The sequence below is a fragment of the Scyliorhinus canicula genome, chromosome 4 (assembly GCF_902713615.1).
Source record: "Scyliorhinus canicula chromosome 4, sScyCan1.1, whole genome shotgun sequence".
Taxonomy (NCBI): Eukaryota; Metazoa; Chordata; class Chondrichthyes; order Carcharhiniformes; family Scyliorhinidae; genus Scyliorhinus; species Scyliorhinus canicula.
The window spans coordinates 163793723-163937901 of record NC_052149.1 but is presented as its reverse complement, the minus strand read 5'-3'; the positions used below and the strand labels follow the sequence as shown (position 1 = coordinate 163937901).

The 144179-nt window shown below is 46.6% G+C and overlaps 1 protein-coding gene and 1 long non-coding RNA gene across 3 annotated transcripts in view; one reads left to right on the top strand and one right to left on the bottom strand.

Moving 5' to 3' along the window:
- Nucleotides 1-2973, bottom strand: part of LOC119965134 — a 7265-nt gene extending 4292 nt beyond the window's left edge. Inside the window, exon 1 of the long non-coding RNA XR_005460437.1 lies at nucleotides 2633-2973. This is a non-coding gene — a long non-coding RNA (uncharacterized LOC119965134). The remainder of the gene's footprint in view (nucleotides 1-2632) is intronic.
- Nucleotides 2974-51374: 48401 nt separating this feature from the next.
- slu7 (SLU7 homolog, splicing factor) lies at nucleotides 51375-111755 on the top strand. 2 transcript variants are annotated; one of them, XM_038795471.1, is made up of 16 exons: nucleotides 51375-51473; nucleotides 53903-54115; nucleotides 58789-58942; nucleotides 60739-60819; nucleotides 69111-69275; nucleotides 77980-78048; nucleotides 81777-81821; nucleotides 82715-82843; nucleotides 87809-87906; nucleotides 95946-96013; nucleotides 96098-96237; nucleotides 103359-103520; nucleotides 106258-106362; nucleotides 107464-107547; nucleotides 108627-108734; nucleotides 111294-111755. In XM_038795471.1, exons 2-16 carry the CDS (start codon nucleotides 53943-53945, stop codon nucleotides 111471-111473), a joined length of 1761 nt encoding a protein of 586 aa, XP_038651399.1. In that variant the 5' UTR covers nucleotides 51375-51473; nucleotides 53903-53942; the 3' UTR covers nucleotides 111474-111755. The 2 variants fall into 2 exon arrangements, with proteins under 2 accessions (XP_038651399.1, XP_038651398.1); XM_038795470.1 differs by having other exon boundaries at nucleotides 51397-51537.
- Nucleotides 111756-144179: the final 32424 nt, after the last annotated feature.

Here is a 144179-nt window from a genome sequence, read left to right as displayed (position 1 = left end):
ATGTGAGCGCTTTGATAGTGAGTGACAGCAAGCTATTGAACCATGGGGTTATCATAGCTGAGCCATATCCTGTTCTTGCTGACGATCCACACATATGTACTTTCCAACACGGATCACACGGTTTGAATATTGGTCAATTGATCAATATTGGTTTGATTTTCCCTGCTAATCCAGGGATGCCTTTGTTAATTGGAATACATCAGCTGCTAACTTAGTTAAGACCAGCTAACCCAATTAAGACTGGGAGTCAAAACTTGGACCTTCGGGTCTGTATGACAGCGTCAAATATCATGTGGAGCATTCAGTCACTGGGTCATTTGCGGTGTAGAACTCCTTATCCTCATGATTGGTTCTTAGTTTAAGAAAATACTGTCAATCTACTGTCAAGCTTCATAGGTAGCAAGACTTCTATGATTCACTTTTATTTAAATGGCTGAGACAGGCTTAAGAGGGCTTCATGGTTGGATGGTGAGGGTAGATGGGGAGGGGGAGGGGAAACTGGGGGCAGGATAGACTGGCATCTTCCTTAAGGGGCCCAGAAGAGCACTCAGTCCACACAGGGAAAGTCAAACAGATTCAATCTCCTCTGCCCCAGACTCTTCTTCTCACTGGTATGTGTGACAGTTACACCAGATGGCTTCTGGTGTAAGAGTCATATCTGCATCAGAGTCATATCTGCATATGTAAAGAGAGCCCTGTCGGTTTCCAGTGGGTGTCCCAGTTGCTTTTTAGGCCTCTCAAATGAGCAGAGTTAAAATCGTTCCTTCTCACTCAGGTAGAGAAATATAGAAAAGCAATCAGTTCACATAAACATAGCCCCACTTCAAAATTATACCGTTAGTTCAAAGCGTGCAGTATCAACTGTCCCCATTGAGAAAGGCTAGTTGCCAATGACATTACATCCCTTCCCTTCTCCCCAGGTCAAAGGGTGTTACTCGGAGGAGAAAAGTGACTGAGATATAAACGAGAATGTTGTTACGACACCCTGGGCTAGTGTGCGGTTGATTCCAACCCAACAGACCCCAGACTCCCAACATAAGTGCATTAATCGATAATTTGTATAGTTTCTGAGACTTTTGGCCCTTGACTGTTCCAATGACGTACAGGCAGCAGATTTGTAAGTGGAACATAACAACTTATTTATAATAAAATAGAGATAAGACATGCAATACTTATAATAGAATGAGGCCAGCTAATCTACTATTCCCCCCTTTTCCTGTCACACCCTTGACCCAAACAAACACAAGACAGACACAGACAGAGGAAGGGAAAGGGGTTAAATGGTAAGGATTAAAATGGAAAAGAGAAATGAGTGTCTTTCTTTCTGATATTGAAATTGTTTTAGCCAGCTATCCTCTCCAGGCGCGGAGAGTTTAAAACCACCAATTGGATTGCTGAGCAGAATCGTCTGGCAGCTGCAGTCAGTCAGAACCCCCAGCCTATTGGATTTCCTCTGGGCAGTCACTTTCACTTTTATTAGCCTGGGCCTTCACTCAGAAGAACACCCTTAGGCTTGTTTAATTCTTACTTGTTTCCAACTCCACCAGAATGACCAACAGCTTGACTGAGATAAAGACAGAGTTCCCAACACGAGCGTTTAAAGGTGTTTTTAAACAACTGTCCCTGCCTTCAGCTGCTGCTGGACTGGATCTGGACACAATGGGTGGGATCCATATTTGCACATATAAAGGTGTAGTTAAGCTCACTTAAATATGTTTGCGCCGGAGTTACCCAAGAAGCAGGATCTAACAGCCTCTCTTTGGAGACCCTGAACAGGTGCTGTTTAGCATAGGTTTCCACAACATGGACCGGGGGTACCGGCACTTGGTGGGATCTCCCAGGTGATCAGTGGCCTCAGGGTGGTCGGGCTTTGGGCTGGGTGGTACCCTGGCACCCCAAACCACATGGGTACTGTAGCAGTGCCAGCCCGGCACACTGGAATTGCCATCTGGGCACCCTGGAAGTGTCAGGGTGCCCAGGTGGCACTGCCAGGCTGGCGGGGCACTGCCAGAGTGCCAGGCTAGCAGTGAAAAGGTGCCCAGATGGGATCTTGCCCGTGCCGTGAATCAGACCTGACATTGCCCTGCCCTTATGAGGTGGGGTGTGGGGGGCTCAATGTTTTGGGGGTCCAGAGGCTGCGTTTAGGGTCCAGAGATTGGGGCGCTATTTAAAAATGGTGAGCAGAGCTTGTTAGCACAGGAAATGGAACTAAGTGTGGCCCCAGTGGTGTGTTCATCACCGAGGTCCAGAGTGAGGCAGAGTCCTATTTAATAACGGGATTGTTTTCGGCACTGCAAGCAGCAGAAAACACCCGGCTAAAGGCGCCCAAAGCGGGACTCTGTTTCATTTCTGCTAAATCATGCCCAAGATTTGTAACTATAGCAACAACACCAAAGCATAAAGATAATTCAGCAGTGGTTCTTGCTATACAAGCATTAAAACATTAAATAATGAAAAAGCACCTCAGCATAAAGGCTTTTAGTCAAGATCATAGAAGGTGACGACAATAATGAGCTTGTTAAACATCTGTTAATTGCTCTTACGTTGCACTTTGCATTTTTTTAACAAAAACATAACATTGTTTTTAGAATTTTGTAAGAGGGAAACCTCTTTAAGAAATTCCATTACTTACATTGACTTTTAGTGATGTTTAGAAGGAATCATTGCCCTTTGAAATAATTATTGGTTCTTCATTAGCAATGCTCATAGTAACAAGAAAGATAGGCAGCGGGGTTCTCCGTCAGCGGGATCCTCCACTTCACCGGCAGCGCACCACACCCCTGGTCACAATGGGAAACCCCATTAGCTGGCTGCCGGGATGGAGGATCCCATTGCTGGTGGGGGTGCGCCGCACCAGAAAATGGGTCTGGCAGGCGGAGAATCCTGCCCAGAATCCTTTATAACTTCATAATATCCACTAAGACCCAACCACAACTGTTCCTCCCCATCTTAACATAACCAAATAAATCACTGACTTCCATAAGGATTCTCTTTCTTTCTTCCCTCAAGAAGGTGTCATCCCCAGCCAACACGAGACTGCAGGGAACAAACTGGGAGGGAGGGGAGGGGAGAGGGGCAGAGAAAGAGAGGAAGGGGAGGCTGGAGAACAGCAAAAATGGACACTAGGGGGCCTAGAGCAAGGCCACAAAGAATAGAACCTCCAAAGAAACACTGAAAATTGGTCGGTGGGGGGTGGGGGGGGGGGGGGGGGGAAGAGGAGAGGGGGGCAGAACCAATCGACAAAGGGGAGAGGGGATTTGGAAAGAACCATATATATGTAAATAGATGACAATTGCCCACTGTTTAATATGAGACCTAAGAAAATATCTTAAAGCAACAAAAAGGCAGGATGCGGGGGTGAAAAGAAGGAGGGGGAAGGGGGGGTCGAAACCAATGGACATGTCTTGTATATTGTACCCAATGCACATACCCTTGTCTACTGTACTGTACAAAATGCAATAAAAACATTATTTTTTAAAAGTGTCGTCCCCTACCCCTCCCCCTACCTTCCTCGACCCTCAATCCTCCCACTCCCCCGTCAGTCCCACACATACATTGACAAAGTCTAGTCTCCCCTGCACCGGTTCTTTCTCCACACTCTTTTTCTCTCCATAGCAAAATGCCTCCTTTTCTGTAAATGTTGTTTGTTGCTTATTTTTCTGCTACAGTGTGGCCAGTGTGTGTGTGTCCGCGTGGCCCAGTGTCTTACAGTTTCTTTTGGTGGCTGGAGATAGGATCACACCACCCTGTGGCTTGTGCCATTTTGTACTGAACCGTTACCCATCAAACACCAAACTGTCCGCCACATGGTACAGAAACTCTTGCACAGCATATACACTAAACCATCAAAGACATCTCGGGTCGCAGGATATTGATCTGGAGCAGGAACCCTTGCTGCATTTTCCTCTTCCAACCATGTTACAACAATATACAGCACAGCTTAGGAAATGAACCAAGATATGGTTTATTAAATATATCACATGCTCAGCTGTTAAATTGTGAAGGTCTCAGTAAAAGGGAAGGTAATGCATCAATGCAAGAATTGACAGAGTTACAAAACCACTTCCAATGAGACCAGTTTTGTTGAATGATAGGATGTCAGTGAACAAATCTGCAGTTTCAAAGTGACTGTGTTCATTCTGGTTACTAAATGCACATTTTAATCTGACTAATCAGTCTAAATGGTGTTAATGCCTGTGATCCCCAAAAGGCTTTAATTAGCTAGTTCACAAATGAAAAATTCAATACACAGCTTGAGGTCAGTACAATTTGTTAGGTTGTTGTTTTCATTAATGCGAGTTTCTGCATTTTCAGCACTTACTGACTTAAAATCACAAAAACTTTGTTTAATTTCTCATTCTATTTTCTCCTGTGTAACATTTCTCAGTCATGCATATTTTAGTGATGTTTTATTTTTTAAATCTATCAGTTTATTTTCACTAGTAAGGCTAAAGGTGGGAGAATTTTGTCATGTAATAATGAACAGCGTGACCAATTCAATGGTGTCAAGTAGAACAAAGAAGAATACAGCACAGGGACAGACCCTTCGGCCCTCCAAGCCTGCGCCGATCACGTGTCCTATCTAGACCAACTGCCTGATTTGTTCTATACCCCGTCTGTTCATGTGCCTATTCAGATAAGACTTTTTTTTAAAATTTAGATTAGCCAATTATTTTTTCCAATTAAGGGGCAATTTAGCGTGGCCAATCCACCTACTCTGCACATTTTTGGGTTGTGGGGGCGAAACCCACACAGACACGGGGAGAATGTGCAAACTCCACACGGACAGTGACCCAGAGCCGGGATCGAACCTGGGACCTCAGCGCCGTGAGGCGGTTGTGCTAACCACTAGGCCACCGTGCTGCCCATCCAAATAAGACTTAAAGGTCACGGACGTATCTGCCTCAACCACCTAATTTGGCAGTGCATTCCAGGCGATCACCACCCCTTGTAAAAAACTTCCACCACACATCTCCATTGAAACTTTCCCCTTTCACCTTGAACTTGTGCCCCCTTGTAATTGTCATTTCCGCACTGGGACAAAGCCTCTAACTGTTCACCCTATCTATACCCCTAGTAATTTTATAACCTTCTATCAGGTCGTCCCTCAGCCTCCATTTCTCTCGGGAAAACAATCCCAGTTTATTCAACCTCTCCTCCTAGCTAATACCCTCCATACCAGGCAACATCTTGATAAACCTTTTCTGTACTCTCTCCAAAGCCTCCACGTCCTTCTGGTAGTGCGGTGACCAGAATTGGACACAATATTCCAAATGTGGCCTAATAAATGCTGTATATAATTGTAACATTGGGCGCGATTCTCCACCCCCCACGACGGGTCGGAGAAAAGCGGGAGGGCCTTCCCGACATTTTTCCCGACCTCCCGCTATTCTCCCCCCCCCCCCCCCACGCCCGCCCCCCAACACGAATCGCTGCTCGCCGCTTTTTACGGCGAGCAGCGATTCTCCCCTGGCCGATGGGCCAATTTCCCAGGCCTTTACGGCCATTTTCACGAACTGCAACACACCTGCTCTCACAGTTCGTGAAAACGGCCGCAAAGTGCCGTTCTGGGGAACCATGGCACCGATTGGCACGCCCGTGCCAAGGGTGCCATGGGCCTGCGATCAGTGCCCACCGATCGCGGGCAGCTGGTACGAACCCCGCGCACTCTTTGTTACTCCGCCGCCCCGCTGGATCAGTCCGCGGGGCGGCTGAGGGGCATAACGGCCCGCGCATGCGCGGGTTTCACGCATATGCGTGCTGACATCATCCGCGCATGCGTGGGTTGGAGCCGTCCAATCCGCGCATGCGCGGCTGACGTCAGCATATGCGTCAGCCGTCGCTAACTTTGGCGCGCGGGCTTAGCGAAATTCGTTAAGCCCGCGATGCCGAAGTTCACGGGGTTCCGCTGCTAGCCCCGACCGGGGAGCAGAATCGGGTCCCGGGAGGGGGCGCGGAGGCTGTCGTGAGACACGGCTGGTTTCACGGCAGCCTTCACGACTCTCCGCATTTGCGGAGAATCGCGCCCATAGTTTTTGAGCTTTTATACTCGATACCCCGTCCTATGAAGGCTAGCACGATCTCTCAAATATTGGTAGTGCTGTGAAACTACAAGGAGGAAAGGGATAGACTTCAAGTAATGGTGAGATGGGGGGGGGGGGGGGGGGGGGGGGTTGGCATGTGGCTGATGAAAATGAATGTAGAGAAATGTGAAGTGATACATTTTGGTAGAAAGAATGCAGAGAGACAATATAAGTTAAAGGGTACAATTCCAAACGGGATCTGGAACAGAGAGACCTGGGTGGATGGCGGTGAGAGAGAAGGTGGGGCGGAGGGGAGGGGGGGGGGGGGGGGGGGGGTGATAGGTAATATTGTCACCAATCACTGAAAGTGGCAGGACAGGTTGGAAAAGTGATTGAGAAGGCATACAGCTTTATAAATAAAGGCATAGAGTACAAATACACAGGGAGATTTTGATGGAAGTTTATAAAGCACTGGACCGAATTCAGCAGGAGTACTGTGCACGATTCTGGGATTTGCAATTTAGAAATTATGTGAAAGCTTTAAAGAGGGGGCAGAAAATGGTTCCAGGGACGAGGAGCTTCAGTTACTGCGATAAATTGGAAAAGGCGGGGCTGCTCTGCTCAGGGAAGAGAAAATTGAAAGAATATTTGACAGAGATGTTCAAAACGACCAGGGGGCTAGACAGAGTAGGTAGAGAAAATCTGTTCCCATTGATGAAGAGTTGAGAACTGGTGGGCACCGGTTTAAAATGAATGGCAAACGAACCAATGGCATGAAGAAAAACCTTACAGAGCAAGTAGTTATGGTCTGGAATGCACTACCTAATGGAGGCAGATTCAGCCCTAGCCTTCAAATGGGAATTAGATAAACACCAATAGAGAAAATAATTTTCAGGGTGAAAGGGCAGGGGAGTAGCAGTAGCTTATGGATTTGCAGAAAGCCAGCACAGACAGTGGAGGCCAAATGGCATCTGTGTCTGCTTTAAATATTTGACGATTCCAAGATTCTATCCTATGGTTTACTTTTGAGGTTTAGCCACCTTTGTAAGCTAAAAACATAGTAGCCAGTTTGCATGGCGCATGTTCCCACAAACAGCAATGTGCAAATCCATGTTGATTAAGGGTTAAACATTAGCCATGATTCCCCTGGGTGGAACTCCCCTGCCTCTTTTATGGCTGGATGTGCTGTGGGATCTTTTACATCCACCTAAGAGAGGAATGGGGCTTTGATTAATATCTCACCTTAAACAGAGCACTTCTGAGTGTGCAGAACTCGTTCATCACTCTGCTGGAATAAACCCATGACCGTCCAACTTAGAGGTGAGAGTGCTGTAACTTACTGACAGCTAGGGTGCAAGTGCTCTATATTTATCTCTTTGGGACGGCTTTCAACTTTCAGTGTACAATGGGCAGACGGCAGCTAAAATGTGTCCTGTGCACACCTCTTGTAATTCCCATGAGGCACAAAACCATTTTCAGACATGAACCTAATTTGGATGCCAGAGAGACAGCTCAGGTCAAGCTATTACCCCTAAATTAGGCAAGTGCTACCTTTGTCCCTTCTCAGTGCCCTACCCAAAATAGCAATGGTCAGAATTCCAACATAAATGAGGTCATGTGTGACTAGGTACCATTCACAGGATTCTACTGCCCCATTCTAATGTAAAATCGGCCTCATCTATGTAGACTAGAATAGAATCCATACAGTGTACAAGAAGGCCATTCGGTCCATCGAGTCTGACCGACCCTCTGAAAGGGCACCCTACCAAGACCCACTCCCCCGTAAACCCTTAACCTCACCTAAACATTGAACACTAAAGGACAATTTACTGTGGCCAATCCACTTACCCTACACATCTTTGGACTATGGCAGGAAACTGGAGCACCCGGAGGAAAGCCACACAGATACGGAGAAAAACAGACGAAGACAGCTATCCATTGCCGGATCTACAGGTTAGGGGCTTTGCACAAAAGGTCTGGAAGGGGTTCCCTAGATTGCTAGGATACACCCTGCTGGAGCGACTGATGCTTCCAGATGTGGAAGGGGAGGGAAGAATTGGGGATATATAAAAGTGGCTGGGGGAGCAGGGAGGCGAGCGGGTGATGAAGATCAAGGAGAAATGGGAAGCGGAGTTGGGAATGGAGATCAATTGGGGAATATGGAGTGAGGTACTGCGAAGGGTAAACGGGACCTCCTTTTGTGCAAAGGTGAGCTTGATACAGTTTAAGTTGGTGCACAGGGTGCATATGACTCAGGCGAGAATGAGTGGGTTCTTTCAGAGGGTAGCAGATGAGTGTGAGAGGTGTGGGCGGGGGCCAGCGAATCACGTGCACATGTTTTGGGGTTGCAAAAAAATGGGAAGATTCTGGGTGTTTGCGGTCGTAGCTATGATAGTGGAGGAGGAGGTGGACCCAGACCCTTCGGTGGCGATATTTGGGGTCTCAGAGAAAGCCGGAGCTCATGGAGAGGAGGAAGGCCGATGTCAGGTCCTTCACCTCTCTGATTGTACGGCGACAAATTTTGCTGGAAAAAGGGCAGCACGGTGGCATAGTTGTTAGCATTGCTGCCTACGGCGCTGAGGACCCGGGTTCGAATCCCGGCCCTGGGTCACTGTCCGTGTGGAGTTTGCACATTCTCCCCGTGTCTGCGTGGGTTTCACCCCCACAACCCAAAGGTGTGCAGGATAGGTAGATTGACCATTCTAAATTGCCCCTTAATTGGAAAAAATAATTGGGTACTCTAAATTTAAAAAAAATTTTTTTTTTTGCTAGAGTGGCGGTCGGCATCGCCACCGGGGGTAGCAGCATGGTTGGGTGACCTGTATGACTTCCTGCGGTTAGAGAAGATAAAGTATGAGTTAAGGGGCTCAGCAGGGGAGTTTGAGAAAAGGTGGGGGATGTTTGTGACCGTGTTTGAGGGGCTGTTTGTCGCAGGGGAGTGGGGGGGGGGCTGGGGGGGGGGGTGTGATGGGGAGAGGAGGGGGTGAAAAAGGAGAAAAATCTGTACAAGCTGTATAGCTGATTGTTGGGAAGTATGTTTCCCGGGGTGTTTGTTTGCTGTAACCTTCTTACAGCAGTAAGTAGGTTACTTTGATACAAGTTTGTAATAAAATGCGTTTTAAAAATAAAGCTATCCAAGGCGAGAATTGAATCCAGGTCCCTGGCACTATGGGGCAGCAGCACTTGCCACTGTGCCACACCTTTCATTTTCTGACTGATGTCAGTTCCATGCAAGCCTGAAACACCCATAAAGAAACAACTGCTTTCAGTTTATAACTGTGTGATACCTAAAACACCAGGGCCAGTTTAGCTAAGTTGGCTAGACCATAAGACATAGAAGCAGAATTAGGCAACTCAGCCCATTGAGTCTCCTCCGCCATTCAACCATGGCTGATATTTTTCTCATCCCCATCCCCATTCTCCTGCCTTCTCTTGACAGCTGGTTTGTGATGCAGAGCGAAGCCAGCAGCGTGAGTTCAATTCCCCTACCGGCTGAGGTTATTCATGAAGGGTCCGCCTTCTCAACCTTGTCCCTCGCCTGAGGTGTGGTGATCCTCAGGTTAAAAACTACCAGTCAGCTCTCCCCTTCAAAGGGGAAAGCAGTCTATGATCATCCAGGACTATGGCGAATTTACCTTACAGCACAGCTGTCAAAATAAGTGATGCATCTGGTTTCAGTGCTAAAAAAAACCATTTACGTTTGGTGCTTCATCAGTTTGGATGGTGGGAGATTATAGGTCTATCAGGATACAAGAAGTAATGTTCATAGTGTTAGGCAGCTGGTACATGCACGTAACCCTTTTGCAATCTGAACTGAAGAAGTAGCAAGCGTAACAGTATGTAGAATTGCAGCGGTCTTCTACAATGAGCCATTAATGTTGTTACTTGCTAATATACATCAACAATATAAATAACTATCTCCTATAAACTTCAGGGTTGGGATAGAATGGTTCCAATCTTGAAATGCGACTTTTTAAAAAAAACTTTTACCATTTGGTGGTATCAGCTGTTAATGTGACTTCAAGTAATGAACTGCCAAAGGTTCTGAATTCCCCAAGCAGCCTTGTTATCACAAGCTTGGGTGAATGACAGTACATGGTCCAGTGCGCTGAATAATGTGAAGGCAGTTGCAAGGTTGTAATTTAATCAAGGGTTTCTGGTGACATTATAAATCATAAATTGAAACCTTATACAATTTATGGACAACGAGAAAACCATTTGATTAGATTCCTTTAACTTCCTCCACGGCATCCGTTATTTTATATGATTACCACTACAAAGCTTTTTTTTAAATCAGGTTAATGAAACATACTATTCTGGGTGCACTGATGAAAACAGAAGGCTGAGTGGTGTATTTGTATTTTTTGGAAATGGCAATAATCCCTAAATGAACAGAAAGGTAATGCCATTAATACAGTTATTGTAGTCCCCATCCCCACACCCCACACACACACACACACACACACCGCAACCACTCTCGCCCCCAACCCCTGTGGCTATTGTGGGAAAGCGTTTACACTGGACAATTAACATGAGCCATTTGTCATTCACATTGATGTCAATAACAAAGGCTCCGGCTATTTCACGCAGACTCCGCTCTGCAATCAGCAGTTTGCATTTCATTAAGGTGCAATTACTTAATGGTTGCTTCATTTTCTGTCACTAATGTTTGGTTACAACTTTGGTGTTGATCAACGTAAACTGCAGCAGCAAACTTACAGTGATTACGCTGGCAATGAGTGCAATGTGAACTGGCGTGATGGACAATGGAGATAAGGGAGGAAAAGGCCTGGATGAAAACAGTGAAGAGATCAGGGTGACACCACTTGGCATTTGTTCTGTGATTTTGACATTAAGATGCGTTATGGTGCAGAATGCTGATAGCCAACTGGGACATGATAACAAAAGTAGAGAAAGTTTAGTATCATACTGCTGTAAAAAGGCAGAACAGTCAGGGATTAGTGAATTCTCTGCGAGATAAAAATAGAACTGCAAAGATATATAGAATCCCGACAGTGCAGAAGGAAGCCATTCAGCCCATTGAGTCTGCACCAATCCTTCGAAAAAGCACTCTACCTAGGTCACTCTCCTGCTTTTTCAAAACCCCTCTAACAGTTGGACACTTAAGGGCAATTTAGCACGGTGAATCCACCTAACCTGCACATCTTTGGACTGTAGGAGGAAATCGGAACACCTGAAGGAAACTCATGCAAACATGGGGAGAAAGTGCAAACTCCACACAGTCATCCAAGGCTGTATATATTGTAAATCTCAGTACAATTACATTCTCTGTAATGGATATTTTAAAAAACTTTTTATGCACGTTATGCAGGGCATGGCTGAGGTATTAAATAAAAACTTTACATCCATGAACTAGATGCTACCTAGGACATGGTGACAAATGAGGAAAGTGTCCCTAGAAAGGTTAAAAATTGATGAGGAGGAATTGTTAGACTGTTGGGACTAAAGGTTGACCAGGCATCGGGTCCGAATGAGATGCATCCAAGGATATTGAAGGAAGTGAGGTGGAAATTTCAGGGGCGTTGGCCATAATCTTCATGTCTTCTGTAGACTCAGGGGAGGTGTCAGAGGACTGGAGAATTAAAAATGTTGCCCTTGTTCAAAAAAGGTTCTAAGAATAGCCCCAGCAATTACAGGCCAGTCAATTTAACATCAGTAGTGGGAAAACTTCTGGGACCAATTATTTGGGACAGAGTTAGTAGTCACATGGAAAAATGTGGGTTGATTAGGAAGAGTGAGCATGGATTTCTAAAGGGGAAATCCTGCTTAACTAACCTGCTGGAGTTTTTTGAAGAGGTAACAGAAAGGGTCAATGAGGGTAATACTGTTGATGTGATGTACATGGACTTTCAATGGGCATTCAATGCAGTGCTACACAACACAATTGTGAGAAACATTTGGTCATGGAATAAAAGGGATAGTGGCAACGTGGATACAAAATTGACTGGATAAAAAGAAGCAGCGAATAATGGTCAGTGGATATTTTTTAGGCTGGAGGAAGGTTTGTAGTGGAGTTCCCCAGGGGTCGGTTTTGGAACCGTTGCCTTTCCTGAGGATCTAAATATTGGTGTGAAAGGAACAATTTCAAAATTTTCATAATGCACAGAACTGTGAAGAGGAGAGAGTAGAACTTCAAAAGGACTTAAACAAGTTGGCAGAATGGGCATATAGGTGGCAGATGAAGTTCAAATGGGAGATGTGTGATGTGATGCAATTTGGTAGGAAGAACATGGAGAGTCAATATGAAATAAGGGATACAATTCTTAAGGGAGTGCAGGAGCAGAGGGACCTGGGGGTATATGTGCATAGATCATTGAAGCTGGTGGGACAGGTGGAGAGAGGGTTAATAAAGCATAAAGTATGCTGGGCTTTATTCATAGAGTCATAGAGTACAAGGGCAAGGAGATTATGCTGAACATACACAAGACAATAGGTGGACCTCAGTTGGATAATTGTGTCACCACATTATAGGAAGGATGTGAATGCATTGGAGAGAATACAGATGAGGTTTACAAGAATGGTTCAAGAGATGAGAAACTTCAGTTATGAGAATAGATTTGAGAGGTTAGGACTGTTCTCCTTGGAGAGAAGAAGGTTGAGAGGAGATTTGATAGAGATGTTCAACATCATGAGGAGGCTGGACAGAGTAGATAGGGAAAAACTGTTCCTGCTCGTAAAAAGGATGAAGAACGAGAGGTCACATATTTATAGGGATTAGCAAAAGAAGCAGATGTGATATGAGAAAAAAAATTTCACATGAGTGGTTCGGCTCTGGAATACACTGCCTGGAAGTGTGGTGGAGGCAGGTTCAATCAAGTCATTCAGTAGGGCATTAGATGATTATCTGAATCGAAACAATATGCAGGGGCATGGGAAAAAGGCAGGGGAATGGCACTAAATCATGATGCTTGTTTGGAGAGTTGGTGCAGACACAATGGGCCAAATGGCCTCATTCTGCTCCAATTCTGTGTGTTTGTATATCTGAAATAATGTTGGTGAAATTACGGGTGCAATCTACTGGCCACGCTGTGCCCAAAAAGCAGCGCGCCCCAGGAGACCTCCCCTTATAGGTGAGTTGGGGGGTTCGGGAGTCGCGTCCAAGGGTCAAAAGGTCAGGACACTATTTGAAAATGGTGTCCCGATTTCTCCCTGCACTGAGGGGTTTTGGCGAGTGGGGCTCCTGAGTGCAGGAAACGAGATTAAGTACGGCCTCAGCTGCACTTTCCTCTCTTGAGGCTCCATATCTAACTGGAGTCATGTTAGATAGCATTATGTTTCTCGGAGCTGGCATCCAGATTCGCAACACTCGAAACATCTCACAAGATTCAATGCTGGCTGAGATCCAAGCACGCATATTTAATGGCTCATTTAAATTCACCCGGTGCCCGGGATTCAATGGTCTCGCCAGTGAGGCCTAACCGGGTGCCATTTGGTACTGGTTCATAAAGTCTTGAACAAGTCATGATGGCACCTCAGGTGTCTCGCTGGGGAGTTGAGGTCCCCGGGTGGTTGGGCACTGGGCAAGGTGGCACCTTGGCACTCCCCCTGGCACTTGGGCACCTTGGCTTCCAGGGTGCCCTGTGGCACTGCTAGGCTGGCAGTAAGACTGCCAGGGTGCAAGGCTGGTGGTGCCAGGCAGCCTGGGCCAGGGGTCATGTCTAGGGGGGTCTTGCCCATAAGAGGTGGGTGGGGGGGGGGGGGGGGGCTAGAGGACCCCGGAGAGGTATGTTGGATAAAGTGTGGGGTCCAGAAGCCAAGGTCGGTATGCAAAGGGGGGGGGGGGGCCGAAAGATCAGGGTTCTATTTTTAACGGCAGGTAAATTGGGTAATGTGGGAGGCCCAGAAGCCACGGTCGGTATGCAAAGGGGGGGGGGGGGGGTCGAATGATCAGGGTTCTATTTTTAACGGCAGGTAAATTGGGTAATGTGAGAGGCCCAGAAGCCACGGTCGGTATGCAAGGGGAGGGGGGGGGGTCGAATGATCAGGGTTCTATTTTTAACGGCAGGTAAATTGGGTAATGTGAGAGGCCCAGAAGCCACGGTCGGTATGCAAAGGGGCAGGGGATTCGAACGTTTGGGGCTGCCTTTAAAAACCGTGCCCCGATCTGTGAGTAGTCTGCCTGCAGGAAATTACTTAAAGAGAGACCTTGACGGGGAGTTCCTTGCCAAGGCCAGAACAAAAAGGCAAAGTCGTTGAAAATCGGGGTCTTTCGCGGTGCCTGCATGGCCGAGAAATACCCCACTAAACGCGGTGTTCAGTGGACTTTAACTTGAGTCCACTGAATTGTGCCTTATATTTGTGTGCTCCTGTAACTAGATTCCGAAAATTAACACTCTAGATTATCCAAATGCTATTATTTGAAAGCCCAGCAAAAAAGTGTGGCGTGATTGGAATGTTTGCTGCAGGGTTCAGCAGATACCTGACCCTAAGTAATGGACCTATGGCACAATATGTAATCCGGACAAAGCTTCAGCCTTGAGTGCACTTCGTGTGTGCTGGGGTAAAGCTTGTCTGCGCTTTTGTGTGACACTGTGCAATTATTGAATGAATGGCTATTGCAATATTATATTTCCATTTTGTAAAATATAAAAATGTTCATGGAAATATCAATTTATGTTTTAAACTATAATTATCAGCGAATGGGCAAAGATTGCTAATCTTTCATGGAAGCCTCTTTACTGGTTTAGACAATCATTGACAGTAAATAAACCTGAAATTGCAAAAACAGGAAATATGTCTTTTAAAGATAGACTTTGTACAACTGCCCAGGTTATATTGACAAACTCATTTTTAAAAAGTCAGTTTCGGCTCTGGGTCACTGTCCGTGTGGAGTTTGCACATTCTACCTGTGTTTGTGTGGGTTTCGCCCCACAACCCAAAGATGTGCAGGGTAGGTGAATTGGCCACGCTAAATTGCTCTTTAATTAGAAAAAAATTAATTGGGTACTCTAAATTTATTTTTTAAAAGTCAGTTTCCAAATGCCCCCTTTAACTGAAATTTACTGGTGGTTTAGTAACTAGTCTCCACGGATACCAGGTTGGATACCATGTGTTCTGTTTTGAATGGCACAAAAATAAGTGCCTGTTCTATGAAGCAGTAAACATCAATGCCAGGCTGTAGGAAGCTATGCCACATGCTGCTGGGATTTTAAAACTCAAATACTGGCTGCACAGAAAGCTTTAGGACTATAACATTTACATGTTTGATATCACATCTGGTGTGGGTACTGCCGCTGCCAACAATTAATGTGACAGCTGATCCATCTTCGGTAATTTCTACTGCTTATATTAATGATTTCTGTTTATAACCTTGCTAAGCACAATAGTAGCCTTTTCCCATAACACCAGGATTAATGTTTGTCCATAAATATCCATTTAGATACACTGAGCTTGGAGCGTTTGCCTATTTGCATACTGTAATTGCTGCAGAATTATGAAACAGTTAGCATCAGCCACCACGTTTGCACTGATAAATCCATGTATTGGCAGGGTAAATTTCTTGTAAATTTTAACCTCTTTCATAAGCATCTGTGTGCCACTATGCAGGGAGCGGGAAGTCCCTACTAATTCTCCAAATCATCAGATTTTTAAGGATTTTATGGCAGTGCATATCACACAGAAGTTAGCACCATAAGGCTGATAATTTGATCCTGACGCTTACTGTGGTTATTCAGGTTCTGAATGCTTCTGTGTGGAGGAGCTGACTTAAAGATGAGGTCAGTTCATTTGCGTGATGCTGCAACACTGGGCAATGACAGAGCGGGATTATCCCTGTTTCAAAGTGAGAGATTGGGTGGCAGCCATCTGTCCGTAAAACTATCTTGCTCCGAAACAAGGGGAATAAATGTTGCAGCAATTAGGGCAGCAGGGTAGCATGGTGGTTAGCATAAATGCTTCACAGCTCCATGGTCCCAGGTTCGATTCCCGGCTGGGTCACTGTCTGTGTGGAGTCTGCACGTCCTCCCCCTGTGTGCGTGGGTTTCCTCCAGGTGCTCCGGTTTCCTCCCACAGTCCAAAGATGTGCTGGTTAGGTGGATTGGCCATGCTAAATTGCCCGTAGTGTTAGGGGGGGTTGTTGGTTACGGGTATAGGGTGGATACGTGGGTTTGAGTAGGGTGATCATGGCTCGGCACAACATTGAGGGCCGAAGGGCCTGTTCTGTGCTGTACTGTTCTATGTTCTATATTCTAATTGCCTATAAAGAATCAGTTCAACTCAGCGAAGTAGCTTTGGAAACATTTTGGAAGCAGGTCGACATTTGCAATAGAGACCACAGCAACAGGAGTAGGCCACTTAGTCCCTCATTCCCATTCCACCATTCAATGAGATCACAGCTGATCTGCGACCAAACTCCTCCTGCCTATGCCCTCTATCCCTTATTACCCTTGGCTAACAAAAAAGTCTGCTCATCTCGAATTTAAAAATAACAATTGATCTAGCATCAATTGTAACTTTCTGAAGATGTTAGTATCCTGAATGGAGGGGTCCAAAAGAATTTACTCTTACTTCTCTGTACAGTACGTCCGAGGGAGGATAGTGATGGTTTCAGAAACATTGGCAAGAAAAGACGTTGGGTGGGATTCTCCATTTTGGAAACTAAGTGTTGACGCTGGGACTGAATCGGTGGACTTCAATGACCACTAAATTGGCGTCGGTCCCGGAGCAATTGGTAATCTGTAAATGGGCTAGCACCGCTCCACGTGGAACTCGAGCGATGCCAATGAAAAACGCTGTTCGATTTGCCAGGATCAGAATTGGCACTCAAGGGGCTGACAAGCTGCAGCCGCATGTTAGCACTCAACGTCCCACACACACATCCGATCCAACATATAGCAGCATGAGAGCGGCACCCGTTTCACAGACGCTGAGCTAGAGACCCTGCACGATGCTGTGGAGGAGACGTGGCCACCCTGCACCCCGGGGTGAGAAGGAGGCTGTCACCCGCCGCTGCATACCAAGTCTGGGTTGGCAGTTGGCAGAGGCCGTGATCCCCAACGCCAGGACCAGACAGCAGTGCAGAAAGAAGTTGCACAGCCTCTTCACGGGGGCCACGGTGAGTAGTTACAGTGTGCCCCTGGCATCAACCCACACCTGTAACCAACACCCCCCCCCCCCCCCCCCACCCCACCCAGAAGGCGACCAAACTCCACCCGGCGGCACTGTACATGCTCCCACCCCGCACCACATGCCGTCCCATACCGACAGCTCGTCCCCATGCTGCATGCGCCTGACTGCCTAAAACTGTGCACTTTCTGTCTCCCCCACCCCAAGAGACGACGACACATAACCACAGAGAGAGAGAGAGAAGAACGGAGGGGGACTACAGGACGTTCGGCGATCGTCTGGAAAATCCCCCTTTGTGCTGAAATCGGGGGCAGCGCCGCTTTTGTGATGCTCCGCCCCCTCAAAACTGGCGTACTCAGGGGGTATGCTGCACGCAATACGGACGGCCTCAGGACGTCACCTGAGGGCCTCCCCCGATGCTCCGCCCCAAATGGGCCAAGTTCCAGACAGCGCGGAATATGTATGTTTTTTTGCGGACCCAATGTGGCAGCTGTGGACTGTGTCTAGTGCCAACACAGTTAGGGGGGAGCTGTTCTGCTGGCAGGGGGGCTTTGGTGGGGGCTGGGGGGACTGATGCCAGCTCGCATGCAGGGCTCACCCAGGGGGACAGTGGAAAGTGCAACCGTGGGCAGGAGTCAGACGTTGTCAAATGACACGGAGCTCCAGAGCTTATCGCAGAGCAAGTTGTCATTACCCTCCACCCCATGGACCAGACCCGGTGTTACTGTCAACCTAGGGCCCGCACCCCGTGGTGAGGCAGGTAGGCATCACAGAGGAGCTTGTGGGGTGGGTGCGAGGGTTGGAGGGGTGGGGTGGAATGAGATGTTCGTGCCTTTGGCCAGGCACCCTAGTCAGTGAACCTGGAGGTGATTCATAGAGATTCATAGAATCATAGAATTTACAGTGCAGAAGGAGGCCATTCAGCCCTTCGAGCCTGCACTGGCCCTTGGAAAGAGCACCCTACTTAAGCCCCATGCCTCCACCCTATCCCCTTTATCCTCGTTACCCAGTAACCCCGCCTAACCTTGTTGGACACTAAGGGCAAATTAGAATGGCCAATCCACCTAACCTGCACATCTTTGGACTGTGGGAGGAAACTGGAGCACCCGGAGGAAGCCCACGCACGCGGGGAGAACGTGCAGACTCCACACAAACAGTGACCCAAGCCGGGAATTGAACCTGCCCTGGAGCTGTGAAGCAACTGTGCTAACCACTATGCCCCCGTGCTGCCTTACTATGCTACTGTGCTTCCCACTATGCTAATGTGCTGTCTTTTAGAGCGTTCTGTGTGGGCAGGCCCTGGTGCATACATTGCGCGGCCTCCTGTGCCTGTCTGGGCCCCATTCACTGCCCATCCTGGCCCTCCTCCACTTCATCCTCATCGGACGATGCCTGCCGTTCATCCCCCTTCTTCAGCATAGCACCCCTCTCCTGTGTGAAGTTGTGGAGGATTTAGCAGACCACCATGATGTGGGAGACCCTCCCAGAGCCATACAGAGCGGTCCAAGCACCTGGATCGCACCTTCAGTATGCCGTTGCACCGCTCGATCAAGTCCCTGGTCGTGGTATGGGCATCGTTGTAGTGGGTCTCCGCATTAGTCTGTGGGCTCCGGATAGGCACCACCAAACATGACCGCAGTGGATAAGCCCTGTTGCCCAGGAGCAAACCCCCAGCCGGGGGTGCACCTCGAAGTTGTCAGGAACCGGCAAGTGAGCCTGGATGAAAGCGTTGTGCATGCTGCCCAGGTATCAGCGCAGAGGTTCATGATGTGCATCACATTGTCACATACCAGCTGCACATTGATCGAGTGGAACCCTTTTCAGTTTGTGAAGATCAGCCTGTCATGGACCAATGCTCATAGGGCGACATGCATCAGGTTGATCACCCCCTCGGCCTGGGGCATCCCGGCGATGGCAGCAAGCCCCTACCCAGACATCCTGGTGGGCTTGGTCCACATTGAATTTGATATATTGTGCCATCCAGACATAAAGGGCCTCCGTGATGGCACGGATGCACCTGTGCACTGAGCTCTGTGAGATCGCGGACTGGTCGCCATTTGTCTTCTGGAAGGCCCCCAAGGCATAGACGTTCAGGGCCACTGTCACCTTGATGGCGAGCAGGAGCGGGTTTCGTCCCCCATACCCCCTCGGTGCCAGGTGTGCTATGATCTGGCAGATATGAAGCAACTGTCTTCCTGCTTGGCCTGAGTCTTTGACAGCATGCTCAGTCTGGCAGGTCCTCGAAGGACAGGCGCTGCCAGTAAACACCTGGCCTGGTGCGGCGCCACCTTCCCACCTCTTTGGCCTGTTGGGCAGCCGGCTCCCCATCCTCACCCACTGGCTCCTGTTCCTCAGGGGCAGTCTCTGCTGCTGCAGAGTCCTCCCCGAGCAACTCCTGCTCGTACATCCTCAGTGCATCCCTCAGGGCTGTTCCGGCTGGGGTGAAGTGTAGCCACCTGGGGTGGCCACCGTTTCCAAAATGGACATTCGCAAAGAGTACAGAGAAAATTGGACAGTACTAGGAAAACAAGCAGGTACAAGTTTTCCTGTGGGTTGGAACTTGCAGAGCCCAGACAGAACTGAAACTACAAGCCATTAACATAGTAATGTGCTATCTCCGGGGACAAAAGAGAAACATTTAAACAATCGGCACCAGGCCAGACTCCCCGGCGCCAGTGGAGACTAAAACAAAGGCAGGCCAACGGTCACCTAGCGCCCGCCCACGATCGAGGAACGACCCCGTTATTGGAGAGAATCGATACAAATGATTGGGACATGGTCCAATTAATTGGGACCAAGTCCAGGGTCCGCCCAGAAGGGTGCAAAACCAAGGTCAGAGCGCTCTCTTAAGAACTCTTGAACTCTTCATCTTCACCTTGGCATTTGGCTCTCAGCGACGAGAGGCCCGCCAAGCACCAGCCAAGTAAGTCTAAGGTCAACGCATGCTACGAGATAGGCTCTCCTAGCTACTATTCTATACCAGTTCGAAGCCGCAGTATCAGAACCGGACAATGGCCATTGTTCCTCTGACTGAGTGGGCGCCCGAAGCTAAGTATAGGCTTTTAGTAGTAGTTGTTGTTTAGTGATTAGAGTTTGTGCATGAGTAATAATTGACTATGTGTGTAAATAAATGTGCATTGATTTCAAACTTACTAACTGGTGTATCGAGTCATTGATCAGTATTCGGGTTTGAACCTTGTGGTGGTATCAGAAAGATACCTGGCGACTCTTGAGCAAAGGTAATTATAACAGAGCAAATTAAGGAAAGCATAACAAGCAACAGAAGTCCACCATTCCTGGTTGGATTCTGAAGTCCATTGTCTGCAGGGGGTGAAAAGAAGACATGTTAGCATGGTGTGTACCCCGTGCCCAACCAGATCCAACGGGCTACATGCTGGCGCCACCGTGCACTGCAGCCCCTGCACCCTCATGAAGCCCACATGTCATCCTCCCCCTCCCCCACCATTCCCCACACCCTCCCCCTGGTCGTTTCCCCCTGGCACGCTTCCCTCTGCTCCGCATCCCTGCCCCATCGGTGCCTGGCACAGCAGCGGCCGCTAACCCCAGCATCCATCCCAGTTGGCATGGGTACCGGCGGCTGGCGCTACCCATGGCAGAGGTACGCTCTGTTGCCCTAGTCTGGTGTCCTCCTGTTCGGGCTACTGTGGGCGCCCCCTTGGGTGGGCCACGTGATGCCCAGCTGGCGGGTCACCCCAACCTCACGACCGATCCCCTGGTCGCTCACCTACACCCCGGCCCTGGAAGATGCACCTCAACCCCACCCAGCCTGCCCTGCCAGCGGCAGTTCCAGTAGCCCATGGTCACGCCCCTGGACACATGTCCTACTCGTCTTCATCCCTCAGCAGCCACTGCGCTTGTTTCCTGATTTTTAAAACCACAAGTGAACCTTGCTGTCGGTAATTCCACCTGGTTGAGGCGGAGCATCGCGGGAGCCCTAGAGAATACCTGGTTGGGCCCGTTATACTGTATAATTTACTGTATGTGTGAAGTAGAATGCATTGAAGCCACTGTCGAGGCACCGGAGCATGGCTTTCCTTCGGACACTCGGCCCGCCCACGATGTTCAGCTCACACGAGATTCTCCGCCCAATCACGTTCTGTGATTCCAGCGTCACTAGACAGAGAATCCTGCCAGTGTAGTTTATTTTTATTGTACTGATTTACAAGATACCTTAACAGCACTTCATCAGCCAAATGCCAACGTGCCAGATTTTTGCACCCTCCCAATCTGAGAGCTGCCTATCATGTTGGCAGCTTGTTGATTAAATTTAAATATGGCCCAGTCCATGAAAATAGCACAGGCTCCATGCACATTCCTTTGGGAAGGGGAAGCACATGTCCTGCCCACAGCTCATTTGATTCACACTTCAGATGGAAATCACCCTCACTCTCTCCCCGTCTCACCATCAAACTGTATGTTGAATGAATCTGAAGCATTTAACTTTACCATCTTTACACGGGTGACCAGTCCAAACATGCAGTCCCTGCATGAAGAAATTTTGGTTTTATTCAGAAGACCATTTCAGGTACTCATTTATTTTTAGATGAAGTACTTCTAGGCATCAGTTCTGATCTTGCATTGAATATTTTATATCTATGCCCCATTCTCCCTTTATTCTTGGTTTAACTTAAAGTTCAATTTGTATTTGACATCTTGCACCTCTCTGTAGTGTACCCATTACCTTTCATGTCTGAAGAGTCTCAGATTTAGGCATATGGCTCAGGCAAATGTCCAAAGTGCACTTCAACTTTCAGATGCCTGACGGGTGTCCATAAAAGACACTCTCTCATTCCTTTTTTCTAATGCATTATTGTGGTTATTAGCATTGAATTTCATTTGACATAGATACTACCACTTATAAATGTTGTTAGATTCTTCTATAACTTTTTGGCTACCTTGATAGAATTGACTAACCTCCATGTTCCAGTTTAGTACCATCTACAAATTTGAGCAATTTGCAATTTATTTCTGAATCCACATTGGTTTTGTAGATTAGGAACAGAGTGGACCCTGTAATGAATTACCTTGAAATCATGCTTCAGACATACCATGGACGTTATATAGATATATATAGCAATCTTCATGATCTTGGGACATTACAAAGCATTTTCTAACCATTGAAGTGCAATATAGTATTGTAGCCAATGCTGTAATGTAGGATTGTGACTTTGCATAGAACACAGTTCCACAAACAGCAACGTGATAATGACCAGATAATACGTTTCAGGCTGTTGTTGAGGGGTAATTGCTACGCTGGGGAGAACTCCACTGGTCGTCTTTGAAATATCATCTTGGAATTTTCTACATCCATCTGAGAGGGGGATGGGGGCCTCAGTTTAATACATTTTCTGACAATGCAGTACTCCTTCAGTACTGCACTGCCTTATCCATGTCTCAGTAACCTCTTAAAACAAAAGTGTAATATTCCGCACAGGACCTACAGAGTGGGAATGCTCATCTTCCCCGTGCTTCTTGCGGAGTACAAGCTCCCCGACTAGGGGCAGGGTATCTCAATTATCCAGTGTATATAAAAGGTTAGCCAGTAAGGTACCGACCAAGCAGGGACTAAGTAGGGGTCGACTGGGAAGTGTATACATTTCATTTGTAAATAAAACTTCGTTCTTATTTTTACTCAGAATAGACTCCCCTTGTCCTTATTTTAAAAAGTGAAATTTTCTTCAACCGTTCATTACTTAATCACAGAGACTTTCTCTCACCAGCTCCAGAAGTTAAATATTTCCCTATATTTTGGAGAGCAAAACTGGGTAGAGTATTCCAAGTGTGTTTTGACCAGAGCACCATGCAGGTTTTGTTACTGTTCCGCAGTAATTTGATCAGAAAGCCTACAAGACACTAATGTGACCTCTTGACCTCTACAGAATCCATTTCCAAAATGTTGTGTAAGAATTCTGCACCATTTGTTCTGTTAATTAATGGCTCAGGATCCAAACAACACAAATTCTTTGACATGACATACACTGGATAACGTTTATACCTGGTTTAGCTCGAGTGTAAGCAGCCTTGAGATGTATTAGGGAGCATTTTCCGGTGCTGGTATTAACATAATGGAACCTTGCAGCAGTAAGCATAAAATCATACCAGGATAATCTCACTGGATTTCCTGAAGTCAATTGCATTAGTTATTTATAGTTGAGCTGTCAGCTTGGATTGGGGCTGCCTGTGAGAACTCACCAATGTTGAAATGCAATGCAGGGTTAGCAGTTCTAAAAGGCTGCTGTTGCTATTTAAAAGAATTCCATTTCTATTGCTGGGCAAAATATGAGAAATCACCGCAAAAAGATCCAGTGATATTTGCACATTTGTTTTGTGAAAGTCAAGTGAAGGAGGGTTGTCCTTCATGGCATACCAGGCACTCTCTTCATAGCTAATCCATGTTGATCAGCAGAACATGCTGACTGTCATAGAATCTGCTCCTATCACCTTTTCAGTTGATGAATTCAGTGCATTTCAGATCATTAGAGCTCGCTGTGAAAAGAAGATTCCGCTCCTTCCTTGTTCTTCTGCCAACTATCTTGAATCGGTGTCTTCTCAAACACCTTCTAGTGGAAACAGTTTCTCGTAATCCACTCTATCAATATGCCTCATAATGTTGAGTGCCTTTAATAAATATCTCCTTGATCTCTGCTCTAAAGAGTATAATTCTTCTCCAGTCCCTCCAAATACCTGGAGTCTCTCGTCCCTGGTAAATCTCCCCTACTCTCCAAGGCCTTGAAAATCTTCTGAAAGTGGGGTGCCCAGAAATGGGTGTAATTCTCCAGCTGAGGCCTATAAGCAGTGATTTATGAAAGGTTCATTTAATTTCCTTTGCTTTACTACTAGGCGGTGGCACGTTAGTTGGCACAGCTGCCTCACAGCACCAAGGTCCTGGGTTCAATTCCAACTTTGGGTGACTGTCTGTGTGGAGTTTGCACATTTCCCCCCGTGTCTGCGTGGGTTTCCTCCAGGTGCTCTGGTTTCCTTCCACAAGTCCCGAAAGATGTGCTGTTAGGTAATTTGGACATTCTGAATTCTCCCTCTGTGTACCCGAATAGACGACGGAATGTGGCAACTAGGGGCTTTTCACAGTAACTTCATTGCAGTGTTAATGCAAGCCTACCTGTGACAATAAAGATTATTAAAATTATTTGTCTGGCTACTTTCAGAAGTTTGTGTATGTGAACCCACAGGTCTCGCTGTTCTTCATCTCTTTTCAAATTGTACCATTTAGGTTCTATTGCCTCTCCACACCTGTCCATCAAAAATGCATTACTTCACACTACTCTGCAGTAAATTAATTCGTCACAGAGCTAAACAAGTAAAAAGTCAATTTGGGACTTACAACAAAGCTCAACTTTACTGAAAGAGGGTAATGTCAATAGTTTTTCACTGGCTGTCAAAAGGTGATATAAAATCAAACCTTTATACACCCTGCCTGGTTTTAGTTTACATTGAAATCAGCTAACCTGATTCACTAGCATCCATTTTTAATTAAAATTATTCTAAAATAGTGTGATCAATACATGAAACTTGCTCCTGAATGGAGCAATGAAAACAAAAGCCCTGGAACCCTTTAACATCCAGTGGGTTGTGGCAGCCTTTCTGCCATTTATTTGGCCAGTGGCCAGCCTTCCATGTGATCAAGGACCTGGAAGGCAGGAATCCCATCCCGAGAGCCGCATGCAGGTTAGTCAGAGGCTGGCAGCTGCCTGAGGCAATGCATCCACCTAATGCCCAGGATCAGCAAGCGACCCCCAAGCCACAGGTAAGTGAAGATGTGAAAGGTGCCGCTGACTGGAGGTTGCTGATGCAGCAGGGGAGTTGGCAGCAAGGGCAAAAGTGTGGCTCTCAGTGGGCCCCTCTTCCTTTGCTGGGTCCCTCGATCAACCACTGAATGCCTTTGAATATGGGACCCCACCCTCTCTCTCTCCCCGTACCCTGCCTTGCCTCAAAATTCGCTTTGGGGAGGGCATTAAATTCTGCTCATTGTTTAACAAACGAAAGAGTATATGCGTATTTTAATTGGATGCCTTTGGCTCCTCGTCGAGTCAATTGTCCAAACAAAAGCCACAGCTCAACAAGTTAGACTGGGAAATGACTTTGAGCACATTTTGTTTAATAACATGTTCTTTTTTAAAATAAATTTAGAGTACCCAATTGTTTTTTCCAATTAAGGGGCAATTTAGCGTAGCCAATGCACATCTTTGGGTTGTGGGGGTGAAACCCACACAAACACGGGGAGAATGTGCAAACTCCACACGGACAGTGACCCAGGGCCAGGATTTGAACCCGGGTCCTCAGCGCCGTAGGCAGCAATGCTAACCACTGCGCCACCGTGCTGCCCTTAATAACAGATTCTGTACGGTTACTGATTAATGAAGCCAATACTAAGCCACGGCAGGTCTGTGCATGCACGTCACGGCTGGCGCGGGGCCATGCATGCGCGCCACGGCTGGCACGGGTCCACGCATGTGCGTGGGTTGCGTCTCTACGCCGGCCGCGGGTAAAATGGCAGAACCCTACAGGTGCCCGGACTGGAGGAACATATGCCAACCCAGAATTAGCCCGCCCGCTGATCAGTAGGCCCGTGATCACAGGCCTGGCCACCGTGGCGATCGCCACCCGCCCCCGCCCCCCCCCCCCCCCCCCCCCGGAGAACGGCCCCCGCAGCCAAAACTCCGAGGTCCCGCCAGTAGGACCATACGCCGGTGGGACTTGGCTGAACTTCGGTGGGCACTCGGCCCGTCGTGGGGCCGCTTTCAACGGCCCCCGGCCAGCGCTGCAGCAACCCTGCGGGCGCAATTGGTGCCGATTCCCCGGCATCGGAGTGGCATGGCACGATTCACGCGCTCTCCCGCTGATTCTCCAATCCGGCGTTGATGTGTGGGGCAGGCTGGGTCGATGTGGACTGCACTTGATGCAGTGTAGCGAGAGACAGACTTCCAACAATTGATGAGATGCAACACGATTTTATTTAACATCTAACTATTTTACAAGTTCAACTGTGGGTTGACACTATGCTGACTTGAATGGAGACCTGATACTAGCCTGACCAGACTTACTGACTACCACATGGTGTTTGCACTGGCTAGCTCACAAACTCTGACTGTCTCAGTGGCTGCGTCCAGAGACAGCGGGAAACCTAGTGCCCTCTGGCTTTATAGAGGTCGTGTCCTGTCTGGTGATTGGCTGCTCTGTTCTGTGTGCTTACTGGTCATCCTGTGTGTCAATCACTGCCTGTCTGCACTCCATCATATACATAGATGTATATTATGACAGGCGTGGGGTCGTAAAATCTCGGCCAAGATGTCAGGCAATGAATGGAATATCATTGGCAGTGCCCCCTGTACATAGAACATACAGTGCAGAAGGAGGCCATTTCCCATCGGGTCTGCATCGACCCACTTAAGCCCCCATTTCCACCCTATCCCCGTAACCCAATAACCCCTCCTAACCTTTTGGACACGAAGGGCAATTTATCAAGGCCAATCCGCCTAACCTGCACGTCTTTGGACTGTGGGAGGAAACCGGAGCACCCGGAGGAAACCCACGCAGACTCTGCACAGTGACCCAGCAGTGAATCGAACCTGGGACCATGGCGCTCTGAAGCCACAGTGCTAACCACTATGCTACCGCGCTGTAGTTTTCTGAATTGTGCAGAAAGCAAGTCAGCCATTTTGATATGTGGAGGGAAGCAGAAAATCTATCCTTGTTATGCATGTATTCAGTTTCATCACAGTTCTGGATTGAATTTATTCATCTCTTTGGAAATGTCAGTCTACCTGCTCAATGGCTAAACTTGTGTTTTTCACCATTGAATCAGTTACTTTCTGTGGTGAATGTGTAACCACTATAAATTCACACTGTACATTACTGTGTCCCTGTGGGCTCCATCTGTGAGCCGTTGCACGGCTCTGCCCACGGGGAGATGAGGAGCATGTACAGGGCTCCGCCCTTGGGCTCCCGCCCCCAGCAGGAAGTATAAGTGCTGCGGTCCTACAAGTCCGCCCTCAGTTCAGTTTAGTAGCAGGCAGGCTCAGTTGTAAGCCGATTAAAGCCACAGTTTACTTCAACTCGTGTCTCTGAATGAATTGATGGTCGCATCAATTTAATCGACTTAAAAACTACTATGGAATCAGCCCTCAAACCTGACCGACTGGAACCCGATCCACAGGCCGCAGAAGCAAAAAAAATTTTTTTGCATTGGCTTCGGTGCTTCAAGGCCTACCTGGCTGCGTTGACTACCTCCTTTGTTACAGAAGAACAGAAACTCAGTCTTCTCCACGCACGGGTGAGCCATCGTATTTCAACTCAACTTGATGTCACTGACTCTTATACTGAGGCCCTTACGATACTCAACCGCCTGTACGTGCGGCACATCTTTACAACCCACCGCCAGCGCCCTGCAGAGTCGCTAGAAGACTACCTGCACGACCTTAAAGCTCTCGCACGAGAATGTAACTTCCAGGCTGTGACAGCCTCCCAGCACATGGAACTCGCCGTCCGAGACGTGTATGTTGCAGGGGTCCAATCCAATTATGTGCGGCAGCGTCTTCTCGAGAACCCAGGACCTGGAGGACACGGTAAAGGTCGCTTTCCAAAGTTTAAATGCGTTCCCGGCCGATCAAGCGACCCCATCGTGGACCCCCGACCAGAGACTGCCCCAGGCCTGCGCCGCGTGCCCACCCGCCCACCACGGAAGGCTATCATGCCACTTTTGCGGCCAGCCCCAACACACCCGGCAGCACTGCCCGGCCCGCAACGCGACCTGCAGCAGCTGCGGGCGGAAAGGGCACTTTGCTAAGGTCTACCTGGCCAAAGCTAAAAACTTTAACTCGAACCCTAACCCGAACACTCGCCCCTCCAACTCACAGGCCCGCAGACCCCGCAATGTGGCAGCTTGTCTGCCGACTCTGCCTCCGTACAACATGTGCGACTCATGGGGCCGCCATCTTGGCAATCCTCCCCCACGCGGCCAGCCATATGCGATTCATGGGGGCCGCCATCTTGGCCACCACCCAATATGCCACTCGGCGACTACGACCTCCGCGGACAGTCATCATGGGGCCGCTCCAGCACCACCGACCATGCCGACTACCCGCAGCTCAGTGCCGTCACTTTGGACCAGTCGCGGCCAAAGCACCACAAGAGCTCCATGATGTCCGTCCAAATCAACGGATACGAGACACCGTGCCTCTTCGACTCCAGGAGCACCGAGAGCTTCGTTCACCCAGACCTGGTAAGGCGCTGCTCGCTCCCGATATTTCCGACTCAGCAAACTATCGCCCTCGCCTCGGTGTTGCACTCCGTTCAGATACAAGGGCACACTATTGCAACACTAATGATACAGGGCGCCAACTACACCAACTTCCAACTGTATGTACTCCCAGACCTCTGCGCCCCCCTCCTCGTAGGACTGGATTTCCAGTGCAACCTCAGGAGCCTAACACTCAGCTTCAGCGGACCCCTTCCACCACTCACTATATGCAGTCTAGCAACTCTGAAAATCAACCCCCCTCCACTCTTCGCTAATCTCACTGCCAACTGCAAACCAGTGGCCACTCGCAGCAGGAGGTATAGCCTGCAGGACAGGGTATTTATTAGATCCGAGGTCCGGCGTCTCTTATGTGAAGGAGTCGTAGAGGCCAGTAATAGCCCCTGGAGAGCTCAGGTGGTGGTCGTCAAGACCACGGAAAAGTTCCGGATGTTGGTTCATTACAGCCAGACCATTAACCGGTTTACGCACCTCGATGTGTACCCCCTCCCCCGGATTGCAGACATGGTAAACCAGATCGCCCAGTACCGCATATTTTCCACGGTGGATCTGAAGTCTGCATACCACCAGCTCGCAATCCGCCCGGAGGACCGCCACTACACGGCGTTCGAGGCAGACGGCCGCCTCTTCCACTTCCTACGGGTTCCCTTTGGCATCACGAATGGGGTCTCGGTGTTCCAACATGCAATGGACTGAATGGTGGACCAGTACGGGCTGCAGGCCACGTTTCCGTACTTGGATAACTTCACCATCTGCGGTCAGGACCAGCAGGACCACGACGCCAACCTCCACCGATTTCTCCAAACCGCCCAAAAACTCAACATCACCTATAATAAGGAGAAATGCATTTTCCGCACAACCAGACTAGCCATCCTCGGATAGGTAGTGGAAAACGGAGTCCTGGGTCCCGACCCGGACCGAATGCGCCCCCTCTTACAACTCCCTCTCCCTCACTGTTCCAGGGCCCTCAAGAGGTGCCTTGGATTTTTCTCATACTATGCCCAGTGGGTCCCCCAGTATGCGGACAAAGCCCGCCCGCTATTTAAGGCTACACTCTTCACACTGTCAGCCGAGGCTCGCCAGGCCTTCAACTGCATCAAGGCGAACATCGCCAAAGCCGCCATGCGGGCGGTAGATGAATCCGTCCCATTCCAGGTGGAGAGCAACGCCTCAGAGGTCGCTCTCGCTTCCACTCTAAACCAGGCAGGGACGCCAGTAGCGTTCTTTTCCCGAACCCTCTCTGCTTCGGAACTTCGACACTCCTCAGTCAACAAGGAAGCTCAAGCCATTGTGGATGCCGTACGGCACTGGAGGCACTACCTCGCTGGTAGGAGGTTTACCCTCATCACCGACCAGAGATCGGTTGCCTTTATGTTGGATAACTCGCAGCGGGGCAAAATCAAGAATGACAAAATCTTGCGGCGGGTGATCGAACTCTCCACCTATAATTATGATATCGTATACCGTCTGGGGAAGCTCAACGAGCCCCCAGGTGCCCTGTCCCGCGGCACATGCGCCAGCGCACAAGACGACCGACTACAGGCTATCCACAATGACCTTTGCCACCCGGGGGTTACCCGGCTCGCCCACTACATCAAGGCCCGCAATATGCCTTTCTCCACCGAGGAGGTTAAAGCTGTCACCAGGAATTGCCCGATCTGCGCGGAGTGTAAACCGCACTTCTATAGACCAGACAAGGCCTACCTGGTAAAGGCATCCCGGCCCTTTGAACAACTGAGTACTGATTTCAAAGGGCCCTCCCATCGACCAACCATAACATCTACTTTCTCAATATTATAGATGAATTCTCCAGTTTCCCGTTTGCCATCCCATGCCCCGATATGACCTCCCATACAGTCATCAGAGCCCTGCATAGTGTCTTCACTCTGTTCGGTTTCCCCAGCTACGTCCACAGTGACAGGGGTTCGTCCTTCATGAGCGATGAGCTGCGTCAGTACCTGCTCGGCAAGGGCATCGCCTCGAGCAGGACTACCAGCTATAGCCCCAGGGGGAACGGGCAGATGGAGAGGGAGAATGCGACGATCTGGAAGACCGTCCTACTGACCCTCCGGTCCAGGAATCTCCCGACCTCCCACTGGCAGGATGTCCTCCCCGACGCGCTCCATGCAATTAGGTCCCTCCTTTGTACGGCCACAAATCAGACTCCTCACGATCGATTATTTGCCTTCCCTAGGGGCACTACCACGGGGGCCTCGCTTCCATCCTGGTTGAGGACACCGGGCCCTGTCCTCCTTCGGAAGCATAAAACAGACCCCCTGGTAGAGAGGGTCCTGCTCCTGCACTCAAACCCCCACTACGCATTTGTCAAACACCCCGATGGCCGACAGGACACCATTTCCCTCCGGGACCTGGCACCTGCAGGATCTACTACTACTACTACCATTCCACTACCCCCACACTACACCCCACCAGACCTCCCACGCCCTGCGCCCCTGCACCTACTTGCTTCCTGCGCCCCCTTCCACCTGTCACACCGGTCCACAGGACCGAAGCTCTGGAAGAACCACCCCCGGAGTCCACCCTCGGATTCGCACCGAACATCTGTCCACAGCCATCCGAAGCGGCTGCAACTCCAGTGCTCTGTTGGTCTCAACGCATGATTCGATTGTCGGACCGACTGAACTTATAGACCCGTCACCCTCGCCGGACTTGATTTTTTTAATAGGGGGTGAATGTGGTGAATGTGTAACCACTATAAATTCACACTGTACATTACTGTGTCCCTGTGGGCTCCATCTGTGAGCCGTTGTGCGGGTCTGCCCACAGGGGGAGATTAGGGGCATGTACAGGGCTCCGCCCTTGGCTCCGCCCCCAGCAGGAAGTATAAGTGCTGCGGTCCTACGAGTCCACCCTCAGTTCAGCATAGTCGCAGGCAGGCCAAGTTGTAAGCCAATTAAAGCCACAGTTTACTTCAACTCGTGTCTCTGAATGAATTGATGGTCGCATCACTTTCATATTATAAAACATATTTCTCCACAAAAGTAAGCTACAAATGTTAATAACATTAAATGCAGAGGGCAGCAGAGCAGAGCTACTGATCAGCTGTTCTGGGGAAATTTGCATACGTGCAGTGCGGTCAGCCTAAGTTGAAGGTGAATCTGCAAAGGAGACCCGAGGAGTTTGATTGAAGGCAATCATCCAGCAGAGGGCAGCAGAGCAGAGCTACTGATCAGCTGTTCTGGGGAAATTTGCATACGTGCAGTGCGGTCAGCCTAAGTTGAAGGTGAATCTGCAAAGGAGACCCGAGGAGTTTGATTGAAGGCAATCATCCAGCAGAGGGCAGCAGAGCAGAGCTACTGATCAGCTGTTCTGGGGAAATTTGCATACGTGCAGTGCGGTCAGCCTAAGTTGAAGGTGAATCTGCGAAGGAGACCCGAGGAGTTTGATTGAAGGCAATCATCCAGCAGAGGGCAGCAGAGCAGAGCTACTGATCAGCTGTTCTGGGGAAATTTGCATACGTGCAGTGCGGTCAGCCTAAGTTGAAGGTGAATCTGCGAAGGAGACCCGAGGAGTTTGATTGAAGGCAATCATCCAGCAGAGGGCAGCAGAGCAGAGCTACTGATCAGCTGTTCTGGGGAAATTTGCATAAGTGCAGTGCGGTCAGCCTAAGTTGAAGGTGAATCTGCGAAGGAGACCCGAGGAGTTTGATTGAAGGCAATCATCCAGCAGAGGGCAGCAGAGCAGAGCTACTGATCAGCTGTTCTGGGGAAATTTACATACGTGCAGTGCGGTTAGCCTAAGTTGAAGGTGAATCTGCGAAGGCGACCCGAGGAGTTTGATTGAAGGCAATCATCCAGCAGAGGGCAGCAGAGCAGAGCTACTGATCAGCTGTTCTGGGGAAATTTGCATACGTGCAGTGCGGTCAGCCTAAGTTGAAGGTGAATCTGCGAAGGAGACCCGAGGAGTTTGATTGAAGGCAATCATCCAGCAGAGGGCAGCAGAGCAGAGCTACTGATCAGCTGTTCTGGGGAAATTTGCATACGTGCAGTGCGGTCAGCCTAAGTTGAAGGTGAATCTGCGAAGGAGACCCGAGGAGTTTGATTGAAGGCAATCATCCAGCAGAGGGCAGCAGAGCAGAGCTACTGATCAGCTGTTCTGGGGAAATTTGCATACGTGCAGTGCGGTTAGCCTAAGTTGAAGGTGAATCTGCGAAGGAGACCCGAGGAGTTTGATTGAAGGCAATCATCCAGCAGAGGGCAGCAGAGCTACTGATCAGCTGTTCTGGTCAAATTTGCATACGTGCAGTGCGGTCAGCCTAAGTTGAAGGTGGTTTGTGGAGAGGCTGTTGGCAAGTGACAGTTAAACCCGAAACACTTCGTGAGTGTTTCCCACTCTATCTCCTCCTCTAACCAACCCCCCCACCCCACGGTGGTTGGGAAGCGGGAGCAGGGGCCTGTCGTGAAGGTGAATGAGTGCCTTTAAATTTGCTTACCTTTCAGCGGGAGCAGGGTTTGAGGTAATATCAGGTAAGCTCTTCCTTTCTTTTTCTTTTTCTTGTTTTTTTTTAAATCTAGAGGTGATGTCAGGGAAGGCAGTACAATGCTCCTCCTGCAGAATGTTTGAGGTGAGGGACGCCGTCAGTGTTCCTGCTGATTTCATCTGTGGGAAGTGCACCCAACTCCAGCTCCTCAAAAACCGTGTTAGGGACCTGGAGCTTGAGCTGGATGAACTTCGGATCATTCGGGAGGCAGAGGGGGTCATAGATAGGAGCTTCAGGGAAGTAGTTACACCAAAGACTGGAGATAGATGGGTAACTGTAAGAGGGACTGGGAAGAAGCAGTCAGTGCAGGGGCCCCCTGCGGTCGTTCCCCTGAGTAACAAGTATACCGTTTTGGATACTTGTGGGGGGGGGGACTTACCAGGGGTAAGCCATGGGGTACGGGCCTCTGGCACGGAGTCTGTCCCTGTTGCTCAGAAGGGAAGGGGGGAAAGGAGTAGAACATTAGTAATTGGGGACTCAATAGTCAGGGGCACAGATAGGAGATTTTGTGGGAGCGAGAGAGACTCACGTTTGGTATGTTGCCTCCCAGGTGCAAGGGTACGTGATGTCTCGGATCGTGTTTTCCGGGTCCTTAAGGGGGAGGGGGAGCAGCCCCAAGTCGTAGTCCACATTGGCACTAACGACATAGGTAGGAAAGGGGACAAGGATGTCAGGCAGGCCTTTAGGGAGCTAGGATGGAAGCTCAGAGCGAGAACAAACAGAGTTGTTATCTCTGGGTTGTTGCCCGTGCCACGTGATAGTGAGATGAGGAATAGGGAGAGAGAGCAATTAAACACGTGGCTACAGGAATGGTGCAGGCGGGAGGGATTCAGATTTCTGGATAACTGGGGCTCTTTCTGGGGAAGGTGGGACCTCTATAGACAGGATGGTCTACATCTGAACCTGAGGGGCACCAATATCCTGGGGGGGAGATTTGTTAGTGCTCTTTGGGGGGGGTTTAAACTAATTCAGCAGGGGCATGGGAACCTGGATTGTAGTTTTGGGGTACGGGAGATTGAGAGTATAGAGGTCAGGAGCACAGATTTGACTTCGCAGGAGGGTGCCAGTGTTCAGGTAGGTGGTTTGAAGTGTGTCTACTTCAATGCCAGGAGTATACGAAATAAGGTAGGGGAACTGGCAGCATGGGTTGGTACCTGGGACTTCGATGTTGTGGCCATTTCAGAGACATGGATAGAGCAGGGACAGGAATGGTTGTTGCAGGCTCCGGGGTTTAGGTGTTTTAGTAAGCTCAGAGAAGGGGGCAAAAGAGGGGGAGGTGTGGCGCTGCTAGTCAAGGACAGTATTACGGTGGCGGAAAGGATGCTAGATGGGGACTCTTCTTCCGAGGTAGTATGGGCTGAGGTTAGAAACAGGAAAGGAGAGGTCACCCTGTTGGGAGTTTTCTATAGGCCACCTAATAGTTCTAGGGATGTAGAGGAAAGGATGGCGAAGGTGATTCTGGAAAAGAGCGAAAGTAACAGAGTAGTTGTTATGGGAGACTTTAACTTTCCAAATATTGACTGGAAAAGATATAGTTCGAGTACATTAGATGGGTCATTCTTTGTACAATGTGTGCAGGAGGGTTTCCTGACACAATATGTTGACAGGCCAACAAGAGGCGAGGCCACATTGGATTTGGTTTTGGGTAATGAACCAGGCCAGGTGTTAGATCTGGAGGTAGGTGAGCACTTTGGAAACAGTGACCACAATTCGGTGACCTTTACGTTAGTGATGGAAAGGGATAAGTATACCACGCAGGGCAAGAGTTATAGCTGGGGGAAGGGCAATTATGATGCCATTAGACATGACTTAGGATGTGTTGGTTGGAGAAGTAGGCTGCAAGGGTTGGGCACACTGGATATGTGGAGCTTGTTCAAGGAACAGCTATTGCATGTTCTTGATAAGTACGTACCAGTCAGACAGGGAGGAAGGGGTCGAGCGAGGGAACCGTGGTTTACCAAAGAAGTGGAATCTCTTGTTAAGAGGAAGAAGGAGGCCTATGTGAAGATGAGGCGTGAAGTTTCAGTTGGGGCGCTTGATATTTACAAGGAAGCGAGGAAGGATCTAAAGAGAGAGCTGAGACGAGCAAGGAGGGGACATGAGAAGTCTTTGGCAGGTAGGATCAAGGAAAACCCAAAAGCTTTCTATAGGTATGTCAGGAATAAAAGAATGACTAGGGTAAGAGTAGGGCCAGTCAAGGACAGTGATGGGAAGTTGTGTGTGGAGGCTGAGGAGATAAGCGAGATACTAAATGAATACTTTTCGTCAGTATTCACTCAAGAAAAAGATAATATTGTGGAGGAGAATGCTGAGATCCAGGCTATTAGAATAGATGGCATTGAGGTGCGTAGGGAAGAAGTGTTGGCAATTCTGGACAAGGTGAAAATAGATAAGTCCCCGGGGCCGGATGGGATTTATCCTAGGATTCTCTGGGAAGCCAGGGAAGAGATTGCTGAGCCTTTGGCTTTGATTTTTAGGTCATCATTGGCTACAGGAATAGTGCCAGAGGACTGGAGGATAGCAAATGTGGTCCCTTTGTTCAAGAAGGGGAGTAGAGATAACTCTGGTAACTATAGGCCGGTGAGCCTAACATCTGTGGTGGGTAAAGTCTTGGAGAGGATTATAAAAGATACGATTTATAATCATCTAGATAGGAATAATATGATTAGGGACAGTCAGCATGGCTTTGTGAAGGGTAGGTCATGCCTCACAAACCTTATCGAGTTCTTTGAGAAGGTGACTGAACAGGTAGACGAGGGTAGAGCAGTTGATGTGGTGTATATGGATTTCAGTAAAGCGTTTGATAAGGTTCCCCACGGTCGGCTATTGCAGAAAATACGGAGGCTGGGGATTGAGGGTGATTTAGAGATGTGGATCAGAAATTGGCTAGTTGAAAGAAGACAGAGAGTGGTAGTTGATGGGAAATGTTCAGAATGGAGTTCAGTTACGAGTGGCGTACCACAAGGATCTGTTCTGGGGCCGTTGCTGTTTGTCATTTTTATAAATGACCTAGAGGAGGGCGCAGAAGGATGGGTGAGTAAATTTGCAGACGATACTAAAGTTGGTGGAGTTGTAGACAGTGCGGAAGGATGCTGCAGGTTACAGAGGGACATAGATAAGCTGCAGAGCTGGGCTGAGAGGTGGCAAATGGAGTTCAATGTGGAGAAGTGTGAGGTGATTCACTTTGGAAAGAATAACAGAAATGTGGAATATTTGGCTAATGGTAAAATTCTTGGTAGTGTGGATGAGCAGAGGGATCTCGGTGTCCATGTACATAGATCCCTGAAAGTTGCCACCCAGGTTGATAGGGTTGTGAAGAAGGCCTATGGTGTGTTGGCCTTTATTGGTAGAGGGATTGAGTTCCGGAGCCATGAGGTCATGTTGCAGTTGTACAAAACTCTAGTACGGCCGCATTTGGAGTATTGCGTACAGTTCTGGTCGCCTCATTATAGGAAGGACGTGGAAGCTTTGGAACGGGTGCAGAGGAGATTTACCAGGATGTTGCCTGGTATGGAGGGAAAATCTTATGAGGAAAGGCTGATGGACTTGAGGTTGTTTTCGTTAGAGAGAAGAAGGTTAAGAGGTGACTTAATAGAGGCATACAAAATGATCAGCGGGTTAGATAGGGTGGACAGCGAGAGCCTTCTCCCGCGGATGGAGGTGGCTAGCACGAGGGGACATAGCCTTAAATTGAGGGGTAATAGATATAGGACAGAGGTCAGAGGTGGGTTTTTTACGCAAAGAGTGGTGAGGCCGTGGAATGCCCTACCTGCAACAGTAGTGAACACGCCAACATTGAGGGCATTTAAAAATTTATTGGATAAGCATATGGATGATAAGGGCATAGTGTAGGTTAGATGGCCTTTAGATTTTTTCCATGTCGGTGCAACATCGAGGGCCGAAGGGCCTGTACTGCGCTGTATCGTTCTATGTTCTATGTTCTATATTATCCTAACCACTACTGCAGTGGTTTCCCTCTTCAGATTTCAGCAAGCAATACGCCATCGATAGAGAATATGGGTCTATTTAAAATAGCAAAAGTAGGCCACAACCAACCACAGCAAGAAATGCAATAATTCAGAAAACTGAATGCATACTTTCAAGCTCTTTTGCTAATAATGACACATCACTCCCAAGTGCTATACCCAAAATATCCAAAACGCCTTCAAAAAGCAGTAAAACAAAACCTTCTTGCTGCAGATTGTGGAAATCTGATCAAAACAAAAGATGTTTGAAGTACTCAGCAGTTCATGCTTGAACTTTTTCTTTTACCACAGATCCTGCCAGACCTGCTGAACATTTTCCGTTTTTACTTCAAAAAGTAGTGCCAGGTTTGAACATCTGATGAATAGTTTCAGCACATCCCTGGTGCTCAACATACAATCTGAAGCCAAGCATGAACATCAAATAATAAACATGAATTTTAGCAGGTTATTAAAGAAATCCATTGACTCCACCTATACCTCCTGCTGCCTGGGGAAAGTGGCCAGCATAATCAAAGACCCCCTCCCACCCGGCTTACTCACTCCTTCAACTTGTTCCATTGGGCAGGAGATACAAAAGTCTGAGAACACGCACGGACAGACTCAAAAACAGCTTCTCCTTGCTGGTACCAGACTCCTAAACGATCCTCTTTTGGACTGATCTCATTACCCTGTATGCTTCACCCGATGCCGGTGCTATGTAGTTACATTATGTACCTTGTGTTGCCCTACTATGTATTTTCTTTTATTTCCTTTTCTTTTCATGTACTTAATGATCTGTTGAGTTGCTCGCGGAAAAATACTTTTCACTGTACCTCGGTACACGTGACAATAAACAAAATCCCCAAAAAAACATATGAAAAGTGCCATCACCCTCTTCGAATAAATCATAATCTTGATGCAGAATCAGGTTATTTCTGATTCAGGCAGGAAACATGGCTGAATGCTGCCTACCAAGCTCTGGTGCACCCACTTTCGTAATCACTCAGATCATTAATTTATCAGGATTTAGTCAATGTGAACATACGCTGGAACCACTTAATTCAGTCCGCGTCCTATACTCCAACAAAAGCAAGTTCGGGTGATTAAGGCACAGGTGGATATAGGAGTGGAAAATTATGTGACTGGTCATTTTCATACTCTTATTAGGCAAAAACCTCCCTTCCCACTTAAACGTTTCCTCAAACACACTACATCGAAAACAACTTTACGCAATCATATTGCAACAAAAGCATTTGTTCTCGGATTCATAGCCAGGCTCAAACTCAAAGAAAAGAACTTGAAATGAGTGTCAAGTGGATTGTGATATATCTCTGGGAATAAAATGGCAGACATTATCTTCATTGAATAGTAACTCGATACACAGAACACCTTGGCCAGGATTGTCCGAGCCCCCGCACCACAATCACACTCGGTGCGGGGCGGAGAATGGAGCGTGAGACCCGCGATCGGGTCCGACGCCGGGACACGAACCTCTGGTGGCCGGAGAATCACTGCAAGCCGTACGCACGGTCTACGTAGCGCCGGTCGGGGGCCGTTGAAAGAAGCCCCCATAGCGATTCTCCGCGGTCGACCGGTCGAGTTCCTGCCAGCATGATTCCCGTATGGTTCCACCCAGCGGGAGCTCGGCGTCGTGGCTGCGGTGACCATCCTGATGGGGGGGGCGGGAGGATCAGTCTCCGGGAGGGGGGGGCCTCCACGTCGCCCAGGCCCGCGATCGGGGGCCACCGATCGGTGGGCGCGCACCATCTGGGAGGGGGGGGGACTACATTCTTCCGCGCCGGCCTGCTGTGTGGGTCTGCCATGTTGCGCGGACCCGGCGCCGCAGCCGGCCGCCGTGCACATGCGCAGACCCGCGGTTGGATAGGCAGGGTCGCGTGTCAGCATCTGGAGCTGCGTGGAGCACTCCAGCGCCATGTTGGCCTCTTTTGGGCCATGGAATCGCTGGGCCAAGAGGCCCGTTGATGCCGGCGTGAAACACTCCGGTGTTTACGCCAACGTCAACACTTAGCCGCGCTTTGGAGAATCCCGGCCCTTGGCTTCCACAATCTGTGAACTGATTCCTAGGAGCATGGCTTTCATTGGCCACTGACGATCATGTGACTAGATTTTCATTTGATTGCTGGTAATTGAACCAGAATTTTGGAAGTTATTGCTTGTTTGTAGGTAGTTTCTACTGAGGATGATTTCCTAAAGATTTAATTTTACTTTGTAATGCATAATTTCAAAAAGGACACATTTTATAACAGTTTAGCATTATTTGATTTACTTTGAAGGCCCTGTTATGCATTACTTTGAAATTGATTGTCATTTTTAGAGCAGGTTAAAATATTGGAATATGAACTTTTAAGTTTGCAAGTATCTTGTATATTTACTTTATTAATAATAATCTTTATCAGTGTCACAAGTCGGCTTACATTAACACTGCAATGAAGTTACTGTGAAAATTTCCTCGCCGCCACATTCCGGCACCTGTTCGGATACACTACGGGAGAATTCAGAATATCTAATTCACCCAACAAGCATGTCTTTCCGGACTGTGGGAGGAGAGCGGAGCACCCGGAGGAAACCCACGCAGACCTGAGGAGAACATGCAGACTCCGCATAGACAGTGACCCAAGCCAGGAATCTAACCCAGGTCCCTGGTGCTGTGAAGCAACTGTGTTAACTACTGTGCTGCCCATGTTTATTCCCCATGTTAAAATATCCGAATAATTTTATTCTAATTTAATCATTTTTTACAGTGACAACACTGAGACCCAGCCATCTTTCATCTACTTACCTGAGGAAGGAGCTGCGCTCCGAAAGCTTGTGTTTGAAACAAATCTGTTTGGTGTGTAAGACTTCTTACCATCTTTCATCTATAATATAGTAAACGTAGAATAGCGTGCACATTTCTGGTAAACCACATTTATTTCAAATATTGTACTTAAACATATCTTGAGGACTTCCGGTGGCGGCCATGAAGGAGTAGGTCGCACATTTGGTGGCTCCTGCTCGGGTCGGACCTTTGGACCTTTTCCTCAATTTTTACTCGGAAAATTGGTGGTGGACGTAATTGTGAGGAGGAATTCCACACCAGTGCATGGAGAGGCGGACCAGGGGTGCTCGCAAAGGAAGAAATAGGCGAACAGAGAAGGCCTGGGTTGAAGCTGCAGCGGGAGAAAGCATGGCAGATGACTGGTGTCCTGGCTCGACGACCCAGCGGTCGATGGAACAGTTAATGTAGTTTATACAAGAGGGCTTCGTCAAGCAGAACAGGAATGCTTGGACCCGATTAGGGAATCGATTGCTCGGCTGGAACATAGTCTAGATGCTCAATATCGGGCGATCCAGAAAGTGGAGAATGCACTGACTGAGCAGGAGGAACACCAAACAGCAATGGAGGTGGAGGTGGGGATGCTGAGAGACCAGCAGAAAAGGCTCCCGGAGAAGGTGGAGGATCTAGAGAATAGGTCCCGCCGGCAAAACGTGAGGATCATTGGTCTCCCGGAGGGATCCGAAGGAGCGGACACTGGGGCATACATAGCGGGCATGTTCGAGAAGTTCCTGGGGGACGGGATGTTCTCCCGAACCTTGGAGGTGGACAGGGCTCACAGAGCGCTCGCGAGGAAGCCAAGTGTAGGTGGACCCCCCCCCCCGAGGGCAATGGTGGTGAAATTCCACAGGTATCTGGACAAGGAGTGTATTTTACGGTGGGCCAGGAAGACACGGAGCTATAAGTGGGAGAACAGCATCCTGCGTATCTACCAAGACCTGAGCGCGGACGTAGACAGGAGAAAAGCAGGGTTCAACCAAGTAAGTCGACCCTTTTCAAGAAGAAGGTGAAGTTGGGACTGCTGTATCCGGCCCGTCTTTGGGTCACTTATGAGGAGCAACATTTCCACTTTGAGTCGCCCGAGAAACGATGGACTTCGGAAGGAAAGGGCTGGCAGTGGACTGAGGTGTTTGAACTTTGCTGCAGCGTTCATAGTAAAAACGTTTTTGGACTATATCTGTAATGTCTTCTGTATTGATTCAGGGGCTGCCGCATATTTGTGCAAGTTAAAGTTTGCATTTGTACCGATGGGGGATGGAGGTGTGAATTTTCGATGTGGGGTTTTTACTTTTCTTTATGTTTCTTTCAGTCAACTGGGCTGGGATTGTTTTCTTTTGCATATGTGTGTCCAAGCAGGGGAGGGGGGAACAATAGGTGGGAAAATGTCTGGTGACATGGGGGGGGCTATCAAGCTCGCTGGGCGGGCTGGCTCACGGAAGCACAGTGGGGGGTGAGTAGATGTTTTGCTTATTGGAGGGGGCTGTTTGTATAGTGCTGTTATTGGGGAGGGGGGGAGGGAGGGGAACTGCTCTGCTGATGGGGGAGGGACTTTTGCTGGGGGACAAAAGGGAGGCCAGGCCGGAGGCTGCCTGGGGCCTAGGTGGAGGCTGGCCCAAGAAAGGTGGTGGCTGATTGGCAGAAGGGGATGAGCAGTGGCCAGAAGCCCACCAACCAGGCTGATCACGTGGAACGTAAGGGGGCTAAATCGGCCGGTTAAGAGGGCACGCGTGTTTGTGCATTTGAGGGGACTGAAGGCGGACGTGGCAATGTTACAGGAGACGCATCTTAGGGTAATCGATCAGACTAGACCAAGGAAGGGATGGGTCGGACAGGTATTTCACTTGGGGCTGGACTCTAAGACTAGAGGGGTCGCAATCCTGATTAATAAGCGAGTGTCATTCGAGGCGGGAAGAATAGTTGCGGATGTGGGAGGCCGTTACATCATGGTCAGTGGGAAGCTGGAAGGACTGCCGGTGGTACTTGTGAATGTGTACGTGCCAAATTGGGATGATGCGGAATTCATAAGGAGGATGTTGGGGAAGATCCCAGACCTGGATTCGCATCAGTTGGTCATGCGGGGGTACTTCAATACAGTCATTGACCCAGGGCTAGACCGGTCGAGCTCAAGGACAGGCAGGGTGCTAGCAATGGCAAAGGAGCTAGAGGGGTTTATGGAGCAGATGGGGAGAGTGGACCCATGGAGGTTTGGGCAACCTAGAGTGAAGGAGTTTTCCTTTTACTCGCACGTGCATAAAGTGTACTCCCGGATCAACTTTTTCATCTTGAACAGGGCTTTACTGACTGGGGTAGTGGACACTGAGTATTCAGCGATCATTGTCTCAGATCATGCCCCACACTGGGTTGACCTACAGGTGAGCAAGGAGGGTGGCCAGTACCCGCATTGGAGATCGGATGTCAGACTGTTAGTGGATGAGGAGGTGTGCGGGCGGCTGAGGAAATGTATCCAGAACTATCTGGAAGGTAATGATAGAGAGAAGTCTCACCTGCAACGGTCTGGGAGGCGCAGAAGGTGGTGGTCAGAGGGGAGCTGATCTCAATACGGGCCCACAGGAAGAAGGTAGACAGAGCAGAGACGGACCAACTATAAGGGAAATACTTCAAATCGACAGGAGATATGCGGAGACCCCAGAGGCAGGGCTTTTAAGGGAATGGCGGAGGCTACAGGCGGAGTTTGGTTGTTACCTGCAGGGAAGGCTGTGGAACAGCTGAGGAAGGCAAGAGGGCGATATATGAAGCAAAGGCCAGTAGAATGCTTGCGCAGCAGCTCAGAAAGAGGGAGGCAGCAATGAGATTGGGAAAGTAAGGGACGGGATGGGAACCTGGTCGGAGATTCAGCAGGGGTTAATAGGGTGTTCAAGTTGTTTTATAGCAGGCTGTAAGAGTCGGAACCCCCAGCTGGGCCGGAGGGGATGAGGGTTGGTAGAAAGTCTGAGGGCCACGATCGGGAATGGAAGAAATAGCAGAAGGGCTGAAGGCCATGCAGTCGGGTAAAGCCCCGGGACCGGACGGGTACCCAGTGGAGTTTTACAAAATGTTCTCTGGGATGCTGGGGTCACTGCTGACGAGGACATTTAATGAGCCAAGGGAGCGTGGAGTGCTTCCCCCGCCGATGTCACAGGTCACGATCTCACTAATCTTGAAGAGGGATAAGGACCCAGACCTATACGGTTCCTACAGACCGATCTCCTTATTAAATCTTGTCCTCGAAGACTGCTTTCCGGACGTGATTGGGGAGGACCACACCGGATTCATTACGGGCAGACAGTTGGCGGCTGAAGTACCTTCAATCCACAGTGAGGCAGAGAGAGCGGGTGATCAGTAGGCTTTATTAGTCATGAACTTGCCGAGCCATATGTTCATATGTTCCTCTGCCGTCACATCTCGAGAGCTGCAGTTCCTCGCGCGTAGAGTCAGGGTTTTGAGATACTCGTCCAGCGATTCTCCGGCACGTTGACGGCGAGTAGTAAGGAGGTGTCTGGCGAACACCTCATTTACGGGCTACACGAAGTGTGCCTTGAGGGTTGCGACCGCCGCCTCGTACGTGGCCGCTTTTTCGATCATTACTGATATTCGATGGCTCACCCGGGCGTGAAGGAGTCGCAGCTAGAGAGTCTCTGTGGGAGGCGTTGTGGAAGAGTCGAGGTAGGCCTCGAAGCATCGGAGCCAATTTTTGAATATTTCCTTGGCTTCCGACGCATGGGCGTCGAGTTCGAGCCTGTCTGGCTTTAGAACGGCTTCCATAGTGCCATCTATGACTAATAAATTGATGTACTTTCAATCCACAGTGAGGCAGAGCGCGAGTGAACAGTAGGCTTTATTAGTCATGAACTTGCCTAGCCAGAGTCAGCAGTACAGATGAATGCCGCCCACAAGAGGCCGACCTATATATGCCCCGGTGTGGGCGGAGCCAGAGGTGGAGCCATACCGGGCTTACAGTACAGTACCTGGAAGCAGTTCATATCACCACCAGGTCATAGGTCACAGGTTATGGTATCATGCATGCATTATGGTGAATACATTAACCACATTCACCTCCTGTTAAAAAAAAATCAAGTCCAGCGGTTGTGACGTGGGGTCATTACATATTCAGTCTATCAGGAGGCCGGATCATTCCCTTCGACCTCCGCAGCTCTGGCGGTGCGGCGGGCACAGTTGTCGCAGGTGGTGACTCCAATGGCATTGTGTCTGCAGCTTGAGCCTCAGTCCGGGGTGTTGGAGACAGTTGGGGTGCGGGGGTAGGGTGGGGGGTAATGGGTGGCGGCAGTATTGGCGCGGGACAAGACAGGAGACCCGGGGGGGCGTATGGGGCGCTGTGAGTGGCGGCGGGCAGCGGGGAGGGGGGGAATGTAGGCAGGGGGGGCGTGTTGCCAGGGAACCAGCTGGCGCCAGGTCCCGTAGGGAGACCGTATCTTGCCATCCGTCCTGGTGCGCGATTGTTGGTCGTTCTGGGTGAGTGTGCTTAACACTCAATTTGGCTGTTTCTTTACTTAGCTCTGGAGTCGCCAGGTATCGTTAAGACACCGCTACAAGCTTCAAGGTGAAGTTCAAAGCAATAAAACCATACACCAATTAGTAAGTCCAAACAACTGAGTTTATTATAATACAATTATAATAACTACCCATGCAGACGCTAAAAGGATTAAACTTATTCCTACCGCTAAATAAACTAATACTTATCTCGAAGGAACTGCCAGGTCAGGGAACAAGGCCTCTTGCTCTGCTCTGGTCTGCAGACTTCAGGTTGGTATAAGTTAAAAGGGGTCAGGAGTGTCTATCTCTGGTAGCGATCGTTGTGAGGCACTTACTTGCTGGCGGCTGCTGTCCGAACCCTCTCCTCTCTCTCGTTCAAGGTCTTCTTGGCAAAGCTGGTCGAGGTGCTGGTCCAGGGAGGAGTGCTAGTCAAAGAGAGAGGAGGGCTGGAGGGCTGGATCTGAAGACTGAAAAATGTGTGGGACCTGTCTTTTATAGGTCCCAGGGGATCCGCGCCCCTTTGGGCGGACTCCCTTACCTGCTTGGAATCGATTGGGTTTCTTCCCAATCGATATGTTTGAATCCCCCCCAATACTGAGGCTGTTCCTTAGCTACTGGGCGGGCCTTCAGGCTCTTTGTCTGGTATCCTTTACAATGTTGCAGTTGCTTCCCCAATTGTGTCCATTGTCTCTGGAATCGTTCCATTAACATGCTAATTATCCCGGTGATTGCCTCATTAGTATGCGGAATGTTCGTTTCGGTGCTGTCTGCTTTCTTAGCAGACAGAATCCACACCTGCTAGGGGCAGCCTGCTGGGGCTGCAAACATTGTCCATTTTATCCTGTATGCTTTGCGTTCCTCCATTTTGTATTCAGGGAATGGCCAACTTCGGTGGCTACATGATGTAAGCGTCCTGGGGGTTCATGTGGAGCAGCTGGACCCTCTCGACCAGGGAGTCGGTCTTATGGCTCCTCGTGTGCCTCCGGAGAAGGACTGGTCCCGGAGTTTCAGCCAAGACGGAAGTGAGATCTCGGAGATGGACTTCCCGGGGAAGATAAACAAACGATCATGAGGGGTCTCGTTCGTGGCCGTGTAGAGGAGCGATCTGATGGAGTGGAGGGCGTCAGGGAGGACCTCCTGCCAGCGGGGGATTGGGAGACGTCTAGACCTAAGGGCCAGAAGAACGGCCTTCCATACCGTCGCGTTCTCCCTCTCCACCTGCCCGTTTCCCTGGGGTTTATAGCTCGTAGTCCTGCTTGAGGCGATGTCTTTGTTGAGCAGGTACTGACGCAGCTCATCGCTCATGAACGATGTGCCCTGGTCACTGTGGACGTAGGCAGGGAAACCGAACAGCGTGAAGATGCTGTGCAGTGCCTTTATTACAGTGGCTGAGGTCATGTCGGGGCAGGGGATGGTGAAGGGGAAGCGGGAGTACTTATCGATGACGGTGAGAAAGTATATATTCTGGTTAGCATTGCTGCTTACAGCGCTGAGGACCCGGGTTCGAATCCCGGCCCTGGGTCACTGTCTGTGAGGAGTTTGCACATTCTCCCCGTGTCTGCGTGGGTTTCACCCCCACAACCCAAAGATGTGCAGGTTAGGTGGATTGGCCACGTTAAATTGCCCCTTAATTGGAAAAAATGAATTGGATATTCAAAAAGAAAGTATATATTCTGGTTGGTGGAGGGGAGGGGCCCTTAGAAGTCAATGCTTAGGTGCTCAAAGGGCCAGGAGGCCTTTACCAGGTGGGTCTTGTCTGGCCGGTAGAAGTGCGGTTTGCACTCCGCGCAGACTTGGCAGTCCCTGGTCATGGCCTTGGCCTCCTCGGTGGAGAAGGGCAAATTGCGGGTCTTAATGAAGTGGGTAAGCCGGGTGACCCCCGGGTGGCAGAGGTCATTGTGGATAGCCCGATGTCGGTCATCTTGCGCGCTGGCGCATGTGCCGCGGGACAGGGCATCTGGGGGCTCGTTGAGCTTCCCAGGATGAAACTTGATATAGTAGTTGTAGGTGGAGAGTTTGATCCTCCACCTCTAGATTTTGTCACTTTTTTTTTGCCCCGTTGTGCGTTGTCGAACATGAAGGCTACCGATCGTTGGTCGGTGACGAGGGTGAACCTCCTACCAACTAGGGAGTGCCTCCAGTGCCGCACGGCTTCCATTATGGCTTGTGCTTCCTTCTCGACTGAGTGGTGTTGCATTTCGGAAGCGTGGAGGGTCCTAGAGAAAAATGCTACTGGCCTGCCCGCCTGGTTGAGTAAGGCAGCCAGTGCGACGTCTGAAGCGTCACTCTCAACCTGAAAAGGGATGGATTCATCCACCGCGTGCATTGCGGCCTTGGTGATATCGGCCTTGATGCGGCTGAAGGCCAAGCGGGCCTCATCCATCAGGGGAAATGTGGTTGTTAAGTGGGCGTGCTTTGTCCGCATAGTTGGGGACCCACTTGGCGTAGTAGGAGAACAGCCCCAGGCATCATTTTAGGGCCTTGAAGCTGTGGGGAGGGGGGAGTACTGTGAGGGGGCGCATACGGTCGGGGTCGGGCCCTAGGACTCCGTTCTCTACGACAGAGCAGAGGATGGCTAGTCGGGTAGTGCGGAAGACGCCTTTTTCTTTGTTGTATGTGAAATTGAGGGATTGGGTGGCCCGGAGGAACCTCTGGAGGTTGGCGTCATGGTCCTGCTGGTCACGTACGGGTATGTAGCCCGCAAACCGTACTGGACCACCATTCGGTCCATCGTTCTCTGAAAGACCGAGACTCCGTTCGTGATGCTGAAGGGGACTCTGAGGAAGTGGAAGAGTTGGCCGGCTGCCTCGAAAGCAGTGTACTTGCGCTCTTCCGGGCAGATTAGGAGCTGGTGGTAGGCCGATTTCAGATCGACCGTGGAGAACACACGGTAATGCGCGATCTGGTTGACCATCTCCGCTATGTGGGGGAGGGGGTATGCATCGAGTTGCGTGAATCGGTTAATTGTCTGGCTGTAGTCCACAACCATCCGATTCTTTTCCCCAGTCCGGACGACCACCACTTGCACTCTCCAGGGGCTGTTGCTGGCCTCGATAATCCATTCACTCAACCTTCACTGGACCTCCGACTTGATAAACGTCATGTCCAGCGAACTGTACCGCCTGCTCCTGGTGGCGATGGGCTTACAGTGAGGAGTGAGGTTCGCAAAGAGTGAAGGGGGGGAGACCTTGAGGGTCGCGAGGCCGCACACCGTGAGGGGTGGCAAGGGTCCACCAAACTGTAGGGTCAGGCTTCGGTGGTTACATTGAAAGTCCAATTCAAGCAGTAAGGGGGAGCAGAGGTGGGGAAGGACGTAGAGCTTAAAACGAGCGTACTCTGTGCCCTGCATCGCGAGATTGCCGATACAGTACCCCCGGATCTGAACCGCATAGGACCCGGAGGCAAGGGTGGTCGCGCTGAGGTTCTGGTAGGCCACCTCTAGTGAAGTCGCTAGCTTTAGCGTTTCCCGCAGGTCGGAAGTCCCGTTTTCCAGCAGGCGCTGCCTCATATAGTTCGAGCGGACCCCCGCCACGTAGGTGTCCTGGATCTGTGAGTTCATATGTTCCTCCGCTGTCACATCTCGAGCTGCAGTTCCTCGCGAGTAGAGTCAGGGTTTCGAGATACTCGTCCAGCAATTCTCTGACGCGTTGACGGCGAGTAGTAAGGAGGTGTCTGGCGAACACCTCATTTACGGGCTACACGAAGTGTGCCTTGAGGGTTGCGACCGCCGCCTCGTACGTGGCCGCTTTTTCGATCATTACAGAGATTCGATGGCTCACCCGAGCGTGGAGGAATCACAGCTTGAGAGTCTCTGTGGGAGGCGTTGTGGAAGAGTCGAGGTAGGCCTCGAAGCATCGGAGCCAATTTTCGAATATTTCCTTGGCTTCGGACGCATGGGCGTTGAGTTTGAGCCTGCCTGGCTTTAGAACGGCTTCCATAGTGCCGTCTATGACTAATAAATTGATGTACTTTCAATCCACAGTGAGGCAGAGAGCGCGAGTGAACAGTAGGCTTTATTAGTCATGAACTTGCCTAGCCAGAGTCAGCAGTACAGATGAATGCCGCCCATAAGAAGCCGGCCTATATATGCCCCGGTGTGGGCGGAGCCAGAGGCGGAGCCATACCGGGCTTACAGTACAGTACCTGGAAGCAGTTGATATCTCCACTTCCAGGTCATAGGTCACAGATTATGGTATCATGCATGCGTTATGGTGAATACATTCACCACAGCGGCCAACATTAGAAAGTTGCTGAATGTGATCATGATGCCCCAGAGGGTAGGGACGTAGAGGTAGTAGTTGCAATGGACGCAGAGAAGACATTTGATTGGGTGGAATGGACCTATCTGTGGTACGTGCTGGGGCGGTTTGGGTTTGGACGGGGCATCAGCGACTGGGTTAGGCTGCTGTATCAGGCGCCCGTGGTGCATGTATGGACGAACAGGTTGACAACGGGCTGTTTTAGGCTGCACCAAGGGATGAGGCAGGGATGCCCCCTCTCCCCACTGCTGTTTGCGCTGGCCAGAGAGCCGCTGGCCATTGCACTGAGTGCCTCAAGGGGCTGGTCCAGGGGGTGGTGGAACACAGTCTCGCTATACGCAGACGACCTGCTCCTATATGTTTCGGACCCACTAGGAGGGATTGAAGAAATGAGGATTCTGGGGGATTTGGCCGGTTTTTGGGTTATAAATTGAACATGGGGAAAAGTGAGATGTTCGCGATCCAGGCAAGGGGGCAGGAGAGGTGACTGGGGGAGCTGCCGTTTAGAGTCGTGGGGGAAACTTTTGATACCTAGGCATCCAGGTGGCACGGGAATGGGAACGGCTACATAAGTTAAATTTGACCCGACTAGTAGACCAAATGAAGAAAGACTTCCGAAGGTGGGATATGCTCCTGCTATCACTGGCTGGGAGGGTACAAACAGTGAAAATGACGGTCCTCCCGAGATTTCTGTTTGTGTTTCAGTGTCGCCCCATCTTTATTCCACAGACCTTTTTTAAACGGGTCAATGAGGTGATCTCTGGCTTTGTATGGGCGGGTAAGACCCCGCGAGTAAAAAAGGGGATGCTGGAGCGCAGCCAGGGGGGAGGGTGGGCTGGCGCTGACTAACTTTAGTAATTATTATTGGGCAGCAAATATAGCCATGATTAAGTAGTGGATGGTGGATGGGGGGGGGGGGGGGAATGTGGGAGCGAGTAGAGGCGGCATCATCTAAGGGCACTAGTTTGGGGGCATTGCTAACGGCGCCTCTGCCATTCCTGCCGGCACGGTACTCCACTAACCCTGTGGTGGTAGCGGCCCTGAGAGTCTGGGGGCAATGGAAGAAACATGTGGGAGCAGAGGGAGCATCAGTCTGGTTTCCAATCTGCAATAACCATCGGATTGCCCCGGGCAGGCTGGATGGAGGGTTTTGGAGATGGCAAAGAGCAGGGATTGAGAGGATGGGAGATCTGTTTATAGAGGGGGGCTTTCCCAGCCTGAGGGAGTTGGAGGAGAAATTTGAATTAACGGGTGGAAATGAGTTTAGGTACCTGCAGGCGTGAGATTTCCTATGCAGGCAGGTCTCAACCTTCCTCCTCCTACCGCCAAGGGGGATACAGGACAGGGTGGTTTGCAGAATATGGGTGGGAGAAGGGAGGGTTTTGGACATTTATAAAGAACTCATGGGGCCAGAGGAAACGCAGACTGAGGAGCTGAAACACAAATGGGAAGAGGTGTTAGGAGGAGATATAGAGGATGGTCTCTGGGTGGATGTGTCTCTGGGTGGATGTGTTGAGTAGAGTCAACGCGCCCACAACATGTGCCAGGCTCAGCCTGATGTAGTTTAAGGTCGTTCACAAGGCCCACATGACAGTGGCCCGAATGAGCAGGTTCTTTGGCATAGAGACAGGTGCGCATGGTGTGCGGGAGGTCCAGCGAACCATGTCCATATGTTCTGGGCATGCCCAAAGCTTAGGGGATTCTGGCAGGGGTTTGCAGATGTCATGTCCGATGTGTTAAAAACAAGGGTGGCACCGAGTCCAGAGTTGGCGATTTTCGGAGTGTCAGAAGATCCGGGAATCCAGGAGGAGAAAGAGGCAGACGTTCTGGCCTTTGACTCCCTGGTAGGATATATTTAGCTTGGAGGGACTCAAAGCCCCCAAAGCCAGAGACCTGGCGAACTGACATGGCTAGCTTTCTCTAACTGGATAAAATCAGGTTCGCCCTGAGAGGGTCAATGTCAGGGTTCGTCCGGAGGTGGCAGCCGTTCGTCGACTTCTTTCGGGAAAATTAACTGTCAGCAGAAAGGGGGAGGGGGGGGGTCGTTAGAGTCTAGTTTTGTTTAGATTAGTGTGTAAGAAAGGTGGGACCTGTGAGGGAGGAACACGGCCTTTGCACTATGTTTATATCTGTATGTACACTGTTTCTTCTGTTATTGTTATAAAGTCATAAATACCTCAATAAAATGTTTATAAAAAAAACATATCTTGAGAACGAAGAACGACACAGGAAATTTGATCGTTTCCTAATAAATGTTAGAATTTGTTACATCAATTCGGTTACTGGCATTGGAGTCAAAATATTGCTCAGAGGAACTATTTTTAAAATTGATGCCCACCCTCTGTTTCATCTCCTTACTAAATGGGGCTGGTTTAGCTCACTGGGCTAAATCGCTGGCTTTTAAAGCAGACCAAGCAGGCCAGCAGCACGGTTCGATTCCCGTACCAGCCTCCCCTCACCGCTAAGGCCCCCCCTCACCGCTAAGGCCCCCCCTCACCACTAAGGCCCCCCCTCACCGCTAAGCCCCCCCCTCACCGCTAAGCCCCCCCCTTCACCGCTAAGGCCCCCCCCTTCACCGCTAAGGCCCCCCCCTCACCGCTAAGGCCCCCCCCTCACCGCTAAGGCCCCCCCTCACCGCTAAGGAATGTGGCGACTAGGGGCTTTTCACAGTAACTTCATTGAAGCCTACTCGTGACAATAAGCGATTTTAATTTTCATTTCATTTTTCATAAATTAGGCTCCCGCGTAGATTTACCGGTAATATTTTATAATATTGTTCCATCGTGGATATTTTTGAACAATGTGAATGACAGTTTTAAACTAACGTTCATGGTTTATGGGAATGAGCACAGTAAGAAGCCTTACAACACCAGGTTAATTATGAGAATGAGCGGAGAGGACTGCAGCCTCGTTGTGAGGTGGGGATGGCGGATGTGGGCACGGTCTATCTGCCAGACTGTCAGCTCCGCGGAGCGGCCGGAAGTGCGGCCTGGGCCTTGTTTACACGGCCGGCCAGCGCGGTGAGTACGGGGGAGGCGGCCGATTTTATTCCCCGGTGCCGGGAGCTGTAGCTTGGTTTCCGCTGTGAGTAGAGTCCGTCAATATCAACTTCAACAGTATCGCGGCCAATTTCCAATTGGGACTGTTTACCGCCTGAGCCGATGTCCTGGACCCGGCATCAGAAGACCCCGCATTGACAAACGGCGACGGGAGACACTCACCGTCACCCCGGGGGGGAGGGTCACTCACTGTCACCCTGGGAAACCGGAGGGTCACTCACGGTCACCCAAGGGACCGGGGGAAGGTCACTCACCATTACCCAAGGGACTGGGGGGAGGGTCACTCACTGTCACCCAGGGAACGGGGGGGGAGGAGGGTTAATCACCGTCACCGGGGCGGGGTTGGTGGTCACTCACCTGCACCCTGGAGGAGGGTCATTCACCTTTACCCTGGGGGGAGAGGGGGGGGGGGTCACTCACCTTTACCCTGGGGGGAGAGGGGGGGGGGTCACTCACCTTTACCCTGGGGGGAGAGGGGGGGGTCACTCACCTTTACCCTGGGGGGAGGGGGGGGGGGTCACTCACCTTTACCCTGGGGAGAGGGGGGTCACTCACCTTTACCCTGGGAGGGGGGGGTCACTCACTGTCACCCTGGGAGGGGGGGTCACTCACTGTCACCCTGGGAGGGGGGAGTCACTCACTGTCACCCTGGGAGGGGGGGTCACTCACTGTCACCCTGGGAGGGGGTCACTCACGTCACCCTGGGGGGTCACTCACCGTCACCCTGGAGGGGGTCCCTCACCTTTACCCTGGAGGAGGGTCACTCACTGTCACCCTGGGAGGGGGGGTCACTCACCATCACCCTGGAGGAGGGTCACTCTCAGTCACCCTGGAGGAGGGTCACTCTCAGTCACCCTGGAGGAGGGTCACTCACCGTCACCCTGGAGAGGGTCACTCACCATCACCGTGGGGGGGTGGGGTCACTCACCGTCACCCTGGGGGGTGGGGGGGTTGGAGGGAAGGGTCACTCACCATCACTCCGTGGTGTTCACTCACTGTTATCCAGGGAATTGAGGGGAGTGTCACTCACCAGTGGCAGGGTAATTATAACAGTGGTAAACTTGAAATGATACTTTATTAGTTGTGAAGCATTTTGAGATGTTCAGGGATCATTGAAGGTTGTTTATAAATGCATGTCTTTTTTGTTATTGGGGTGAGGGCATTGAAGAGGGGTTCAAATGGTATTTGTGCGGTTACCCTGTAGGTATCAGGAAAAGTCCTTTTTTTTGTTCATTGACTAAAAGAAAGAATACTGTTTAAAAACTAGGCGTGAGTGATATTAACATAGAAATAGAACATCATTGTTTTGTTTGTATTCTTTTATAGAAAGTCTGATGCAAGGTATTTTGTCGAGTTGGTTATTTACAGCCCTGTTGGCTTGATTTGGTTTGTGATTATGTTTGTTGTGTTAATATATAAATGCCTCAAAATATTTTTCAAATAGAAAAGAGAGCCTGATGTAAGCGTGCACATTTATCTTCGAGAATGATTTTTGTGTTTAAGGTTAAAATATATTTATTTTCAGAACATTGCCTTTGCTAAGGAAAAATTAACTGCAGATCAACTTTAGTTTAAGTACCTGCTAGTCTATTTATATTGCTTGAAAGTTCAATTTTAAATTCCGTTACATATCTTTTGAGCATGACTTGTGCATCATTCCCTGGCTTTTCTCAGCTGACATTCAGAACTTCATAATTTCCTATTGATAATCAAGATCAGAAGAATAGATTTCATCTCTCGGTTACACCAAGCACTCAAGCCTTAGTTCAGATTTATTTCTTCACCGATATTTAGTGTGCTAGTTTGAGTGCCATGCAAGAGTTGTCATCACAGTTGGAGAGAGGAAAGCAGGTTATCTCAATTTTATTTAAATATTAATTAATTTCTGATGCTGCTGTTGCATATGTGTGTTTTGTGCAGTGTAGGCAGCATTGATTGCTGACCTGGCTGCATATCCACCCATGTAATCTTTATTGTTATTATTGCCCCAAGTAGGCTTACATTCACACTGCAATGAAGTTACTGTGAAAGTCCCCCAGTCACCACACTGCGGCGCCTGTTCGGGTACACTGAGGGAGAATTCAGAATGTCGAATTCACCTCACAAGCATGTCTTTCAGGACTTCTGGAAGGAAACCGCAGCACCTGGAGGAAACACACACAGACACGGAGAGAATGTACAGACTCTGCACAGACAGTGACCCAAGCCGGGAATGGAACCTGGGAGCCTGGCGCTGTGAAGCAACAGTGCTAGGCACTGTACTGCCGTGCCGCCCATATATGTATTTGGGTAGTAGTCATTTGGATCAGAATAGTCATTTTTAGTGAAGGTGTTTCTTGAAACACTGAATTGGAATTACTTTGGCTATAATAAAGGTATTTACTTTGCAGTACACGGAATAGGATTAGAAAATCCTAAAATCAAGGCACTATGGAGTCTGGCACTGTACAGAGCATGAACCCGGCTCCCCCTGAGGAATCTGCCGGTGTCGTGGGCTTAGATGAACCAAAAAAGATGACCAGGGAGGATTGGAGAAAGAAGAAGGAACTAGAAGAGCAGAGAAAGCTTGGTAATGCGCCAGCAGAAGTTGATGAAGAAGGAAAGTGAGTACCTTTTCTATTTTAAGTAATTACTTTTTATTTGGTCAGCTGATTGGCTTCCTGAGGGAGAAACATACTGAAGAAATTAAATTGCGAGTGTTTGAAAACTGTTAAATGTGCATTTTATTGTTAATAACTGCTCTATTTGCACACCTTGAGCACTACTATGAACTTTTTTCTTATCGATGCTTTGTGTAGAGTTTCATTATTGGTGATTCACTGCCCATCAGTGCTATGCACATTTTAGTTTTAAAGAACAAACTATTCATAGTACTTGGAGTTGTTGAATTTTGATAAAAATTTGAAATGGTGTTGGCATCATTCTGATTTTTTTTTAGAAAATCATTGTTGTATTTGGTTTTGTTTGGTTGTACTATATTTGCAAGTTGAAGTATGTGCTGATTAACTGGCATTTAATAAAATGGTTGCCACATTACTGAAAGACTGAACATAGGCCTGCTGTACTATTTTATTACTAATGGCAGATGTTCAATGGCATTGCTCATGGTGAGTTGGACATGTTATATTGGTGTGTTATTGGAAGGGACTGATCAGCATTGGAGTGGCCCCCTGCTGCAGGGTTGTCTTAGGATTTGGAAGCTTCAGAAGTGGAGTCCAAGGCTTCCAAGATCACTGGAGAGGGAGATTTTGGGGACATCGGGGCATTTCCTTGGGGATCATAGCTCATTAACAGATAAAACTTGGGACCTGTGAAGAAAGTCCTCAAATTCTGGGGACAGTTATGGGACCAGGCACTACTAAGAGTGCAGTCTGGAGGATTGTGAGCAGAACAAGTCTGGGATGGGAGGTTTTGCGGCCCAGAAGAATTCTGAAAGGAGATTCTGATTATTGGGATTGCTGGTATCTGACAATTTCTACGGTAGTAGGGTGGAACTCCCTTGTCAGATTGGGACCCAAACAACTGTACCATTAGCCCCTTATGAAGTGTTTGCTCCTTTTGCACATCAATCCATGTCGTCTAGAATGTCAATTACCATCAGCGTTTTCCCATTGCAAGCAGTCCCCATTATTATATACTTGCCGTAAAACATTCATGCGTAAAATTTCTGCTTGTATAATGGATGGAAAATCATAATCTGATCCCCATTCCTAGAAAAGCGCTAGAACAGTGTTTTTCAAACTTGTTTTCCCAGGATCCACATTTGCCAACTGATCGACCTCCACAACACACTTCTCATTCTTTTCCCTTCAATGCAAAAGGGGAGCCTGCTTGGTTCTCATGATCTCACTCCAATCAGGTTCACAGGAGGAGAGGATAATGTGCATATCAGCCAGTTCCTTTGTGTGGGCTTCATGTTTGAGAACGGAAAATCCAACGTCACACATGTAGGTCTTCGTGAAGGGCAATAGTTACAAAATGCTCGTTTTACTCAGCACTGGATACTCCTGCACAATGTTATTCCAGACTGCTTTTCAAAAAAAAATTGTAGTTAAGGGGTAATTTAGCATAGCCAATCCACCTACCCTGCACATGTTTGGGTTGTAGGGGTGTGACCTGAGGAATATGTGCAAACTCCACACAGACAGTGATCTGGGGCCGGTATCGAACCTGGGCCCTTGGTGCCGTGATGCAGCAGTCCTAGCCACTGCCACTGTGCTGCCCCGCTACTCCAGAATGCTGACAACCTCATGGACTTTTGGTGTGTTTTTAATATGATGTTACAGGTCAGGTACAGCAGCTTAGTCTTTTCATTTGGAGTCAGCTTTAAGATAATAACTGACTCTGGGGTCTCAACCTCAAAATCATTTTTCACCCGCCACTCATTCAAAGGCTGAAACTTTCCCCTCATTTGCCAGTACTTTCCTGCATATAACGCATATGGCTTTGCATCCTGATTTGCATTGGTACAATTGACAACACCATACCTCAAGAAATTGTCTTTACACTGCTTTGTTCCCAAATTAAGTTTCTTCTTTGTAGGCTTTTCACCAGAGACCCTGGAACTCTGTGCAGAGCTAACATTAGCACTCCTCTGTCCTGCTGTGGATTCTCCTGAGCAGCTCTGTCAAGCAGATTCAGATGTGAGGTCCTGACCAGTAGATAAACTACCTATTTGTGTGTCTAGCTGTCTCTACCTTATAACAAAGCGATCCATCTTCACAGTCCTCTTACCTTGCTTGCTAGCAGCTAGAAAATAGAAGAAGCTCTCCACGAAAAGCACTTACACTGGACATCAAGTGCCCTGCACGTATGTGCAGGGTGTGTGATTTGCTTACTGCTGCCATTTATGGTTGGAAGACTGCACACAATCTCGTTTCATTCTCATTTAAAAGCCAGTAGCAGCCGCCATTCTCAATTTAAATGTCGGTTGCAGCCATTGGCAGCTTCCCGCAATCGGGATCACCGCAGGTACGCCACGCCCGGAGGTTGCAACCTGCATTTTGATTTTATTGTCACATGTACTGAAATACAGTGAAAAGTGTTTTTCTGCAGCCAAGGGAACGTACACAGTATGTACATAGTAAACAACACGGTAACACAGTGGATAGCACTGTGGCTTTACTGCGCCAGGGTCCCAGGTTTGAATCCCCGCTGGGTCACTGTCTGTGCGGAGTCTGCACGTTCTCCCCGTGTCTGCATGGGTTTCCTCCGGGTGCTCTGGTTTCCTCCAGCAGTCCAAAGATGTGCAGGTTAGGTGGATTGGCCATGATAAATTGCCCTTGGTGTCCAAAAAAATGTTAGGTGGTGTTATTGGGTTACGGGGATAGGGTTGAAGTGAGTGCTTAAGTGGGTCGGTGCAGACTCGATGGGCCAAATGGTCTCCTTCTGCACTGTATGTTCTATGTAATAATCAACAGAGTACATTGACAAATAGTACATCAACAAATAGTGATTTGTTCCAGTGTGGAACAAGGGCCAAACAATCCAATATATTAGCAAGAGCAGCATAGGGCGTCATGAATAGTGTTCTTACAGGGAACAGATCAGTCCGAGTGAGAGTCATTGAGAGTCTAGCAGCTGTGGAAAAGAAGCTATTCCTATGCCTGGATGAGCAGGTCTTCAGACTTTTGTATCTTCTGCCTGATGGAAGGGTCTGGAAGAGGTAAAGCCTGGGTGGGAGGGATCACTGATAATGCTGTCTGCCTTCCTGAGGCAGCGGGAGGTGTAGACAGAATTAACGGGAGGGTGGCAATCTTGTTTGATGCGTTGGGCTGAGTTCACCACACTCTGCAGTTTCTCGTAATCTTGGGCCGAGCAGTTGCCATACCCAGCTGTGATGCAGCCGGATAGAATGCTCTCTATAGCATATCTGTAGACGTTTGTAAGAGTTGATGCAGTCGTGCCAAATTTCTTTAGCTTCCGTAGGCAGTAGAGACGTTGTTGGGCTTTCTTGACTTGCATCAATGTGAGTGGAGCAGGACAGACTGTTGATGATGGTGACCCCCATGAACTTAAAGCTATCGACCATATCCACTTCGGAGCCATTGATGCAGGTGGGCGTGTGTGTCGTGCTACACTTCCTAAAGTCGATGATCAGTTCCTTGGTCTTACCGACATTTAGAGAGAGGTTGTTTTCGGGACACCATGCAACCAAGTGATTTATCTCTCTCCTCTAGTCTGATTCGTTGTTGTTTGAGATACGGCCCACCACAATCATATCATCTGCAAACTTATCGATCGAATTGGAGTTAAATCTTGCCACACAGTCGTGTGTGTGTATAGGGAGCAAAGTAGGGGACTGAGCACACATTCTTGCAGGGCCCCGGTGTTGAGGACTATTGTGGAGAAGTTGCTGTTACTTATCCTCACTTTGATAAAACCCTGCACTAGAAACACCATTAATGAATCTGTCGACCGTGTTTTTAATAAATATAAATTGCTATTAATAAATGATTACTGAATAAATTGTTCAGAGTTCATTACTTATCATTTTGCAATTATGTTTGCTGAAAAATTCTATATTTTAAAAAGTGGTCTCAGCTTTCTAAATTGAACATGTACAACCAAAAGTAGAAATATTGTCTTGCCATCAGAGGAAACATTGAAAAGCTTTTGGCCTTGCTCCAGCGTTCAAGTCAAACTTTAAAGATGCCATGATAATTCAGTGGATACATTTAATCATATTGTGATTTTTTTTTTGTTTAAATCCTATTTTAGGATATGAGTGATTTCAATTGCAAAAAAAAATAATAGTGGGTGTAAACAATCTTTATTAAGCATTTCACACAATTTATAGAAATGCAGCATCCCGAATTGTACAGAAGATGATTTACTCGCTATAAAAAAGTAGCAATGTGTGTTACACAGCTTGACATGATTAACTTGGAAAATGTCTATTGCCGAGCTGCCTACAGGATTAACTGAGACATATGGTACTTATAGTGAGTTTTCAATAAAATGCCTCACCAAGTACTGAATTCATTTTGGAAATAGATATTTTATTAAATATATTACAAATCAGAGATCAAATTGTCCATGAGAATAGGTTTAAATATCTCAATGAGCATTCCAGGTATCTGACATTTGAATCAGGACAACAAATGGTTGAATGTTTATCGTGAGCATTCGTAGATCGCAAAAGAAAATGGTTCAATATTTTATTGGAAAGCCAGCTTTCAAACATAGGTTGTCAAAAACTGAAACTATGAATTTGAAACAAAATATGTACTATCAAATCTTAAACTGACCTCCTGTTTTCATTTGTATCTGACAGAGACATCAACCCACACATTCCTCAGTACATATCATCAGTGCCGTGGTACATTGATCCCTCTAAAAGACCCACTCTCAAACACCAAAGGCCACAACTTGAGAAGGAGAGAAAGTTCAATTTAATTGTAGACTGGTACAAGAAAGGTGTTCAGGAGGTAGGTGGAGTTTCAATTTGTTTCAACTGAGATTTTCAACTTTATAATTTTGTTTGAAGTGAATACATTTTTTTAAAACACAAAATATAGATGACTGTCTAGTTTTCAGTTTTATAAGGGAATTAGTGGTTGTGGAATACTCAAAGTAACTAATTTGTAATACCTGATTTTGGAGTATTCTTCAGGGAAAACTAATCAAAGGCAGAAACTTTGACTGTCTGGCAGCGACAGTGGTAGAGAAAAAGAATCCAAGATCACATTCAATTTGCCTATTTTGTGTCATTCAAAATATTTCATGTTAATGACTAGGCCAGTGAAGGTGGAGCAGTTTGGAATATTAGAGAGTTTATAATTCAGCATCCCTACTCCCTAACTGGCGAATTCTGGTTTAATTTTATGTGCAGTTCAAGGAATCCAAGAATGTGACGCCAACTCTTACAGACCTCAAGTCTGGCTTTTATTGCAGCTTGGGTGTCAGCAAATTGAATTTTAGTAATGCCAAAGTTATAGTATGAACGCACCCTACAAGCTTTCAACCAAGTTTAATTGTAGATTTGTTTTTTCTTTAATCAGGCTAACTCTGTGTTGCAAATTTAGATTTCAGTTGCACAAATGGAATGATAAGACTAGGGAGGTTATGCTGCAATTGTATAAGGTGTTAATGAGGCCACACCTGGTGTATTGTGTTCAGTTTTGGTCTCCTTACCTGAGAGACGATGTACTGGCGTAGTAGGGTGTGCAGAGGAGATTCACTAGGTTAATCCCAGAGTTGAAGGGGTTGGATTACGAGGAGAGGTTGAGTAGACTGGGACTGTACTCATTGGAATTTAGAAGGATTAGGGGGGATCTTATAGAAACATATAAAATTATGAAGGGATAGATGCAGGCAGGCTGTTTCCACTGGTGGGTGAAAGCAGAACTAGGGGGCATAGCCTCAAAATAAGGGGAAGTAGATTTAGGACTGAGTTTAGGAGGAACTTCTTCACCCAAAGGGTTGTGAATATATGGAATTCCTTGCCTAGTGAAGCAGTTGCGGCTCCTTCATTAAATGTTTTTAAGATAAAGATAGTTTTTTGAAGAATAAAGGGATTAAGGGTTATGGTGTTCGGACTGGAAAGTGGAGCTGAGTCCACAAAAGATCAACCATAATCTCATTGAATGGCGGAGCAGGCTCGAGGGGCCAGATGGCCTACTCCTGCTCCTAGTTCTTAAGTTTAAATCTATGTTTTCGGTTTGCAAATCTATGTTGGACTGAATAAAAGCTTGATGCTCTTTGTATGACAAAACTTAAAATGGACATAACTCAAAATAATCTTAATAAAAAAATGGAAGTTATTTCTCATTAACGAGTAAAGTAATATTTGAAGATAAAGCAGCAACCAGATCATAATTATAATTGGTCGTTACAGGGTAGAAATAGATTTTCTCTTCCCATTACATCATATTTACAGAATTACAGATGATTAACAGAAAGCATCAACATATGAATAATACAATTAATTATGGTATCTTGCAGCAAATATGTTGGCTAACTAAATTATTCTTCAAGTATTATATCATGCCGATATAACAAATTTGCGCTGCAGTGATGAGGCCAAATAACCTCTTGTATCTTAACATAAACTGAACTGGACAGCCCAATTTGTTAATTGGAGAATTATGTTTACTTTGTTAATCGTGTTTTGATCTGAATTCAATCTTTATATGCTATAAATGGGCATTTGTAATGTCAAGGGAAACAAGCTTGATGATACGTGACAATAAATAAATCCAATATTGTGCGCTCTCTTCCTCAGGGTTCTATTGTGACTAAATACAGGAGGGGTGCATGCGAAAACTGTGGAGCACTAACACATGTAAGAAAGGACTGTATGGAAGTAAGTGACTGTCAATTTCAGGGAGTAATTTTTAGTTGCAACTTTTGGGTAAGATATTTTCATGAGGGCTTTCTCCCAGTGTTTCTTTGGAACAGGTACATCAGAATGTGAAATGATTTAGTTAAGTATGTAACTGTACAGGTGCACAATTCCAAAAATAACCTTTTGACATCTGTTGCCTTAAACTATGAAAAATATGGAGGCTTTGGGAATAAACTACTTGGCATTTGTGACATTACAGGACATGGGGGAAATGCATAAGCATAGTTTGAAAATCCGATCTAATTTATACAGGGGGGTTTATTTGTATGACATCCTACATCAAGTAAGCTCATTTTACTACAAAATTTTTTAGGGGAAAGGTACTCTGATTTACTTGATTTTAGCTTGGCAGTTCTGTTAAAATAGTTCTAAATTACCAAGATTTAAAAGGGTAGACCATTGTAGGTAGAATTCTTTAATCTGTCGCAAGATGTATAATTATAAAAAAATAAATTACAGCTTTGAATTTCCTGTCAGAACAGAAACATTTTGGATTCCCACCTCTCCAAACCCATCTGGTAACACTGCCACTTTAGTTTCTAACCATGTCCTGAAGCAATTCCATCCATTTTCACAGAATCATAGAATGGTTACAGCACAGAAGGAAGTCTTTTGGCCAGTGTTGGCTGTGAGCAGAACAAATCACCCAGTCCCATTCCCCAACTCCTTCCCAGTAGCCCTGCCATTCTTTTAAGGCTCTTATCCAATTTCCTTTTGAAAGCCATGAATGAATTTACCTCCATCACACTGCAAAGCAGTGCACTTCAGAGCCTAGGCGATTGCTGCATCGAAAAGATTTTCCTTATATCACCGTAAATTATTTTCCAATTTGTCTTATATCTGTGACATCTGGTTCTTGATGATTCCACTAATGAGAACAGTTTCTCTCTATTCATTCTCTCCAAACCCTTCAGGATTTTGAACATCTCTATCAGATGTCCTCTCAACATTCTCTTCAGTAAGGATAACAGCTCCAGCTTCTCCCATCTACTCACATAACTGGAACCATTCTTGTAAATGTTGTCTGCGTCTTCTCTAAAAGCTTTCATATTCAAAGGGGCTGGTTTAGCTCACTGAGCTAAATCGCTGGCTTTCAAAGCAGACCAAGCAGGCGAGCAGCACAGTTCGATTCCCGTATCAGCCTCCCCGGACAGGTGCCAGAATGTGGCGACTAGGGGCTTTTCACAGTAACTTCATTGAAGCCTACTCGTGACAATAAGCGATTTTCATTTTTCATTTCTTCCTAAAATGTGGTGCCCAGAATTGGAAACCATACTGAGATTGAAACGACATTTAATGAAGGTTCACCATAACTTCCTTGCTGCTATTTGTAAAACCCACGATTCTACATGTCTTTTTAAAAAATAAATTTAGAGTACCCAATTCACTTTTTCCAATTAAGGGGCAATTTAGCGTAGCCAATTCACCTACCCTGCACATCTTTGAGTCAGGGGGGCGAAACCCATGCAAACACGGGGAGAAACTCCACACAGACAGGGGCCGGGATCGAACCTGGGTCCTCAGTGCTGTTGACAGCAGTGCTAACCACTGCGCCACCGTGCCACCCAATTTTGTTGTTTCTAAAAGCTTTCCCAACTCGACATTTAAAATTGCCTGACCTGTAGTTGATTGGTTTATCTTTATACCCTTTTTGAACAAGGGTGTAACATTTGCAATTCTGTGGCACCACCATGGTATCTAAGGAAGATTGGAAATTTATGGTGAGTACCTCTGTAATTTCCTCCCTTCCCTTAGTATCCTTGGATGCATCCATCTGCTCATTTTAAATACAGCCAGTCTTTCTAATATCTCTGTCACTTTTAGCCTATCCAGTGTTTCAACTGCTTCCTTTTTCACTGACTTCAGCATCTACCTTGGTAAATTTAGCCAGATGAAAAATACTCATTTAATATTTGAGCCATGCTCTTTACTGTATTGTGTCAATCCCCTTTTTGGTCCCTAATTGACCCCACCACTCCCTTTATACCCTTTATGATCTCAAGAGAGTTAAAACAAATTCCCATTTTTAATGGAAAGAATCACGCCACAATATTTCAGTTTTAAACAAAAATTATTCTCCATATCTAGGTACAGAATTTTTTTTAAACTTTTGATTTTTTAACCACATGGAAGGGTGTTGGACTAAGTCGAACTTTCTAGCTTGGGTGCCACTTGGCTATCTCCAGAATTTGAACAGGTGGGTCTTACAGAATTTGTGTGAAAATCTGAAATGAAGGTTTTTCATGCAAATATAAATGTTTACTACCAATTTGGATGTTTTTATTCGAATCATCATAGAATCATAGAATTTACAGTGCAGAAGGAGGCCATTCAGCCCATCAAGTGCACCGGGTCTTGGAAAGAGCCCCCTACTTAAACCCTCAACTCCACCCTATCCCCGTAACCCAGCAACCCCATCTAACCCAAGGGCAATTTATCATGGCCAATCCACCTAACCTGCACATCTTTGGACTGTGGGAGTAAACCGGAGCTCCCGGAGGAAACCCACGCAGACACGAGGAGAAAGTGCAGACTCCGCACAGACAGTGACCCAAGCAGGAATCGAACCTGGGACCCTGGCACTGTGAAGCCATAGTGCTACCGTGTCTCCCTATGGTACAGAGAATGTTTTTTTTTAAAAATAATTTTTATTCAAGTTTTTCGTGTTTCCACACCAACACAAGAAAAGAACGTCACCCCCCCCCAAAATAAATAATAACAAAAAGAAACAGCAATACAAGAAAGAAGAAAATAACAACATAGCAAACCCACCGCCGCAAAAACAAACCCCCAAACTCGCCCCCCCCCCCCCCAAGTTGCTGCCGAGACCGACCACTCTCTACCCCTTCGCCAGAAAGTCGAGAAAGGGCTGCCACCGCCGAAAGAACCCCTATACCGACCACCTCAGGGCAAACTTCATCCTCTCCAACTTGTTGAACCCAGCCATGTCGTTGATCCAGGCCTCCGAACTCGGGGGCCGCGTATCCCTCCACTGTAACAGAATCCTGCGCCGGGCTACTAGAGACGCAAAGGCCAGAATGCCGGCCTCTCTAGCCTCCTGCACTCCTGGCTCCGAAGCTACCCCAAAGATCGCGAGCCCCCAGCCCGGCTTGACCCTAGACCCGACCACTTCCGACAAAGTCCCCGCCACCCCCTTCCAAAACGTCTCGAAGGCCGGACAAGCCCAGAACATATGGGTGTGGTTCGCCAGACCTCCCGCACCTGTCTCCCCCTCCGAAGAACCAGCTCATCCTTGCCCCTGTCATGTGAACCCTATGCAGCACTTTCAGCTGAATTAGGCTGAGCCGTGCGCAAGAGGAGGAGGAATTCACCCTCTCCAGGGCGTCCGACCACGTTCCATCTTCAATCTCTTCCCCTAGCTCTTCCTCCCACTTCGCTTTGAGCTCTTCTACTGAGGCCTCCTCCTCCTGCATCAGCTGGTAAATAGCCGAGATCTTTCCTTCACCGACCCACGTTCCCGAAAGCACCCTATCTTGCACCCCCCTTGGCGGCAGCCGCGGAAACTCCGCCACCTGCCTCTTAACAAATGCCCTGACCTGCATATACCTAAAAACGTTCCCAGGGGGGAGGTTCCACTTCCCCACCAGCTCCTCTAGAGTCGCGAACTTCCCATCCAGGAAGAGGTCCCCAAACTATCTGATGCCTGCCCTGTGCCAACTCCCAAATCCCCCATCCGTTCTCTCCGGCGCAAAACGGTGATTGCCCCGTATCGGGGCCCAAACTGAGGCCTTCACTTACCCCCCTATGCCGCCTCCACTGTCCCCAGATTTTAAGGGACGCAACCACCACCGGACTCGTAGAGTTCTTTGCCGGGGGGAGTGGAAGTGGGGCCGTCAACAAAGGCTCCAGACTCGTACCTGCACAGGACGCCACCTCCAATCTCTTCCATGCGTCACCCTCCCCTTCCGTCACCCACCTGCGAATCATCGCCACGTTCACCGCCCAATAATATCCGCACAGGTTGGGCAGCGCCAGGCCCCCTACCTCCCTTCTATGCTCCAAAAATACCCTCCTTACTCTTGGGGCCTTCCGCACCCACACGAACCCCAGAATCGACTTATTCACCCTTCTGAAAAAAGCCTTTGGGATCAATATGGCGAGGCACTGGAAAAGAAACAAAAACCTTGGGAGCACCGTCATCTTAATCGACTGGACCCTGCCCGCCAACGAAAGCGGTAGCACGTCCCACCTCCTAAACTCCTCCTCCATCTGCCCCACCAGCCTCGAAAAGTAAAGCCTATGCATGGCCCCCCAGGTCCTAGCCACCTGGACCCCAAGATACCTAAAGCTCCTCTCGGCCTTCTTCAACGGGAGTTCACCTACCTCCCTATCCTGATCCCCCAGGTGCAGGACAAACAGCTCACTTTTCCCCACATTGAGCTTATAGCCCGAAAAGTCCCCAAACTCCTCAAGTATCTTCAGCACCTCTGGCATCCCCTCAGCCTGATCCGCGACATACAACAGCAGATCATCTGCGTACAGCGACAACCGGTGCTCCCCTCCCCCGCACAATCCCCCTCCAACTCTTCCAGTCCCTCAGCGCCATGGCCAGGGGCTCAATCGCTAACGCGAAGAGCAGGGGAGACGAGGGGCACCCCTGCCTCGTCCCCCTGGAAAGCTGAAAGTCCGCCGACCTCCTCCCATTCGTCACCACACTCGCCACCGGGAGGAGCTGTACAGCAACCTCACCCAGCTGATGAACCCCTCACCAAACCCAAACCTCCGCAACACCTCCCACAGGTAACTCCACTCCACCCTATCAAAAGCTTTCTCCGCATCCATGGATGCCACTATTTCTGACTCCCCAGCCGCCAGCACCATCATCATGACATTAAGGAGCCTCCGCACGTTGGCATGCAATTGTCTCCCCTTTACAAACCCCGTTTGATCCTCATGAATCACCGTCGGGACCACATCCTCCACCCTCCTGGACAGCACCTTTGCCAACAACTTGACATCTACATTAAGGAGCAAGATCGGCCTGTAAGACCCACACTGAAGGGGGTCCTTGTCCCGCTTTGGAAGCAAAGAGATAATTGCCCTGGACATCGTTGGGGGCAGAGACCCCCCCTCCCTAGCCTCATTCAGGGTCCTCACAAGCAGAGGGCCCAGCAAATCTAAAAATTTCTTGTAAAATTCCACCGGGAACCCGTCAGGCCCCGGCGCTTTACCTGTCTGCATACTTCCCAACGCCTCCACCAGCTCCTCGAACTCGATTGGGGCTCCCAAACCCTCCACCCGCTCGTCCCCTACTCTTGGGAACTCCAGCCTATCCCAAAAGCGGTCCATCCCACCTGCTTCCCTGGGGGGGCACCGCCCGGTACAGCCCCTCGTAAAAGGATCTGAACACCCCATTGATGTCCTTTCCACCCCGCACCAAGTTCCCTCCTGCATCCGTGGCTCCCCCAATTTCCCTAGCTGCCTCCCGCTTCCAGAGCTGGTGAGCCAACATCCGACTTGCCTTCTCTCCGTACTCATATTCCGCCCCCTGCGCCCTCCTCCACTGCACCTCCGCCTTCCCGGTGGATAAAATGTAAAATTCCGCTTGGAGATTGCGCCGCTTCCTCAAAAGCCCCTCCGGGGTGTCTGCATACCTCCTATCCACCGTACCATTTCCTCCACCAGCCTCTCCCACGGCCCTCTCCCCCTTCTCCCTGTGCGCCTGAACAGATATCAGCTCCCCTCTGACTACTACCTTTAGCGCTTCCCAAACCACCCCAACTTGCACCTCCCCGTTATCATTGGTATCTAGATACCCCTCTATGCCCCTACGGATCCGCCCGCACACTTCCTCCTCTGCTAAAAGCCCCACATCCAACCTCCACAGCGGGCGCTGATCCTTCCCCTCCCCCAGCTCCAGATCCACTAAATGGCTATCGCCGAATACTCCGCCCCCACTACTCTCGAGATTAGCGCCCTGCTAAGCACAAAAAAATCAATCCGGGAGTACGCCTTATGAACATGGGAGAAAAAGGAGAACTCCCTACCTCCCGGCTCCAAAAACCTCCAAGGGTCCACCCCCCCCCCCCCCCCCCCCCCCCCCCATCTGATCCATGAACCCCCTCAGCACCGAGGCCGCTGCCGGCCTCCTGCCCGTCCTGGACTTCGAGCGATCCGGAGCCGGATCCAGCACCGTGTTAAAGTACCCACCCAGGATCAATCCCCCTGTCTCCAGGTCTGGGATCAGGCCCAGCATTCGCCGCATGAAGCCTGCATCGTCCCAGTTGGGAGCATAAACATTAACCAGGACCACCCGCTCCCCCTGAAGTCTCCCACTCACCATCACATATCTACCTGCACTATCCGCCACCACTTTGGACGCAACGAACGACAGGCTCTTACCGACCAAAATTCCCACCGCACGGTTCTTCTCATCAAGCTCCGAGTGAAACACCTGTCCCACCCAACTTTTTCTTAGCCTCATCTGATCCGTAACCCTGAGATGCGTCTCCTGGAGCATAGCCACATCCGCTCCCAACCTCCTCAAGTGAGCCAAGACCCGGGATCGCTTAACCGGACCATTCAGCCCCCTCACGTTCCATGTGACCAGCCATCCCCCTCCCCCTATGCCGATCAGCCATAGCTCTTCCTCAACCCGCCACGCGCCCAGGGAACCCCCCATGCCTGCTCCCCACAGCGGCAGACCCCCCTCCCAACCCCCCCTTCACCATCCATTCCCTCACAGTCCCTGCAGCAACAACCCGGTACCCCGCCCCCTTCTTTCTCTTCCCCCCCCCCCAAAGCTAGGGTCCCCCCTTGCTGCGTTACACCTAACACTGTGCTTCCGTGAGTCAGCTGACTTCTGCTGACCCTGGCTACTCCCGCCATAACCACGACCGACCCCCCCCCCCCCCCCCGCGGACGCAACGCAGCCACCAATCCCTCCCTACCAGCGCCGGCCCTGCCCCCAATTCCTCTGGCGCGGGAAGAAAGCCCGCACTTCCAACCCGAGCTCCGCCCTCAACCCAACACGTGGGAAAGAAACGGACACATGACCCATCGGGACCCCAAACTACTCCCCAACCCACCAGTGGACAAAACAAAAAAAACACCACAGTAAATAAACAACAGCCCAGAAAACAACCCCGAAAAAACCAAAATAGAGAAAACGAAAGGGCAACATCAATCAGCAAACACAGCCAATATAAACAACAGGATACCCAGGAGGGCAAAGCCTCCAAACAAAGTATATTTTTCCCCAGTCCTCAGTTCGAGTCCAAGTTCTCTGCCTGGACAAAAGCCCAGGCCTCCTCCGGAGAGTCAAAATAGAGCTGGCGGTCCTTGTAAGTGACCCAGAGGCGAGCCGGCTGTAGAAGGCCAAACTTCACCCCCTTCCTATGAAGCACTCCCTTCGCTCGATTGAAGCCAGCCCTTCTCTTCGGCACCTCCGCGCTCCAGTCCTGATAAATCCTAACGTCTGTGTTCTCCCACCTACTGCTCCTCTCCTCCTTCGCCCATCTCAACACGCACTCCCGGTCGACCAAGCGGTGAAAACAGACCAGTACCGCCTCGTTCGGCCTCGGCTTCTGCTGCAGCACTCGATGGGCACCCTCCAGCTCCAGGGGACCACGAAACGACCCCGCACCCATCAGCGAGTTCAACATTAGGACCACATAGGCCCCCAAATCTGAGCCTTCCAGCCCCTCCAAGAGGCTCAAAATCCGCAAATTCTTCCGGCGGGAGCGGTTCTCCATCTCCTCCATCCTCGCCAGCCATTTCTTGTGCAGCGCCTCGTGCGACTCCACTTTCACTGCCAGGCCCAAAAGCTCATCCTCGTTGTCCGAAGCCTTTTGCTGCAGCTCCCGAATCTCCACGGCCTGGGCCGTCTCCGTCTTCATCAGCTTGTCCAGCGAGGCTTAAACGGCTCCAAGATCTCAGCTTTAAACTCCTTCAAGGAGCGCTGAAGCAGCTCCTGCTGCTCCCACGCTGCTGCTGCTTCCCTGCCCGCCGCCATCTTGCTTTTTCTGCCTCTCTCCTTTCTCTGCTGTAAAGCCGACTTTTGGACCGCTCCACTGCGAGTCCAGTTCATCCACCAGTCGCTGGGCACACTGGCGGGGAAAAGTCAAAAAACGCCGTTGCGGGCTCTTAAAAGAGCCCGAAAGTCGAAAAAAAGCGGGAGCTGCCGAACATGCGGCTTAGCTCCGCATCGCCGCCACTGGAAGTCATGGTACAGAGAATGTTATATTACAAACTTCTTCTCACTGACATTTCATATGTTTTTTGAACAGAGACCTAGAAAGGTGGGGGCAAAGTTTACGGGCATCAACATTGCTGCAGATGAACACATGCAGCCCACATTTGCATTTGACTATGATGGAAAACGCGATCGCTGGAATGGTTATGATTCAGAGGATCATATGAGGATTGTGGAGGAATATTCAAAAGTAGATTCGGTATGTGATAGAATATATCACTGTATCTCTGTTTAGCCCAGTGGAAGAGTAACTGTGTAAAGAGACATTTCACCGACTTAGAATTGTGATTTTTTTTTAAAGGTTACTTGTAGAGCTACCAATTAGTTTGTTATAATGAGTATTGTAGTCATTCATGTTGCACCTGGTAGTGAACAACCTATTTAATCCTGCCAGATCTCTTGCAGTGTTTAAACTGTGCTGCTGCGGCGTTATCTTTGTTAATTCTAAAATAGAGTTTCCAGAAATATTGTACATGATATTAATTTGCTTTTTAGTGCAGTCAGTTGTGTGGGTGTGACTGACTGGAGGGTTTTATTTTATTTGTTCATGGGACGGGGGGCGTCGCTAACTGGGCCAGCATTTATTGCCCATCCCTAATTGCCCGTGAGGGGGCAGATAAGAGTCAACCACATTGCTGTGGGTCTGGAGTCACACGCAGGACAGACTAGGGAAGGACAGATGTCTAGCGGTGTCGGTGATTAAAAAGATCTAGGGGTACTGTATTTATTTTAAAGTCTGGACTATTGTGGGAAGTACCGTTTAAGAAATTATGGGTGTGGCTTCAGCAATTTTGAGGAGATCTGCTCAATATAAGGAAATTGTGGAAGTCTTGCAATTTTAAGTTATTATTCCATGACTTTTGGTGACGGTGATGTGCTGAGTGAGTGCTCATCAGGTGGCTCCCTTCCAGACCAGAACCAAATAGTGTCAAATAGGACACATTAGTGTCATTAAAAATTCAATTCCTGTTGTAGTGAGAACTCATGTGGAAGAGCAGAGGGTTAAAACTGTGAGATTAGCAGCCAAAATGGCAGATGATTATGAATTAGTTCATAAATCAAAGCTTGGTTTCTGACATCAGTTTCAGCCTGTGAGGGATAGAAACTGGGGACATGAGAAATACTCAAGGGGTAAAAGTAAAGGTGATCTGATGGGAGATAATAAGGAGAGTGTACCCCAGATTAAAAAAGAGGGTGGAAGAGACATGAAAAGTTTCAAATGTTTTCACTGTAATAAACTAGACCATGTAAAGTCACAGTGTTGGTGGTCGGTAGTGGACAAGATTTAGGGAACGATTAAATAGAGCGGGTGAATTGGCGAGATAACATTTGAAAGTTGCACAAAATGTGATGGAACGGGCAGTGGACAAGAAATTTAAAGTTCGTAGTTTTGCCAGTGGAGATAAAGGTTTAGTATTGTTACCAGTGGTAGGTGAACCTTTAAAAGCTAGGTTTTGTGGACATTATCAGATTGAAAGGAAATTAAGTGAGGTGAATTATGTGGTAAAAACACCAGATAGAAGGAAGACTCACTGAGTGTGTCATGTGAATATGCTTAAAAGGTACTTTGAAAGGGAAGGAGAGAAAAAGGTGGTTTTAATGATTCGAACTCCGTGACAAACTAAATCCAGATGACTGCGAATTTGACATACCTCAAATTAAATTGGAAAACGAGGATGTTCTTAAAAATTGGGATAAATTGTTGAGTTATCTTCCAGAGGTAAAACGGACTGACCTGAAAGAATTATTGATATCACGTGGGCAAGTTTGTGGAGATAGATTGGGAAGTACTAAAATGGCTATACATGATGTAGTTGTGGGAGATGCTGTTCCAATCAAACAACATCTGTACAGACTTAACCCTTTAAAATTGGCACAGGTTAACGAAGAGATTGAGAGTATGCGTAGAAATGGCATAATTGAAGTGGGTTGCAGCCAATGGAGCTCACCCATAGTGATGTTACCAAAACCAGACGGTACCCAACGGTTGTGTGTGGACTATAGAAAGGTTAATGCAGTTACAAGAACGGACTCTTATCCTATCCCACGTTTGGAGGATTGCATTGATGAAAGTGGGCCTATCGGTTTTTATTTCCAAACTGGATTTACTTAAAGGTTACTGGCGGGTACCTTTATCCGCAAGGGCGAAGGAGATTTCAGCTTTTGTAACTCCGGATGGTATATACTAATTCAAAGTTGTGCCATTTGGCATGAAAAACGCCCCAGCCGCATTTCAACGGTTAACGAACAAAGTTGTTTCCGGATTACCCAATTGTGCGGTATACATCGACGATCTGGTCATTTTCAGCCAGACATGGAAAGAACATTTAAAACATCTGATGGAGTTATTCGATCAACTTCAGGAGGCGGGTTTGGTGATAAACCTAGCCAAAAGTGAATTTGGAAAGGCCCAAGTCACTTTCCTTGGCCATACAATCGGACAAGGTCGAATGGTCCCACGGGATGTTCAAAGAGACTGTCAATCGAGAGGAATTTCAGTTGGAGGAAGGAGAACAAAAAATGGACTATATTATTATACCTGTTTGCGTGTGTTGTTTTTTGAAACAAAAGTATATTACTGTGTATTTCTTAAAGGATAGTGAAAAGGTGAAAAATGAAACCATCTTGAAGTTGATGGGTTTTTCTTTCTGGGGGGAGGTGTCATAGAATTTACAGTGCAGAAGGAGGCCATTTGGCCCATCGAGTCTGCACTGGCTCTTGGAAAGAGCACCCTACCCAAGGTCAACACCTCCATGAGGTGTCATGTGAGAGTACCTTTAAGAAATGAGTGTTTATAAATGGGTGAGTATATAAATATCTGTAGTGAGGGTACCTTTTAAGAAACGGGTGTTTACTACTGAGTGATGTCAGAGAGTGGGTGGAGCTGGGCTGTCTGTCAGCTATTTACTTTTGTTTTTGAACAGCCTGCAGGGTGTGTTTTAGTTTCGTTTTCAGTGTTGGAGCTGAAGCCAGACAGAGCAGGTGTACTGCTGTTCTCTCTGCCACCAAAAGACTATCTCTTGATCATTTGGTGAATTCAGAATTATAAATGTTTTCTGTAGTGACTTTAACCTGATGTGCTTCTGATAAAGGTTTTGTTTTTAAGTCGTATGGATGTTAAAAAGGAAAGCTTAAAGGATTACTTAATGTTGTAGTCTTTGGGAGTTGTATTTGAATTAATGGTTGCTAAGATGTTCACTATGTTTTAAAAAGGTTAACTTAAGTTCATAGAATAAACATTGTTTTGCTTTAAAAAAAATACTTTTCCATTTCTGGCGTACCACACCTGTAGAGTGGGCCGTGGGCTCCCCATTCCATAATCTAGTAAAAGTTGTGCCTCGGGTGAACTCCATGATGCACTTTGGGGTTCTCTAAACCCTGGCCCATAACAATAGGCACTTTTAGGTAAATTTTTCCCGAACATTCTAAGGCAACTTGAGAAGGAAAAATCAACAACAAAATACCAGCAAACGGGAGCTCGAGGGGTCGAAGTAACAGCAAAAATGGCAGAAAGGGCCACGAGCAGCAGGTGGTTAAGCTGGCGGACCCATGAGACGAGAGGGCCCTGGCCACCTGAGAGAGGGAGGATGACGACCTGAGCATTAGCTTTGTCACCCCACCCCTCCCCCAGCCACCTGGGGATGGATGGAAGACTTTCTTCCTGAAGTAGCTGACCACTGTGCAAGAGGCGATCAGGATCGAAATCCAGGTGACAGAGACGATAGTCACCATACAAAAAACGATCAAGTTGGGGAAGAAGATGGAAGCACAGGAAAGGACAACTTAGAGAAAGCCTCGAGGGACCAGAGCGACAGAACAGTCACCCTGGAAGCAGAAGTTAAAAGGTTGGTGGCGGCCCAATGAATCGTAAAGGGGGAAGTCGAGGAGGAAGAAAATGGGTCCCGACGACAGAAAATTCAGATTATGGGTCTGCCAGAAAGAAGGTATTGTAACCTGACTGGCTACGTCGCCCAAAGCTGGGCAACCTTGTCCAACCCCCCAGAGCTCGACAGGGCACACAGGTCACTCAGGCTGAAACGTAAGACGGTGGAGCATCTGAGGGTAGTCACCTCAAAGCTGCACTGATACCAGGATCGTGAGAGGATCCTGAGGTGGGGGAGACAGACTAAGGCGAGTACCTGGGAAGGGCACAAAATCCGAATTTATAAAGACATTGGGACAGACCTGGCAAAACACAGGGCCAAGTGTAATCAAGCAAAATAGGCCTTGTACAAGAATGGGGTGCGATCCGGTGTGCTGTTCCCAGCGAGGATCTGAGGCATGTACCAGAACGACGAGCACTATTTTAACACCCCAGTGGAGGAAAACAAAGTCGTGTGGACCAACGGCCTGGACAAGAAGCAGGCGAGGCAACAATGAAGGCAGATCAGAGGAGGATTGTTAAAGAGATAGACTTATTGGACATTTGATATGTTTGCACGGTACTGTGCTGCCTCACTCTGATCAAAAAGACTGAGTCACAGGGAAGGGAGAGGATAGGGGAATGCAGGTGAAGGTGAGGAAGAGAAACCAGACAGTCAGCGGTTGTAAGTTAGGGGCTAGATCTGCTCTGAGAGTGGGGCCACTATACTAGCAGGGATAGCTAGCATGGGACGACAGGCAGCAAATGGGGCAGCGGCGCACCTGACGGCAGGTGAGGAGGGGCACCTGGCCGGGGAGGGGGCACAGGGACAGGGAGGGGCGGGGTAGAAAATTACAGCACAGGAACAGGCCCTTCGGCCCTCCCAGCCTGCGCTGATCCAGATCCTTTATCTAAACCTGTCGCCTATTTTCCAAGGATCTACTTCCCTCTGTTCCCCGCCCGTTCATATATCTGTCTAGATGCATCATAAATGATGCTATCGTGCCTGCCTCTACCACCTCTGCTGGCAAAGTGTTCCAGGCACCCACCAACCTCTGCGTAAAAAAACTTTCCATGCACATCGCCCTTAAACGTTCCCCCGCTCACCTTGAAATCGTGACCCCTTGTAATTGACACCCCCACTCTTGGAAAAAGCTTGTTGCTATCCACCCGTCCATACCTCTCATAATTTTGTAGACCTTAATCATGTCCCCCCTCGACCTCAGTCTTTCCAACGAAAACAATCATAATCTACTCAACCTTTCTTCTTGGCTAGCACCCTCCATACCAGGCAACATCCTGGTGAACCTCCTCTGCACCCTCTCTAAAGCATCCACATCCTTCTGGTAATGTGGCGACCAGAACTGCACGCAGTTTTCCAAATGTGGCCTAACCAAAGTCCTATACAACTGTAACATGACCTGCAGGCTCTTGTACTCAATACGCCGTCCGATAAAGGCAGGCATGTATGCCTTCTTGACCACTCTATCGACCTGCGTTGCCACCTTCAGGGTACAATGGACCTGAACTCCCAGATTTCTCTGTACATCAATTTTCCCCAGAACTCTTCCATTGACCGTATAGTCTGTTCTTGAATTAGATCTTCCAAAATGTATCACCTCGCATTTGCCTGGATTGAACTCCATCTGCCATTTCTCGGCCCAACTCTTCAATCTATCTATATTTTGCTGTATTCTCTGACAGTTCTCCTCGCTATCTGCAACTCCACCAATCTTAGTATCATCTGCAAACGTTTTTGGATTGGCTTTGGCAGGTAAGGAACGTGTTGAGGAAACAAAATGGCACTGCAAGCAGCCACTTTGGAGGGTCCCTAAACAAAGGGAGACCCTGGAGTGTAGAGGCGCACCCACAATGCGTTTGGTGGTCATGTTGCGTACCCCCTGGACAAAGGGAAACCTGGAGCGAAGGGGCCTGGCCTTATGGTGAGAACAGTGACTATAGCCATTTTGGATGGACCCTAACAAAGGGAAACTCCTGAGTGCAGGGGCACATCCACCAGATAAGTATGGTTGATCCCAGAGGAAGGGGGGACAAAAACCCCCACAACGATTATCGCCTGGAATATCAGGGGACTAAACGGCTCAGTGAAAAGATCCAGAATTTTCTCCCAATTTAGAAGTTTGAAAGCCAACATAGTCCTCCTGCAGGAGACGCTCCTGAGGGAGAAAATCCGACCGGGTAAGGAAGGGCTGAGTGGGGCAGACGTACCTTTCATATTACGGGACGAGGGCTAGGGGAGTAGCTATACTGATTAGTAAGGGACAGTGTTTACAGCGCCAAGGGTGGTCACGGACCCAGGGGGACAGTCCAGTGGTGTTCTTGACAGGACACCGGTAGTTCTGGTAAACACGTACGTTCTCAACTGGGACGACACTGATTCATAAAAAAGACCATGGCGGAAATCCCCGACATCGACACACACCGACTGATCATGGAAGCCGACTCCAACTGCGTACAGGACCCACTGAGGGACCGATCAAGCCCCAGTTCGGGGAAAAGGACAGGTATGGCTCGGGAACTGGGAGCATTCATGGCGGTTCACTGCCAGTTCTTTTTGCCTGTGCACAAAATACACTCATGGATAGTCTTCTTTGCAGTGGGGAAACCAGTGCTTCCAGAAATAGTAAGAGCGGAATACTCTGTGATAGTCATCTCCGACCATGCTCCCCATTACATGGATGTGAGGTTGGAGACGGGCCGTGCCCAATGCGCACATGGAAGTTGGACACGGAGCTCTTGGCAAGAAAACATCACAGGCCATAGGCGAGTATGTTACTAATAACCAGAACGGGGAGGTCTCACTTTTCACATCTGGGAGGCACTGAAGACTGATTATGGGAGAGATTACAGCCTACAAGGCATGTAAAGACAGGGAAGAGAGGGTGGCCAGGCAACAACTGATTGACTCCATTCTGGAGGTCGACAGAAAGTACTTCGAGGCCCGGACCGTAGAGTTTCTGACGGAGAGGAAAAAGCTACAAATGGACTTTAACCTGCCATCCACCAGGAAAGCAGTGCACCAACTCTGCCAGATACAGGGAACCTTCTGTGAACACGGAGAAAAGGCTGGACATCTACTGGCTCACCAGCTGAGAAAGCTGGCAGCCACGAGGGAGACAGTGCAGGTGAGGAATAGCAGAGGCAGGCTGGTAATCGAGCAAAAAGAGGTCAACAGAGAATTTGAGACCTTCTACCGAGGACTGTATACGTCCGAACCTCCCCAACGGGAATGCGGGCGGGAAACGGTTCCTCGATGGACTGGACATGCCAGTCGTGGGGGACAATAGGCAAGGGGAGCTGGAAGCACCAATAAGATTGGGAAAGATCATGGAGAGCATCAGCTTCAAGCAGTCGAGGAAGGTGTCAGGACCCGATGGATTCCTGGCAGACCTCCATGAAAAATTCACTCCAGCCCTGCCCCACACCTACAGGACATGTTCGCAGACTCGTTAGCAAGGGGCACCCTGCCTCAAACGCTAACACAGGCAATGATATCGTTGATGCCCAAAAAAGACAAAAAACCAATAGAAGGCGGATCATACAGAGCCATTTCTCTGCTCAATGTGGACGTGAAGATACTCGTGAAACTCCTGGCTAAGAGACTGGAGAACTGTGTGCCGGAGGTAGTCGCAGAGGACCAGACAAGGCTTTTTCAAGGGTAGGCAGTTGACTGCGAATATCAGACGACTGTTGAAGTGCACCAGAGGTGATCGTCTCCCTGGACGCAGAAAAGTTGAGTGGATGTATCTCGTTGAGGTACTGGAGTGGTTTGGGCGAGGGACGGTTTTCACCTCGTGGGTGAAACTCTTATACAATACCCCCAAGGTGAGCATTCGGACCAACACCACCAGCTCTGAATATTTCCAGATGCGCAGAGACACAAGGCAGGAATGCCCACTGCTCCTGTTCGCCCTGGCAATCGAACTCCTGGTGATCGCTCTGTGAGATGCAAAAGGCTGGAAGGGCATCCGAAGAGGAGGCAGAGAGCACAGAGTCTCACTCTGCTCATTTACGTCTCGGACCCACAGAACAGCCTGAAAGCAATCATGAAGCTCCTGGAAGAGTTAGAGCTTCTTGGGCTACAAACTCAACCTGGGCAAGACCGAGGCATTCCCGGTGAAACCTCATCTTTAAAATCCTTACCTAACTTTGAAATAAAAAGATCTATGAGCTTGGGGATAATTGGTGATCCTTGAAGATATTAAGATATTGGAACTCCACTAGATTAAGTTATCTCCAGGAGGGAACTTGTAGCCATTCTCCCCCAGCACGTGCGCGCACACACACAAGAGCCTCTCACTTTTGAATTGTTGAAGTGAGCTGCTCATAAAACTGAAAAGCTATGTTTTAGGTCCTATAACTGGAGCCAATGCTATCCAATACTGAACTAGGAAGTGAATGGTTATGACTTCCCTCCTGGAGAGATCGCTTCATCCAGTTGAGACCTACTATCTTAAAAGATTACCAATTACCCTAAGCCCATAGATTTCTTTTTGGTTCAATAAAAAATAGAGGTTGAATAATTCATTGTATAACCAGCTCTTTAAACAGTGAACCACATTACACGAGATCTTGCAGCATTTAATGAGAGTTGATTTTTTTCTGTAGAATAAATAGCAGTAAATGTGTTTGGCTAATGGGATTTTGTACATAATGTACTACTATATGTTTAGGGTAAGGTTATTAACAGGACCGAAAACCATCATTCAATTAGTCAAAGTGCTGAGAGATCACAGAAAGATGTAAAATAGCTGTGTATGGTGGGTTTGATGTTGGAAGCACTCTTGTATGCATCAAACTGAAGTGACTGAAAATTTGCTCTTCAAAGAAAATTGTATTTAAACAGTGCCTTTTAATATCGAAAAATTCCAAAGTACTTTGCAGACATGTAGTAATAATTAAAATAAATATCGGCACTTAAGTACCTAGAAAGGTAAACACTGAATATTCTGCAAGACATATTGGACTCAAAGTGAAATGCTCTGTCACTATTATTTAAATAATGTCAACTCTCTTTTAGGCCAAGAGAACTTTGAAGGCTCAGAAACTGCAGGAAGAGCTAGCATCTGGGAAGTTAGTGGACTATGTGGTGAGTATAGTGACCGAGATGTTGTAGCATATCTGTAATGGTATTTAAAGTTGAATGTGCTCACTTCAAGATTGGGCTGAAACTGTAAAGAGATTATTGGAATGGAATATAGAATGTTGTAAAATGTTATTTTTTTTCTCTACTGTACATGTGGAAACGAACACAGTTATTCCTCATAGATCTGTAATCTGGGTCATCCTGCACAAGGTTGTCAGTATTTTGACAACAAATCACACTTGGGTTTGAAAAGTATATATTTTTGAATCACCTCTTTGTGGCTTCAAGATTGTATGGTCAAACTGATTTTTTAAAAATAGTTTCATACAGGTTAACCGCTTGGAAGTCCCATGTCCTTTGGAAAGTTCTGAGCTTTTAGTTAGGTTCTGCTCCTGGAACAGATTTGAATAGCTTCTTAAAAGCAAAATACTGCAGATCTGAAATAAAAACAAAGTGCTGGAAAAACTCAGCAGATCTGGCAGCACCGTTGGAGAGAGCAACAGAGTTAAACATTTGACACCAATATGACTCTTATTCAGAATTCAAGAGGTAGTAGAAATATGATGGATTTTATGCTGCGGGTGAAGGAGGGAGGGGCAGGATTTATGTGGAACATAAGTTCCAGGATGGGTCAGAAAGCAGGGCAGATTAAATACTAAATATGTCGAGGAGCAAAAGACAACGGTAATGATATAGTCCAGAACAAAGCCATAGGTCCAGTATAGGCGTTCATAGCAAAATACAGGTTAGCTCCAACTGAAAGCAAAAACAAGATGCATCTGGCACGTGGCAAAAAAAGTCAAGATGGAGGACAGAGTTCATTGTTTGAAGTTGTTGAACTCACTGTTGAGTCTAGAAGGCTGTAAAGTGCCTAATCCGATGAGGTGCTGTTCCTCCAGCTTGATTTGGGCTTCACTGGCACAGTTGAGGACAGATATGTGAGCACGAGAGAAAGATGGTGAATTGAAATGGCTAGTGACCGGAAAGTCAGGGTCATGCTCACAGACTGAGCAGAGGTGTTCGGCATAGTGGTCACCCAGACTGTGTTTGATCTATCCAATGCAGAGGAGACTTCATTGTGAGAAGTGAATACAGTATAGTAATTTGAAAGAAGGATAAGTAAATTGCTGCTTCACCTGGAAGAAGTGTTTGGGGCCTTGGACAGTGAGGAGAGATGAGTTAAACAGAGGGCTAAATAGTTGGCTTGTAACGCAGAACGAGGCCAGCAGCGTGGTTTCAATTCCTATACCAGCTTCCCCGAACAGGCGCTGGAATGTGGCGGCAAAGGGCTTTTCACAGTAACTTAATTGAAGCCTACTTGTGACAATATTATTATTATTAGCTGCTACCCTTCCTACGATTGCATGGCAGGTGCTGTGAGAAGGGGATGATCTGTTGGAGATAGAGGTGTGGACCAGGGTGTCGCAGAGGGAACAGTCCCTTTGGAAAGCTCTGTCCTTGAATAGTCTTGAAGGAAAGCTGAGAGTCCACAGACCTAGCAGTAACTTTGTCATGCCCACTTTTAGTACCCCTTTAATCTGTTGTTGTTTCTAGATACCAAATAAGTCAATAGATGGGAAGCCTAAAAGCCAAGACTATTCAAGGACATTTTAAAGTTAGCACACAAGAGCATGTTTAAGCTCAAAATTAAGCTTATTGCTGAATTGTTGAGTGTGGAATATTCAATTTCTTAATTGGCAGGAATTGCTTGTTATCTGTTGATTTTTTAAAAAACGGTGCCAGCAAGCAGCTTGCTGCACTCTGCATTATATAAAACTTCAGTGTTTCTTTTCCAAACTTGTGTCCTCCATGCTATGAAATCAGATGCCTTTTTGATCAAGGAAGCTACCTTATCCTTTTTTAGTCCTTGCTTAAAGTAATTACAAAGATCAAAAGAAATGCTGCTTGCATATTTCTGATTGTACCATACTTGCCTCCAAGCTTTAATTAAAATTATTCAGGCCATTAAAACATTCTAACTTTCTGAAATGCATCCATTCAATCTACATAAGTGGCAATTTTTGGCACGCAAACCCTGTTAATCTGTGACTAATTTTCGAGCAATTGAATAGAATGTAATACACAGGATTTGAGTACCATCTTGGCTTCATTCGTAAGCTGAATAACTGAATGTAGAAGAAGTTCTTCCTTTTGGTGGTGATCAGGGCCTGCCCCATGTTTCTTGTGGGATGTTGTGTGATGTGAGAATAAGGTTCAGCTATTTCCAAAATTCCTCTTCCAGATAGTTTCAGGATTCACAACATGTGAGAAAGATCATTGGCTTATTTCAGGCGATGTAGTCCATATGCTTTGAAGATGAGCCGTACATAGTAACTTGTATCCCCTTTGTCCGAATTTCCCATACAATTGTTTTTTCTTTCTTTCATGGGATGTGGATGTCGCTGGCTGGACCAGCATTTGTTGCACATCTCTAATTGTCCTTGAACTGAGTGGCTTGCTGGGCATTTCAGAGGGCCATTTATTGCTATGGGTCTGGAGTCACATGTAGGCCAATCCGGGTAAGGATGGCAGATTTTCTAAATGACATTTGTGAACCAGGTGGCTTTTTACGACAATAGAACATAGAACAGTACAGCACAGAACAGGCCCTTCGGCCCTCGATGTTGTGCCGAGCCATGATCACCCTACTCAAACCCACGTATCCACCCTATACCCGTAACCCAACAACCCCCCCCTTAACCTTACTTTTTAGGACACTACGGGCAATTTAGCATGGCCAATCCACCTAACCCGCACATCTTTGGACTGTGGGAGGAAACCGGAGCACCCGGAGGAAACCCACGCACACACGGGGAGGACGTGCAGACTCCACACAGACAGTGACCCAGCCGGGAATCGAACCTGAGACCCTGGAGCTGTGAAGCATTTATGCTAACCACCATGCTACCATGCTGCCCTAAATAGACTCATGGTCCGTGCTAGATCCAAATTAATTTAGTTCCAAATTTTTATTGAATTTAAATTTCACTATCTGGCATGGTGGGATTCTAACTCTGATCCCCAGAGCATTATGCTGTGTCTCCGAATGACTAGTCCAGTGACAATACCACCAACTCCCTGTCTGGGCTTCTGCATGATGTAAGTTTCTGCTTTCTTTCCATGATACACATTTGCATCTAGCTCAGAAATGTAATTACCTATATTTTAAGCATTTTGTGATGCTTTTACAGTATCTGCCCAGTAATCAAGGTTTTGAAGATGTAGATAAATTAGGTTGGGTAAACAATATCAAAAATCAAAGTAACGTTCTTCAGTATTTTCTGACCAGTCATTCATTTGGTTGGTTTTAACAGGCATCCCAAGGAAAAACTTTAAACAGAAAATCAATCAAGTCAAAATTCTTAATCTTGATAGTGCAAATATACGGAAAAAATTCATGTGCGCAACTATCTATATTAGGCATCTCTTTCAAATTAAATTTTCCAGGTAACAAAACCTTGTGCACGCTCGGTGAAATAGAATAATTGATGGAATAGCTGTGAGGCCAACTATGAAGCACATAAAAAATTTTTTAAAAATTGACAAAAGCAACATTTCGTCAAGAAATACAGCTGAGTAGTCTTGTTAAGGACACTCAGAATAAACAGGAGCTTTATTCTGGTCAATGTCTCAAAAGTAAGACAATTATAAATCCATAATTACTGCTTTTTTTTGTGTAATCATACTTGATCTATCCACATAGTTGATCTATCTATCTTTTATTACTGCAGAACTCTTCAAGACGTCAGCGGGGAGAAGAGGACCATAATTCAGCAGTATGTGTATTAGTTAAATGGAGCATTTTTGTCATCATTGCATCTTTGTAGTTCCATTAGAGGATGTGCACAAAACACTTCTGTTTCCAATTAATGTTAGAGAAAATGTCCTGTTATGCTGGGATATAGTTTCACATGTGCTCACAGGCATTCTTCATTTCTCATAAAGGAGCCCAAACACTAGGAGGGTCACATTCTGCTCCAGTGCAGTCCTCCTGTACACTGAGGCACTCAATAGCAATCAGTAGGGTGATTTGTGTTGTTCTTCCCTCCAGCCCTATTACAGCACTCTCAATTCTACCTCCAGCTAAGTTGGACCAGCAACTGAATATGAGATCTTCCTAGTCTGTGTCTCACAATCACGCATTTAGTCACAGTACCATGAGGCAAGCATGTTTCATAGGTTATAGCATTTTTATTAAAGAAGGATTTTACAATTTTATATTCAATTGCTGAATTAACTAATACAGTTGTTCATTCTCTGTAACTTGGCGATGGTGGGCCTTGCTATTTAGGTTCAGGGCAGGCCAAGACCCCTGTGCAGCCCATCTCCACCACTGGAACCTCTGTTAAAACCCCTTCTGCACTTGAGGGAAAAACAAACAATGCTGCACATTACCAATGAGTGTCCCCTCTACAGTTTAAATGGCAGACTAATCACCTCTGCTAATAAGGAGCCTATAACTTGGCTTTGGGGATTTGCATTCGCAAAGTAAATACATTCTCAGTAAATAATCTATGATACAAATGATTGGGCAAAGGAGTGTTTTGCTCTTTATAAGTAGAACTTTTGTCAGAGATAGAATCATAGAATGGTTACAGCACAGGATGAGAAAATGTTTTCCGACTTTGATATAGCTTATAATTGAGCTCTATAATTGTCATTGTTTTAGGAGAAGGACAACAGTGAAGATGAGGATGAAGATAAATACGCTGATGACATTGATATGCCTGGACAGAACTTTGACTCGAAGCGAAGAATTACAGTCAGAAATCTTCGTATTCGTGAAGACATTGCAAAAGTATGGAAGTATTCTTCATGTTTAGTTTTAAGCACATAATTTTCTGGCCTTTCAGTTACATTGACAGTTGGTGACAGTACATCAGGTAAAATTGCTGCAACACACTTATGCTTCCAAAACGGAGATTTTGAAATTTTCAGGACTTGGAGGTGTTTGATGTCCTGATTGTGTGGCAGCTGCTAATTTAATCATGTATCAAATTTTTGAATGTGTTTGGTCCTCTTTTTGTTCACAAAACTTGTGTTCAGTAGCAATTAGAATGGTTCTTCTGGTTCCAACAAATAGAACATAGAAAAATACAGCACAGAACAGGCCCTTCGGCCAACAATGTTGTGCCGAACCTTTGTCCTAGATTGATCATAGATTATCATAGAATTTACAGTACAGGAGGCCATTCGGCCCATCGAGTGCACCAGCTCTTGGAAAGAGCACCCTACCCAAGGTAAACACCTCCACCCTATCCTCATAAACCAGTAACCCCACCCAACACTAAGGGCAATTTTGGACACTTAAGGGCACTTATGGTGTTTTTCAGCTTATCTTTAGGAGGTCCTTGCAAACCGTCTTAAGATAACTTGTGTTCATACAGTATTAAAAAGTATTGTTTGCGCTAGTTAAAGCAAGTCTCCCAAATCGTCCAGTAAAAATGTCTTTGTTTGAAATCTAAATGATCCCTTTTGAGATTTACATTTGCATTCTGTACCAGAACAAAAAAAGCAGCAAAATTACAATTTTATTTTGTTCTGCGAGTAATAATGTTCAAAAATATTTCAATTCTTTGCATTTCCTATTGTTTGTGGAAAAGATGGCTACATGAGTTATATAATGACACATTTTGTATTTTGAAAAGAGGACATACTGTTCTATGGTAAATTCTATGCTGTGATAGATAATCAAGGGGTGTGGTTCTACAGATGCAGACAGTCTTCTGGTTACCCCCCTCCAAGCGGCTATTCTTTAAATCGCCAGGAGTGGTTTGAAACTATTCGACTGAAATATCCTCACACCCATAGTTACAGCAGGGAATTGAATTACTAGCTTTTTTTCTCCTCTGTTTCTTAACTTTGGGGAGGGAAAAGTGAAGAAAACATTAAAACTAATTATTTTTATAAAATATTTTAATAGAGGTATTTTCAAGTATATCTAGAACACAAACGAACAAACAGTAAACCATGCACAATTGCTACCACCCCATTCATCCCCACTACCACCCTGTCCATCCCCTCCTTTTACATCCTCCCCAAACCTAAACAGAGCATAAAGAACCCCCCCCCCAATTGACGTGTTAATGTCCCTTAAAGAAGTCAATGAACAATGGAATGAGGTGGAGAACCCCTCTTCCGCCCCCTTATGGTGAGTTTGATAATTTTCTAGGCGGGGAACTCTGCCAAGTAGCTCTCCCATGCCCCCACTTTCGGCAGCCCTAAGCCCCACCAACACAACAGGATCCGCCTCCAGGCATGTCAGCCTCTCTCCCCACTTGCAGTCCTGGATCCTCCACACCCCAAATATCACCACCAATGGGCTCGGTGCCACCTCCACTCCCAAGATGTTTGACATTACGTTTGCAACCTCTTTCCAGAACCCCTCCAACTTTGGACATAAGCAAAATATATGGACATGGTTCATCATACTCCCTGCACACCACCTGTACCTATCTTCCACCCTTGGAAAAAAAAACTCATCCTGGACCCCGTCATATGAGCCCTATGCACCACCTTGAACTGTATGAGGTTCAGTATTGCACATGATAAAGTTGAGTTTATCCTCCGCAGCACCTCACCCCACACCCCGACTTGCATCGTTCCTCCCAACTCCTCTCATTTGCGCCGGACCTTCACCACCAGAGTGCCTTCGCTCCCCATATATATCTGACACCTTGCCCTCGCCTATTTCATCCTTGGACAGAAGTTTGTCTTAGAACATAAGAACTAGGAGCAGGAGTAGGCCATCTGGCCCCTCGAGCCTGCTCCACCATTCAATGAGATCATGGCTGATCTTTTGTGGACTCAGCTCCACTTTCCGGCCCGAACACCATAACCCTTAATCCCTTTATTCTTCAAAAAACTATCTATCTTTATCTTAAAAACATTTAATAAATGAGCCTCAACTGCTTCACTGGGCAATGAATTCCATATATTCACAACCCTTTGAGTGAAGAAGTTCCTCCTAAACTCAGTCCTAAATCTACTTCCCCTTATTTTGAGGCTATGCCCCCTAGTTCTGCTTTCACCCACCAGTGGAAACAACCTGCCCGCATCTATCCTATCTATTCCCTTCATAATTTTATTTGTTTCTATAAGATCCCCCCCTCATCCTTTTAAATTCCAATGAGTACAGTCCCAGTCTACTCAACCTCTCCTCTTAATCCAACCCCTTCAGTTCTGGGATTAACCTAGTGAATCTCCTCTGCACACCCTCCAGTGCCAGTAGGTTCTTTCTCGGGTAAGGAGACAAAAACTGAACACAATACTCCAGGTGTGGCCTCACTAACACCTTATACAATTGCAGCATAACCTCCTTAGTCTTAAACTCCATCCCTCTAGCAATGAAGGACAAAATTCCATTTGCCGCCTTAATCACCTGTTGGACCTGTAAACCAACGTTTTGCGACTCATGCACTAGCACACCCAGGTCTCTCTGCACGGCAGCATGTTTTAATATTTTATCATTTAAATAATAATCCCTTTTGCTGTTATTCCTACCAAAATAAATAACCTCACATTTGTCAACATTGTATGCCATCTGCCGGACCCTAGCCCATTCACTTAACCTATCCAAATCCCTCTGCAGACGTCCAGTATCCTCTGTACTTTTTGCTTTACCACTAGCTACTGATTGCCAACCAGAGAAACACCCATTAATCCCCACTCTTTTTGCTTTCTATTAATTAACCAATCCTCTATCCATGCTACTACTTTACCCTTAATGCCATGCATCTTAACCTTGTGTGGCACCTTGTCAAAGGCTTTCTGGAAATCCAGATGTACCACATCCATTGGCTCCCCATTATCTACCGCACTGGTAATTATTTTCATAGATTTCATAGAATTTACAGTGCAGAAGGAGGCCATTCGGCCCATCGAGTCTGCACCGGCTCTTGTAAAGAGCACCCTACCCAAGATCAACACCTCCACCCTATCCCCATAACCCAGTAACCCCACCCAACACTAAGGGCAATTTTGGACACTAAGGGCAATTTATCATGGCCAATCCACCTAACCTGCACATCTTTGGACTGTGGGAGGAAACCGGAGCACCCGGAGGAAACCCACGCACACACTGGGAGGATGTGCAGACTCCGCACAGACAGTGACCCAAGCCGGAATCGAACCTGGGACCCTGGAGCTGTGAAGTTGTCCTCAAAAAAAATTCCACTAAATTAGTTAGGCCGACCTGCCCTTTATGAACCCATGCTGCGTCTGCCCAATGGGACAATTTCCATCCAGATGCCTCGCTATTTCTTCCTTGATGATAGATTCCAGCCGATGTGGCCCATAACTAGCTTGATATCATGCTGAAATATGTACTTTAGCAAACATAGAATCAAGATAACTTGTGTTTAGTGTATGGATGCTTGTTATTTTCTTGTGACCTGTGATATTGTGTCAGCAACTGTGGCGGATTTACTTAGTGGGGTGTTTAGCTGACTGCCGCCCCCAATCATCTGCCACCGGAAACACCAGTTCTCTTTCTCCAACCACCCCCCACTCCCCCTCCCTCCCCCCTCCCACCCATGTCTTTACAATATTTAGCTGAGCGAATTACCAGTTTGTAGCTGGGTTGACTGCCCTATTAATTCAAATTTGCAAACTCAAGTGTATAAAAATTTTTAACAATATGTGACTTCATCTGTGATTTTATTTTTGAACTCATACTCACAGTCACATTCCATCCCCATTCAGTCACTTATTCACAATTGCACGCAGATACATGGGTAAACATGAACTGGGAATGCACAACACTTTAAACGCTTTTGACAGCGCAGAGTACAAATTAAAGCGCATGTGCTGGTATCTGACATCCCCAACTCCGTTTTTGTTATTTTCCCCCAGATACTAGCTAGTACATAGTCAGACTGTAACTGAATACACACTCCTCTCCAGGACTTCAAACTCTCATACATTAATCATTAATGTTAAACTAGAGTATGTGCCTTGATTGTAACACCAACTGGTAACTATACTGAGGTACACACTGATTAACATATAAGCATTTGCGAATCAATTGAGCTGAAATTAATAAACAGCGGACTGGAAAGGGATGAACTTGGCCTTAATCTGTACAATCTTCCTCCAAAATCCTATTGTTTGGTGACAGTGCCCAGAGCATTTGGTGCCCCAGTGCAACTTTGGCTCAATTTCCAGCTTCTCTCACAGGAAAGAGCTATGGGAAGCTGACAGACAGAGAGACAGGCCAATCAGAGGCAGGGTTAACCCAACATCAGCCAATCAAATGCCTTACAGGGTCTGATACGCCTTCAATGAGAAGTGTAGCAGCCAATAAAAAGATAGGAAATAACCAAGGATTTTAAAGAGCTGGCGGGGAAATGGGAAGCGGATGCCGAGGAATGAATGGTGCTCTTTGGTGGAAGGTGAGCCACTCACCATTTTTGGGACCACCCCCTCCTTTAATTTGTGCATAGTAGTTGTGGCATGGTGTGTTTCATTGTAAAGCCACCCTTGGTCAACAACTTCCTCCACTGTAGTACAAAGAAAGATTTTTGAAAAGGTCTATACTGGATCATCATTGCTTTGTTAAAGCCACTTTGAGGAGTAATTCATTCAACAAAATAAAACGTAACAGAAACCCTCAGAAATTAATACAAAATCTGAGAGTTGGAGATTGTGATTTTGCATACTGCTCACTTCAGATGTACAGATATTTTAAGTATAAAAAAAGTTAAAACAGTCTTGCGTTTGTGCATGTCGCAATATGTAAAAATGTTTTTGTTGCTTTTCTCAGTATCTTAGGAACTTGGATCCAAATTCAGCATATTATGATCCGAAAACGAGAGCCATGAGGGAGAATCCTTATTCCAACACTGGCAGAAACCCAGATGAGTAAGTCTTTGGGCAGTATGTCTCACTTAGCATCGTTTCACTTTAATGTCAGTAATAAAATTGTATTAGTATACCATTTAACATTGCCAGTTTCACTTAATGCCGTTTACCATAGACTTTGTTTTCTGTGGCCTGTCAGTTCACCTGATTTTTTTTTTCTGCAGTTCATCCATTCTTGTTCTCGGGCCTTTTTCCCCGTACTCCTCTCCTCTGTTCTTACTTTAATCCTTGGGTCCTGTTTTTCAGTGGCTCCTGACATCTGGCGTTGACCTGGTTTTGCCTCTGTACTCGCACTGAAATTCTGCACTCCATCTAGTGGCTGAAGTTGTTTGGTGCATGTCACCAGGACTCAACTGCTTCCTGCACCAAGCAACCTCTACCACAAGATGGAGCTTGGTCAATCTAAGTCAGTGTACTTCAAACTTTTTTACCCAGGACCCATTTTTGTCAACTGACCATCCTTCGGGACCCAGGCCAGCCAGCCATCCTTCGCGAGCCACACCAGCTGACCTTCGCGACCCACCATTTTTGCTTACCTTTAATGTGACAGGTGAGCCTCCTTGGTCCTCACTATCTCACTCTCTTTACCATTCAGTGTTACATTTCTGTTAAGGACTTCAGCTGATGATTTGAGTTCTCGCTGCATCCTTTGAAAACTCGTTATGCTTAGCCTTCAAATGCCTTTGAACATTTGAAGGCTGTAATCTTTCATTTGCCAGTACTTCCCTGCACATAACACACATGGACTTTGCATCCTGATTTGCTTTGGCACAATTAATAAAGTCATACCTCAAGAAATCATCTTTATACTGCTTTGTTCCTGATTTTAGTTTCTTAGTAGATTGTTCATCAGAGGCCTGGAGCTCACACCAGCAGTGCTTTGTCCTGCTGTGGACTCTCCTGATAAACCTCTCTCCAGCAGATTCAGTTGTGAGATCCTGGCCTGTTTGTGCTCTGGCCCTCTCTTCCTTATTACAAACTGATCCATCTTCAGTTCTTCACACACTCCTGTTTCTTGCTTCTGGCAGCTATAAAATGGAGGAATCTCATGACTTCAATATATATGCCAGGCACCTGACCTCTCTGCCGCCACTTCTGGTGGGAAAACTCTGCCGTTTTTAAAAAGAAATTTGGTCCTGTGACAGTGCTGACATCAGGAGGTGGCATTCTGACCTGCTGGGTACTAGGCCTGTGCACTGTCGAATCAACCTGAGGGGGTATGCATGCGGATGGCATTCTCTTCTTTTTTTTTAAACAGCCCATGGCGTCCCATGAGTTTTATTTGTGAAGACCGACAACATATAATACACCATTATAGTTACACGATTTCAGAGGTTTCAAACATTCACACAGATTTCATATGTTGGCCCTTAAACTCCACAATGCCTTGCCCCAGAAGAGAACCACACGTCATTTCTTTTCTGTGATTGCCTTCTTCTTGGATCTCAGTTTGAAGATCAAACAAATTGTGCAATCCCTGTATATGTAGCTATCACATAATACTTCCTCCCTGTGATGGTGTAGGCATTGGGGTACTTGTGGAAGCCAGTGAACTGGTGCTGACTGCCAGCATCATGACCTGCTATTCTCACAAAGGTCCCTCACACTCACCCTCACGCTCTCCATGTCCTTCACAGGCCCCAAATTCCAACTCCAACCTCCCTGCCGGAAATACAGCCCCCCGCCTCCTATTGGTCACCGGAGCAATGAGGTGCTGGATGTGATGTTAGGAAAGACTTTGCGATCTTGCGCTGTTCGCTTATCTTTAATGCGACAGGTGAGCCAGCTTGGCCCTCAAGACCTCGCTCCACTCAGGTTTACAAGAGGAGAGGGCAATGTGTATATCAGGTGCTGAGTTAGCTGGTTCCTTTGTGCTGTCTTCATCTTTGTGAGGGCAGAAAATACAACCTCATACATGTAGGTCGTTGTAAAGGGCAATTGAAACATAATACTTATTTTACTGAAGACTGGATGGTCCTCAGAGACGCGACTCCAGAATGCTGACAACCTCATGGACTTGTGGCATGTTTTTGATGTGCTGTCACAGGAGAGGCGCAACAGATCAGTCACTTCATCTGGAGTTGGTTCTAAGTTAATAATTGACTCTGGAGTCTCAACACCAAGGATTTTTCACCCACCTCTTCTCTTCCAAAATCTGAAACCTCTCCTCTGGAATGTAGCAACAAAAACTGATGATCTGCGCAGCCAGATGTGACTGATTAAGGCTTACCAGTCTATTGACAGTTCCCTTACTAACACTCTTTTCTTTGATTTATCACAGCAGTGTAGGGAACATGTAGTAGTTTTGGCTTTGTACTTGCCCTTGCCAAACTTTGAATTACTTTTGGAAAGCATCTATTTCTTCTCAGTGCCGAAAATAATCATCATCCTTTCCTTGCACTTTTAAGTTTAGTTTGTTTAGAATTGAAAAGGTGTCTGCAATGTAAGACATAATTAGCATCCAAGTTTCATTACTAAATGGATCAGCCAGAGGGGACAATTTCTCAAGGCGGAAGGCATGGATTTCATACCTCGGTTCGTGAACTCTGACAAACACCCAATCCCTTGACAGCCAGCGTATCTCTGTGTGGAACAATAAATGTGTGTTCAGCCCCCATATCGGAACACAGGACCTCAAAAAGCCGCATTGAGTGCACTGAATTTAATGAAATTCACAACTTTCTTTCACAATTCCTTTCAACACCACTGCAAGATTGGATGGCATTCCTTTCACTGCCAATGCCTCAGGGGAAGAAAACAATAATTCCAAACAATGTCCTGATCAGCTGCCTCCCTAATCCTTATTATAACTCCGCTGTTTTTCCCAGTCATGTTGGCTGCTCTATCGCTTGTGATACCTCTGCAATGAACCCAGTCGAGCACGCATTTTTCTACCACAAAACTATTTGATGCTTCAAAAATCTCTGCGACAGTCGTGCTGGTTGGAATCAGGCAGCACAGCAAATCCTCAACAAATTAATTGTGCCAAATATGTCTAATGTAAACTAGTAAGGTTGCACAATCTGAAACGTCTGTACTTTCATCCAGTTGTATTGAGAGCTCTTGTGCTTGCTTTAAACGCAAAATAAGCTGGGCTTCTAAATTCTCAGCAATATCACAAATTCGGCGTGCCACTGTTATGACGAAGAGGGATACTTTTCAGCTGACCTCTCTAGGACTGTATGAGCCATGTCTACTGTTGGAGGGTGAATTAATCTCTCTGCTATAGAGTGGGGCATTTTCTCTAACTACACGGTAAGCTACTATGTAAGAGGCTAATTGTGCATTGTCATTCAGTGTTACATTTCTGCTAAGGACTTCAGCTGATGATTTAAGTTCTCGCTGCATCCTTTGAAAGAAACAGAGGTTTGTCTTCGAACTCGCCATGCTTTGTCTTCAAATGCCTTTGATGTTTTGAGGGTTGTAAACTCATTTGCCAGTACCTGCATATAACACAAATGGGCTTGCATCCTGATTTGCATTGGCACAATTAACAAAGCTATATCTCAATAAATCATCCTTGTACTGCTTTGTTCCCGATTTCAGATTTTTCTTTTTTGGTTGTGCACCTGAGGCACTGGAGCTCTGTACAGTGCTAGTACTAGCACTGTTTTGCCCTGCCATGGACTCTCCTCAGCAGCTCACACCAGCAGATTCAATTGTGCGATCCTGGCCTGTTTGTGTCTCTGCCCCTCTCTTCCGTCGAACAAAATGATCTATTGTCAGTACTTCACAGTCCTATTGCCTTGCTTGCTCGCAGCTAGAAAATGGAGGAATCTCCTCCCTGATTTTGTGCCAAAGGCACCGTTATACAGGAGGCGTGGCGGACGTGTGACCTGATCTCTGCCGCTTCTGATCAGAAAACTGCATCGCTCCATTTAAAAGCTGGTCACGGCCGGCATTCTCAATTTAAAAGTCGGTCATGGACAGTATTCTCAGTTTAAAATTCTGCCTTGGCCGATGGGTGCTTCCCCCGCGATCTGGACCACTGCGACCGATGGCTCCACAACCTTCTGACACCCGTCCATGACTGACATGTGGGTCGCGACCCACAGTTTGAAAAGTACACAGTTAGTACTGAGTACTGTAATATATATTTTTAAATAGTTATGTTTGTTTTCTATTTAGCGATGTATTTCATTTTGAGAGATATTTCAGCTAGGGATCACGGTGCTACGCATGTATGGTACAGTATTGCAACTTGTACATTGTTTTTTTTCTGGAAGAGAAATGTCCGAAGAAACATTTCTAATTCTGGCATTTACGTTGATTCCTCTGGGAACTTGTGATTCACTTAAAGTTGATATCACATACAAACTGTGAAACAAGCCAAATACAATGTACTGTGTTCAGATAACTAACAAAGGAAAAATTACTTTCTTGGCCTAAGGGCAGTTTGTCTCCAACTGATTTTGAAACAAAAGGTTGTTAGGAATGTTTCAGTGGGGGGTGGGCACACAGTGCAGTGGTTCGCACTGCTGACTCACCGCGCCAAGGACCCCGGGTTTGATCCCAGCCCCGGGTCATCATCCGTGTGGAGTTTGCACATCCTCCCCATGTCTGTGTGGGTCTCACCCCCACAACCCAAACATGTTCAGGATAGGTGGATTGGCCACGCTAAATTGCCCCTTAATTGGAAACAAAAATAATTGGGTACTCTAAATTTATTTTTTAAAAAGGAATGTTTCAGTGGAGGTAGACCGAGGAATCTCAGAATTATTTAAAACACCACTCTGAAGTCTATCAGTTGCGATGAATGTTGTAATTTAACATTTATGTATACAGTGTTCCTTTTTCTGTTTCTCACTTCACACCTGTATTTTTTAAAATAAATTGAATGGCGCTTCATTTAAAAGCTGTTTGCTAAAATCACCAATCTGATTTTACTTTTGTTTGTGGGATGCTAGTGTCACAAGAGCACCATTTATTGTTCTTCCCTACACAGCTCAGGGGCTTGCGAGGCCATTTCATCGGGCAGTAAAGAGTTAACGACATTGCTATTGGCCCAAGTCACGTTTAATAATAATCTTTATTGTCACAAATAGGCTTATATTAACACTGCAATGAGATTACTGTGAAAATCCCCTGGCGCCTGTTCGGGTACACGGGGAGAATTCAGAATGTCCAATTCACCTAACAAGCACATCTTTCGAGACTTGTGGAAGGAAGCCAGAACACCCGGAGGAAACCCACGCAGACACAGGGAGAACGCACAAAGAGTGACCCAAGTGGGAATCGAACCTGGGACCCTGGCCCTGTGAAGCAACAATGCTAACCACTGTGCTATCGTGCTGCCCAGTTTAGACCAAACTGGGGTAAAGATGGCAAATTTCCTTCCCTGGTGAACCAAATAGGTTTTTAAAAAATCAAGTAGACCTGTGGTTGTTATTATTAGGGCAAGCTTTTTTTATTCCAGAATTATTTAATTAACTATATTTAAATTCTCCAACTGCTGGTGGGATTTGCACTTGAGCCTCCGGATCATTAATCTAAGTCTCTGTTACCAGTCCAAGGACATAATCACTATGCTACTGCACCCCTTAATTAACTAACTGTTCCATTGCCTCCAGTTGCATTGGAGCCAAACCACAAATCAATGCAGTCTGTCAATAAACCCATCCCTTTGCCTAAAGTCTCTTATTGGATTCATCTTTAATGTATGTTCTAAATAAAATTTTCTAGGATATGTTTTTCTTGTAATGTTCACAACAGTTCAGTTGAAACTTTGTTATTTGTAAGGAGAATGTAACTGAAAGCATGTGTGTCATATCCACTTTTATAATCCTTCAGTATGTACCAAAATCAAATTGCAGGCTTGCAGTGTACAAAAAGATCTGATTCCAAAGGGCATTATGTCAAATGATTCAATGATATGTTCAGGAAAATCAAATGAACATGCCAGTTCAATTTTTTTTCCCCAGATGACAGCAACTTGCATTTATAATACATCTTTAGCTTAGAAGAAAAGGTTTGAAGGCACTTTACACAAGAGTAATCAGATGACTTTGTCACTGAGTCAAAGGAGGGGGGTGTTAGAAGGGTGATTCAAAGCTTGATCAAAGAAATAATTTTATAGGAGAATGTTCAGAAAGTAGAAAGCAGCTTTGTAGAGCTTGAGGAGGTTGCATTTAGTGAGGGTTGAGGTTGTAAAGAGATTTAAATATATGATGTGAATTTTAAATAGAAGATATTGGATGGCACAACCTTAAGTAGGGTGCTCTTTCCAAAGTCTGGTGCAGACTCGATGGGCCAGATGGCCTCCTGCACTTTAAATTCTATGATCTGTCTATGAATTGTAAATTAGTGATTATAGGGTTGATAGTCGAGTGCAGGTTAGGATGGCAGCAGCTGAGATTTGGATGAGCTAATGTTTACAAAGGTTCGAAGGCTGGCAAGGGGAGCACTGGAATATTTGAGCCTGGAGGTAACACGTGCATGGATGAGGGTTTCTGCAGGAGGTAGGTGCAGCTATGGAGGCTCAAACTAGACTTAAATAGGGCACTAAGGTTCATCTTGAAATGCTGGCTGGGTTTGCGGTGGAAATGATGGTACGATGTCGAGTTTTTAGCAAAGACCTGGGCCAGGATTCTCCCCTACCCGGCGGGGTGGGGGGTCCCGGCGTGATGGAGTGGCGTGAACCACTCCGGCGTTGGGCCACCACAAAGGTGCGCACCTTTAGGGGCCAAGCCCTAACATTGAGGGATTAGGCTCCCGCCGGAGTGGTTGGCGCTCCGCCGGCTGGCGTGGAAGGCCTTTGGCGCCACGCCAGCCGGGGCCGAAGGGACTTCAGCCGGCAGAAGTCCGCTCATGCTGACGTCATCCATGTGCAGGGGAGGGGGTCACTTTGTTTGCGCCATGGTGAAGACCATGGTGAAGGCGGAAGGAAAAGAGTGCCCCCACGGCACAGGCCCGCCTGCCGATCAGTGAGCCCGGATCGTGGGCCAGGCCACCATGGGGGCACCCCCCCCGGGGCCAGATCGCCCCGCGCGTCCCCGGAGCCCGCCCACGCTGCCTGCTCCCGCTGGTAAGGTAGGTGGTTTGATCCACGCCGGCGGGAGAAGCATGACAGCGGCGGGAGAATCGTGGGGGGTGGGCACGCCGACCGGCGAGGACCGATTCCCACCCCCGCCGAATCTCCGGTGCCGGAGAATTCGGGACACGGTGGGGCCGGGATTGATGCCGGCCCCTGGCGATTCTCCAACACAGCGGGGGGGTCGGAGAATCCCACCCAATGACGTCTGGACTAGATTGTGCTTCACTGAGGTGAGGCTGGTTGCCTGAGAAGCAGGCTGATGTAGAATAATGGGGTTGATAACAGGTGGAAGAAACATACAAGTTGTGTACCAACAGTTTGGATGTTGAATTAAGGGCAGTGCCATCAGATGATGTTGTCAAGGGGCATCTGGTGAATGAAGATGATGAGGGACAAACGATAGATGCTTGGCGGCCACTTTTGCTTACAAACATTGAAACTTGATTGAAGAGATGCATTGAGACGTTGAGCATTATTGCTCAGAAACACTTGAGTTGAAAATATGTCAACAGGTATGCAATAAAAGTTCTGCATTTAGTGTTTTCATCTTATCTCTTGCATCTTATTGACTCAAATATATTTACAAAACAAGATCAAATAAGAACTGAACAGCTAAGCAGTTTGACAGTACATGTGGAGTTTGCACATTCTCACCTTGTTTGAGTGGTTTCGCCCTAACAACTCAAAAATGTGCAGGCTAGGTGGATTGGCCACACTAAATTGCCCCTTAATTGGAAAAAATGAATTGGGTACTCTAAATTTATATTAAAAGAAGCAGTTTGACAGTGAACACATATTTGAAGAGTTAATGGTAATTTGTGCTTAATATATCTTAATTAGAACAGTAACTCTCCCTCAAACTTGTAACTCTCCCTCAAACAATGGCTGTGAAAGGTTTTGGGATGTTCTGAGACTGTAAAAGGAAATTGAAAGCGCTTTGCTCTCTAGTGATGTCATCCCACTAGGATATTATACATAATTACTTTCTTGCATCTTTTTATCCTAGAGTTGGCTACGCAGGGGATAACTTTGTACGTTACACAGGTGACACAGTCAGAATGGCACAGACTCAGTGTAAGTCCTGAAATATTTCAGTGCTTTATTTCTTTTATTTTGTAATTGTGAGACAATTGCAGTAACATTTTCTTCTCCTAATAGTGTTTGCTTGGGAGGCTTATGAGAAAGGTTCAGAAGTTCATCTCCAAGCTGATCCGACGAAACTTGAAGTCCTTCACCAGTCCTTCAAGGTTAAGAAAGAGGAGTTTGAGAAACAGCAGAAAGGAAGCATATTAGAGAAGGTACAGTGCAAAATAAATTCTAGGCTCTGTAGCAATATGGAAGTTGCATCTTTAAAGGTTACAAACAAGGCTGAACACCTCTTAGTTCAAATTTTTTAGAAAAAAATACTGGCTCTGGAAAACTTTTTTTAAGTCATTGGTTTCCTGATCAGCATGGTGATTCTTGGGTTGGGTCTCCTTCCTTGCATGGCTATGGCATGATATCACCAGCTCATAGTGGCTCCAATCGCAACTGAGAGGGCAACAGTATCAAGCCAACCTAAAATGCTCATCTTTGGTGTGTTACTGGCAGAGCTGTTGCATGAAAGGAAAATAAAAATGAAATCATGAATATGTCACCAGAAACCTCTGTTAGATCAAGTTCTTTATTTCATTTTTTTGGAAAGAGCCATTTCTGTTTCATTAATCTAGAATCATGACGTTTCAGGCTGACAATCAAACATTTCCTAAAGACTGCTCCAGAAGGTAGAGTAAACCAAAAGAACATATTCTTTTTTTTTAATAAACAATTTTATTGAGGTAGTTTTTGGCTTTGTAAACAGTTACAGACATCAACAGAAAGAAAGCAAAAAAGGCAAAAATGTGCAAACATCCATGTACATTCAATACTTCAATCGTAACATACTGCACAAGCCCGCTCCTCTCCCACCGGTACTACCCGCCATTTTATCCCTCCTACTCTACTCTACTCTTACCCCCCCCCTCCCCCCAAACCGCCTGCTGACGCTCACTCTCCCGCAAAGAAGTCAATAAATGTTTGCCACCTTCGGGCGAACCCCTGTACAGATCCTCACAAGGCGAACTTAATTTTTTCCATATCCAGGAAACTTGACATGTCCGCAAGCCACAACTCAGTCTTTGGGGGCTTTGAGTCCCTCCACGCCAATAGTATTCGTCGTCGGGCTATCAGGGAAGCAAAGGCCAAAACATTGGCCTCTTTCTCCCCCTGGACTCCCGGGTCTTCTGAAACCCCAAAAATTGCCACCCCTGGACCAGTCGCCACCCTTGTTTTTAACACCCGGGACATGACGCCCGCAAATCCCTCCCAGTTCCCCCTAAGCCTCGGGCATGCCCAAAACATGTGAACGTGGATCGCTGGTCCTCCTGCGCACCTAGCGCATTTGTCCTCTATCCCAAAGAATTTGCTCATCCGAGCCACCGTCATGTGGGCCTGGTGAACGACCTTAAATTGAATCAGTTCGAGCCTGGCACATGTTGCGGTCGAATTTACCCTACTCGGGGCCTCTGCCCACAGCCCGTCCTCCATTTCCCCGCCTAGCTCCTCCTCCCATTTAAGTTTCAGTTCCTCCATCTGGGACCCTTCCTCCCTCATGAGCACCTTATAAATATCAGAGACTCTACCCTCCCATTCCATTCTTCCCCCCTAGAGACTATTCTGTCTTGGATCCCCATTGGCGGGAGGTGTGGGAAAGATGGGACCTGTCTACGGACAAAGTCCTGCAACTGTAGGTACCTAAAATCATTTCCCCATACCAGACCAAATTTCTCCTCCAAGCTGCTCAAACTCGCAAAGCTCCCTTCCAGGAACATATCACCCACCCCCGCCCGTCGCCATGCTCGAACCCCCCATCCATACTCCCGGGGGGCAAACCGATGGTTGTCGCAGATTGGCGCCTGAACCGACGCCCCCATCTCCCCGACATGCCTCCTCCACTGGCCCCATATCTGCAGGGTCGCCACCACTACCGGGCTGGTGGAGTACCTGGCCTGCGGCAGCGGTAGAGGAGCCGTGACCAGGGCTGCCAGGCTGGAGCCCCTGCACGAAGCCGCCTCCATCCACTCCCAGATAGACCCCGTACCCACCATCCACTTCCTTATCATAGCGATGTTGGCCGTCCAGTAATAATTAATCAGACTCGGCAAAGCCAGCCCTCCCTCGCTGCGGTTCCTCTCCAGCATCTCCTTCTTCACCCGCGGAGACTTTCCCGCCCAAACAAAGCTCATGATCATCCTATTAACTCTTTTTTTTGAAGAAGGACTGTGGGACAAAGATCAGGAGGCACTGAAAAACAAACAAATCTAGGGAGGATTGTCATCTTTACAGTCTGCACACTTCCTGCCAGCGACAGCGGGAGTGCATCCCATCTCCAAAACTCTCCACCACCCTGGCCAAATTTAACTTGTGCAGCCTGCCCCAGTCTCGCGCCACCTGGATTCCCAAATACTGGAACTTTTCCTCAACCAGCCTAAACGGTAGCCCTCTCAATCTGTTCTCCTGACCCCTTGCCTGTACCACAAACATTTCACTCTTGGCCGTATTTAATTTGTATCCTGAAAACTGGCCGAACTTCCTCAACATTTCCAGTATACTTCCCATCCCAGCCACTGGGTCTGGCACGTACAGGAGCAGGTCATCTGCATAAAGAGAGACCCTATGTTCTACCCCGCCCCTCACCATCCCTTTCCATCCCTCTGCAGCTCTCAGCGCAATCGCCAGCGGCTCTATGGCCACGCAAACAGCTGTGGGGAGAGCGGGCAGCCCTGTCTGGTCCCTCGGTACAGCCTAAAGTACTCCGACACTTCTCTGTTAGTCCTGACGCTGGCCTTCGGGGCCTGATATAATAATTTGATCTAATTCACCAGTCCCTCCCCAAACCCAAACCGTCCGAGCACCTCCCATAGATAGTCCCACTCCACCCGGTCAAAGGCCTTCTCGGCGTCCATCGCCACCACTACCTCCACCTCCCTGCCCGCCGGGGGCATCATTATCACATTAAGTAATCTTCTCAGGTTGGCCGCCAGCTGCCTACCTTTCACGAACCCAGTTTGGTCCTCCCCAATCACCTCCGGTACGCAGTCCTCCATTCTAACCACCAGTACCTTTGCCAGAAGCTTGGCGTCAACATTAATCAGGGTGATTGGCCTGTAGGACCCGCACGCCTCCGGGTCTTTGCCCCGCTTCAATATCAGTGATATAGTGGCTTGCGACATTGTCGGCGGCAGGGTCCCTCTGTCCCTTGCCTCATTGAAAACCCTCGCCAAGACCGGGCCCACCAGCTCGGAGAACTTCCTATAGAACTCTACTGGGTATCCATCCGGCCCCGGGACTTTCCCCGACTGCATGGCCTTTAGGCCCCCCCAATACCTCCTCCACTCTAATCGGGGCCCCCAGCTCATCCACTCGCCCCCCCACCTACTGTTGGGAATGTTAACCTGTCCAGAAACCTTTTCATCTCCTCCGGTTCTTACGGCAGCTCCAAAGTATACAGCTTGCGATAGAAGTCCCGGAATACCTTCTTCAATCCTGCCGGGTCCTCCACTTTGTGCCCCTTCCCATCCATCACTCTACTTTTTTCCCTGGCCGCCTCCCTCTTCCTGAGTTGCTGCGCGAACAGTCTGCTAGCCTTTTCCCCATGCTCGTTCACCACGCCCCTCGCCTTCCTAAGCTGTTCCACGGCCCTGCTCGTGGATAGTGCCCCCAGTTCCGACTGTAGTCTCTGCCTCTCCCTGAGTAAAACCTCCCCCGGGGACTCTGCGTGCTCTTCATCTATCCAATCCATTTCTCTGACCAATCTATCCATCTCTGCCCGGTCTGCCTTGGCTCTGTGGGCCCCAATTGAAATCAGCTCCCCCCCGCACTACTGCCTTTAGCGCCTCCCACAGGGTCGCCGCTGAGACCTCCCCCGTGTCATTCACCTGCAAGTAATTTTGCATACACCTCCGAAGCCTCTCACAGATCCCCTCCTCCGACAGCAGTCCCACAAGAACATATTCATTGCTGCCTTAAAGCTCACCGGGTGCAATTCTCCGAGCCCTGCGCCGGGCCGCTAGAATCGGCAGGGCCGCCGATTCTCTGGCCTGGATGGGCCAAGCGGCCGCGTAGAAAAAGCAGAGTCCCGATGGCGCCATACACCCTTGGTCGTTGCCGGCACGAACTCTGCACGGGGGGGGGGGGGGGGGGGGGGGCGCAAAAGCACTCCTTAACCGGGGCGGGCGGGCGGGGGCTACTTTGTTGCGCGGGCCGGCCCCTGAACCACCACGCCATGTGTAGGGGCCGGCGCGCTGAAGAAGTCACCCGTGCATGCGTGGGTTGGCGTGGCGCCCATTTGGCGCCAGGAAGGAAGGGAGGGAGGCTGGAGCGGCATGAACCGCTCCAGCGCCGTCCTGGCCCCCTGTTGGGGACAGAATCAGTTGTCCCCGGGGCCGTTGCGCGCCGTCGTGAAACGTGACGGCGCGAATACTTAGTCTCCATTTTGGAGAATCACCCCCACCATGTGCTGTTATTAAATTCACTTCAATAGGTTTAACCAAACTTCATGAGCAAGTCTCTCTCATTAGGCACTAATGGGAAAACAGATATTTCAATAGATGCCCTGATGCTTCAGTGTGCCAAATTAATTAATTTAATGCGGTAATTAACTAATCATTACAAAAAAATTTAAGTTTGTCACAGGTTTGGGATATTTAGTGTAACGATTTTAATTAACAGGATCAATAATAGGTTAAAAACAGCATGGAGTGACCATTGTAAGTGAACAGTCAGACTTGCACAGCTAGGATTTCACTTGGGACCATTAATTGCAAGGGCAAAGTGGCTGGTTCATTGGATGTACTGCTTTTCTGTGCTTCTGCTAGAAATTACAACATCACCATTAATTCTGTAGGGAGCATTGTGCTGGATACCTGATGTTGAAATAGCTAATGTGGATGAAATGAAAAATGAAATGAAAATCGCTTATTGTCACGAGTAGGCTTCAATGAAGTTACTGTGAAAAGCCCCTAGTCGCCATATTCCGGCGCCTGTCCGGGGAGGCTGGTACGGGAATCGAACCGTGCTGCTGGCCTGCTTGGTCTGCTTTAAAAGCCAGCGATTTAGCTCAGTGAGCTAAACAAGGATGGAGGCTTTATCCACTTTTATTTAAATGCATTTCTTGTTGGACAGGTCGTTTCAGTAGAAATTATATTGAGTTTAAATTATATTATATTTAAAACTATGTTGGATAGTCATTAAGATTTTTTAAATCCAAAGCTGCTTATTGTGTATTTGTGCCAGATAAACCATTGATAGAATAACGTTTTTATTTTCAAAAATGACTTCTCCACCTCTCCCAATAGGCATCAGGTTTAAGAAAATGTAGGGGTTGGAGCTAAGGATCTTACCTAAAAGAAGTTCTTTGTCTGTTTGCCTCCTGGGTCGTTCATTGGATGTGGGTTTAATTACAATGTTGAGACCTGTCTGCGAAAAGCATTAGATTGCTGTACGCTGAAGTAGTTTGACTGAAAGGAGAAATAATCTTAACAATGCTGTAATGTTTCATTGATTACAATAAACACAAAAATCAGTCATCTTTACTGTACAACGGTTGGCTCATGTAATTGAAATCTCATCTGGCAATGGAAACTTTTGTTTAGAATGCACCATGTATCAGAAATCCATTCTTTCAAATACTCTTATTCCTCTTTTAAGTTTTGAAGAGCAAAGTTGGAAAAAATTGCCACATAGCAGTGAATTCTTAATTTCCCATGATTCCTGGCTTCTGAATCCAGCCAGAATCCCAAATAATCCCTTGATTTATAGTCATGTGAGATCAAGAGGTTTTCAAAACTGACCATTGTGAACTGTAACAAATATGAGAATTGTAGCTGAGTGGAAGAGTGAAGCAGTGTGATCATTTGAGTACTTTTGGATTTAATCATGCTCTCTCCTGGTCATCATTTCCTTTTTTTTTGCTGATTCTTTTCCATATGCTTTTACTAGAGCACATTTTCATCTGGCTATCATTGTTCCCTGTCATCAGTTCTGTTTGCTCCTTTTATGTCACATGGCCTCTTGCTATTTCTGTACTTGAACATGTTTTCTTAATTGCTTTCCTGATCATTTGTAATTGTTCATTTATGTGCCTTTTTGAATGCCAGATTTTAAAATGAGAGGCCCACGTTAAGTGCCTTTTTAATTATTCAGCATTGCACATCTGACAGATTCTAAGGTCACTGGATGTAAAGTGTAAAACCACAGCCATATACATCTGTAGGGACACAGTTGCCTTAAACTGCTACTTAAATCACTTTATATGTCGGATCATAGAATTTCTACAGTGCAGAAGGAGACCATTTGACCCATCGAGTCAGCACCGACCCTCTGAAAGAGCACCCTACCTAGGCCCATTCCCTGCCCTGTTCCTGTAACCCCACCTAACCCACAAAGAGCCAATTTAGAATGCCCAATTCACCTAACCTGCACATCTTTGGACACTAAAGGGCAATTTGGCAAGTTCAGGTAGTGCCCCCAACAGGAGCAGCCCTTTTTTACTTTGTCCCTAAGTTTGTTTCCTTCTATTTTGTTGGTGGACCTCAAGAGTGGCCAGTCCACCTAATCTGCACATCTTTGGACTGTAGGAATAACCGGAGCACCCAGAGGAAAACTATGCAGAATTTGGGGGAAAGTGCAAACTCCACACAGACAGTCAAGCAAGGCTGGACTTCAATTTGGATTGCCAATTTTGTGCATTGTTAATTTGGTCCTCAGTGATTGCAATATGTCCAATTACAAATTGTTTTAATCCAAATAAGAAGTTAACAATAGCACAGGGATTACAGGTTGCTTGTGCAACTGCAGGCTAAATGTCTCCAGTTTCTGTATTGTCTTGCAACGTCAGTGGGTAGCCGTTGTAGGGCGAATCACTATTGCATCTAATAGACTAATCAGATGGATATAAATATAGACCTTGAGGTGAATCAGTGCTCTGATTTAAATTTGTGTTTGTTTCTATCCATCGTTTTGACTTTTAAACCCATTCTAAACATTTTAAAGTCTGAGGAGTGTAACATTGCAGTGCCTTTTTCCTTTGGTCGTTGATCACAACGGCTCTAATTTCCTGTAGCATATTCTAATCAGTTCTCCACAAATTTGCAAATGGTGTATCGACCATTGGACACTAATGTTGTTGTTGAAGTGGATTCTTTCTGACATATGCGGAGAATATTTAGGTTACACCTTGCTGAACTTGTGTTCAGCCTGTACATGTTTGAACTGTATGGAATGTGATGTCTGTGAGAATTTTCCGATGATCATTTTTTTTCCCATTGTGGATTAATGATCATCTCTCCTATTCTAATTTAACACAGTTGCTGATGTGTAACAAAATCACCTTCTCTTGCAGTATGGAGGCCAGGAACATCTAAATGCTCCACCACGTGAGCTGCTGCTAGCTCAGACAGAGGATTATGTGGAATATTCAAGACATGGTGCTGTCTTGAAGGGCCAAGAGAAAGCAGTTATACGATCCAAATATGAAGAGGATGTCCTGATTGGTAATCACACAGTAAGTGATGGAGTTTTGATTAAAGAACGTCTCATAATTCAATCTTTCAAGACCAAATGTTTGATAATGTGAACAGATTAGGACTATGATTTCATTTTATTAGTTTAATGGAATATGTATTTTAGTATCAATTTAATGCTCCTTTAGACTTCCCACATCTCATCTTGGAGCCAGTGAAGTTCTTTTTAAGTGTAGTTACTGTTGTACCATAGGGGCCTATAGGGTACTACAGAGCCAGATTAGTTCAGTTGCCTAGACAGCGGGTTTCATGATACAGAGACGCCAGCAATGCGGATTCAATTCCCCTACCGGATGAGGTTATTCATGAAGGGCCTGCCTTCTCAACCTTGCCCTTTGCCTGAGATGTGGTGATCCTCAGGTCAAACCACCACCAATCAGTTTTGCCCCTCAAAGGAGAGAGAAGCCTATGGTCATCTGAGACTATGGCGGCTAGCATAGGGAAAATTTGACAGGTTATTTGCGCACAGCAGGGCCTCGCAAACAGCTATGAGATAAAGGACCAAATAATCATCTTCGGTGGTGATTGCTGTATAAATGTTAGCCAGGACACCTTAACTTATCTTTGACTAGTGCTGTGGAATATTTGACAGTCACCTGAAAGAGCAGAGACGGTCTCAGTTTAATATTTATCCAGAAGGCCAGTGTGCTGAGAGACCAGCACTCCCTCAGTTTTGCACCAAAGTGTCAGCCTAGATCATGTGCTCCAGAAATGGGATCGAAGCCACAATTCTCTGACTTGAAGGTTGGGAGTCTTATCACTGAGCAAATGTTGACACTAGGGCATTTAGGTGGAATGTCAGGCAGACCAACCATTGACAAGCATTGAAGTGATGGGGATTTGTTAAGCTCATCCCATAGTGGTTTTCACCCCAGGATCAGAATGGACTTTCGAGTCTGGGGAGGCAGCACTGAACTTCCAGTTCCTTTCTGAATTCGTGTTTCTATACTGGGGGAAAAGGTGAGGTTTTATTAATGCTGGTAGCTTTAGAGAGTCAACTTAATGGGCCAATACTTGTCTCACAGCGAAAGGTGAGAGCTTTCTTTCTCCCTCTTGTTCTCTCTTTCCATCTGTTGTGTGCATTAAATAAACATTTTCACACTGTTGTTGAAAGAACGTTTTTGTGTTGATGGGGCATGAACACAAAATTCCGATCCTTGAATCAGCACTCTTGTTGTGTCTTTTCCTCAACTGAGGATTCCCCTTCATCATGGTTAACAGGGCCAATGTCCATTTCTGCCCGAGTTCCCACACCTCTGCACTCACTCTTTCCCATCCCACTCAGAACCACGATGGGTTTCCTTTGTCCTTAACATCCACCTCACCAGTCTTCACATTCAATGGATCATCGTCTGCCATTTCCACCGTCTCCAGTGTGACCCGCCAACAAACACATATTCCCCTCTCCACCCCTTTCAGCATTGTGCATGGATTGTTCCCTTCATGACTCTGGTCCACTCAATCTCCAACATCTCTCTTTCCGCCCTCACCCCCCCCCCCCCCCCCCCCCCCCCCCCTTCCCATGGCAACCTGTAACACAAACACTTTAAATGCAACAATTACTCTTTCACCTCATCTTTTTTCCATCAAAGGCCCCAAACTCCTCTTCAGGTGAAATACCAATTTATATTTTGTACGTTCAATTTAGTATGCTGTCTTTTCTTACAAAGCAATCTGCTCTACACCGGGGAGACCAGATGCAGATTAGGTGGCCGCTTTACAGAACAACTCTGTTCAGTCTGCAAGCTGATCCTGAGCCTGTCATTTTAATTCTCTATCTTACTTCTACCCTGGTCTTCTGACCTCTGCCTCCACCAGTGTTCTAATGTAGCTCAACACAAGCTTGAGGACCAGTACCTCACCTATCAGTGAGGCACTTCACGACCTACCAGTCTCAACATTGACATCAGCAATTCCAGACTGTAACCTCTGCCCATCTGTTTCCTTTCTCTTTGCTGGTTTTGGTTTATTTGTTCCTTGTTTTGCTTTTGGATAGTAGCTGTTCATTATTCTGCCAGTCACACCTCCTCTGGACACATCTTTTCATTCTTTACTTATCCCTTTGGCTTTGCACCAACAACCCTTTTGTCCTTCAATCTACTTTGCCTTCTACCCTAACACAAACCTTCACTTTTGTACTTTTTTCCCAACCTCCCTCACTTAACTTCAAGTCTGTTCCATTTCTAATTTTTTCCCAGTTTTTCTGAAGAAAAATCATCAACCTGGAATGTTAATGCTATTTCTTACTCCAAAGATGCTGCCAAACTCATTGAGTATTTCCAGCATTTTATGATTTCCAAAATCTGCAGTATTTGGCTTTGTTTATTTGGTCTGTATCTTTTAGTGTCAATCAGGCTTGTATTAGCTCTCCTTCAAATCAATTCCTTTATTATTTTGCTCCAGTAAAATTGTTGGTGTTACAGCGATGAGGAAATCACTGTCACATCTTGGCCATTTATGGGAAGGTGGCAAATATTAGAAACTGCATGACCATGTACAGTGCCATGGGGAATCATCTGGGATAAGTTTGAAATTTATTTAAGGAATTGCCTGTTAGTTGGGAGTCTCAATTTTTGAACTTTTCTTTACTAATATAGTGTCTTGTTATATTTCTAAATAGTTTTGAACAAATCTCGGTAAATTTGGAATTCTGACGCTAATGAGTTTTTCAAATTGCACTCATTTTAATTCATGTTTTGCTTGTGTGTTATTTTACAGTCTGTTTGGGGATCCTACTGGAAAGAAGGGAGATGGGGGTACAAGTGCTGTCACTCATTTATCAAAACCTCCTATTGTACAGGAGAAGCAGGGAAGCAGATTGCTGTAAGTAGTGCAATACTTCAGAATAGCCCTTATATTATTAAACTTGTAAGATTTCATCATTTCCCAGCTGCCCACTTTCAATCTTTTGCATAGTTTTAGTATTATTTTTGATTATTAAAGTCCATACGCTATGTGTTTCACTTTAACCTTGCTTTAACTCTTCACAAAGGATTTAAATTTTAATCTTGAGCATGAGTGTTTTATTTACAGTAATTGCTTTGAAGGGTTTTAGTCACTATGTGACTGTTTACTACTAGTTAGAGGATAGGGACATATTTTTAACAGAAACAGTTTCAGGAGCAAAGAGGCTCAGCTCCTGCTGGCTGAAATCTGAACCCACATTAACAGAAAACAGGGGAACAATAACAATAGACAGCATTGAGAATGTGAAAAAAGGAGAGGATTATGAATATTCCTGTAAATGATATTAAGTGGCTTTAACAGGTTAGGAGGTGGGTCACTCATTGTTAGCTAACCACCATCATCCGTTCTTTTAACCTTGAAGTTAACGTGGCCGAGCCAGTTAATATGTTGGTGGATGACCGTAATGGTGATACCATTAAGCCAAGAAGAGCTGGTTGAACTTTCTCTGGTTTGCGGTGATCATCAACCATTTGGAAACCTAGACCTCAATACTATCAAGATCCCACTGTAGCCTGACGTGGGCTTCTTTATCCAAAGGTTTGTGAATGGAGTTGAGTGTGATATATTCAGTGACTAACTCCATTACTGACGTGATCTAGGAAAATTACCTAGTAAAACCAGTTACTGAAGTAAACCAAGGCTGCCTGTTCATTCCTTGGCTACATAGAAAGTTAGAATATTTGTCTGAAGCACAGAAACCAAAATTATCTACAGCTAAGAAGCACCAAAATTTTTGACATAGCATTGTCTTATATTTAAAACTAATATTAGTTTCAAGTTCTGTTGAATAGTCTATGCATGAAAGATTAACCTGTGTTTAATCTTACCAGGTACTGATGGACTGTTGTGTATCTCCAGCAACGCTTATTTCTTTATTATAGATAAATTGTTGAATGGCATATAGCAGACTAGATTCCTATCCACATTGTAATTTTGCCCATGCTTTTCTCAATGTAGGTGGAGGATCAATCTGACTGTGTAAGTGAAATCCCAGATTCAAACCAGGAAGTGTACGAGAGCATACCAAAGACTTTAGTGGAGGCAAGTGTCATTTTTACATGATATTCTGTGAAAAACATAATGTAAAACTATAATAACATTTGAAATTTTATTTTATTAAATAAAACTGTCAGTGCCTGAATTTCTTTCCTTCGCCTTTTACACTTGTTACTGACTCAAACGACCTGTTTGTGACTTCCAGTGATGTCCTTGTTGGAGTGATGGGGATTTTGGGGTATTTGAGAAACCTGAATGCTGAAGGAAGTCCACAGATATATTCTAGCTGTTGGCTCAGATCCTGTGCGACAATGTATTGCATGGATGGGTTTCTGTGTGTATCTTTTTATGAACCAACTGCAATTTTAATTAAAGCCTCTTTTCTGATTGCAAAGTCTGCAAACCAACATTTTCCAGTTTTGCTAAAAAGCTGCTTCCAGCTGAATATTCCTAATTTATCTCTTTCTGTCAGGTGTAAATCACACTTTCTAAATACTACAGCTGCTCTTGGCTACTTGCGGAGTTTTCCGATATAATAAATACTGATGTTTAGGCTGGCGGAGTTAGCTCAGTTAGCGAAATGATTAAAATGTGATTCAAAATAACACCAACAGCGTGGGGTTCGATCCCCATTCTGGCTGAGGTAAGCTTGGGGTCTGCCCCCTCGCTCTGCCTCATCAGGGGGAAAAAGCACAGCATAGGCCATGACTCGGCAACCCTTAAATCGAGGATTCGACCCGGAGATAAAGAAAACAAATATCTGTGCCATCATTGATACATCTGGTGATTCATGTGCAAGGACACATATTCCTTTGAATACAGACATTTACTTTGATTTTGTTAACCTTGATAGCATTGATCTTTTAGCAGCCCTGGTCAGGTCATAACCTAGGAACTATCTTAATTGACAAGCTTGCAACAATCAGGAGTACAAGTTGACCCACGATTGAAGGGAAGAAAAACCCAGATCTTGCCAGCTGAAATGTACTTGGTGTGTGACTCCTGTAGAGGAGTTAGGGCTGGGTATGAAATACAAGAAGTGTTGAAATGATTTAATGACCAGAATTCAAGAAGAATTTAGTTTATCTAATTATTTGTAACACCAGTTTGACGCTTGGTTATAGATACATAAGGAAAAACTTAAAGAAGGCAAGAAGAAAAAGAAGAAACAAAGGAAAAGTCATAGTTCAGACAGTGAAGATGAAGATGCAAAGAAAGAAAAACTGAAAAAGGTGAGTTGTACATGTAGAAGCTGTTTTCTTTTCAGATAATGTATTTATTTAAACCTGTTCAAGTAAACCTGCTTTGACAAATTCTTACAGTTAATTCATTCTTTATTAACTCTGGTTTTCACCAAAATGATATTTCCTTTCTGTCCCATTGTTGTGTAAACATGGAGATTAACATAAATATGGTACAAAATAGAAGATGTTAATTCAGAACATTAAACTTTTCAATGCTAAGTGACAAATTCATTATTTGTCATAATTTATTCAAGATTACGTTTGAGGTAAAAATTTAATGGTGCAAGTCAACATTAAGAATCAAAAATGATGAAACATTTGTACAGTGCTGTGCTGGCGCTCATACATTGATTACCTTTATATCATTTGTAGAATATATTTGATATAGATCGCAAGTCATTACTGTTCGCAAATAATTCAAAATAGGTTCGTCTTTAAGAAAAATAGGTGTTCTACAAAGTTTTATTTAATTATAGTTTAACACAGGGCAGCATGGTGGTGCAATGGTTAGCACTGTTGCCTCACGGCGCCGAGGACCTGGGTACGATCCCAGCCCTGGGTCACTGTCTGTATGGAGTTTGCATATTCTCCCTGTGGCTGCGTGGGTCTCATACCCACAATCCAAAAAGATGTGCAGGATAGGTAGTTGGCCATGCTAAATTGCCCCTTAATTGGAAATAAAATAATTGGGTGTTCTTAAATTTTATTTTTTTTTTAAATTATAGTTTAACACAAATGATGCATGTGGCATAAATGCATTTAGTAAATATTGTTATTTTAGTTATTGAAGAACTGATCTATTGCTATGTTTCATTTATGGTGCAAGTGGAAATGGGTTATTATTGGATAATCAGGGCAGCACGGTAGCATAATGGTTAGCATTATGGCTTCCCAGCGATAGGGTCCCAGGTTCGATTGCTGCTTGGGTCACTGTCTGTGCAGAGTCTGCACATTCTTGCCATGTCTGTGTGGGTTTCCTCCGGGTGCTCCGGTTTCCTCCCACAGTCCAAAGATGTGCAGGATAGGTGGATTGGCCATACTAAATTGCCCTTCGGTTAGATGGGGTTGCAGGGTCACGGGGATAGGGTGGAGGTCTGGGCTTAACTAGGGTGCTCTTTCCAAGAACTGGTGCAGACTCGATGGGCCGAATGGCCTCCTTCTGCACTGTAAATTCTATGAGAATACATTACATTGAGCAAACATGGCGCTTTGATGGGCTAAAATTGCTTGTACTCTGTCCCTCATATTTCATTCTTTGGCCAATCCTGTTTTTTTTACTATTGAAGCATCTTGACGCAACATTTTTAACATAGACAAATATATGACTGCAATGTTTCATGCTTTTGGTTAATGTCCGTTTTTATCTAATTATACCTCTATAAAGTGTCTTTGAAGGAAGGTGTAAAGAATGGTTTAGATTTAACTTGGCTATTAATATATTATCAGATCAATTTTGTAGCTGTAGAACATACAACGGAAGCAGACTGTGTGGGTAGCTATTGAAGTTTGTAATGTCGGAAATTCTAATGTCTACTGAAATGATATGTAATTGATTCTACATGAATCAGTAACTTTTAAAAAGATGCATTTCCCCTTAGGCAGTTTCATGTTCTGCAAGAGCAAATATTCTTCATTTTCAGCTAGCATTTAATATTTATTGTTTTTAATTCTCTGATTATACAGAAACATAATATAGGAGGAACCCATAGCGCTATTCACAAAATAAAATTGTGTGAATACATATAAAATATATATAAATAAAAGTAATGCCAGTGTTCTCATTTTAAAAATAACTTCAAAATATTTAACAAACTCACTGGCATCTGAAGGCAAGTCAACGCAATCAATTCTCTTGTAGGACACAGGCGATTTGGAGATACTATAACGAATAGTCCCTGGCATTTTTTATAATTCATCTGAAAATATTTACAATGGTGGCAGTCCTGACGGTATTTCTCTAAGTTGAACCAGAATTGGTGTCGATTGGATTGATTTGTTTCCAGACAAGTCATCGGGTGCTTTTTAAGTCGCCACAGAATTTCTTGCTAAAGATCAATAATAAACATTATAGTTTGCTAGGCAGGCAAAATTTGTTTTGGATTCTTTCTTTAAGAAGGATCCAGTTCTGAATAACACTACAACTATTGAATGTATCTATCATTTTGATTTGCTTAAAATTTATATTTACCTCTTTCTGATCAGTCAATAATCTTCTGGATAATTCTAATTTAAATTAATAAAAGTTCTGGATATTGAAGTTAACTGTTATTAAACATGTATGCGCACAACTGGGACGTTAAGAATTTAGCAAAATGCGCACTCTTATTGAAGAGCAAACAAATTGAGTATTTAATACATCTTTTTACCCATAGTTACATTTTAGGGAGGAGGTGATTGTGCAAGCCCTACACCTAGCCTTTATTAGTAAGATCGGCATGTAATGTTGCTTGTCTATCTGTTTTACATTTTTTGGAAATTAGTATTAAACTTTCAGGATTGTGGTTATGTTGTCCTGCTGCATAACACTTTATTTTGACATACTTTTAGGCACTTGTTGCTGAAGAAGCTCGTTTGAAGCACGTTGAACACATTTTGCAAATCGATGAGCGTAAACGAGGTTACAACAGCATCTTTGAAATAAAGGAACCCACTGAAGAAGAAATAGAGGCATACAGAATGAAACGTCAAAGACCTGAAGATCCTATGGCTTCTTTCCTTGGGCAGTAATATATATGAATTTTTTTTCCCTGAACGCCAATATTACAAACGCTTGACTTCTCAGATCTGCTCCTAAAGTAAACATTTGATTTCCATTTTTTTAATACATGTGTAATGAATTCAACTTCTCCATTTGCAAATGCTGTGGCTTTCTGGAGAAACTGGCATTTTGCAGCGTTCAGCTCTTGTGCATTTTGTTTTGGTTAGATTTGTACTATGTAAAGATTGTTATTTTATGTCTTGACAATGTACAAGTGCGTAATGTTCTCTGAGTAAACTGAATTGACCTAACTCTTCAGTTATATTCAATATTTATATTCAGTTCTACAGAGAGCTGGCATGGAACAGATGAGCTGAATAGCCACCACCTAGAATTCATAGCATTTACGATGCAGAAGAAGGCCATTCGGCCCATTGAGTCTGCATCGGCCCTTGGAAAGAGTGCCTCTTACTTAAGCCCACACCTCCACCCTATCTGCATAACCCAGTAACCCCACCTAACCTTTTTGCACACTAAGGAGCAATTTAGCATAACCTGCACTTATTTGGACTGTGGGAGGAAACCGGAGCACATGGAGAAAACACACGCAGACACGAGGACAACGTGCAGACTCCAGACAGTGATCCAAGACGGGAATCGAACCTGGGACCCTAGAGCTGTGCAATCATAATTCTATAACTCCGTTTAAAAACATTTATGCTAATTTAAGGTGGAAAACCTGCCATCATATCTTGTTTTCCCATCAAGGCAGTGCAGTGGTTAGCACTGCTGCCTCACGGTGCCGAGGACCCAGGTTCAAACCCAGCCCCGGGTCACTGTCCATGTGGAGTTTGCACGTTCTCCCCGTGTCTGCGTGGGTCTCACCCTCATACCCCAAAGATGTGCAAGATTGGTGGATTGGCCACACAAAATTGCCCCTTAATTGGGGGGAAAAAAAGAATTGGGTACTTTAAATTTATTTTTAAAAACAGATAAACAAAAAACAAACATTTGTCTTAATTACTCAGCAATAAACTGCTCATTGCCGCTCAGATTGATATCTGCCAGGGCCCATTCATCTCCTGACCTCATTACAGCCTTGGTCTAAGCATTGATGAAAGAGCTGAACCCCAGAGGTGAGGTAAGAACGAGTGCCTTTGACATCAAGACAGCATTTGACCTAGTGTGGTATCAGGGAGCCCTAGCAAAACTGGTCAATGGGAATCGTGGAGATCTCTCCACTGGTTGGAGTCATACCGAGCACAAAGGAAGATGGTTGTGGTTGATGGAGGTCAATCACTTCAGCCCCAGGACATGCTGCAGGGCTACCCCAGGGTAGTGTCCTCGGCCCATCTATCTTGAGCTACTTCATCACCGATAATCCCTCCATTGTACAGTCCGAAGAGGTTGTGGTCAAGGGAATCGGGGAGATCTCACCACTGGTTGGAGTCATACCGAGCACTAAGGAAGATGGTTGTGGTTTTTGGAGGTCAAAAACGTCAGACCCAGGACATGCTGCAGGGCTACCCTCAGGGTAGTGTCCTAGGCCCAATTATCTTGAGCTACTTCATCATCAATAGTCCCTCCATCGTATGGTCCGAAGAGGAGGTTGTGCATCGTATTTTCACTGACCAATAATCCAGAAACCCAGAAGGTGAAAGTTGATTTCAATAGAAAAACAAATCTGGAATTAAAAGTCTAATGGTGACCATGAAAATTGTTGTAAAAACCCCCGATTCACTAATGGCAACGGCATCTGCCTTCCTTAGCTGATCTGGCCTACATGTGATGCTTTAAATGCCCCCTGAAATGGCCTAGCAAGCCACTCCTTTCGAGGGCAATTTGTGATCAGTAACAAATGCTTGCCTTGTCAGTGACATACATGTCCCACAAATGGGAAAAAAAAACATTTGTGGGTATTCATGGATGATCAGCATTATTCACAACTCATACTGAAGCAGTCTAACGTCCATATGCAGCAAGACATCTGTGCCAGGCAATGAAACCAACATCTTTCCTTGACATTTAGGGGCATTACCATTGATGAATTTCCCCACTAGCAACATTCCTCATCTGCACACCTGATCACCTCATTGAAAAATTCAGTCTAATGTGTTTGGCATGACTTTCCTTTGACAAAGCCATGCCGATTATCCCTGATCAAACCTTGTCTCTCCAAGTGGAGATTAATTATCTTCCGAATTTTCTCCAATAGTTTCCTATCACTAATCACTTAGACCAGTGATTCTCAACCGGGGTCCACATGGACCCTGGGGGTCCATGTAACATTACTGGGGGTCCACACAAAAAAAATACCGAATTGGGGGTCCACGGTGATATTTTAGTGGTCCATAGAGAAATTCTACTTCAGAACAATTGTTATTACTGAGAATAAAATTTTTACAGTAATCTACGCCATATTAAAATACTAAAAGTAGAAATATTCATGTAGCTATGAATTTTTTATGGCAATCAAGTAGAAGAAAAAAACTTTACATTTGACAGTGTCGTAAATTTAAAGTTACCTAGAACAAACGGAGGTGAAAATCACCCATCTTTTCTCAGGTAGCAGGCAGCGACCTTAGATGTTTGTTTTCATGATGAATATTCACCTTTCTCTCTCTCTCTCTCTCTCTCTCTCGCACTGACAAAGGTCAAAGAGAGATTATAATCTATCTAATTTACCTTGAGGGCTGAAGGGGCTCAGAACCAAAAAGGTGCATTTGCTGTGGCCCTAATTGTCCCACTAATCTCCCTTGGGATTCATAAACTTATGGGTGAAGAGAATATGCCTTGCTTTGCCTGGAACGCAGTTTTCATATGTTTAATAAAGTTCATAGTTCGATTCAAACTATTTTTCTTTCAGATTTTTCATCCTAACTCAAGTTATGAATAACATTTCTTTACAGGAGATCCTCATTGAATTACAAAGTGATGAAATATTGCACGCAAAATTCAAAGATGGGAAGCATAATATATGGAAAACAAATGACACTGCTAAAAAGTACCCACTACTCTGGGATAAAGCACAGCTCTACGTTATAGCTTTTCCATAATCGTACCTTGTTGAATCAGGATTTAGTCGTGTTTTTCACTTATTATCAAAAGCTCGTAATAGACTCGACATTGTGAAAAAGGGTGATCTTCGACTACCATTGACCTCGATGGAGCCGAATATAAAAAAACTCGCTGAGCAGCATCAACCACAGGGATCTCATTGAATAAATCTGCATTTTTTTCTTAATTACTCACTATGGGGGTCCACAAAAAAAAAAATTAAGAGGAAAAGGGGTCCATGGGTTAAAAAAGGTTGAGAACCACTGACTTAGACAGTACCTTGCAAACCCACAACCACTGCCATCTAGATGGACAAGAGCAGCAGATACCTGGAAACCCCACCACCTGGAGGTTCCCCTCCAAGCCAGTCACCACCCTGACTTGGAAATTGTAATTCCTTCATCCATCATCCTGGAACTCTTTCTCTAACATCACAGTGGGTGTACCTACACCTCAAGGACTGCAGCGGTTCAAGAAGGCAACTCTCCCACCCGTTCTGAAGGGCATCTGGGGTGGGCAATAAATGCGGGCCTACCCAGCGACACCTCATCCTGTAAGTGAATTAAAACAAACATGTGAGACTCATCAGTCTGTAATTCCCTGGTTTATCTCTACCACCGTTCTTGAAAAGTGGAACTATAGTAGCTGTCCTCCAATCCTCTGGCACCTCCCCTGCAGCTTGAGAGGAATTAAAAATTTGGGTCAGCTCGCCTGTCATTTCTTCCCTTGCCTCCCATGCCTCCCACAGCAGCCTGGGATACAACCTATCTGGACTTGGGTATTTGTCCACATTTAAGCCCACCAAAACCACCAATATCTCTTCAGTTCCTATGTCAAAATGTTCAAGAACCTCACAGCCCCACTCCCCGAATTCTGTACCCACATCCTCCAGAGATTTTGCACAGATTTCCACCTAGGCCCCTAATGGACTCTGCTCTTTCCCTGGTTATCCTCTTCCCCTTAGTATCCTTATAGAATATCTTGGGATTCTCCCTAATCTTACCCGCCCATGCTTTTTCATGCCTTCTCTTTGCTCTCTTAATTCCTTTTGCCTTGGACTTTCTATACTCCACTAAGGTCTTTGCTGATTTGCTCCCTTTGTACCTACTGAAATCCTTAGGCTTGTTGCTCCCACATTTCACCTGAAAGGAGATATGTTGGGGCTGTGCTCTTGCCCATTTCCTTTTTGAATGCCCCCCCCCATGTTCTGCCATAGATTTTTCCAGAAGAAGCTGTTACCATTCTACTTTGTCTAGATCCTGCCTTATTTTAATAAAATTTGCCCACCCCAATCCAAAACCGTTGTTTGCAGACCATCTCTTTCCTTTTCTATAACAAACTTAAATTGTACTGTTGTGGTTGCTATCGCTAAAATGATCAAAAATAATCTTGTGATCAAACCTGATAGTTGTCAATAATTAACTTGATTTGATTCATTGGCCTTAATTAAATATTTAGTGGGCTAGCTGACAAATTTAAGACTGATTATAGTTTTAAAAAAGCTTTCCCCAGAAGATTTGCTGAATGTCTACTTCACACTTAATTTTTAGTGAATGTTCATTCGAAGTAAGAAGGTTAAGAGGAAATCCATTTCAGGCATTGAAATCAGAAAAGACAAATTCCACTGGCTGGTAAATGGGAGGTCTAAGTTTAATATAATCTGAAAATGAAGTAAGTAATTAGGAGAATTGTTTGTTTTGCCATGGAACTAAATAAATGTTCCTGGAAGAAAATAAATGTTGGGAAATGATAAGAGAATGGGACTAAAGTGCATACTTTCTTTTAGTGGGATACAGGCATAATGAGTTTAATAACCTCCTCCTATGTTGTAAAACGCTATGATTCTTCAAAGTCAGTTGCTTGTTTTGTGGCATTAAAGATAAAATCCACTTTCATCCCCTCTGCTCCAAAGTCTTACGTATTCCTGGAAATGATATCAAAGGTACTGGAAGACCTCCAGTATCTCATTCAAGTGACAATCTTCATTGTGAACTTGGACATTGTACTGGAAAGCTGTTGAACTGTGGGGCACCTTGGGCAGTCCCTCAGGGTCCCTCTCCAGGGAGGTTAGTTCTGCTGAATAATCCAATCCTGAATCCATGGGTTTGGCAGGTGGTGTTTGATGAGGCGGGTGGGACACTCTGGACTCTGTGTTCTCTTTCCGCTGTTTACTCTTGGCCTCCATATGCTCCATCCTGCGTCGCTCGAGATTGGCCTTCGCGGATGCTTCTCCGTTTTGTGCTTTCTACGGCAAGCAATTTCCCATGTGTCATTAGGGATGTTGCATTTATTTAGGGAGACTTTCAGAGTGCCTTGTGACATTTCCTCTGCCCTCCTAGTGATTACTTACCATTCTGGAACTCAGAGTAGAGCACTTATTTCCGGAGTATTTTATTGGGCATGCAGACAATGTGGCCCACCCATTGCAGCTGCCCGAGTGTGACCAGTGCCTTTATACTGGGAATATTGACCTGGGATTGAACATTCACCTTGGTATGCATCACAGCTGCTCTCAGTCCTGTTCATGTGTTTTTGGGAGCTATCTGTATGCAGTTTATTTCCAATGGTTATAAAACTTGTTAGTTTTATAAATTAGTAAATGAGTGCTGAGTTGCAACTAAAGTTGCCAGGCATGAGGCTGAGAATTGCTGGGAAAGGTCAGTCTATTCCAGTAAGGCAGTCACAATGTGTAATGTCCACATTTCTTTATTGATGATTGCTGACTAGAGTTCATTTTTCACAGAAGGCAGACTATGCATCAATCCTAAAACATCTTAATATCAAATCATAAGTTGCTTACCTCTGTCTCTTCTTTAAATGGAGTGGAATAGAAAGCTAAAGAAAGTTGAATTCCATATCTGTATGGCTTGCATTCCTTTTTAACTGAAGGTCAATTTTTATATGATTAGCTCATTGTTATTGATGATTAGTTAATGTAATTTTTTTCCACATGGTCTTTTTGACCTATAGGTAACCTCTGAAAAGCACTGGACTGCAGTGCTTTCAGTCTGGGTACTTGATGGGAGCATTGGTGTTCTATTATTTTCTTTTCCCATTTAACTTTTGTTTTGTGCAATCACTTCAACTGATTCCATGTGCAGCTGCTCTTTGTTTCACAAACCACTTATGGGGCGAAATTCTCCCCTACCTGGCGGGGTGGGGGGTCCCGGCGTAGCGGAGTGGCGATAACACTCCGGCGTCGGGCTTCCCCAAAGGTGCGGAATTCTCCGCACCTTTAAGGGCCAAGCCCTCACATTGAGGGGCGAGGCCCGCGCCGGAGCGGTTGGCACCACACTGACTGGCACCAAATCCGGCAACAACGACCTTTGACGCCTGCCGCCCGGGCTGGCCGAAAGGCCTTCGCCGGTTCGCGCATGCACCGGTGCGTCAGCTGCCGCTGACGTCACCACCGGCGCATGCGCGCTGGGAGATTCTCTTCCACCTCCGCCATGGTGGAGGCTGTGGCGGCAGCGGAAGAAAAAGAGTGCCCCCACGGCACTGGCCCGCCCGCCGACTGGTGGGCCCCAATCACGGGCCTGGCCACCATGGGGGCACCCCCCGGGGGTCCGATCCAGGACCCCGGGGGCCCGCTCACGCCGCCGATCCCGCCGGCACAGAGGTGGTTCAAACCACGGCGGCGGGAGAGGCCTCTCAGCGGCGGGACTTCGGCCCATCCGGGCCGGAGAATAACGGCAGCACAGAAACCCGTATCCTCCTGCCAGCCCCCGCCATTCTCCGAGGCGGGCGGTGGGATTGGCGGCACACCGACCTTTTGCAGGTGGGAGAATTCTGGACATGGGGGGGGGATGGGATTTTCGGCGTCCCCAGGCGATTCTCCGACCCTGCTGGGGGTTGGAGAATTTCGTCCATGATGTCTGTAGTCTGTGCTTTCTTACTGGCTTTGCAAATTATTTCAGCGAGGCAGCATCGTTTTGGCTCTGATTATGCCAATTTGTTCTTTATATTCCCACTGAGCCTCAGGTCTTGTTTGCCAACTCTGTGGAGACTTTTCTAATGCTTAAAGGCTTGGCCTTTGCCAAGCCATAAGGTGTATATGGATTTCAGTAAAGCGTTTGATAAGGTTCCCCACGGTCGGCTATTGCAGAAAATACGGAGGCTGGGGATTGAGGGTGATTTAGAGATGTGGATCAGAAATTGGCTAGTTGAAAGAAGACAGAGAGTGGTAGTTGATGGGAAATGTTCAGAATGGTGTTCAGTTACGAGTGGCGTACCACAAGGATCTGTTCTGGGGCCGTTGCTGTTTGTCATTTTTATAAATGACCTAGAGGAGGGCGCAGAAGGATGGGTGAGTAAATTTGCAGACGACACTAAAGTCGGTGGAGTTGTAGACAGTGCGGAAGGATGTTGCAGGTTACAGAGGGACATAGATAAGCTGCAGAGCTGGGCTGAGAGGTGGCAAATGGAGTTTAATGTGGAGAAGTGTGAGGTGATTCACTTTGGAAAGAATAACAGGAATGCGGAATATTTGGCTAATGGTAAAATTCTTGGTAGTGTGGATGAGCAGAGGGATCTCGGTGTCCATGTACATAGATCCCTGAAAGTTGCCACCCAGTTTGATAGGGTTGTGAAGAAGGCCTATGGTGTGTTGGCCTTTATTGGTAGAGGGATTGAGTTCCGGAGCCATGAGGTCATGTTGCAGTTGTACAAAACTCTAGTACGGCCGCATTTGGAGTATTGCGTACAGTTCTGGTCGCCTCATTATAGGAAGGACGTGGAAGCTTTGGAACGGGTGCAGAGGAGATTTACCAGGATGTTGCCTGGTATGGAGGGAAAATCTTATGAGGAAAGGCTGATGGACTTGAGGTTGTTTTCGTTAGAGAGAAGAAGGTTAAGAGGTGACTTAATAGAGGGATACAAAATGATCAGAGGGTTAGATAGGGTGGACAGCGAGAGCCTTCTCCCGCGGATGGGGGTGGCTAGCACGAGGGGACATAGCCTTAAATTGAGGGGTAATAGATATAGGACAGAGGTCAGAGGTGGGTTTTTTACGCAAAGAGTGGTGAGGCCGTGGAATGCCCTACCTGCAACAGTAGTGAACTCGCCAACATTGAGGGCATTTAAAAGTTTATTGGATAAGCATATGGATGATAAGGGCATAGTGTAGGTTAGATGGCCTTTAGTTTTTTTTTCCATGTCGGTGCAACATCGAGGGCCGAAGGGCCTGTACTGCGCTGTATCGTTCTATGTTCTATGTTCTATGTAACTGGATTTTTAATGGTGCACTAATTTACACCTGATGAATGACCTCTGCCCGTGGAAAACTAACTTTATATTTGTTTAATGTCAAATTTTCCCATTTGATATTTCCAAGATTCTTTTGAAGGGTTGACATTTAAGCTTTAATGTGTATGTCTCAACAACCTATTTTGCTCTCAATTATTTTAATTAAATGTTAACCACTATATTTTACTTGCCTGTGAGAATATTTCAAAATGATTGGCTTTTTATCCTATTTATACTGTTTGTTGGATCTCTGGAGATATACTCGACTTGTGCCAGATTTGAATAAACATCAATTAACTTGAGATCCATTCCATGGAGATAGCTAGATCTTTAAAGGCGACTTTCTTTGAAGCCAACAGTGAGTATCACTGTTTTACAATTGACTGCAAAATCCAGGCCATATTTTCTCCATCCATCACCCCTATACATGCTGACCTACATTGGTTACTGGTTGAGCAATGCCTCCATTTCTAAAAATAATTCTCTCCTGGTTTCCAAATCCCTCCAAGGCCTTGTCTTTCCCCAAGTCTGTAACCTCCTGCAGCCCAATAGCCTTCTCCAATACCTGGGTTCCTCCAACTGAGACGACTTGCACATCCCCAATTTTAATCACTCGCATCATTGGCAGTGTGCTTCCCTAAGTTCTGAAATTCTCCACTGTTTTTTCCTCCTTTAATATGTTACATAAAATCCTCCTTTTTGCCCAAGCATTTGGTCATCTTCCCCAATAACTTCTTTTGCAACTTGGTGTCAAATTTTGGTTGATAGCTATCATGTCAAGCATCTTTAAATTTTTAAAATTATGTTTAAGGTGCTGTGAGCTATTGTAATTTCCCGTGGCCCAATTTTTTGTGGTATGTATTTTAAGTTATCACAAGGATGAATTTGAGGATGAGTGCACCTTGTCTACATAAAACCAGAATTTCAAGTACCAGAGGAATGGTTTAAATTCTTTACAGCAGGAAAGTACAAACTTTACTGCCCATCTAACTTCAACCAGCAAAAAGAGAGACTTGTCAGTGAAGTGTCATATGTATGGGTTTGAGGAACCAACTAGGTTTCCAGTTTGTTGTGTCCTAGTTGCTGCAACAAGATGCCAAATGCTTACGCTATGTGAGGGATACGCCTGTCTGAAGAACTCAGAATATTTTCAACATTTCCTGTTAAGTCCATAGTTTTCTGTTGTTTCAACCATTGAGAACATGCACCAGGGCTCAGCCTTTCCCACTTTGCGATTGATCATGGTGGAGTTTTTATAATTTCTAAGGATAAAGATATGAATTCAGTACCTATGCTTAACCATTTATGTTCTGATTGCAAAGAACTTAGTCCATCATGCCTTCTTGAATTTAAACACAATGAGGTTTTCAATGTATGTAAAATAAGGCAATTTTTCTTTTCTAAAAATGTTTTCCAGTTTTCTGAAACAGTGATCATACTGTGAAATAATGGAAGGAAAAGAGAGGTGGGAGGTTGCCAATAAATTGCATGTTGTAAAGTACTGTAACACAATAAGAATTTATCATCTGCTACCAGCATCCGAGAATGCATTAAAGAGATTACAGCAGGTCCAGACACTGGTGCTTGCCAATTAATATTTTAACAGATCTTTTTAACTTGTTTTTGGCCAGAAAATTATCATTTGATAAAGAAAAAGCATCCGCCCTGATGTATTTTCATGTTCATACGGCAGTAATCAAATAAAATATATTTTCCAATCGAACATCATTTTTTAGTATGATGGGACCAATATAAGGATGGGATTTTCCTGTCCCGCCAAAAGCAGCCGCCTGCGGTGGGATAGGCAAGCTAAGCAAAAAGCTGTAGATAGTGGGGCTGGAAGATCTCATTTGCGGCCAATGGTGAGCTGCCTCCACCACCAGAAAATGGGGAGGAGGGGAGGGGGGCTAGAAAATCCTATCCTTAAGAGTTAAGTATTGTAAAACAGCACCTTTTCGCTTCATGATCCCATTCATTGAAGTGTATTGTCTTTCTAGTGCTGTTTTATTAAATAATTTAAAGTTTATTGCATGATGACAGCCACCACATGCAAAAATATAAATTGGCAAGATGGATAAGCCTTTAAAGGTAATGGATGAAGTATTAACTGTTTTTCCCAACAAAAAAACTTCATATCAAAGTGGCAGTAATTGCAAGTGGTGCATAAAGTGCCAATTGTAATCAGTTAGCCTCAATTTTCAATTAAAGTTATTTAAGTGTTGCACAAAACAAAAACAATAGACGCACCCTAACTTTACATAAAGTGCTAATTTACAGCAAAACAATCAAAGTACTTAAATAATCTTTCAAGTCTTTTAATCCTAGAAGATCCGGCCTGTGGTCAGCTGGCCCTATCCAGTAAGGAGCCTGTCCTGCACAATCCAGTTCAACTCATCTCTCATTACTAGTTGTAAGAATGCACATTGCCCCCAACGTTGGCAGGTCTTGTAAATGTGTGTGAAAAGTACCAATGAGGCTTACCCCAATCTGAACAAACTATGTTCATTCTGACCAGAAGTAGAGAAATGCCAATGGCTGAGACCTTATCTGCACCATCTCGAAATCCAATGTACTCAAGTGTGAGGAACATGTGGACCAGCAACAATGAAAGTCACCATAGCCCCTGAGGACCATAGGCTACACAAGGTCGAGAAGGCAGGGCCTCAGCTGGTACAGGAATTGAACATGCACAGTTGATGTGGCTCTATATCACAAACCATCCATCCAGCCAACTGAGTTAACTGCCCCCCACCAGTAGCAATGCGCGCACCGTTGGCAATCAAATGTAACAAACCCAAACAACCTCACTATGAGAAGGCATGTCCCCCTGAATCTAACTGAGCTCCAGAAACCTAAACAAAATTTCTCCTGACATGTCCATAGTCATGCAAAAAGCCCTTAATGTAGCATTAATGTCTCAAGCATGACCAAATGAACATGTGCGACAGATTTATTACATTTTTGAGGATGAAAGCTTTTGAAAAATTTTAAACGTTACACAAAGTAGAAGCTGTATATTTTCTGTTCCTGTCTTATCATCTATTTTTTGAATTGTGAACTGTGGAAATGTCCCGTAACAGCCTTCCCGAACAGGCGCCGGAATGTGGCGACTAGGGGCTGTTCACAGTAACTTCATTTGAAGCCTACTCGTGACTATAAGCGATTTTCTTTTCATTTCATTTCATTTCATTTCATCTGATAGATCTAGATTTAGATCTTGTCTCAATCATGCCTTTGGATTCCTGACTTCTCTCAGCACTGAGATGATGCTACTGCACTGGCCAAGTTCTGCCCTGGATTTACTTGCTTTTGTGATATTTAAGAAAGCTTTCATCAGTTGCCTCCTCTTCCCTCACCATATTTCTCTTGCTCATCCTGTGATTGGCCACCGGTTACACTGATTTATCAGCTTCAATCTGTTCACTCGCCTGGCCGAAGAACAAAGTTGGCTGCTTCTTGATTTTATGGTGTCTTCCAAAGTCACCATCAGCTTCCTGAACTTACAATCAGCTCAGCGCCTCCTGAATCTTTGTTCCTATTAAAATACCTCCATCAGTTCATTCTTTACCCTTTGGACATCACTTGATACACATCTCCAAACTCAGGAAATGCTTCATGCTGACTCCATCATGGGACTCTCACTTTACCTCTGGACTCCTTCCAATTTCCTGTTTACTATCAGAATTTTAAGTACCCTACTGCTAACCTATTTTTTATGACTTGCATAACTTTTCAGTACGCCTCAACCTTCTTGCTGTCTTGCAGATGTCCCAGGCTTCACACCCTCTTGGGTAAGCCTCCAACTTCTCTTTGTGCTTCTCTTAGGCTTATTCAAAGTGCTCATTGAGGCAGCAGTCATCATGACCAATAATGCTAATTGCCCCATTGCACTCGTCAACCTTTTTATTGACATCATGGTGTTAACAGAATCCTGGTTGAAGGATGAAGCCACATTCTCCCTTAATAAAGCCTCCATGCCTGGATATTCCTTCCACCACTTTCTGCATCAGAACTGTTGCAGTGGTGATGTGCTCATCACCAGATACGCCTTGGCTTGACTCTCTACTGCTCTGGCACTTTCTCATCCGTTGAGCAATTTGTTGTCGGGGTGATGTTGGAGAGCTGGATTTTCATTTCAGGTGTTGCGTTCAGCCTGGTCCTGTTTTTTGCTTTTGTAGCTGTGTATCGGGAGAAAGCACCTTCACAGAAATATGTTGAGATGAAAGGAAGGAGCTCATGATCTGTTCTCTTTACCACATTAAGATACTCGTGCATTAAGCTGCTCCAAAAATTCATCAACGGCAGTGCACTGAAGTGTGCTTTAGTGTGGGGTCAAAAGTCATGTAAATCAAGCTCTCATAATTGTGCACTGATAAGTCACCTGGTTTAGCTGTTAGAGCAATGGTTTGCGCACCCACATATTGCTGATGACACAGAGATGGGTAGGAAAGTAAATTGTGAAGAGGACATAAGGAAGCTACAAAACAATTTAGATGGGTTAAGTGGGTGGGAAAAGATCTGGCAAATGGATCATAATGTGGAAAACTGAAACTCCATTTTGACAGGAAAAATAAAGGGGAAGCATATGAGAAACATATAAAATCCTGCGGGGTATTGAAAGAGTAGATGGGAGGGCAGCACGGTGGCGCAGTGGGTTAGCCCTTCAGCCTCACGACGCCGAAGTAGAATAGAACATAGAACAGTACAGCACAGAACAGGCCCTTCGGCCCTCGATGTTGTGCCGAGCAATGATCACCCTACTCAAACCCATGTATCCACCCTATACCCGTAACCCAACAACCCCCCACACCCTTAACCTTACTTTTAAGGACACTACGGGCAATTTAGCATGGCCAATCCACCTAACCCGCACACCTTTGGACTGTGGGAGGAAACCGGAGCACCCGGGGGAAACCCACGCACTCACGGGGAGGACGTGCAGACTCCACACAGACAGTGACCCAGCCGGGAACCGAACCTGGGACCCTGGAGCTGTGAAGCATTTATGCTAACCACCATGCTACCGTGCTGCCCCTAAGAGGTCCTAGGTTCGATCCCGGCTCTGGGTCACTGTCCGTGTGGAGTTTGCACATTCTCCCCGTGTATGTGTGGGTTTCGCCCCACAACCCAAAGGTGTGCAGGCTAGGTGGATTGGCCATGCTAAATTGCCCCTTAATTGGAAAAATGAATTGGGTACTATAAATTTATATTTTAAACAAAGAGTGGATGTGGAGAGGATGTTTCCTCTGGTTGGAGAATCGAGAACTAGGAGTCACTCTTTAAAAATAAGGAGTCGTGCATTTAAAACGGAGATGAGATGAATTATTTTCTCAGCGTGAAAAGGCAGTGGAAGCAGACATTGAATATTTTTAAGGCAGAGGTGGATGGATTCTTGGTTAGCAAGGAGGTGATGGAATATTTTGAGTAGGTGGGATGCAGATTTGAGGTTACTATCAGATCAGCCATGATCTCATTAAATGGGGGACCAGGCTCGAAATGCCTATTCCTGCTCCTGCTCCTTGTTTGTATGTTCATATTGTCCTCATCTGACGGAGGGAAGTATTCGAACAAAGAAGAGAGCAAGTGCAGTGTAATGTCACTGAAAATGATTTCCTCAGGGATAGAATTAACTTCAATGAGAAAATTATTAACTGTGGGAAAGCAGTCAAAGTTCTCTGCACAAAGTCCAAAAGCACTATTCCCACAAAAACAATGAAATCTTATTTCTTGCAATGAAGACAGTCATACCCTTTCCTTGTAGTGATAGGTTCACTTCATTGAACTTTATCTGCAAATTGAAATTTCTGATCCACACAAAACACCAAGATTTCATGATGAAGCTCAAAAAGTGTCACGAGCACGTTCCTTGTGTCAGCCAGCTCACCTTTATATGTAGGAGCAGCGCTGTGTGCTCACTGCCCAGTTTGTCTCTCACAATTATAAGCAGTCTCAATTTCAATGGGTGCGCTTTAATGCTGTTGATAATTTGCACTGCTCGACGCTGACTTCATTAAAAGGATGCTGGGGAAAATCCCAAACTTAGATTCATGCAAGCTGATCATGGGTGGAGACTTTAACATGGTCCTCGACCCCGGATTAGACAAGTCATGCTCCAGAATGGGTAGGCTCCCAGCGATGGCAAGGGAACTGAGGGGGTTTATGGAGCAGATGGGGGGGGGGGGGGGAGGGGGGGGGGGGGGGTAGAGCCAGACGGCTGATGGGGAGGGAATATTCATTCTACTCGCATGTTCATAAAGTATACTCTAGAGTCGATTTTTTTCATCATGGGCAGGGACTGTGTAGGCGGAGTACAAAACATAAAGTACTCGGCGATCACCATCTCGGATCATGCCCCACACTGGGTTGACCTGCACGTCTGCAAAGGGAGCTACCAGCACCCGCAATGGAGGTTGGACGTAGGATTGCTAGCAGAGGAGGGGTATGCGAGAGACTGCGGAAGTGCATGCAGAACTACCTGCAGGTCTCAGCAGCGACCCTGTGGGAGGCACTGAAGGCGGTGGTACGGGGAGACCTGATTTCAATTTGGGGCCACAGAGATAGAACGGACAGAGCGGAAATGGACAGACTGGTCAAGCAGATCCACCGGACAGATAGGGAATACGCAGAGGCCCCGAGGGAGGACCTATTTAGAGATAGACGGAGACTGTAGGCCGAGCTGGGAGTGTTGTCCACGAGCAAAGCAATGGAACAACTCAGGAAGGCAAAGGGTGTGGGTCTATGAGCATGAGGAGAAAGCTAGTAGAATGCTGGCGCAGCAACTCAGGAGGAAGGACGCGGCCAGAGAAATAGGCAGGGTAGTGGACGATATGGAGAACAGAGTGGATGACCCGTCAGGATTGAACAAGATGTTTCAGGAGCTTTACAGCAAGCTCTATACCTTGGAACCCTCTGGGGAGCCGGAGGAGATGAAGCGTTTCTTAGACGGACTTACCTTCCCAAAAGTGGGTAGGGGGAAGATAGATGGACTGGGGGCCCCAATCAGAGCTGAGGAAGTAATGGGGGGCTTGAAGGCCATGCAGTCGGGTAAATCCCCGAGGCCGGATGGATATCCAGTGGAGTTCTATAAAAAGTTCTTGGAGATAGTGGGGCCGGTGCTGACTAGGGTATTTAATGAGGCGAGGGACTGAGGGACTCTACCCCTGACGATGTCACAGGCTACCATTTCGCTGATATTAAAACGGGATAAAGACCCGGAAGCGTGTGGGTCATACAGACCAATCTCCCTGATCAACGTCGATGCCAAGCTCCTGGCTAAGGTCTTGGTGCTTAGAATTGAGGACTGTGTCCCGGAGGTGATCGGGAAAGACCAAACAGGGTTTGTTAAAGGGAGACAGCTGGTAGCCAACTTGAGAAGACTACTCAATGTGATCATGATGCCCCCGGAGGGCAGAGAGATAGAGGCAGTGGTGGCAATGGATGCCGAGAAGGCCTTTGACCGGGTGGAGTGGGACTATCTGTGGGAGGTACTCGGAAGGTTTGGGTTCGGGGAGGGCTTTGTTGACTGGGTTAGACTATTGTATCAGGCCCCAAAAGCCAGCGTGAGGACGAATAGGACAACATCAGAGTACTTTAGACTATACCGGGGGACCAGACAGGGATGCCCACTCTCCCCGTTGCTGTTTGCACTGGCTATAGAACCTCTGGCGATTGCCTTGAGAGCTGCGAGGGGGGGTGGAAGGGAATGATCAGGGGAGGGGTGGAGCACAGGGTATCGTTGTACGCGGATGACCTGCTCCTGTACATAGCGGACCTGCTGGCTGGGATGGACAGTATATTCGGAATTTTGAGAGAATTTGGCAGGTTTTCAGGGTACAAACTGAACATGACTAAGAGTGAGATGTTTGTAGTGCAGGTGAGGGGCCAGGAGAACAGGTTGAAGGGGCTGCCATTTAGGATGGTTGGAGAAAGTTTCCGATACTTGGGGATACAGGTGGCATGAGACTGGGGCAGGCTGCATAAGCTAAATTTGACTAGAGTGGTGGAGCAAATGAAGAGCGAGTTTAGGAGATGGGATGCACTCCCGCTATCACTTGCAGGGAGAGTGCAGACGGTAAAGATGACAATCCTCCCAAGATTCCTGTTTATTTTTCAGTGCCTCCCGATTTTTATACCGTGGTCCTTCTTCAAAAGGGTCAACAAGATTATTATGGGCTTTGTCTGGGTGGGGAAGTCCCCGGGGGTGAAGAAAGCAATGCGTAAGAGGAACTGTAGCGTGGCGGGGCTGGCGCTGCCGAACCTCAGTAACTACTACTGGGCGGCCAGCATAGCCATGGTAAGGAGTTGGATGGTGGGTATGGGATCTATTTGGGGGTGAGTGGAGGTGGCTTCGTGCAGGGGCATGAGTTTGGCAGCCCTGGTCACGGCCCCCCTACCACTCCCGCCGGCCACGTACTCCACTAGCCCGGCAGGTGGCAGCCCTGCGGATCTGGGGCCAGTGGAGGAAGCATGTAGGGGAGGTGGGAGCATTGGTCTGGTCTCCAATGTGCGACAACTACTGATTCGCCCCGGGAGTATGGACGGTGGATTCCGAGCGTGGCGGCAGGCGGGGGTGGGAAGGATGGGCGATATGTTCTTGCGGGGGGAGCTTTTCGAGCATGACAGCCTTGGAGGAGAAATTCGGACTAGTAAAAGGGAATGACTTTCGGTACTTGCAAGTGTGTGACTTCATACGTAGACAGGTCCCATCCTTCCCACACCTCCCACCAAATGGGATCCAGGACAGAGTAGTCTCTAGGGGAGAGGTAGGAGAGGGGAAAGCCTCGGATAATTCCCAGACAGAGGAACTGAAGCTCAAGTGGGAGGAGGAACTCGGCGAGGAGGTGGAGGAGGGGTTATGGGCGGAAACCCTGAGTAGGGTAAATTCAACTGCAACATGTACTAGGCTCAGCCTGCTTCAGTTCAAGGTCGTACATCGGGCCCACATGACGGTGGCCCGGGTGAGTACATTTTTTGGGGTGGAGGATAGGTGTGCGGGGCGGCCAGCGAACCACGTCCACATGTTCTGGGCACGTCCAAAACTTAGAAGATACTGGGAGGGATTTGCGGACGTCATGTCCCAGGTACTGAAAACTAGGGTGGTGATGAGTCCAGTGGTGGCAATGTTTGGGGTCTCGGAAGACCCAGGGGTCCAGCAGGAGAGGGAGGCCGACATTTTGGCCTTTGCTTCCCTGATAGCCCGGCGACGTATACTGCTTTCATGGAAGGACTCAAAGACCCCAAAGACCGAAGCATGGCTCTCGGACATGTCGAGCTTTTTAGGGCTTAGAAAAAATTAATTTCGCCATGAGAAAATCTGTATTAGGGTTCGTCCGAAGGTGGCAACCATTCATCGACTTCTTTGCGGGGAATTAAACGTCAGTGGGGGGGGGGGGGGGGTTAAGATTAGAGTAGAATAGGAGGGATAAATAGGCGGGTACTGTTTATGAGAGAGGATTAGTCTTTTGCACTATGTTTCTGTTTTGAGTTGATATTTGCGCATTACTGTAATTGTTTACAATGCCAAAAATACCTCAATAAAATGATTTATTAAAAACAAAAATTTGCACTGCTCCATCCAGCATATGTGTTAGAGATGCAGGCATCTTCTTAACAGTGAGTCCATGGTCTGTGGAGGATACAGTTACTGTTGGGGCAGGGTGGTGCTACAGTTGTGATCTGCACTACATCACCATTTGTCTCCATGATCATTAACCTGGAGCCATCAGTGCACACTTCCCCCAACTAATTCCATGTATTTCTATAAAGTTGTTAATGCAGTTGAATATTTCTTCACCGTGCTGTTGCTTTGCAGAAAGTCACATTGCAGTAAGTCCTCCTCAACAACATGATCAAAGCTGTAACATGCAAATACAAGCAATATTACAAGCCCTAACTCGTCAGTTGATTAATCTAGCTGCAATGGATATGCCTCTCAACAGTTCGGTCAGGAAACTAGCTGCTTCTCAATGTCAACAGCAAGATCATGAATTTGTCAGGCGAGAGTATTGTAGCGTCTCCTTTTTTTTATTAGCATGCTTGTGATCCTACCATCAAGGTTTGACTACTTGTCAGTGAATTAAGCTTTCTCCTGAAGAAACTTACGCCTTTATTTTTTTATTTAGAATGGTTCAATTCCACCTTCTAACCTTTGAGTTTCCATTCAACGCAAAATTTCTGCTGCTGATGATTTGCTCAATTCAACCCCCTCACCTCTACCTTTGATGTCCTGGTCCCCAATACACCAATACTGTCACCCTGCCCTTTCCTCCTGGGACGATCTTCATTCCCGCTCCCTTAAGTCCTCGGGACACAGACTTGAAAGAATAGGTGGAACTGGTTTATCCAACCACCTTACAGCTGGCTGGCCATCTAAGGCACTATGGGATCCTGATTTAGTCTGCTAAATCCTGATTACATTTCTATCTAACAAAAGATTATTTACAGTGGCTTCTCTTCTTACTCCTGTGCCATTACCTCTGGTGTCCCAAAATATTTTTTAGGACACTAGAGTGATTATGGAAGTGGGTTGCAGTATTAGATATGATATGGTACTTCATGAAGTCACCTGATCTGGGGGTCAGATATCAGATAGCACATGTAAATGTATGTTGAAACCAGACTGCAGGCCTGCAATGCGTGTTCTTAATAAAGTTAGTTTACGTTTTGATATTGGTCATCCTGCATCATAAAAACAAGACACGGTTCTTCATGCCATTTCTCATCTTTTGGTGACTTCAAGCAAAAGTCCAACGCCGGCATCTCCACTTCAAGCAAAAGCACAGCATTAGTTTTCACATGTGTGCAGACGATACTAGGCTTTGGTCTTAATTTTTTCACAGGTTGAGAAATACAGAGAATTGAATATCACATGGTTAGGAACATAGGAACATTTCAGTGCAGTACTCCATTGCCATTGACTGCCAATTTGGCCATCTTCTCTTGCTAATGTCTGTTAATAATATGGGAGGGTCTGGACTCCTGGCTCATTTCCTTTCTCATGTGCCCCATATTGAGTGATATATATATAATTTCTCAGGTATCCTATTTTGCTTTTACTCTCAACAGCGCTGCTCTGGGCTAAACTTAATCATTCCAATCTAATAAACAATGGGTGCGATGTTCCCAAAATCGCACAAAGTTTTGGATCAGGAAAGAAAAGTTGTGCAAAACTTGCCGGCTTCACAACTGCCTTTTCTCACCTGATATGGTGATCTGGGAAATTTCAGGATCACACGGGCAGCTTGGGGGAGCTAAAACCACTGGCAGTGGCATTCTCCGTCATGCCGCACCCGTTTTCTGGTGCAGCGCGCCCCCGTTGACAGCGGGATTCTCCATCCTGGCAGCTGACCAATGGGGTTTCCCGTTGTGGATACCCCACGCCCTTGGGAAATCCGCAGGCGTGAGTGCGCTGCCGGCGAAGCGGAGGATCCCGCCGACAGAGGATCCAACTCCGGGAGTCTGAGATTCGGGTGCTCCGATCTCCAAGTTAGATTTAAGACCCCCCCCAAACCTACCCACCCACCCATCCCCAGCGGATATGGGGAACACCCCCCAACTCCTACACGCAGAAGGAGACTTCCGCTCCCACCCACATGTACCCACCTCCATGGATAAGGGGGCAAGGAAGATCTCAAACAGACCTCGCTGGTGCAAATCCTGTTTTTGGCCACTCGCGAGAGTTAGCGTCCATTATGGGATTTGTGCCCATGGCTAATGCGGCCATGGATCGCGCCCAATGGAACTTCCAAAATTTATCATTAGATCAGAAAAAATAGAGGCTGCTAAATTATTCAAACCATTCCATAAGCTCCAAAAAGACTTTTGTCACACATGAGATAGTTAAATACTTAAAATTTTGAAATTCTATTTTCATGACCAAGTGCCAAGAAATACCCTTTATCCGGTAGATCACTTTAATATAAAACCCACCACCGCAACATCAGTTACAGTATCAGAATTTGCTTTCCAATCTAAGATTGACAAATATGTTCTTTAAAACCAATTGTAATCGTGAAGAAAGTTGGGGAAACATCTGGTTCAGTGAGTCTCCATCTGTGACACATCAAAATAAATTCTATTTGAGGAGACCATGTGGTGTGTAGTCTGGTGCAGAAAAGCGACAGGAGTACTGAGTTCTCAATTTAAGCCCTCTTATGTGGAATAATTGACAAATTAACTCAAGCCTTTAACTAACCAGCAAAGCCAAAATTGTTCTGTGGCTATTCAAGCTGATTTGGTGGTGAGCGTTATCCAAAATCCCACACAATCTCAATACATGGCAATTTACCACCGACACTAAGTTAAACCATAAAGTGTGAAGTCAATTGGAATCATGCAAATTAAACTGCTTAGCAATAACTTTTAAAAATTGGTTTTAGCCTTTATTACACAAAGGTGGTTCACATCTGTGTTGCCGTTTTTACTTGAGTGTTACGCGTTTTATTGGAGTGTATTAACACGCCTCTGTTTAAAGGCCGTGTGCTTAACACTACTACGGCTTTGTGTATGTAATTCTGCTCAGGCGTCGCCAGGTGCCGTATTTAGACACCTCACAAGTACATCAAGGTCAGGTTCAAAGTAATAAATCTGTACACCGATTAGTAAGTTCAAACGATTGATATTTATTATAACAAATATAATAAATACACATGCATACGCTAAAGAGACTAAGTTACTTCTAAACTAAACGACTAAAATACTTATCTAGACAGGAACAGGCAAGGTCAGGGAGCGAGGCCTTCGTCCCGTTCTTGGTCTGCAACTCTCAGGGTCTTAAAATCGTCAGGGTCTAGCAAAGTCTGGATCACGTAGCGATCGTTGTGGTGACACTTACAGTTCGATGGCTGGTGGCTCAACGGCTGGTGATGGAACTGGAGTCAGGATGCGATGTATCAGCAAAGCGATGAAAACAGCAGAGAGCCGGAGCCAAAAAACAGACCGAACCATGTGCGGGGTCTACTTTTATAGGTCCCCCAAAATCTGTGCCTCTTCGGGGCGGTTCTCTACCTGCCGTGTATCGATTGGGCCTTCTCCCAATCGATATTTTCCAAACCCCCCAATCTGAGGGTCGCTTCTCGATGGGTGGGGCGGTCTCTATGGTTCGTTGTGATGGATACTATGGTGCCGTTCCGTCTGGGCGTCTACTCAAAAGTATCCATTCATACCTAAATGTTTCTATTGTGTGGGCCTGGATCTGGATCACCTCATTACTATGTAAATCGTTGTTGCCATTTACACCTTTAGCTGAGATTCTGCGCCTGGCCACAAACTGGTTTCTGTACGTACAGAATGCTAATTAGCCTTCTGCAAACTGCTTGTCCTTGCTAAGACTGTTTTCTCTCTGCAGCCTCAGCAGTTCTCCATTTTGTAGCCCAGTGTCCATCTTAGGTGGCTACATCTGGTGCGAACTTAGTGATACTTGTGCCTACCTGAAGTGATTTCTGCCATCACGAATTGGAACCCAGCTTAGGTCACTGTCTGTGCGGACGTTCTCCCCGTGTCTGTGTGGGTTTCCTCCGGGTGCTCCAGTTTCCTCCCACAAGTCCCTAAAGACGTGCTTGTTGAGTAATTTGGACATTCTGAATTCTCCCTCAGTGTACCCGAACAGGCGCTGTAGTGTGGTGACTATTGGATTTTCACAGTAACTTCACTGCAGTGTTAATGTAAGCCTTCTTGTGACACTAATAAAGATTATTATTATTTTGATAACTGAACATACTGTACGCAATTTATCCAACTCGGCTAGGATGCAGTTTTCTAAATTCCTGGATTTTCCCCTACGCTTGGCAAAGCCCAAGAGCAGAATCATGACTCTCAAGGCACTGCCCATTGCAATTGTTTATTTTTTTCTGGTGCTTTGAAATCTATCCTGAAACGTTAATGGGAAAATCCTCCAACACTGGGAGATAATCGTATTGACGTTTCACTAAAGTAGTTTGAGATGTAAATATGTCACTATTGTCAGTTGGGATTAGCTATAGGAAATGTAATATTGTACCAATTAAAAACCAATCCAGAATACAAGGCTGATTTAAAAAAAAATAATAATTCAATGCAAATCTACAGTTTGTTCTATTTGAAAATGAAAAAAGAATCGCTTATTGTCACAAGTAGGCTTACATAGAACATAGAACAGTACAGCACAGAACAGGCCCTTCGGCCCTCAATGTTGTGCCGAGCCATGATCACCCTACTCAAACCCACGTATCCACCCTATACCCGTAACCCAACAACCCCCCCCCCCATTAACCTTACTTTTTTTTAGGACACTACGGGCAATTTAGCATGGCCAATCCACCTAACCCGCACATCTTTGGACTGTGGGAGGAAACTGGAGCACCCGGAGGAAACCCACGCACACAGGGGGAGGACGTGCAGACTCCACACAGACAGTGACCCAGCCGGGAATCGAACCTGGGACCCTGGAGCTGTGAAGCATTTATGCTAACCACCATGCTACCCTGCTGCCCCTTCAAGTGAAGTTATTGTGAAAAGCCTCTGGTCGCCACATTCCGGCACCTGTTCAGGGAGGCTGGTACAGGAATTGAACCATGCTGCTGGCCTGCCTTGGTCAGCTTTCAAAGCCAGCGATTTAGCCCTGTGCTAAATCAGCCCATGGTCCATGCTGTAAAGCAGTCCTCTTCATAACTTGCGTAGAAGCTTGGGCAAGTGGGGATAATGAGGTATTGCTTCTCCCATTTATTTTTTATGGAAATGTGGTAGGAATACCATATGGCCTTTTAAAAAAAAACACAACTTATCTTTTTATTTGACTACTTGGTTTATTCCAGGTCCCAGTGTGTGACGCTAAATTCCTTCATTTGGTGGAACTGAAGTACTTTGAAGGGGGTGGGGAGGGGTGATTGAGGGGGGGGGGGGGAGGGGGTAGGGGGAGGAAAAGCTGGTCAGCTCAGTTGGCTAGATAGTTAGTGTGTGGTTCACAATAATGCTAACGGTATGGAGCTTGATCCCCAATCCAGCTGAGGTAGAATTGGGCCCACATTCCCACCCTGCCCTGTGACAAAATCAAAGCATAAGTCATGGCCACCCTCAGATAATCGAGGATGGCTCTGGGAGAAGAAGGAAAATGTAACTGAGTGTGGCAGTTAAATTACATTGGTTGGGATGACGTTCTGATCACAATGGTAAAATGTCATGTCCTTCTTCTGGGCTTAGTATTCAGCTCCTGCTGCAAGTCGAATATTAACAAAGAAGACATATTTAATAAGCAGACCTTGAAGAGTATAACTATGAACAGAAAGACCTTCAAAAAAGCAAACATGTGACACAGCAATGCCTGTTGACATTTAGTACCAAATTAAACTGAACTCCAAATCGATAAAATCTCTCAAAATCAATTTTAATATTATCCAACAGACCCTAGTATCCAGAAGCCTGCACTAGAATAAACAGCGATCCAAAAGTGGAATTTATGTGGATACGCATCAGAAACAATTCAAATCACAAATTACATCCATTTGTGACTGTGACAAAGGTAAACTTTCCATCCTCATATTTCTCAACCTGTGGTATGGCACGGTTGACCACATCCTCCTCCTCCAATGCATCTCCGCTGTCGCCCTGGGCGGGACTGCTCTCACCTGGTTCCATTCTTATGTGTGGTTGTTGTGAGAGAACCACGTGCAATGGCTTCTCTTCCTGCTCCCATACCGTTTCACAGAAACATCGAAAATAGGAGCAAGAGAAGGCCATTTGGCCCTTCGAATCTGCTCTGCTATTCATCATGATCAAGGTTGATCATCCAACTCAATAGCCAATCCCACCTTCCCCCCATATGCTTTGGTCTCCTTCGTCACAAGTGCTATATCTAATTTCTTCTTGAAAACATACAATGTATTGGCCTCAACTACTTCCTGTGATAACAAATTCCGCAGGTCAACCAATCTCTAGGCGAAGAAATTTCTCCTCATCTCAGTCCTAAATGGTCAACACGTATCTTCAGACTGCGCCCTCTGATTCTGGACACACCACCATCGGGAATATCCTTTCTGCATCTGCTCTGCCTAATCCTGTTAGAATTTATAGGTTTCTACGAGATCCCTCCCTCATTCTTCTGAACTCCAGCGAATATAATCCTAATCGATTCAATCTCTGCTCATAAATCAGTCCCTCCATCCCAGGAATCAGTCTGGTAAACATTCGCTGCACTCCCTCCATAGCAAGAACAACCTTCCTCAGGTAAGGAGACCAAAACTGCACACAATATTCCAGCTGTGACCTCCTCACCAAGCCCCCGTATAATTGCAGCAAGACATCCCTGCCCCTGTACTCGAATCCTCTCGCTATCAAGGCCAACATACCATTTGCCTTCTTTACTGCCTGCTGCACCTGCATTTTTACTTTCAGTGACTGGTATATGAGGACACTCGGGTCTCGTTGCACATTCCCAGCTCCTAAATTATGACTATTCAGATAATACTCTGCCTTTTGCTACCAAAGTAGATAACCTCACACGAATCCAAATTATGCTGCATCTGCCATTCATTTGCCCACTCACTCAACTTGTCCAAACACACTGAAAGATCTCTGCATCCTCCTCACAGATCACCCTCCTACTCGGCTTTGTGTCATCTGCAAATTTGGAGATATTACATTTCTTTCCCTTATCTAAATCATTAATATATATTGTGAATAGCTGGTGTCCTCGCAGTAATCGTGCACTACTCCACGAGTCACTGCCTGTCATTTGGAAAAATACTTGTTTATTCCTACTCTTTACTTCTGTCTGCCAACCAGTTTTCTATCCATCTCAATATATTACCCCAAATCACATGCGCATTAATTTTACTCTCTGATCTCTTATGTCGAAAGCCTTCTTTTTTTTTCAAATTAAGGGGCAATTTAGAGAGGGCAATCCATCTACTTTGCACATCTTTTGGGTTGTGGGGGTGAGACCCTGGTAGACACGAGGAGAATGTACAAATTGCACTCGGGCAGTGATCCGGGGCTGAGATCGAACCCCATTCCTTGCGCCGTGAGTCGAACGCCTTCTGAAAGTCCAAATAAACCACATCCCCTCCATGAACTTTACTGTCCATCAAGCATCTATCCTCGCCCTATCTCCTTGACCAACCTTTGGTCAACTGACCAAATATCTCCTTATTTGGCTTGTTGTCATGTTTTATAATGATCCTGTGAAGTGCTTTGTAATGATTGTTTTCATTATTGTTACTACGCTAAAGGCACCATATAAATATAATTAGTGGTTTATTGGTTAAATGATCTCATCTGTATTTATTTCAATCACACTTTAATAATTGCTGAGATTCACACTGAGTTTGCATTGAAATTAGATGCACTTCCGAGGTGTGGCAGAACGCACGGCCCGCATAAGTGTCCTGCATTTGGCAAAACATGTGCCAGATGCTCAAAGCGCAAGCATTTTGCCCAGTAATGCCAGTCCATGGAGCGAGCACAGGTGCTGAGGAGCATCAACTATGTAAATGAAACAAGAAATGACGCTTCTACATTGAAAAATGCCGGCCAAAGTAGGCAAGGTGAGGACACCAGTGCAACAGATGGCGACGAAGAGTCATTCTTCACTGGTACCATCGAGGAAGACACAAAACGATTCCATGAGATAGAAGCTGCTCCCGAAAGCATGGTGGGCCCAGAAGACAGGGTTGCCTCCGAGACCATGCAACAGCACAGCAACCAAAACCGTGAGTCAAATGAAATAAGAAACACAAGCAACGTGTGTCTCAGCAGCTGCGTGAACAACTAAACCAAAACGAAAGAACCATAGAAAACAATCGGCTAATCATAAAGCAGCAAAACGCTGAGATGAATGTCCTTGCAGCACATGGACACCAGCTGACATCAAACAGCACAACGGTGAGCCCTGGTATTGCAAGGAAATCTCTGAAGCCAAATAAAACAAACCACATCCTTCAAAACTTAATCGGGAAGTTGGGCTGGCAGCAAAAGCCGGGAAGGCATTTAAACACCACAAGCTCAAGACAAAGAACACCCGACACATCGAAGACGGTGAAACAGCAAAATCAGCCAAGAGACTGATACAGACTTTTTAAAATACTGGACACTTTTTTTTTTTAATTGCTTGTGTACAATTTGGCCCATTTTAAAAACTGTCTTTGTAAATAGTTCATATGTGCATGTAAATGATTTAACAATCATCTTGAAAAAGGGGAGAATGTAATTAAATGTAGAATATCATTTGTGTATAATTTAATAACCGAACTGTAAATAAAGATAGGTGCTATATGCATAGACTGAGATTCTAGCATCCGACCACAGGTGTGTAGTGACAGGAGTAGGTCACTGGAAGACAGGCTGCATGGAGATAGGAGGTAATCTCCTGGACAGCACACAGAGACAGAGTCTGGACACAAGCATGCAGTACAGTCGCATATTGAGAAGCTTCGGAATCAACAGTGTTTAATAAGAGTTAACCATAGTTGTTTGTATTTAGCCGTAATATCCAACTGTGACCTTACATCATAGAAACACTTTAGTGATTTAGTTAATTAATAAACAGTTTTGTTCATTTACAAAGCCATATTTTCACTGATCACTTCAACTACAAACACTTCGCTATCCATGCATACAGAGAATATGCGCGAGACCCATGCAGACACAGGGAGAATGTGCAAACTCCACATGGACAGTGACCCAGGGCCGGAATCAAACCTGGGTCCTCAATGCCATGAGGCAGCAGTGCTAACCACTGCACCACCGTGTTGCCCTGACCTCACTAATTATATATCTGGGCGTTCAGAGCCATTTTTGTGGCAGGCGAACTTGAATTGATGTGTCCCCTTTCATATCCAGGTACCATATTGAAAGGCACCCAACATCACTGACCCATCCCTGAAGAAAGAAGATGGACCTCTAGGAACACTCTGAGGCATCTGGATGACATGGAAACTGGAAGATCCACCTTATAGATGCACCCCTCACCCACTGCTGTGGGTGTTTCAGGGTTCAGTATTGCTGGTGGGCTCCATCCTGAACTCCAGAGGCAGCTCCAGGCATTCTTCAGTTAAGTCTAAATCCAAGATGGTGCCAGGGCATCTACGAGCTCTCTCCCACAGATCCTCTTTCTACATCTCTCATAACTGTACTAACCTTTTACAACTTAATTCTAACATTAACTAACCTTCCCTTTCATGTTCACTTACAGGTCTGAAGATCCTCCGATGTCCATGGGCTGGACCACATGACCCAACCCGACCCGATCCGACCTGGCAGGACTCCCCCAACAACCTGACCCTGGTCTCAACCTGGAGGAGGTGAGGCCCGACCCGGAGGTCTGACCCCTTCCTCGCGTAGGACTCAACCCAGCTCTCGGAGCAGCTGACCCGGCCTGGGAAGTGATGCCAACCCCGAACCGCCCGAACCGGCCCCTGACCATGAAACCCGGCCTGACCCAGAGAGGCCCACCCAACGACCACATCAGGGAGGCCCGCCCAGCGCCCCGAAGGGCTGGCAGATGGAGGAAAAGTGGAGAACCCACGTGGAGGCCAGACCAGGCCGACTCCAAGGCCCGATTGCAGGAGCGCCCGGCTAGACCACCAACGCTGGAACCGAACATGGGACCTGGCCCAACCTGATCCAGGAAGACACTGCCAGCAACCCAAACCCGGACTAAAGACCCCCACAATGGCGGGGACACAACGCGAGGACCTGAACGCACCGAAAGGTAGACCCGTACTCACAGAACCCCAGGTTCCAGACAGATCGCGAACATGCCCCCCCCCCCCCCCCCGGTGACCCCAAAAACAGACCCAGCGCTCGGGACCCCACCAGACTCGACCCCAAAATCTCAACCAGCTCCCAGGACCCCACCATACGCAACCGCTTCCACAAGGGCAGACTTCTCCCATCAGATCCTGGGACCATCCAGAGGCAGTCACCGACCGAGGAAGCGAGGGAAATACAGCAGTCTGCAGGTGAGACTAAAACAATGCAGTTTCAAGTCTCCTCTCCCCAGCATACCCCTGGCAAACGCCCAAGCGATCAAAAAAAAGTTGGACGAACTTAACGCTGGACTTCCCTCTCAGAGGGAAGTAAGAGACTGCTGTGTGCTCTGTTTCACAGAGACATGGCTCACCCCTGCCTCACTGAACTTTCCATTACAACCTGACGGCTTCTCAATTCACCAGATGGACCGGATGGCATCATCCGACAAAGCGAAGGGTGGAGGGATTTGCCTTCTCAGTCTGTCTGGACTACATGCAGAACAATACTATTCACCGTACCTCGGTACAAGTGACAAGAAATCAAATCCAAACAAATCAAATCAAATCCAAATCCAAAGTCCTGACTTCTGTAAGCCAAGTTGTTCCAGGACCGGCACGCTTCCCTGCTGGCATCACAAAGAATTAGGCTTGGGTCTGTTTCTGCACCCACTAGTAGAATGCAAATGAGTTTCACACCAGCCTCCAGTGGATTTTCCAATCCTCCATAGCGAGCACCAGCTGAAAATTCCCTGGGAAATTCACACAGGTGTAAACCTGATTTTTGGACACTGCCGAATTCCACCCCCCCCCGGCCCATCATTGAACCTGCCGGTGGGGATATGAAAGAATTCCGGCCACAGTTCTAATAAAGCTTGATACAAACTATAAAAACAAACCCATCTCGATTCAAGGCATTATTCAAGTTGGTGGTCTAAAAAGCTCGCTGTCAGTTTTAACTTCATTTTCTAGCCTACTCCCACATTACATCTGACCTCAGGATTTCTAACAAGGCTGTGCTTGTTACTTTACATTCATTCTCAATGATAATTGTTCAAATGACTACCACCAGGGCTACTTTGCTGCACAAAAGGACAGAACAGGAACAGAATGCAGGTGCAGTATTTTCTCTATTGCACATTTCAAACACCCTGTTCAGACAGTTTGCCCTTCACCACTATGCTCTGGCGCCACCATCAGCTCATTTGTGGCACTTAGACTTCTCAAGAGGCCCACATTGTGCAGTTCTCAAAAAATTAAATAAGATCCATTGTCCTCAAACCAGAGGGGTCTTGTAGCACAGCAGTAGCATCCTTACCTCTAAGCCAGAAGCTCGAGGTTTGAGTCCCACTCTGGGACTTGACGACCACGGAAGGGGCATTCATAGCGTGACCAAACAGGTTGATTGACAATCTGTAAATCCTTCAAATGAACCATTGGCAGGTGGTAAGAGTGGGAGAGTTTCCTGGACAACCAGGAGCAGCAGAGGTCAATGACAAATTACTGCAGTGCCTTGCCATGCACGACCATGAACAACACCTGGACGTCTTAGGTTGTCAATGCCCTCTTAGGGCATGGTACCTGAAGAGGGAGAGAAGCCTTAATCCAATCACACATCCACAATTTCCAAACATGGAATTACTTTCCAGTGGATGGTATATCCTCAGGATACGATTCTTTCATATTTTATCTGCAAATCTTTGTGAACAATCTGCAAATAAAAAAATTAATCTGCCAGTCTTGGTAATAGTGGAGGTAATATTTCCAATTTATTATATGAAAGTGATGAAACTTTTTGAATATTCTCATTTTTGAGGTGCTGCAATAAGACTTCAGATCACGCCCACTAATGTAAATATCTGCTCACATAAGACTGATCATGCACATTTAAAAGGCAGACAGAGCCTGCTGTTGTTGTCTAAGAATGGATAGATGTTGGATATACAGGCCTCCACACACGTCAGTATTCAGGTGTAGCATTGCACTGAGGTCCCAATGGCCTGTTCAGGTGGACATTGAGATTACAAAGCATGCATCAAAGAAAAGGTCCATCTACAATCAATCGAACAAAAACCTGAGGCTGGATACTCCCAAAATGGGACTATGTTCCCATGCCGGGGTAAAACCGCTGGCATTTCACTCCGAAGATTCCTGAAGAAAGTTTGAGCAGATTCAATGCCGTGCAGGAGGCTAGCAGGAACCCAGAGTAGTTCACGCAGCTTTAGCTGTGGATATGGGCCCCCGCACTTCCGGTTTCGGGTCTGCAGATGCGCACGGTGGCGGCCTCTGCACCGAGTGCCATGGTGGACTCGGACCGCAGAGGCAGCTGCAAGATGTAGGCCCCCCCTGATTGGCCATGTGCCCGAAGATCCGACTGGTCCGATCTGTCCCCGGCTGCCCATAAGGCCCATCCCCGGTGTCCAATCTCCCCACCCCCAACCAGGTTAGAACCACGCCGTTGGGTACTCGGCCGGTTGGGAGCGGAGGATCGCTGGGTGGGCCTCTGGCAATGGGCCCCAACCCCGCGGAATACTCCGCGGAAACGCCAATTCTCGGGTCCCGAAGAATCGCTGGACTGGCGCCAGACCAATTTCGGCGCAAAAGTTGATTCTCCGCCCCCGCGCCAAATGCGATTTCGGCACGGGGAGCGGAGAATCCAGCCCCTGATTCTTTTGGTACTTTTACAGTCCTCACAGTCACAAAACTCTTCATGGCAATCGCAAATTGTCACTTTCACATTAGCAAACAGCAGAAAATTTACACACAGCAGTGCAGCATGATGCTGCAGTGGTTAGCACTGCTGTTTCCACGGCACAGAGGACCCGGGTTCAATCCCAGCCGCAGGTCACTGCCCGTGTGGAGTTTTCACATTCCCCCTGGGCCTGCGTGTCTCACTCCCACAATTCAAAAAGGTTTCCTTGGCGACTGCGTGCCAAAGAAAGCAGTACGTACGTTTCCCAACCGGAAACCATGGCTCAATCGCGAGATTGACTGCCTACTGAAGGACAGGTCTGAGGCGTTCAAGTCAGACGACCCTGACCTATACCAGAAATCCAGGTATGACCCCTGTAAAGCCATCCAAGATGCCAAGAGAGAATATCAAACCAAGCTAGAGTCACAGACTAGCTTTACAGACTCTCGGCGGCTGTGGCAAGGCCTAAACCAGTGTTCTTCAAACTTTTTTTCCGGGGACCCATTTTTACCAACCGGCCAACCTTCGGGACCCAACCCGGCCGACCTTCGCGACCCGCACCGGCCGACCTTCGCGACCCACGCCAGCCGAACTGCGCGACCCACCATTTTCTCTTACCTTGTTTGCTGCTGACAAAATTGGAGGAAATGGTTTGGGTCCTTTTGGCCCTCGTACGCGCTCCTCCAATGGAACCTGTTGGATGAAGGTGAAGCCTTCTGGTGTCAGAAAGTATGGAGTCTCCATCTGTCCAAAGTTCTGCATTTTTTTCCAGTAAAATGTTATCAAATAAACCCCCCCCCCCGACCTTGTAAAAAAAATAAAAATAAAATGAATAAAATAAATTTAAAAATTAAATCAATAAAATAAATGAATAAAATGAATAAAACCCCTCTGAACTTGCGAAACAAAAAGTTGCGACCATTTTTAAAAAAAGCAGGCGCACTGCGCATGCGGACCCGATCATCGGTGCGCGTGCGTATAGTTTTGCGCATGCGCGCCGATGATCCAGCACGCTTGCGCAGTGTGGCTGTATTTTTTTTACATGTTCGCAGCCATTTTGAAGGCCGTTTGCAGCCGGCGTTTTTAACAACCGGCTGCTGCGGCTGTTGCGCACAGATTTCCGCAATCGGACGCGCTGCGATGGATGGCTCGGCGACCCTCCCAACACCCGCCTGCGACCCACCACCCACCCGCGGGACGTTACCCCGAGTTTGACAATGCTTGGCCTAAATAACATAACGGGCTACAAAGCGAAGCCGAGCAGTATCTCCGGCAGCAGCGCACCCCTCCCCGATGAACTCAATGCATTCTTTGCTCGGTTCAAACAGGAAACCAACAATCCGCTGTCGAGTGCCCCAGCAGTCCATAACTCATCCATACCCCCCATCACAGCTTCCGATGTTAGGTCGGCCTTCCTGAAAGTGAACCCTGAGGAAACGACGGGCCCGGACAAGATCCCAGGTCATGCATTCAGAGCCTGCGCGGACCAGCTGGCAGACGTGTTCGCGGACATCTTTAACCTGTCCCTACTCCACTCCGAGTACTCCACCTGCTTCAAGAAGATCACCATCATACTGGTGCCAAAGAAAAACCAGGCAACGTGCCTCAATGACTACCGTCCGGTGGCCCTGACTTTAGTCGTAAAGAAGTGCTTCGAGAGGTTGGTCATGAAGCACATCACCTCCATACTCCCAGAACGCCCTGATCCACTGCAATTCGCATACCGCCGCAACCGGTCCACAGCAGACGCCATTTCCCTGACCCTACACTCATCCCTAGAGCATCTCGACAACAAGGACTCCTACATCAGACTTCTATTTATTGATTACAGCTCCGCCTTCAACATCATAATCCCAGCCAAGCTCATATCAAAGCTCCAAAACCTAGGATTTGGCTGCTCACTCTGCAACTGGACCCTCAACTTTCTGACCCACACACCACAATCAGTAAGAATAAATAACAACACCTCCTCCACAATAGTCCTCAATACCGGGGCCCCGCAAGGTTGCGTACTTAGCCTCCGA

What these genes read in the sequence shown, in the direction of transcription:
- slu7 (XM_038795471.1), top strand. Translation starts at nt 53,943, where the DNA reads ATGGAGTCTGGCACTGTACAGAGCATGAACCCGGCTCCCCCTGAGGAA. An exon ending in GGAAGTTAGTGGACTATGTG is followed by an intron (nt 78,049 to 81,776) that starts GTGAGTATAGTG and finishes TTATTACTGCAG; the next exon opens with AACTCTTCAAGACGTCAGCG. An exon ending in CAGAATGGCACAGACTCAGT is followed by an intron (nt 96,014 to 96,097) that starts GTAAGTCCTGAA and finishes TTCTCCTAATAG; the next exon opens with TGTTTGCTTGGGAGGCTTAT.